The sequence below is a fragment of the Serinus canaria genome, chromosome 1 (assembly GCF_022539315.1).
Source record: "Serinus canaria isolate serCan28SL12 chromosome 1, serCan2020, whole genome shotgun sequence".
NCBI lineage: Eukaryota > Metazoa > Chordata > Aves > Passeriformes > Fringillidae > Serinus > Serinus canaria.
Window position 1 is genome coordinate 74,631,600 of NC_066313.1, and position 118,692 is coordinate 74,750,291.

General features: G+C 41.0%; 1 protein-coding gene and 1 long non-coding RNA gene across 9 annotated transcripts; one reads left to right on the forward strand and one right to left on the reverse strand.

The window, feature by feature from the left end:
- The first annotated feature begins 680 nt into the window (after positions 1-680).
- Positions 681-106,780, forward strand: MBNL2 (muscleblind like splicing regulator 2). 8 transcript variants are annotated; one of them, XM_050970050.1, is made up of 9 exons: positions 17,140-17,368; positions 37,944-38,795; positions 72,920-73,084; positions 76,045-76,245; positions 77,406-77,669; positions 83,222-83,275; positions 83,960-84,113; positions 88,767-88,861; positions 103,823-106,780. In XM_050970050.1, exons 2-9 carry the CDS (start codon positions 38,622-38,624, stop codon positions 103,835-103,837), a joined length of 1,122 nt encoding a protein of 373 aa, XP_050826007.1. In that variant the 5' UTR covers positions 17,140-17,368; positions 37,944-38,621; the 3' UTR covers positions 103,838-106,780. The 8 variants fall into 8 exon arrangements, with proteins under 8 accessions (XP_050826189.1, XP_050825911.1, XP_050825974.1 ...); XM_050969954.1 differs by lacking the exons at positions 17,140-17,368; positions 88,767-88,861 and adding an exon at positions 683-806; XM_050970017.1 differs by lacking the exons at positions 17,140-17,368; positions 88,767-88,861 and adding an exon at positions 1,477-1,540.
- Positions 88,885-113,337, reverse strand: LOC127059170 (uncharacterized). Its single transcript, XR_007776721.1, has 3 exons — positions 112,133-113,337; positions 89,434-89,942; positions 88,885-89,329 (listed from the first exon to the last, which is right to left on the reverse strand). It is a non-coding gene; the product is annotated as an uncharacterized LOC127059170 (long non-coding RNA).
- Between the last annotated feature and the right edge of the window lie 5,355 nt (positions 113,338-118,692).

The window sequence follows — 118,692 nt, forward strand, 5'->3', positions numbered from 1 at the left end:
GGCCGGAGCGGGCAGCGCTCCGCTGAACCACCGCACCTTTAGCTTCACCTGGCACACGAGCACAAGCACAGTTTGATGGGCTGGAGGCAAACCGGGAATCACTGCAGTTGCCCCTCATTCTGGATGGGGAATAGTCCATGCTTTTTAGGGAAAGGCGCCAACCCTTGTTCCAGGGACAGAGGGGTACCGGGGGCCTGCGCTGGCTGCTGCGGGCGAGGGGAAGAGAGCCCATTTTGCCTGTGAATGACACTTCACAGAACAGAAACTGCTCACGAATTCGGGTCAAAATGCGGGAAAAATAAGCCCTGGGAGCCAAGCCACGCGTTTGATTCCTTCAGAAAATCGTCCACGGTAATGGGTGACACGCCATAGCTCCAGCAGTCAAAAGGAAGCCGAAGAACACGACGCAAACCCAGGATTTTGGCCGCTCTGCAGCACCGCCCGACCGCCGCTGCACCCGTTGTTTTGCAGAGGAAACGTTCCGGCTTGTCCCGGAGGCGGGCCGGGCTCCAGGCAAAGCCCTGCGGGCCGGCCCGCACCCCCGCCGCAGCCCGCGCCCCCGCGCTGCCGCTGCCCCTTCCCCGGCCCCGGCGGCGGCCGGACGGCGCGGGCTGCGGCGGGCGGGCCCGGCCCCGGGGCGGTGCGAGCGGCGCTCGGCCCCGGCAGGGAGGGGTCGGACCGCCCCTACGCGAGGAGCCGCCGCCGTCGCGGTCGCGGCGGGAGAGGTGACAAGCCGCCGCTGCGCGGAGCCGCCTCCGCCCGGCTGGGAGAAGCGGGTGTACCCCCGCTCCGCGCTCCGCTCCGAGGTAAGGCAGCCGCCCGCGCCGCCGCCAGTTCTCCCCGCGCCGCCGCCAGCCCACCCCCGCTCCGGGGCGGCTGCGGGGCCACGGCACAGGGACAGCCCGCGTCCTCTCGCCGCGGGGCCGGGCCGCGCGGGGACGCGGCGGGTGCGCGGCGGTGGCGGGACTTCGGCTTGCCCGCGCCCCGCGGGGGAGTCGTGGCAGCGGTGCCGCCGGCCCCGGGGGAGCCTGGCGGCCGCGGCGGCCCGCGGCGCCTCCCTGCGAGGGGAGCCGCCGCCGCTGCCCGTCCCGCCGCACCTGGACCCGCGGTCCCTCCCGCTGCCGCCGCCAAGGGCGCGGGAAGGCGGCCGAACCCCCGCGCCCGTTCGGGTGCCCGCTGGCCCCGCCGCTCGCCTCCCCTTCGCTTCCCTGGGGAAGCCGCCGCGGCGTGGGACGGGGCGAGAGGCGGCGGGCGCTGCTGCCGGGCCGTCGCGTCTGGTTCAGCGGTGATTTATGGTTTTGTTAACTCAGCATTTGGCACGGCGTGCGAGCGGGGAGAGCGGCGAGCGGGAGTCATAACTTTGTGTTACTTCTGGAAGGGAAAGGGAAAGGGCCCCGTGGGGCCGTGGCCGCCCCAGCGGCTTCCTCCAAATCCTCCCTCCCCGCTCCGTGCCCGCCCGCTTCATCCCTGCGCCGGGGGCTGGCTGCAGGCGGCGGGGAATAGCTGGGGGGGACACGACACGGGACCGCCACCCGTGAAGGTGAGTGTGACAGGGGGAAAAACTGCCAGAAATTAAATGTTTTTCTTACTCCTGGTTTTGTGTGGATACCCTATATATTTATTCCTGGTACGTGCATATATATTTGTCTGCATATGCACAGAATACGCACATGTATTTTTTGAACTGTGAGAACATTGCCTATAGGCTTCTGTTTCCAGATGTTTTGTTTTGTGTTTCTTTTGGGCATATTTACATTTCTGCTGGGAGGGAAACAGACAACAATAATGTGGCTGAATATGTATTTGAGCAGTAGCAAGGAATAACTTGTGTGCCTTTAATTCAGCTGCCGAGGATATCCATGTGGGATTAATATACTTAAGTGATCGTGTCACACTGACGTATCTTGTTCAGACTTGTAGATTTTTAAAGCAGTGTGGACTTGTAGGTAGTAGCGGAAGTGTAATTAATTTTAAACATGTGACTTGGCCTAGTGCTTATGATTTTAACGTGGTATTCGTACCTTGGTAAATATGCATAGATTTAGCCATCTGTCCTCTATTTTCCCTTCGTATGTGCACGTACCACACTGTGCAAATGAAAGAGGTACCTGCGGTAAGCTTTAGGGCCAAATACATATTTCAACTCTACTGGGAAATGCTCTAAAGTTACTCTCAAGGACTAGTGGAAAGCGTCTTTCATACAGTTTCTGAGGATATTTAAAGTTTAAAAAATAGTTGCTCCGGCATCAATTATGTCAATTTGTAGCTTGTATTTGGCACTGATACTATTTGCGTTCATGGAGTACAGTTGATACTGCTGCTGGAAGGGATGTAGTTTTTCCCACTGTGGACAAGGCCCTTTTGTGCAGTGTAGACCTCATGCTTTTAGAGGATGCATGAACCCCTGGGTAGAGCCAGCCCTGCAGTTTCTCTCTTCAGTGATAAGGCGGTGGTGGGGTGCCAGCTCCAGAGTGGCTTGTTGGAGATCATAGCAACAGGACTTCTGCCACAGGCTGGAGCTCCCAGTTGGGGCACGCCAATCTTAGGCACTTGCCATAGTTGCAGGCATATGCTATGGCTTATCTGCATGTCAGTGAAATTTTGAATAGCAGTGGGCCACCCTGGTGATTTGTACAGGGTAGGGGTCTGTCTATCTGTCCATGCAAGATAACCTGCGGGATGGTGCCTGTTTCCCTGCAGCTGAAGAGATGGGCTGTTCTGTTGTGGTATCTCTGCTGTCACCACAGAAGTGGGACCTACCTGCATTGTGCACGTAGGTGGGGGGATGATATAACACGGGTCACTTCAACATCCCTTCTCCTCTGAAACTTATCTCCTCTATTATTTATGGCCCTGGGTTTAGTCAACAGCAAGTCTGCCAAGATCTCTAATCTTTGGAATTGGTATGTTTGGGATTGTGATGCTGAAATCTTCATCTGAGCATCATTTTCTTAAATTTGGCTTTTACAGAATAACAGTTGTCATAAGAAGATTAAAAATAAAGTCTACTTGCTGCTAACACTTGGTGGGTGAAATTTTCATCTCTTATACTCCAGATGCTCTGCAGTTTCTCTGCTGGTTGCAGTCTCTAGAATTGTACTGTGCAGTACTAAATGTTTTTTCTTCTAACCTAGGGATTCTTAAACCTACCATAGCAAAAGTTGTACATGAATGCTGCCACCAATGGCATGTGACTGCGGTTTAGGGAACCTTCTTAGTCTTGCTGTTCCTTGGGTTAAAAGCTTGGTTACAAGGCACTGGAAAAAGTTCTGTTAACTTTTTGTCCTGATTTATGGCAGGAAGAAAGAAAAAGTGTATTAAATTGGTATTCCCACTGCTGCCTGATGGTGTTAGATTTTTTGCATCCTCTGGGTAGCTCTTGGAATCTCAGCAACACTACATGATTATTTTACTCCTTATGCTGCCAAGTAGAATTATATAGCCTAATTTATTTAGATTTGGCATGTTCTCACTGAAAGTCATTCCATGCTAGGTGAATGAACGGTTTTCTTGTTTATATTGCCTTCACTCTCCACTCCCCTTTTAATAGGCCCTCACAGGTCTTACTATAGCTCAACTTGAGCATTTCTGAATTTTGTTGAATCTGGCAATAAAAATAGAAATAAAGAACTATGAATCACATTAAACTTGTTATCAAAGAAGGTATTTTCATGCTGTCAGTTACCAGGGTAGAAATCTCACTTTTCATGGCTCCAGCCAGTCTTACAATCACATTTACTGCTCTTCTATAAATTTTTTTCTGACAGTTTATTGTTAGCTCTCTGTGGCTGAAGTACTCAGGACAGATGTGAACAGACTGCCTTCATCTTTGAAGAATTACAAAGTCACCTAATTGGCTTCCAGATCACACTGTATCTTTCTTCATAGCCTGCTATCATAATTCAGACTCTTCCATTCTACTTATTATTCCTTTCCAGATGTCTTTTAACAGTCGAATCTTTGCTGGATCACTTTTCCCCTGATGAATTATTATTTATTTTCTCAGAGGCACCTAAGAAATAAAATGACTGATGGATTATTCTTTTCCCCTCCCATTACCTTTCTTCAATATTCTCCCACGTTCATTTGCAAGTAGAGCTACTTAGAAAGTGTTCATTAAAATGTCATTGAAATGAAAGTCAAGGCAGAGTGTTAATCAAAAATGCTTTTCAGTTTCAAGTCACTCATTTCTCGTGAATAAACCTTCAAAAACAAAAACAATCTCTTTCTGTTCTACTGGTGATACTTTCTTTCCTTCTGCATTTTGCTGTCTTGATCATTGTGGTTGGATTATTTGTGGTATCTACGTTTGACGCAATCGATTGGTGTAGGGCTTTAGAGAAACACAGTATCAAAACACTCAACTAGCTTTGGATTAAAAATGTATGGCTCAATCAACTACAGGTATGAAGAAAGAGTAGACCTCCTCAAAAATCTTGAAGTGGTGAAGAACTCAGCAGTTTATCTTGCCTCGCAGCTGCATGCCTCCACGTTGAGCTCACGTTGGGTGACTGACGGCAGTGGTGACTGTCAGGGGCTGTTCCTCTGCAGAGCCCAGGGTAGCCCTGCTGCTGCCCAGGGCTGGGGCCTCAGGGAGCTGTGAGATACTGGGTTGATGTTAGAGCTCTGTGAGGATGCAGCCTGGAACATGGGAGGATGATGGTATCACGCTGTGTTCCTTGGGAAGGACATAACACATTCTGGAATAATCAGATTTCCTAGATTGGAAGGCTTCATGGGCTGCCCATGGGGACACAGATAACTCTTTGCCTAGATAGAGCTGAGACAGCAATGCTGTCATTGAGTAGTGTTCCAGTATGAAAGTATAATGTCAGTGTAAAGTCCAGAAATACTTCTGACCTATGACCAGCTGGGATCATGTATCTTAAAGCAACAACCTAGGGTCTGTCTGTGGCTGCAAACTCTTGACAGGGCTTTCCTCTGTTCTCCACTGAATTCCAGGTTTAGGTTTAACTTCAGCTATTCCTCCTTGCTTGGATGGTGCTGCAGTTGTTTGTGCTGCATGTTAAATTGGTCTGTTGTGTTTTCACATTGGCAGAATTTGAGACTGTTGCTGGCTAATTCACATGGTGGTTTGATACTGATGTTAAAAACTAGGGAATTGTATAGGGAATTGAGCTTTGTAGGTCTCTACAGGGGGGAGGAAGAGGTGGTGTGGAAGCACCTTTCTACTGCTGCCTTTTCTCCATTGCCCCTTGTTTATCTAGGAAGGACCCAAACTATATTTTTGTGGGCCCTTTTGAGGTATCCCCCCCAGTGAGAGACAAATATTTCATGCCTGATGGTATCAAAAAGGAGGTCTGTGAGGCTGAGTTTGTATCGTCCCATACCTCCTCTGGAAAGAGATAATTTGAAGTATGGGAAGATCCATGTCCTTTCTCTAGTTTGATGTCCCTGGTCTGTACCATTGGGCTTACTGAAGTGAGCCAATAGTTGGTTTTGCTGCTTGTCTTTTTCAGGAATGGGAAATTTGGCACTAACCAGTGGCTGCTCAGGACAGTATATCCACCATGAGTTTCCTCAGCAGTGGTAGGACTGTTTCATTTTCAAGGAGGAAGAAGACTTCCAAGTATTTTGTTAGTGATTTCAGACAGGAAGGAGGAGCATGGTTAAATTTGCAGGTCTCAGAATAAAAGAGGCACAGTTTTAATATTAGGTGATGTCTAAATGTGGTTGGCTTGAGCTGTGTAAGCTGGCTGTTGGTGGATATGGGCAAGGCAGGGTTTTGTTTCCTGAGAGGGCTTTCCAAGTGTGCACAAGGCTTTCACAAAGGGGAGTATTTCCTTGCTGTGCATTATGTCTGTATGGATGTCATAGGCCTTGAGCATGGAAAGCCTTAGCATAGGCTTTGATTATTCAGCATTTATTGGCCATTTCTTCATTTGAGAGTTTCTGTCCTATGCCTGTGGTGAGATACTGCTAGATAACATCAAGGTGACTGTTGGGTATGTTACTGGAGCAGTGTTTGTCAGGAGTTGACTGTGGTTTTGATTGTTGCTGATGTGTGGGTCCCTGAGCCCTCAGGCCCTTGCCCTACTGCGTTGATGAGATCTGCAAGATTTTGGAGTTTCTCAGTCCTGACTCTGCTTAGGCTTTCTCTGGTTCCTGGGAAGCTGGCCATGCTTTCACTTCCCTGAGTGAGGCAATGCCCTTTGCATAACTGCAGTAGTGTTGTGATATCCATAATGTTCATCTTCTCTGTCAAGTGTTAGGTCAAAAATTTGATCAGCTTTGCAGGTTGTTCCAGGTGTGATCTGTGAAGGTGCCAAGAGGACTGTGAGGAATTAGATTTTCTTAAAAAACACCAGGTGATAAGGTTTGTGGATTTTATCATGTTCAACCTTGTGTCAAAGTATCTGCTGAAATTCTCAAGCCTCATAATTCTGGGACATTCTGCTACCAATATCATTCTGCTGTTGCAAAATATTAATGCTAGCCTTCCTAAAGCTGTTTCTTTATTGTAATCTTTGAGTGAATAAATTTTAGCTTTGGCTTTTCAGGTTAATGAAATCTAATAAAGGTGCTTTAATATAAGCACCTTAGATTTCACGTTTGCAGAACAGGTGAACAAAGTGCTCTTGGTGTCTGCTTGTCTTCGAATCTGCATTGTGAGGAGTGAGGAAAAAAAGACATGGGATTTATATCTCATATAGAGAGAGCTTTGGGTGATGCAATGTATATCATGTATTTCACTCTCAGGATTGTGTGTTGCCTGTTGGCAGTTAAACATTACTCAATTCATTCACTTAATTTTATAATGCTTTGTGCTCTTTGCTTCCTGTTTATAGTGGAGTATATTTCTTCTGCTCCTTGCAGCTACCAGAAAGTATCTGATTTCTCTGGTTCTTTCCCTCTAATTCCTTGGAAAACCCAGTCCAGTTTATACCATGGCAGATGAAGTGTGCCGTGTCATTTGGATTGCATGTGATTTGTCTTGGAGGTACAAGCTGTTGAATCCTGGGGATGGTTAGACCTGGATATGCCTCCTATGGGATCTGTGGTGAGTGTGGACAGGAAGGATGAGGGCAGGGTAATGTTAAGATTAAGTCACATTCCATCAGAAGATGGTGTTGGTGGTTTCAGGCAGTCATTTTTTATTTTAAAATAACCTGTCCTTGCTCTTGTGAGTTAGAGGAAGGGAGAAGAAAAATCTGTCCACTTCCTGAGCTGTAAAGGGGCCACTTTATTAATGGTGTGGCAATAACTGGAGGCCAGAGCTGGGTGGATCTCAATACTCCTCCCTCACAAAGCAGCAGAAGAGTTTGGTCATCTGAATTGTGGTGATGGCCCTGGGGCTGACAGGAGGATTACTACAGCACTGTACTTGCTTTCTAGAAAGCTTACACCATTCTTCTTTACAAATTTCGAAGATGACTGAAGTGTTTTTCCTTCTGTGGTACGAGCAGTTCCTAATCTGCTGGAGCTGGTCCCCACTGCTGCTGAGTCCCTGGTGGAGTCTGCTGCTGGAAACATACTGGGGTGGGGGAAAATGTCATTAGTGCTGAACTGTGCAGAAGGCTTTTAGAATTGAGATAATGAATTTTCTAAACAGGAAGAATAATTGAAACTGCTGTAGTTCCACTTTGCTTACTCCAGCAAGATTTTGTCAGTGGGTTCTTAGTTATTTGTTGATTTCTGCATAATGGACTGAAAAGGGAGCAGAATGAATGGATATCCATAAAGGTTAGATTTCTTGATTTGACTTCCTTCCCCCACCCCAAATTTTTTTTTTAGCTGCCAGTACTCTTGAAGTTACATTGTCTCAAAAAGAAATCTTTAGAGATGGCCATAATTGGAAACATCTGGATAAAATTCGGGGGGTTCTAAAGAACCCATAAAGAACTCCTATAGAAAATAAGCACTGGTAACTTCATTTTTTATTGTTAGGTGGCTTGATTTTAGATACCTTTGTAAAATAGAAGTGCATTCAATAAGCAAAATACCTGAGAGTACTGAAATGGACATTTCTGTACAGGATGCAAGGCTTTTAACATATCCCTTCTGTCAGCAGTACAAAGAGGAATCAAAAGAAGCAAATGCAAAACATCTGAGTAGTAGTCCATTGTATATGCAGCCAGCAGTAAAGGGAAAAACAGAAGTCTTTCTAGTTCATGCAGTGTTAGTTGAGCACATGGTCACAGCTTTTGTCAAGGCAGTACTTCTAGCTCGGATGAAGTTCCATTGCCATGTCTAGCTCCAGTGAAAAGTTACTTTAATGTGTAAGGGTCTAGGTTGAGGGAGCTGGGCTTATTTGCTTGGATGAAAAAGGACAGTCCAGTAGCTATTACAGCTGTTGGAGGATGATTATAAAAACAGCAGGACCAAACTGTACTTAGTAGTGCCAGGTGACACCAAGGGAGAGTGACAACCGATTTTTTTTTTTTTTGGAGATTCAGGTTGGATGTTGGAAAAAATCTTGTTACTAGGAGAGTAGTGCAGCACACCAGCAGAGTGTCCAGAGGAGCAAGTATCTGTCCTCCCAGCTTCTCAGGACTCACCAAGGCAAAGCCATGCTGACCCAGTCTGCTCTTGATGATAGTTTTCTTTTGAGGCAGAAGCTGGACTAGCTAAGAAAGCCCCTTAGGTTTCTTACAATCAAAGTATCTAAGAAAATTCCCCCCACACCTTACTTCTCAAATGAAGAATCTTTTAGACAACTTTGGACTGAGCTGACCAGCTACTGTGGGATGCTTGGTGGTAAACTTACTTTCATGTAATTCATACAGCAATATTTCAGTGTACTATACTTAGATTAGTATTGTTCATCTAAGTATTTATAACCTGAGGACCAGCAGGATATTTTTGTCAACAGGTTTTTTTTGTTCTTACCTGTCCCTGAAGGAAGGGACAGAGCTCTTTGATGGTTAATACAATCCTGCCCTAACAGGCAAACCTCTCCTTGTGGGTCTGCTGAAGATAGCTTTGGGGGATGAGGTGGCATTGCAGTTGCCAAAAGGGCAAGTGGTCTACAGTGAAATTTAGTTTAAAATCTTAAGTTTGTAAGGCTATACATCCCACAGCAAGAGACCTGAGCAATCTTCATCTTGTACTTTTTCCCTGCATTCCCTTTTCCTTAGTAGTACTTCCTTTAAGTAAGCCAAAGGTAGTGGACAGGATATGTTCTATTCTTATTGTGGCTCTACTAATATGTGTTAGTGGTTTTATTTTATCCTTATTAGAACTGATATGAGGGGGAACAGCCAAATGAATGGTTTTGTCAATTTATAACACTTGTTTTTTTGAGAGACAGAGGAAGAGGAGAGTTGGAGAAAAATACAGAATGGGTGAAGTAGCTGTGTTAGAAAGCTGGATGCTATCCCTTTATAGACATTTCCCTACAAATAAACTCTCCGTTCCATCTATGGGTCTCTGGTGAATGGAGTCCTGTATGCATTTTGATTTTTGAGGCATTTTTTTCTGTAATTTGCTTCATTTTTCTGGTGGTGGGATTAAATATTGACACGTGCTACTTGAAACATGCTCTTTTCAGAGGTCATGCTGTTGGATGCCATTTTATCCCACACAGTACTTCTGCTAGAGGACCTTGTTTCTTGCCCTGCATTACTCATACTTGTTTGCTTATTTTTTTCTACGTGAAAACAATTCTTGTTTCTCTTTGTGTTTACAGCTACTTATTTCTTGGTTTCTGTTACATGACATTTGGGAAAACTGAAGGTTCATGTTCATGTATATAGTATTTTGTGGCAGAGTAATTAGGCAAAGATCCACATGTAATGTTTAAGAGCGTTATACAACAAAGTGTTCCTGACACTTCACAGAAATCAGAAAACAAGCTGAAACAAAGCAACCTCTTTTGAGGTGCAAATGGAAATTTGGTGCAAAACTCATGACTGAATGCATCTAAGTCTAATGTTTAAAGAAAAGCTTGCCTAAGTGAGCACAAACTCATAGACTTCACAAAAGAGAGCTGCCTGTTAACCAAAAGACTAGTTGCTTGCCAGCAGTTCACTTGGCATAGCTTTCTCCTACCTGTCATCCATACTTCACAGAAAGAAATAAAACCCTGCACTTACATACTCCAGGCCCTCTCTTCTTGCCAAAGTAATGCTTTTTTAATTATATAGAGTCCTCTGCTCTTACATGTGTGGGTTATTAATTGCTGTAAAAGGGTGAGGGATTGAAAGCTGCTCTTACTGATTTTAAAAAACAAAAATTATCCAATTGGCTTTTATTTTCTGTGAAGTTTCCTGGAGCCTATTTTCTCTGCTTACAGTGGAGATTGCTTGCTGATTTTGCTGCATGCCCCTGAGCATCTACCCTACAGACTCAGGCTGTTAAGAGGCAGCTTGTAGAGAAATGGGAGGCAGCATCACCTCCTAAATTAGGTTCTTTTACACCTGTATTGCAGTAGTGTGCAAAAACAATAGCATAATTTTAATGAATTAGAAAGAGCAAGTTGAATTATTTTTGTGCTAATTGAAGATGGGAAAATTCAAAATGTAGCTTAGTTTCAGTAGCATTTTTTCCCTTTGGGTTCATAATGGATTAATAAAGTAGAGCTTTTGATTTAAAGGACAATTAGAGAGTTCGCATTACATCACTCATATAAAGATGTATTATTTGGAGCCATTGCTTGAATTATATTCATGATTTCAAATATTTTTGAGGCTGATAACTGAATCTTCGTAGATTAAAAAAATACTGTTTGCATGTAGAAAACTTACTTGGAATACATCTCTCACATGAAGTACTAATTTTAGTCATTTACAAGCTTCTTGGAGGACAACTCTTGCTCTGTGTCTTCCCAATATGTCGGAAATTCCCAAGATAAAGGGCAGAAGTTTAGTATCTGCATCCTCCACTACATTCCTTGAAACACAAGAGCGTTTTCCTATGCCCACATGACTTTGTGGTTGAGGTTAGTAGGTTTTATGAAAAGGTGATTTATCAAATGGTTTCCTCCTGTTGTGGATTTGAATAAGAACTACTCCAGATCTGAGGCCAGAACAATGGGTATGGAGGAAATTAGTCATGGAGGAGTCTGAGGAGGAAGGAGCATGTTTTTATCAGCAATGGAAGAACTTCCCAGTGCATGGGGGTCTCACCAAAGGTGATTTATGCATCAGTGGGTAGGGTTGGATTACACCTTTGCATTATTTCCAGCTGAGTATTAAAAACCTTTATAAAGGTACAACGCTCCCTTTCTTCTTAATTTGACACATTTGGGAAGTATTCTTTCTAACCACATGGATTTGCAATACATTTTTATTTTAAGCATTTGGTGTTTATTTCAGCTGTAGTCAAAGACTCAGGAGGCTTCCATCGGGTAAGTCCCTGGCCATGGCATATATTGTACAAATTAGGGGGACATGAAGTCAGTTAGCAGAGAGAGATTTATTTTGAATTTAAGATATATATATTTCTGGCTTAAATAGTGCTTGTACTTTTACACTGTGATTCCTTGTGATTCATAGAACATATTCTGGACAGGGTTCAGCAGCTGGTGATAAAGGGTTTCTGTTTTGTATATATAACCCTTTTACATTCTGCTGGAAGATTTGGGAAGATCTGTTCTGATAGGAATATTTCTGAGGAAACGGTTTTGGATGGGTACAGGTATCTAAATATATGGCATCTAAAATGGCACTAGACAATTTTATATCTGGGACATCTGTGTGGGGATGGCAAATATAAGACATTCCACTAACCCAGTCCTTCCACTGGTGGCCACTGAAGGCCAACAGAAATTCCCTAGGCCATCTAGAAGAAACTAGATATCTGGGTTTGGATGATTAAAATTTCCATTTTTATACTTCTATGATTTGGTGTTTCAGATGAGCAAACTGAAAACGGCTTTTTATTCAGCTGTCATGAAAAAAAACAGAATCACTTTCCTGAAAAAACTTTTGCATAAGTCAGTGTTCTAAGAGTAAGGCAGTGTAGGTGGTTTGCCAATTTATTTTTCTGAGCTTATTATTTTGCCAGTTTATAGTATCTGCCTTATAGAGTCAGCAAGATAATGGTTATTTTACCAACCTTCCCTCTCCCCAAAAATGTCCACTCCAAAACAAAAAAGAAAATCCAGAGGAGAATCCTGGTTCAACTCTTCTTAGGTTAATTTGGTGTCCATCAGTTGTTCAGGGGAGGAAAGCGTGAGTGAGTGCAAAGATTGCTGTTCAGTCAGGGGAAAAAAAAAACCTGGAACATGTTCAGCATAGCTTAGAGAACAAGCTTATGTAGCTTATATAGCAACATAGCTGGAACATGCTTATGGCAAGCTGAGGATTTACACCAAAGCTGTAACTGTACATTGTCAAAATACAGGTGTCCTTTAGCTCTATGCTAATGTCATTAGTTATTTGAACTGATTTTGAAGCTCTAAAGTGCTATCCACTGTATGTAATTGGAATATCTAAATATTTATGTTCCTAATAAGGCTTCTTCTGTAGAAAGATTTCATCTCCTACATGTTTAATGAAGGACATGATAGAAGAAGCCTAAGGGTGACCATCTCAGGTAACCAATACAGTAACACAGATGCTTTTAGGATATGATGGAATCTCTTAGAATAGCTACTTTGGGATAGGATGAATCACAGCCCACAAATGCCTATTTCTCTTCAGTGACTATAAAGAGAGAGGGGGAGTAGAGTGACTCAGTGAAATGTGGTTGTTTATATTTGGTCAAATGTATTTCGAGCTAAGTGCATAAGGCTACAATCCTGAGGCAGCTCAGCTCTCCATGGCACCTGGTATATGTGTCTCAAACATTCAGCTACAAAAGCCTGGTTGGAGTGAACTGCAGTTCTTCTCTGGCTGATGCCTTCATCACCCTTCCCAACTGGAACCACCCTCTAAAGGAATTGCGCACGTATACTTAGTTTTCATCCCGATGGGGAATTGGTGTCATCCTAAAATAAAGTCAGGATGCAGACTGGATGTGTGCCTGAACCCATGTGTTTGGATCTCACAATTTAGACATGGCTTAAACTCCTTGTGCGAGCAGCGGAAAGAGAGAGAGCATTTGGAAAGCCTCCAGGAGCCACCTTAATTTTGGTAAGATTGATTCCTAACATGTAACTTGAATATGTGCTTGCTTCTGTGGAGTGTTTTCATTTTATATTTCTTTCAGCATATATATGATGAAAATAGAATTGTCTGTTTTCCTTTCTGTGCACAGTCTCTAGTTTTCCAAGGTTAGGGAGATGTTGGGATGTCTAGGAAGTAGGAAGTTAAAACAGTTGAAAAGTCAGACTTAAAGTTCTTATGATAAGCCTATTTTTAAAACAAAAATTAGACCCATCCTTTCAGAACCTTTTCCCAGTTAGTAACTTGGAATTTTGATATTATTCTCTAAATGTTTAACTTAATAATGATTTCCACCAACCCTTCAGCCCCAATATAGAGATTGAGGTATTTTGCAAAAGCTGGCATCAATGGTATTATGCATGAGTGCCTAGTTTTAAAATCTTGGCAGCTGCTTTGACTTTTCTTTATGCTGTCATTCAGACCATAGCTACCAAAGCTGAATTTTGCTTGTAGTAACAGTTGTGGGAAGTTACTAAGGGAAGAGTCTATTACTGACACAGGAAATAGTTTTGCAGTTCTTTTTGTCATTGCCAAACTTACCAAAACGTCACTGTTGCCATAGGTCATCTAGGCACAGCTCAAAATCATCAATCTGCTGCAACTGAATAGCACATAAATTGCTTGGTGACTTAGGTGCTTGTGTTACATATGTTCCACCCTTCTTGCAAAACTCCCTTTAAACTGACAAGTTTTGTTGTTTCTGGAATTAGACCTAATTGCTGTGATTCAAGAGTAAGGAAGGAGAAATAACTGTGTGGGTTCTGCATTTTTCAGTTCTCCTCCTCTTTATTACTTCCAAAATAGTTCTCTTTTCTCCAAAAGTTGTATCAAGACCATTCAGAAAATTGTGTGTAATAGTCACTGACAGAAGCATTTTTCCCTTGATTCATTAATTACAGGAGCATATCAGGCAGAGCAGATGGCATTTTTTGAGTTGGGAATTTACCTTTGTTATTCTTTGTTGAGTTTGACATGTGAATTTCTCAGCTTCCCTAAGATGATATTGTTTTGCAATTAAATATATAATATGGTTGTATAAATCAGACTGAAAATTGAATTTCTGGCCTTTTTCTTTGTAACTGATGTAAAAAATAAATGAGTACATGGTTACATCTCCATTTGAGAACTACTCACTCCTCAACATACAGAGCAGTTATTTTTAATTTTTTTTTTTTTTTTTTTTTTTTTTTTTTTTTTTTTTTTTTTTGCATGAATGAAGTCATGCCTTACTATGGTACTACTCAGGTGCCAGTTCTGAGAAGGAGCATAAATTTTCTCTTGAGCTTTTTGATAGGTCTTAGCTAAAGGGTTCACAAATGGGATGTGATGTATTTTCAGCATGCCCAATTGAGTCAAGGGTCTTCTGATCCTTTGTCATGGGAGAATCTATAACATAATAACCCACACGAGGATCTGGGTGGGTGGCTGCTAGCTTTGTGTTTGTGGTTCAGGAGTCCTAGGAATGCTGTCTGGAAGCACCCCAGCCCTGTCTGACTGCAGTTAAAGCTCTGCAGTGGCTGAAGACTGTGTGCACTGTGAAGCTGTAGCACAAGAAATTGGGTTGTGCAGGCGGTGCTGAGCCCGTGCCTCTCCAGGGCTTGTGTTAGTGACTTGTCTTGGGTTTGTGGCAGGGAAGGGTTGGGGGAACTTGAAAGTTGGAGCGAACTAATGGGCCACAGAAGCTCTCTCTGGGGACTGTGGTATGGATGTGCCTGGGTCTGTGCAGAGGGCAGCCAGCTCCTGCTGAGTGGTGCTGCCTGTGCTGCTTACTCTGCCTTGTCTGGCAGGGGCACCGTCTCCTCTGTGCTGTAACCTGCTCAAATAGACCAGCCAGACTCAGGCTTCTGCATCTATTTCTCCCTTTCCCTCTCATCACTCTCTCCCTCTTCTGCCCAGCCTCATGGTGTGTTTTGGCCCACCTGACCTTTCTGACTGCTCCCTCTGCAGTGTGCTCTGAAGGGCTTGTCTCACGCACGTCCGTGGGGCACCAGCCGAAGGGTCATGAGAGCAACAGGCGAGGTTGTCTTCCTGCTGTCAGCTCCAATGTCTGGTCTCTGGCAGATGGGAGCAGCAGTTACAGGGGAAATCCTGCTAATCTCCTGTAACTTGAGCCCATTACATGCTCAGTCGCACTGTGGGGCTGGTGCCTTTCCAGCCACATATGGACGGATGGCTGAAGGAATCAGACGCTTGCTGCAGAACGCTTTCTGAGATTTGCACTGTAGGGATCAGAAACAAAAATTAAAGAGATGCTGTGAGTCAGCTGAATATTAGCAGGTTTTAAAGCTTCGTCAAATAGGAAAATATTTTCATATTCATAGCAAAACATACATAAAAACCTCGATATATAAAAAAAACCAACCTCAAAACAACGTCAAAAAAGCATGGGATCAGCACTTTGCCAAATTTCAAGGCTACCCCAACATGAACAGAGGACCCAGAGTTCCCCAGTTAGTTACAAGGATGGCAGAGCCACATGTTTTTGTCTAGGTTATCTCAGAAATAGGCAAACTGTGTTTTGGCAGGAAAGTCAATAAATCCTGCAGCAGATGTCCAGCATGGAAAATTTTTAACAAGGGCAGCTCAAGTTTGGCAGAGTTAAAAGAATGTGGAAAATCCTGATGAGATGCACCAAGCCATCTTAATAATGGGTGGAGTTACCACCCTTGTCCCCAGGGTCTCTCAAACCCACCAAATTAAACTATTTGGTTTTTTTGAGGAGGATTGTTTTGGGTATTTTTTAATGTAGGGCAGAATAGAGAGGAATGGAGGGGGTGATTGAACAGAAAGTAAGGGCTGGCTGGCAGGAACCTTCTTGGCAGGAACATGTTTGAGCCGTGCCTGGAAGGAGAGGTTTTCACAAATTGTGTGGGAGATGGTGTAACCCAAAGGAGAGTTGCTGCTTGCTGGATGGAGGAATAATGGATTTTTGGGAAGCTGTGTTTATAATATGCAAAATAGTCCACAGGAAACAATGGGGCCTTGGGACAGAGCTGCCAGTGAATGAGAGCTTTGTTTTCCTCTTGTCTATTCATATTTCTAAACTTTTAGTGGCATTTTAAACACATTTTACACATTTTTTGTGTAATGGCTTGAATTGCCTAAACTGCTGCCTAAAGTACTGTTGCCCTGCAATCTTTATCCCGTTTTGGGATAAAGACTGACTTTCAGCTTAAGCTTCTTTTTGTATTTTTCTTAATTACAATTCTTGTTTAATAATCCTTGGCTGCTTTGTTTTCATGTTATAAAACTTTAGAAAAATTTATAGGAAAACTTTGACAGCAGACCTTGTGTACCAGCGTGTTGAGCTGCCCACAGCTTGACTTGAAAATGGCAACTGGTATTGTAGTCCTTATGCCAGAACCTTGACATAAATGAACATCAGTTGCAAGCTAATTGCATGGACTTTAGTTTAGATGCTGCTGATGGGATTTGTCTGCCATGGATATGAATTAAAACACCATCATATAGATTGTGTTTTCATTGAGAAGCATCCCATACCTGCAGTCCCTAATTACTGGACTGAAATAATTGAGAAGATGCTATGGTTGTATTGCTGTTAAATGCAGACCCTGCACATAAGATTATGCAGCATTAAAATGAGACTATTACTGCCTCAATCGGAGCGTGTTTTGGCAGCATGTTAAAATAAAAGACAGATGGTTTGATTTACATTGGTGCATGTCTCACCTTTACAAACAAAACAGCACCACTGCAGTTTTGCAGTTTCAGAAATGTTGTTTGTGCACACGATCACAATTAGGAGGAGCTTTGAAAATCCTTGTGCAAGAAATGCTGAAGCTGCTGTTGCAGTGGAGGGAAAGGGAGTTGTTTGCTTTTGCTGTGTGTGTTATTTCATGGAGCTATCGCTTTGCCTCACCAGTAAAACTCCTTCCCTGTGCGAGGGAAATTCCTGGTTCATTGGTATGGATGCATTGTTTTTACACATTGGAAGTGCTGCGTTGCTGTGTCAATCATCCCGTTAGGATCAGTTTAAGAGCAGTAGGGCTGACGAAGCTGGGTGTGATTGGCTGCCATATGCTGGGAGGGCTCTGTGAGAAGGAAGGGCTGCAGTGTTTCAGCAACAGAGTTTAGGCTGTGTCTGCTTCATCATCTGAGGAAAAATCCCCCGATAAGTCACAAGGCTTCCCGAGGAAAAAACCCAAAACATTACAGGCTGCTCATCTCTTCGTGTGAGAAGTAGTTGCCATGATGCGATGGGGAAGATGTGGCTGTTTGTTTGTATCAGATGTTCCTGTTCACGTTGGGAATGTGTCGAATAGACAGGGCTAAACAAGGTAGGAGGATCGTTGTCTTTTATCGAATGTTTCAAGAGTTTGCTGCAGTATACTGCATACTGCATGTGTTGCTTGGGGGAGTCGGGGAAACATTGTTTCTCCCGTGAATGGATTCTCCTTGGGTGAAATAGGTGGATTTTATGGTAACTTGTTTTCAAAGGGTATTAATTTCCAGTGTAAATAACTCTCTTCAGAAATAGAACATGAGTATATGCATATTAAAACAAGTAAAAAAAAGAAATAGGTCAGTGTGTTTCAGAAGTGCTGCTACCCTAATTGGATTTTTAGCTGGGTTGTTGTCTGGAAGTGCAGCCTTTAAGAAGGAGAAGGAGTCAACCTGGAAATCTGTGAAGTTTATGGCAGCTATGTTTGAAGATTTAGGTGAATTAGACTGGCTGATCTAAATAATTCCTTATCGAAGCTTTAACTGAAGCCAAGACTGCCTGGTTTAGATTTGTAGTGTACAACAAGATTACAGTATTTTACCCTGTTATGAAAGTATGGGTTTGTTTTTTTTTTTTTTTTTTTGTCTTTGCTGTGATTGCTTGTGCTCTTCAATGAAAGCCAGGGGAATTTTTCATATCGTAGTTTAGCTTCTTGTGGTTTATTGTAGAAAACTGCCCTTTCCCGGTCTTTGTCTAGGCAGCAAAACAGAACCTGTACATGAAAACAAGGAAAACAAGGTTAATAATATGTGCTGCAATTATCTGATCTTTATACATTTTTAATGAGAGAACACACAGCTAGCAGAATAATTTAATGAGCAGGCTGGCTTTTAGAGCAATGATTTCACTGTGCTAAGGCACATCAACTTTCTTCCAGAGGAGGAGCCTCAGTAAGGAATGGAGAAGATTTATGTTAAATGCTCTAGAGAGAGCAGAAGTCTGTAAAATTCTAGAAGAATAGAGTAGTTTTCAGCTGTTACTATTATTTATTAGATAGAAAGCAAACTTTACCATCATGTTGCAGGAGGGTTCTGAGAACATTTCCTCGTCCTGTTATATGTTGAAGTCTTTTCAACTTTCTCACACTGCCATATGCATTGATGGTGCTCAGTACCTTTTCAGGATGTCACCCAGTTAGTGACCCAAATTAACATGCTGACTTCAGCTGTGTTATAGCAGCATCATTTATATGTACAGTATATAATATAGTTGGGTTTTAAAATTTTTTTTTCCCCTAAGATTACCCGTTGGTGAGAGAAGAAAATGTTGTATTCTTATTTATTTTGTAATAGCCATGTACATTGCATACTTGTATTCAGCTAGGATGTTGATAGAAAAAATAAGTGTATGTACTGAAGAAGACTAAAGATCAATTTCTTAAAGAGAAATCAGGTAGAAGAACCTTTTGCTGCCTTAAAATAAAAACTTTCAATTTCGGGGGGAAAGTTTCAAGACTTCCTTTATCCTAGGAATGAGTTACAGGAGTTTTAACAGTATTGTGGCAAGTAGGCCCTTCTAGACCAACTGTCCATAGACCAGCTGTCCATTGCCCCTCCCATTTTTCAAGGAGGAGTACAGGACATGTACTCAGAACTCCTGATGTCACCTCCCAGCTCCTCACAGCTGACTCTGCTCAGCAAAGGTTGATATGACTTCCCTGCTCCCTGGCCAAGTACTTGCTGGAGACCTGTGGCTTGGGTTGTTGACCCATACTCCGTTCCTGAACCAGTTATTTTTGAAGGCTACAGTCTTCTAAGTCAAAATAACCTTGTATCTTTTGAGAATTTCAACATCTACTAAGAAAAGGAAACAAATGTCAGGATGTAGAGCATTATTATTACAAATCCATAGGGTATGGATATATATGTTTAATTCTCTGTCACTATTGATGCTTAAATGTGTTTGTATGTGAGGCATGCTTAAGTACAAATGCTTAAGTATGTGAGGCAAAGACTGATAATTAGAAGCAAGTAAAATAATCTTTTTCAAGAGCTTTCTCTGTAAAATATGTCACAAATATTTAATTTTTGCAAATAAAACTGTTTTCATGCACAGCTCTCAGAGTAAACTTTTCAGTTTCCTGTTTTGAGACAATCTCTTACTTTCAGAAAATTTCAGTGTCTGGTTTCCATACCTTGTAGATCACAATATCTGGAGTAATCTTGTTATGGCTGACTACCAAAGTGAAAATTTGCATTCATCACTTAGTCAAGTAGTCTGTATCAAACTACTGACAGACAGTCAAATGACAAAAGGATTAAAAAAAATTATTTCATTGTCAATGTGCATATATATATATACTACTACTTTATCTGATTAGGTAAATGAACCTTCAGCTTACAGGGTAGAGGCGGTAGTAAATATTCTGTATTTACATTTATTTGGTATTAAAAGTATTTCAGACCAGATTCTGGTGCCTATTTAATTTAGTAATATCTTTTCTGCTTAATTGCTCTGTGTATTTCATCAGAGCTATTAGTGTGGTAATCTTCCAATGTGCAGTCTGTCTGTTTTCAAGGAATAATTACTTTGTTTAGAATTACTCTATTTTCCTAAGATAGAATTTTCTAATGAGTTAGAGGTCCTGAAGTATAGTGCTTGACAAAAGAACGATTATAAAGGCAAATCAACTTCTTAATTTTTAAGTGTACATTTTACAGAAATGTGAGATAATTATGTGCTACCATTTATTTTATTTTTTTTTCTGAGCAAGAAAAATGGCTCTTAATGTTGCGTGCGATTTCCGGCACTCAGGTATCACCTCAGCTGTGAATGAATTATCTTCCCTGTTGCTCAGAAATATGTCAGAAATAATCTGTACTGTGTTTATTTGTAAAAGCTCTGTAAAATGTTCAGTTTTTATAGTACTGAGAGATGAGAAATAGTGTTCAATTGAAATTGCTTATTAATTATTTTCCATATGGTTTTAACACATTGCTAATATTTGAATTTCACATGATAGCTATTAGTGTTACTGTGCTTCCTAATGTTACTAGAAATTTCTGACTTTGAGGATTGGTTTTTATCTTCCATGGAAGAAACACTTTTTTTAAGTCAAACTATTTTTTCCCTTTTTTATGAACATGGCTGTTGCAAAATTGTAGCAAAAGATAACTAAATCACTTTAAAAAAAAATTGTTAGTATGTATTTTCTTTTTAAAACCTGTGATTTTGAAGCTAATTTGATGTGTTTAATCCAATGTATTATGGTTAACTAATGTGCACCAGTGCTATGTAACTGGTCTGTAAACAGGCTAAAATTATAGCCTGAGGAAAATAAAAGTCATTTCAAGAGAGTGTCAGTGCTGAAAACTAGTTCAAATAATAGCAGTATTAACTGTTTGACTAATTGAACTAATCTCCTTATACGTTATTAGCAAATGCAGCGACAGTTGTTGGTTATTGATATATAGAGTCTTCTTTTTAAAAAGTCTTCTTTTAAAACCAAACTTTTTGGCTCTGTTTGGAGTAGAGAGTGCATGAGGACAAAGAAGTTACGCATCCCCTTTCTGGAATCTGCCAACTTCTTAAAGGCCACAATTTTTTATTATTCCTTTGTAACCGGGCCGTTAACACATCGAGCTCTGTCTCCGATAACGCTGGCAACGTCAAGTTCTTCGTTCCCTATTTCAGGCGTGCTAAAAAAGGAAAAGTCTGGGCCTGTGAAGATTGAAGAGCATACCTAACAGGGGATTATATGCAAAATCCTTATAACTAACACAAAGAAATACTAATTATGTAGGGGACTCTTTATGCTACTGATGATTACTGAAGCTGTTGAGAACTGCCTGTTTGCTGCTGCTGCAGAAGACTTGTAGGATTCCTGGAGTCATAAGTCTGGCAAAAGACCTGGTGGGCTTGTGATGCCTGAAACTTTGCCAGCTAGAAGAGCTAGCTGTAAACAAATTGATAAACACAGAGGTTCACGCTCTTTTTATTATTTATTTTCTTTTTCTTCCTTTTGTTTTTCCTTTTCTCCTTTCTTTTTCATACCTAGATATGTCCATGAATACTTGCACATATACATAATATACACACACTCATAAAAAACCAATTTTTCATCTTTATGATTTTTGTACTACAAAAGCAATAGCTAATAAAGACAGTGAGAGGGATTAAGTGATACAGTTATTGCATAAAGAAGTGGATCAAGAAATAGAAACAGATGGTTCATATCAGAGTCGATTATTTTTTTCTATTTTAGATCAGTGATTTTTTTTTTCATCAGTTTCTGAGTGGATGATAAACATTTTGGGAGGCGTTTTGGGAAGCTCTGGGTATCATACATTGCTGACCTCATAGAGACAAGGTCAGTCTGGAGGTTGATGAGCTGTAAAATCTTCTCTCCTGCAGGGAATACAGCACCTCTGTCAGCAGGCAGAATTAGAGGGTACAAGTAAGGAAGAATGCAGGAAAGTTTACCTGTGGTAGTTTTATGGAAGGAGGAAGCTTGGATTTGGTTAGAAATGCCTTTTTCTTTATTTTTGTGGGAGTTCTGAAGGCAGCTTTTCAGTATGTTTTTTTGTGTATGATTGCTTTTAAGAGGCATAGCAAATAAATTTTTTGGCTTTTTAACCCTCTAGTGTTCACTTCTGTCCAGACTTAATACTTTTAAAGTTGAGTTTCTGAGGAATTTTATGTTGTTTTGGTTTTTTTCCCCCTACTGCTCTGTTATATATACTTCAGGTATGTTGAATGGCTCAGTCCCCCAGCCCCAAGTTTTCTGAATCTATCATGATTTCTGTACTTTATGGGTGTCATAGGCAGTGTTTTGAACTTAGTCTGAAACTAACCTACAATTTCCAAGTGACAAGATTTCCATTTTCTTCTATTGTTCAGAAGGATGATGTTTCAATGCTGAGTTTCACCATGTCAGGTTTGTGCCTTCACAGTCTCCTTTGGCAGCTCCCAGTGGGACTCTGCTGTTAATGTCTAGGTGGGTAAAGTGGCTGCCTCATAGGACTGCCAAAAGCCTGTTTTAGTCCATTTAAATATTTTTCAGGCGTTTCCTTCCACTTTTCAGACTATCTGCAGTGCTGTTATCAGCAGCTGTATGCATATTTCAAGCCTAGAGCTGCCTTGGTTTGTCAGCAGACCCCTCTGGCTGTGCCCCTGGCAGGACAGGCAGGCTGGCTGCTGGCAGGAGCATACCTCTGCACCCAGTTAATGATTCAGGACTTCAGCACTGCCTCACTCTTATTTACTGAAAAGGCTGTGATAGCACGTGTGGGATTTCTGTGATGGCTGTGTTCACCTGTGGCACAGCCTCTGTCTGCTGTGAGGAGACCAATGCCAGCTTTCTCACCTTCATCTCCTCACCCTGTAACCAAAAAGTGGTGTGGCCTGGGGCACCTCCTTGCAGCTGGCACTAGGCTTTTGCAGAGGAGGACGCCGGTGCGTGGGCTGCTGGTGCTGGGGATTGCAGTGCTGCAGTCCTTATTGGCATGCTGAACATGCTCTGGCAGCACGGCGCGCCGCTGTCCTGGAGTCTAGTGCTTGTCTCTAAAAACTTTTTCGCTTTGTGTGTGGTTTTTTTTTACAGTTCCCTTGTGTGTTTTAGCTCCCCGCTGCTAATGCTGGGAAACACTTTGGGGATGGATTACTTTACTGCCATAATTTTAAGGAAGTTGGGGTAGTGGCTAAAAACTCTTAAGATTTTCTCTGCCACGTTGTAGATGGCATGAAAGGCTTTGAAAGTAGTCCCACTGATGTGTTTATAAAGCCAGTGCACTTTCCACTTTTCCCCCCCTCCTTTTTTTTAAAGACCTCATTTAATGCTCAGGACTGTGCAGTGAGGCCACTTTCAAAGGCTTTAGTATCCACAGTAGCAGCTCTTTGAAGTGGAAACGCCAGCGGGGAACAAGCCTTCGGCTTAATCCTTGGTGTAAAAGGTCCTAAGTGGTGAGAAGCCACAACATCCCTCTCAGTGGGGGGAGCTGGACAGTGATACCTGCAACTGAATCTGTATCCTGGACCTGGACCTCATCTGTGGAGCTAGAGCTGCTTGGACACTGCTGTAAGGCAGGAGGGATGCAGTCCCTCTTATCTCTTTGGCTTTTTACTCTGGTTCTGTCCCAGCAGTTTCTCAAGGAGGAGGACACAACTGAAAGGTGAGAGAGTAAGGCCTGAGAGCAAATGTGTTTGTGCTTGGGTTTCTTTGCTCCCTCAGGTTGGTAAATCCTTCCTCTGGAGCGCAGAGCCAGTGGCACAGTCCATCTGCTGGTCCTTGTGGGCGTTTGTCTGTCCAGTTAGGTTGGTGGCTTCATGGTGGCCCCAGGTGCTTGTTTCCCCTTTGGCACAAGGAGGGTGAAGGAGACAGTGCTTTTTGGTCACCAATGACTCATTTAAGTGCTCAAAGCTAGGTGGGATCAGTTTGTCATCTCTGAAATACATTTGTTTGTTAGGGGATGAAAATGTGGAGTTTCTTGCAGTGAGGCTTGAGAATCAGTGTGTCCCTATGGATTTGTAGCCAGTCTTGGTTGCAGAGCTAGGCTGCTTGTAAGGAGCTGCCTTCCAAAAATGATGAAGGCAAAAGATAGCAGTGCCTTGCCTGGCACATGGCTTGAGCTACCAGGGCTGAGAAGCTTTTTGGGGAGGGCTTTCCTTCTCAAACATGGTAGCCATTGTTGATTCTATGACTATTTAAAAAATCTGATTTTTAATTGAAAAGTTATTTTTTAACCTGTTGGTATTTTTGACTTTCAACACATCATCTGCCATTTAACTTCACCCTTGTGCTCTTTGCTGTGTGCAAAAACAGCTGTCTTTTCTGTGGCTTCCCTACTGGTAAATGACTGAACACTCCCTGCCTCCTAGTCAAAATCTGGTGATCCTCATCATCAGTCTGTATGAATTTCATATTCTTTCTGTTGTCAAAATGCTTGCTGTTGCCTCTTTGTACATGTAAGCCTTTCTGCAGTGCTGATGGCGCTGTAACTGTTCTCTCACTCTTTTATCATCCCAGAGTTACATGCTCCATGTCTATACACACTAGTGTAACTCTTTTTTGCTTTCCTTTGATAGTGCCAAATGTTCTGCTTGTTTTATACTCCATCGGCTGCTGAATATTTTGCAGAAGTCTTCATTGAATTGCCTCTAGTGTCCGCAGGATCTTTCCTCTGTAGCAGTGTCTTGTTGGAACCTAGTGCTGTGTTTTTGCTATTCATCATTTGTGTGTTTTTTCCCCTCATCTGCATTATTGTGCCTATCTTTATGTTAAAACTGATGTCATTTTATCACCTAGTAAACTCATTATCATGAGATCCTTTTGTAACTCCTCACAGTTGGCTTCAGGTATGACTTCGCAAAAAATTTATGCTAACTGCAAACTGTCTTATTGTTTATGGCTGTTGTTGCAAAGCAGAGAAGGAAACTCGCTTGGCAAACCTAATTATGAAAATTACAGTATATTATTATAAGTAAAACATGATATTTGGTCTTGTGAGTTTGTTGTGAACTTCTGCACTGATTTTAGTCTTCATACTGTCTGCAAATGCTTAGCGCTTTTTGCTGCTCTTTTAAATTAAATTTCTTTAACTTCCATAAGGCCCAAGTCATCACAATAACTAGGTTCCACAAAAATCATCAGGTTACAAAGATGAGATGATTAATTTGCTTTCATTTTGCTTAAGTTTGAGCTTGTAGGATTTGTATTTCCTAGCTCTTCCCTACCATTGTCACAATTGTACTTCTTAATGAAAACTGGCATTTGCTTGTAAACATACTTGTAGGTGATAAGGTTGTATGAAATGCACTTGATGTATTCAGATTTCCAGTGAAATGGGCAAGAGATAGATAGCTGTGCTGCAGTAGCTTCTCTTCTTAAACTTGAAGGCTCTTGCAATAGGAATCAATAAAAGGTGGTGATGGTTTGGGGGGTTTTTTTGGTTGTTTTTATTCCTAAAGAGAGATGAAATTAAAACAGACTTAGTAGTAATATTCTGCTTTGATGAAGATAACCACCTGTATCTCACCCATCTGGGTCTCCAATCACCAAAACATCGGCATAGTTTTCACTTAGGGGAAAGGTATATGTGATGATTTTAATCTTTGAAGTGCTTCACTGCAAGGTAAAAATGATCTTCCTGAAACAGGACAATAAAATTTGTGGACAGGTTTCTACTCTTCTGATTTCAATTTTTTTTTTTGTGTGTGTGTGTGTGGCTATTTTGACTCCAGTTTTGCAGTTAGGAAATTTAGTGTACATCATGCAGGATTATTCTTTAATTTTTTTCCTGATGGACTTTGTTCATGTGGTAAAAAAAATGGGACCTTAAATTGTGGATTTCCATTAAACTTTACAGAACCATAATAATTAAATAGACCAATCCCCCAATATGTAAATTGAGTGAATTTTTGTTGCAAGAAAGTATAGAGCTAGAATATCACTGCATCTTTGTTGTCCCTCTCTTTTCTGTCTTTTCAGAGTTTAATTTTTTGGGGGGGGGGGTTGGGTGTTTTTTGGTGGTTTTTTTTTAGTGGGGGGCCAGAGGGTTTGGGGAGATTTGGTTTGGTTTGTTGTTTTTGTTGTTTTTGTTGTTGTTGTTGTTGTTTGGTTTTTTTGCGGGGGGTTTTGTTTGTGGATATTTTTGCTTTTGGGTTTTTTTGGGTTTTTGTTTGGTTGGTTGTTTTAGGGTTTTTTTTGTTGGGATTTTTTTTTCCTATGTTCAGGGGTTTGGTTTTTTCTTATAGCAGACAGTCCTATTCACTCGCTATAAAGCGGTACCATGGTTTCTGTTCTTTCAGGTGGAGGGCAGAAGGATAAATGTGGAGAAGAGCCATTCAAGTAGGTTTTCAGGATTTCTAGAACCCATGCATTGTTATAAAGTGGTTATCTCTGTGAAAGCCAAATATTGGTAGTGCAAACTTTGCATGCCATAAAGTTGTAGAGGATTACTAGAGGGCATAACTGACTGAGAGTGACGTTCTTCTTTTTTTTTTTTTTGGTTTGAGTTTTATTTTCTGGTCTGGTTTGATTTTATGTCTCACCTGTTTTATCCTGGAAATGCTGTATGAAATGGAAGAAATTCTTACCAGGTGTCCTGGACCAGAGCATGTGCAGGCTGAAGGTTAGAAGTTCTAAAATCTCTTATTTACAAGCTAAGCAAATATTACACTAAAATGTGGCACAAAACACATTTGAGTCATTTTTGAAAACTTGTTTCTGGAATAGAAATGTAGAAATACATTGTTTTACAAGAAAAAACTTGTTTCTGGAATAGAAATAGAAAGCATAACAGAAACAGCACACTTCTCATGTTTATATAAGGTTTTTTTTAATCTCTGAGTGGTGTTGATGATGTTATTTATTTGACCAAATCAAATTTATTTTTTCTTTTTTGCTATTTATTCACTTTGGAACAGAGAAATTTTGGCATTGTCTTTCAAAAATGCCAGGCTGTGTTTACCTGTTCTGCCATTGCCAGCAGGACAGAGAAAACTCTGCAGTTACTGGTAAGCAGAGATAGTAGAAAAAGGTCTGGAAGAGGGCTCTGTCAAACCATTTATAGGGAATGTGTTCAGTTTTCACTGCAAAACATTGCAATTCTTTGTGTCAAAGCATGAAAGCACTTGATTTTTCAATTTTTTTTTTCCTACTGCTCTCTTCACAATAAATAGCTGAGTTAAAATAGAAGCTGTAATTTGTATATCGAGAAAATTCTTGATTTAAGGTGGGGATATGCCTGGCTCTGAGATATAGGCTATCACTGCCTAACCCGTATGGCTGCCTAAATCCAGTCCCTTTGTAAGCGAAGAAAAATTAAAACCAAGACTCTATCTATTCAAGTTGCTTTTGAAAGATACTGGCTGGAGTTTTCTGTTGTGGTTTGGGATTTTTTTTTTCCCTTACAGAAACCTGAATGTAGTTTATCTCCTCTTAGTGTTACAGACAAATGAAGTATACACATGGTAGAAAAATGAGTAATAACTCATCCAGTGTAGGCCAATAAACTTTCTGAGTTGATTTCTGTGTATCATTTCTGTGTTTAAGTACTTTATCTCCTGTTAGTTGTAAATTAAAAAAAAAAAAAGAAAGAAAAGAAGTTACTCTGAGGTGAAAAGTAACTTTCTTCAAGTGGCAGCGGGTGGCGAGCTTTTTGGACTGAGGGAGACATGTTACACAAATCAAAACAACAGATCAATATGACCCATTTTTATTGGGTCAGTGCTTCTTAATTGGTGCTCAAGCAAAAAGGAAGGTCAGTAGCAGCAGTACTGCACACCAAACCCAAAATTCGTCATCCTGGAGCTCAAGGGAAAAAAAAAAAATGTTTACTTGGTAGGCAATGTCTGCAGATGGTTATTGTGCACTCCTTCCAGTTGTAACTTCATTATTTGCCTCAGGACTAAATAAATAGAAGTATTCCAGACTTCCAGGAAAACAGACATTCACCAGAAGTTGCAAGTCATATGAGAAAAGCTCATCTCCTCTTTTCTGCCACCAGTTCCAAAAAAAGTTTTAGAGGAAAAGTATTCTCTTTCTGAAGTTGTGGTAGCTCTTTGACAACTAAATAGTGGTTCACTAAATGCAAATTTATTTTATTCCAGAAAGAAAGAGCTTGCATTGTGTATTGTCAAATACAACACAGGTAGCCTTTGAAGTTGTATGTGTTGGTTTTGTTTAGGGTTTTTTGTTGTTTGTTTTTTTCTTGTGGACAAATGCATGAATTTTGAAAATGAAGTTTTTTACTCTCATCTTTACATGGAACATGATTAAATATCTTCTTTATTCACCTTGAAGACCCAAAGATAATCAGGCATGTAGCCAACTCTGTTTACAACACAAAAAGGAAACCTACCCACAGAAGAGACCAATAGAGACCAACCTGTTAAATACTAACTATTTTTCTTTTCAAGGCCATGCTAAACTCCCCATTTCTGTTTTTTTTCTTAACTGGGATGGGTCTTTGAAAAAATGGCTTTTAGTGGGAGATTTCAGCTGATGTTGGAATGTTAGTATAAAAACACTATTTAAAAATATCTTTTAAAAAATCATCTTTGAAGATTGTTAATTTGCTATTCTGTAGGTGACTTGAAAGTTAGGTTGCTGTTCCATCTAACTGCTGTAAGTTCTAAATACTCTGGCAAAGGCACCTAATCAGGCTTTGCAGTATGTCCTGTGAGATATTTAAGCAGTAAAGCACTTGAATATGTTCTGCTTCATGAGGATTTCTTTAGTTTTGGAAGTAAATAAAACTGGTGTTTTGTATTATGTGCACACTACTAATGGAGCAAAAGGGGAATTGAATCCTTGTCATAAAATGGACTCTGGTGGAGGCTTGCTTGGGCAACCCTCTGAGTACTAAAGACACTACTGAGGTTTTAGTTTTCCCTGCCAGAAGCACTTTGCCATTGTGATAAGTTGCTTCTTCCAAAATATGTTTGAGATGCTTGTGAAATGCTTTGGGTCTGGTAGAATGCAAGAGTGCCTTGCTTAGGCTCCTTTAGACAGGCTCTCAGGTTTTCTTCCTTCTCCCTTGGGTTGCTGAGAAAGATCCCTGCTTCTGGAAGTGTTCCTAAGTGATGCAGCTTGGTGATTCTTCCTCTTCTGGTAGATTTTAAAAGTATTTTTCTCCCAGCCCCACTTTTTCTGGAGCTTTTAGTTTAACACCTTCAGGAGTATGGGTGAAACAACACAGAGTTTTTTGAAGTCTTTTGTAATCAGTCATCTTACTCTCCAGCTCCAAATGTGGTTTTCAAATCTTTGTGAATCTCCAAAGTCCTGAAGTGTTTCCTTTCATATCCGTGCTCCTCTCCTGAGAGTCTGTGCTTTTGTCAACAATTGTGAGAGCAGTCAGGCTTCTTCTTGGTATCCTGCTTTTCATGCACATTATAAAGGACATTTCTGACAGAGCAGCATTTGAAAAAGGGATTGAGGAAATCCGTGGAAGTAAAATTCAGTGAGACCTATTAAATAGAAAGGCATCAGTTACAGGTTGTTGGGAGAAAATTCATGGAAATTGTTATGCCCTGCCTGCCCTGGTTCTGCACTTTTCTGAAGACATCTAGTATAAGTCATAGTTGCAGGCTACATTTTGGGCAAGATGGACTCTTTGGCTCATCTGCTAGGGTCATCCTTTTGTGTATTGTTGTTCTGTAATCAGATGAAAGGTGGAGGAAATGGCACATAAATGCAGGTATTTTATCTCAGAACAGTGATGCTGCTTGAATATAGTGTAGGAAATCTGTTCAGCAGAATGGGTTAAGCACTTGAGAGGCAGTCAGAGTTAATAGCATTAGGTAGTGTTCTTGCTGCCCTCGCCTTAGGAGCTTGGTTTGGATGTGCCATGCAACTTCCCAGAGCTGGGTAATTTGCTGGGGTATATTATTAATACTGCTGTTGGCCATCTTAAAACATGTGCAGCTTGTGAATTCAACATGTCATTAATTTACATACAGTCCTTGGTGTATTCAGACTTATCCTTGTCTTTCAATGCAAAGGGATGCTGTTTGTCACATAAACAAATACCTTCCTGCCTTCTTGGCTTAGAGCAAAACTGGACTAGAGAAAATAGAAAATTTTCAACAGCCTGAGCTCTTTTAGATTGTGCTCCTGTGTAACAGCATGTTATCGGTCCTTTGGCAGGTGAGAACAGTCATTTGATCACACGTTCCCTCCATGCCAGTCTGTAAACATTTCACAGTACATAAGCACACTTTTCTATAAATATTTTACAGTCCTAAAAAACATAAATACAATGCATATCTTCAGCTGAGTGTGAGTGGAAGCTCCTAATGCACTGGGGTACCCTTTACTGGGGAATTGGGTTTGATTAATAGCTATTACATGTTTCACTCTGCCAAAAGCAAAACATTTGTGTTCACAAGAGGCCAAGTGGTAACGTCATTGCTGCCGGGGATGATTAACTCTGCTTGCCGAGGCACAGAAACAGAAATTGCTTTTGCCCTCTTGTCAAGGTGGGAACAGAGTTTTGTGTATGAAATTCATACACATAGAGGATAAAATCAGGTTAATTTGGACTTAGAAAGTGTTTAGGTTAAAAACTGCGAGACGGTACAAACCAAGAGAGGAGGAATAGAATAAAAACAAAAGTAGTTTGCTAGAAGGAGAAAACTCTTTTCTGCAATTGCATTTTAACTGAAGCATAATAAGCATTAGTCTTTCCAGCATGACTTTGAAGCACTTTGGTTTTCGAAAATACTCTTGTGGGCCATAGTCATCCACTGACCTAAAGTTCAGCAGAAATATTTCATGGTCCATTAGCAAAGTAGTACAGTGGGTTGCTGAGAAGGTCCCAGGCTGTATGGGTTGTTTCACAGTCAGTGGTACACCTTCCTCCTCACCTACTTCCCCAGGGACAAAGGACATTAGTGTTATTATATTGTAAAACCAGCTTCAAAGGGAAGCGGCAGGTTTTAACAAGAAGCTCATTGCCATGCTGTAAATAGTGAGGGACATACTGAAAAGCCTGAACCTGGCACATTAGTGATTGTGACAAGGAAAATATGGCTCATTTAACAAAACTGATTTGAAGGTCATGTTCAGTTTAAATAAAGCAGACTGGTGTTTTCTAGTCTGGACTTCAGTCAGCTTAACTAAAATAGTTATGATCGTCTCTACGCTGTGTAAAGTGTTCATCTGAATTACAGTTCACGAGTGTTCATTGCTGGTTGTATAACAGGCAAAGAGATGTTGCAATAGTTGATCTCCAAGTCAAGCAAATAAAATAAATAGTGTCTTTTTTGTAAGTCCTGGCACTTCTGACTTGAGCTGCTTCATGTTGAATTAATACAAGACCCAGGATTAGAATTTTAGTATTTTTGGCTACCAGCCACCTGATCAAATAAGTGGACTGCTTCCCTGATATGGCAGCTCTGGCTTCTTCCTCATTTGAGCAATACTGGTTTCCTCAGTGTTACATGGGAGCTGCTTAACATCTTAAAGTGGAAAAAAATGCCTGAAAGTGATTAAAGAAATGTTTCAAAGTTTGTTTGAAATTTATAGAAGAATTTATACATGCTATACTGTAGTTGAATGGCTGTTCTTAAAAATGTTATGGTGACAGAAAGATTTCCCATTCATATTTGCCATCAAAGAATGGATGATGTTTCATGGAAGCCTGTCCTGTTTTCTCTTGTTTCTTGAATTTAGGGATTGTTATTTTTTGTGACTCCACAGAGGAGAGGCAAAAGCCTGATTCTGGTTTTAATGCTGTCTTTTTATGTAACTATGCAGACACTGCTAAACTCTACTGTGTGTTGTCCAGCCTTAGTACCCCTTACTAGATATCTAGTATAAGGGGTACATGTAAAAAAATATGAATATTAGACATTGGTTTGAAGAGAAGAACACAAAGCTGGCATAGTACTCACTGATGAATGGTACCTCTGTACTGATGCATCACTTCTGGTGCTGTTTCCCTAGTTTGGAAAGCTGATGGGATGAGAAAAGCCTATCCACCACAGGAGAATCTCCTGCATGTTCTTTCTTTAAGATGTAGTTTATTCAAATGTGATTAACAAGCATGCTGACTGTCACATTATTTTGGCTGTAAAATTACTTTATTTTTAAATTAATTCATGTTGGCATCTTTTGATGTAGGATTCTGTTTGTATTGCCTAGTGGGGAATAGGCTTAAATTAGCGAGTGGTGCCTGAGAGCCAGCCTTGCTTTCCAGGGACAGGGAGCATGTCCTGTGGGATACAGCACTGTAGCAAAGAGGAGCCAGACCTGCTGCAGGTGGGGTGCCCTGTCCTGCCTGCTCTGCTCCCTGCTCCATTGGAGTGGGATGTGAGCAGGTGGCCATGTCTCTGTTGAGCTGGCACGTGCAAGGCAGGGAGCATTGTGCTGCTGCTGTTACTCTGCACCTGATGAGGCAGATCAGAATGGATCCAGCCTGGGATTAAGCTGCAGTCCTGCTTTCCTCAGCAGGGAGTTTGGGGGAACTCAAGAGAGAACTTCACAGGGGAGTCGAGGAAATGGCAAGTAGCTGGCATTTAAAGCGACAGTGGAGTGAGCTTGTGGGGTTGAGGCTCTCCTTTAGTGGGCAGCTTGTCTTCTGTTTGGAGGCTTTGAATGCTATTTAAAGCACAAACAATGGGGGGAAAAGGACATTTAAGAGCATGTGTGAGGTTTAGTTGAAAAATGGAAGTGAAGTTCCAATGTCTTTTGGATTAAAGTGTCTTCTAAATGTATGTCTGTGTCCTGAATGATTTGAAAGTGGAGTCCACTATGCAGCTGCAGCAAGAAGCATGACTTAGTGGGATTTGAATGCCTTTTCCTGGAATAAGGGTGAGAGTTCAGTACCTGTCAGTCTTCAAATATCTGTATTTCCATTGTGAATGTTCAGGATATGTAACTTGATCTGGTTACAGAAGCGTTCCTATGTGTTAAACTTTTGCAGGGAATCTTTCCACTGGTTTTGTCTGTAAACATAGTGAAATGCAAAGCCAGTTTCCTTTGCAAATAGATCAACTGCTGAAGAAGCAACAGCTTTTTGAAGTAACACAGTTCATGTCAGTAGTCTGAAGATGCATCTGTGGAGTGAGGCACATTGGTTAATCTGTGTTTTCAGATGTTCTGAGGCATCTGGAGATGGTTATGTTTTGTCCCACATCATCTGACCCAGGTAAAATCACTGATTCAAAACTAGTAAATCCACGCTGAAAAAGTGGCTAAACTGTTTTTTTTTTTTCTTAGAGGTCAGTTTATTTCCTCAACAAAAAAGAACATCATGAGAGTTAAAGAACATCATCTGAGATAAAGTAGTATGTGGTCAAGACACTGCTGGTTCGTGCTGTGGGATGTGAAGTTAGTGATGCTTATGGTTAACCCTGTCTAAGGCTTGAGACCCTGTTTTCTGCTGCTTCCAGCTTCCAGCCAGACCTTAAAATTTCAGCATGAAAGTCTTTGGGCCTGGTGTCTCCTGCAGGGTCATTGTTATTGTTTCTTTGTTAGAAAGTTTCTGAAATTTGGGACTATGAACATGATTTTCTGGGAGAAAGCAACATGAGTTTTTGTTTATGTGTAAATGGATAAAAGTTGTAGAAGCAACCTGCTTTGGGCCAAAGGCTTAAAATTGTACAGTATCATTTCCCTGGGGCTAGAGAGTTGACCTTGGTCTTCCTGAAAAAAAATCTCATATTTGGCTGAGAAAACAGTTTGTCTCTGAAGAGAGGCAGTATATATATGCTGGGTTTGAAAACTAAGTTCTCAATACATTGTGTTAGCATTGGGAGTATCCAGCAGGTAATTTGTGGTGGCTGTAGATAGGTCCTGAAGGTGAGTTTTTTCCCACCTGAGGTCATGTAATTAACTGAATTTGAGCAGCAGTCTGTAAGTCAACATGTTTCTCCCTGCTAGTGACCTAGAGAAGGCTCACCTTGCTTTCACAGCATAGTGAGTCTATGGGAAGTGTTTTGGGGAGTCTATGGGGAGTGTTTTGGTTTTGTTTTTTTGTTTCCTTGTCTTTAAAACAGAGCATTGTTTACAAATTATCAGACTTGTATAATAATACAAATTACCAAACTTGTACTTGGCTAAGTATATTTAGTACATCTCTTCTGTCTGGGAAAGAAGAGCTGATGTACTTCAAACTGCACAGTCCCCTTTAAGTACAACTGAGGGTTTTCTAACTTTTTAATTCCTGAGTTTCTGCTGTATTTATTGAAGAAATATATGGATCATGTTGATAAATTTTGACAGTAGGAGCAACAAATTGAGCCACAGCGTTGACATCTCTTACCAAAGATTTTAATGCGATGAATAATACAGAGTGTTTAAACCTCAAAAAGTGTAAAACTGTTTTAACACCTTCTGAATGGACTTAGTGGTTCCTCTAGATATCTGTGGTGAGACCATGTAGAAGACTGTGCTCCTTTACTGAGTGTCATCAGCTGCAGAGATGACTGTTGAGGATGGGAGTGCTCATTACTACATGTTACCTACTGAAGCCTGGGTATATCCTGTCCAGAAGTGTCAGCTTCACCATTAGACAGATACTGCATAATCCATTGCCACGTAATCTGGCTGATAAGTAAAACTACTGCACCAAAGCACCTCATATTTTGTAGATAGCAAGAGCTCCTATTTTCCAGCTGAAAGATCCAACTGGTTTGTAATAGGGCAGGGCTTTGTATTCACTTGCTATTCCCAAAGATGAGGCTGCCTGCCCCGTGTTTCTTTGAGAACTTTTTCTCTGGGCTTCTAGTGTCTGTGTGCTTTGTCCTGTTTACTAATTAAAAGGATGTTTTTTTCTTAACCATGACAAAGACCTTCTACTCCTATGCCTTGCTAGCTTTCTGTGAAAGGGAAGTGATGCTTATCCAAAAAGGGATCCAAAGCTAAATAACCTTTACAAATACATGTCCATGAATTTCATTTCACTTAACCTACAAAAAACTGCATTTGTAAGTGTGCATTCTTGATCAATTCCATTGATTCAACTGTGTGAGAGAGTGAAAAAAACCAATAATAGTTGTAAAAAGACAAAAAGAATTTGTTCTTATACTGAGAACTTCCTTCATCTTCAGTAAGAATATTTTGTGGCTCAGTTGTTTGTTTGATAGTTTGTTTAGCTATAGTGGGGAGTGTTGTCTTGAATTGGGATCATTAATGATAATAACAAAACAACTAAACAAAAACATCAAGCAAACAAAATCTTCTGCCAGGATAAGGGACACTTGGTGCTGAGGGCTTTCTGCCAGTGAGGTACCATTGGTTTTGTCAGGACAGCTAACTTTGGCTGAAATGTTGGGACACAATTAGAAATAGTGGGAAGAGGAGCAGAGTTTGCCTTTGCAAAACCCACTGGTTTTCTCCAGATGGGTGAGTTTTTCAACACGCAAGGTCGGGGTTAACATGATGCTAATAATGGCATGTTACCTGGCAGGCATTTTATTGAGGATTATTATTGTTATTGTTGCTATATTTTCTTATATAAATTCCATTCATTTCCCTTATTTACTTCCCTGTTTACTCACACTGCTGGAGTTTTTTCCCTGTAACCACAGTCTCTTCTTCTTTCCTTCTAAAATTTCCTCTTGTCCCTCTCTCTTCCAGTGTCCACAATCATTCTCCATCTTTCTTCCATTTCCTATGAAGTTTTTCCTTTCCTTTCAGTTTCACAACAAGCCATTTCCTTTTCCTACATTCCTCTCCCATGTTTTTCCTTCTCTTGAGCACTTTCCTCATGTGTTGAATTCTACTTTTCTTGACTTCTCCAAGAAGAATAATTTTGATTCTCTGCTTTGTCTTTTCTCTTCCTCCTCCTCGTTTTGTGTCCCTCATGTTCAGGTTTTTAAGGTGGCATCTCTTCCTTCATCCTCCTGGTGCAGGTGATGGGCAGAGGAGGTATGACAGCTGCCTAGCATGTGGTTGTGAACACACAGGTCATGTAAGTGGTAGGGATGAAGCACTCCAAATTACTTTATCTTCACCGTGTTTGAACTTGCTTCCTGCTGAAGGCATGGCCTCCTTCAGAAAGGACTCAGTTCTCTCTCCTGAGTTTTTACCAGTAGAAACTCTTGAGGCACTTGATGACTCTTGAGAAATCACGTGGTGTTGTTATGTTGGACAAGACGTGGATTTTTGAGACAAACTTTTCGTGCTTCTCTTTCTTTAGAAAACCTTCATGTAGCATGAGGGTAAGAAATAAGATGATACTGTGTTTCACTCTCCTACCCTCCAACCCCAAATGCTTTTTGGTGTGAATTCTTGCCGTAGTCTCACAAATTGTATGTGATTCTGCTGTTCACTTCTTTTTTAAAAACCATGGTTACTGCCATTTCTCTACTGTGTGCTGTTTGCTTTGCTGCCACGTGCTGTGTCTGGGTTTTTTCAGTCTTAACACCTAGTACTTGAGAAACAGCTTTGTCAATTTTATGGTGTGCAGCCCTGCAGAGTATTACTACTTGTGACTTTCAGCAGTGTGCAGCATAACATTTACCCTTTTCCCAAAATTTCCGTCTGTCTCCTACGTCTATTACTGAAAACCGTTACTGACATTTCTGAATTGGAATGTGTGGCTCTGGGGAGAGTATTTCCTCTTTTACATTTAGCCAGATAAATCATCAGCCCAACAAGCTATCAGCTCAACAAGCCCTTGTGGAGAGGCTCTTCTTGTATTTCCTCCTCTCTTTCTTTTTCATCAGTTATGAGTATTTTCTCACCTCTTTGTATGCTTTTAGCTTAATCTCATTCTTCATTGATGCTGTCAGACAACATTGATGGAATATTTAATTTGAGGAGTTTGTAATTTATGTGCTGTACTATAATTGCATAGAATTATTTCAAAATGTACTGATTCTCTTGCACCTTGTTGTTCTTCATGACCAAGTAAAGCTAAGTGTCATCCAGACCCATCTTATTGCACTTTGGATTTGATATACTGAATTTTTGAGCAATTAGCATTGCATTGCCTTTGTTCATGCTAGCAGTAGGAACTTTTGGTGGAAGTATTGGTCACATAGTAAAACCCCTTTTGGTAGCATTGCTAAGTAGAAGAAAAGCCTTTTGACGTGAAGACCTAGAAGTCAGAACTGGGGTCTGATCCTGAAACTGGGTGTGAGTAATTCTTTCTTAACTAACAATACTGACTTCAGTTAAGGCCAGTGAATGCAAGCACAGGATGGTAATTGTTCTGACATGGAAAAGCTGACAGTGTTTTTAGAACTATTTTTATTGACATATTTTAAAATCTTACTCATTCCAGTCTTTCCCCTTTTCTTTTTTCACAAAAATAATCCATCAACTGTTTCCGGCTGTTTACTATTTACAAAGTAAAAGTTGTGTTCTTTTGAAGCTAAATGGAAGGAAACATCATATTCATGATTTCACTGTCTGTGTATAAAACATAGTTAGTGGTTAAATATTTTTGTAATATCTAACCCTTTGATTTTCAAATCTGTTTTTCTGTAAAATATCCCAGGTATTTTATAGTCTCAAAACAGTTTAAGTGCCATATTGGAATCTGATGTTTTGATGCTGAAGGATGTATTTGCAAAGGCTAATTAAATCAAAAGAATATTTAGATAAAAACTGCTTCATATTAGAAAGGACTTATTTGAGCACGGTGACTCGGTGGTTAAGCCCTTTCATGAAGCCCTTATGGAACAGCATCTGGGTTAATGGGAAAACTAACTATATTGTCTGCATTTGGAGGGGTTTTATTTCCTATAATTTTGGAATGATATTTTTTGTTTTCTTTTTTGTTGAGAAATAGAGGGAGATACAGAAAATCCGAGCAGAATACTACTATCCTGGTTTCTAAGGAAGAGCAAGCAATGAGTAACAATTTATAATGTAGTAACACAGTCTAAAGGGCCAAGTGATAAATTAATGGAAAAGGGTTCTTGTATACAGTTTTGGAGACTAAGCACATTTGATTGAATTGTTTCACAACTAGTGTGCCTAATTATTGTGTCTGCCACATTCATCTATTTAAATCATTCCCAACTTTTGGATTGCTGCCTGGAATATTACTGCAGTACGTGTTTCAACTGGTTATTCCCTTATCACGTGTAACTTCACAAAGGAGGTCTTTTTTTTTTTTTTTTAAAGAGTGAACTTTGGCTGTATGTTTATAATATCTGATAAAAAGGGACTGTAGGTTTCATAATGTTGATTTGAATGAGTTGCACGTGAACTGATGCTGTATTTGTTTTGTCAGGTCAGTGACTTAAAAAGTGCCTTTGCCAAGTCACTTTTACGAGCGAGGACTGCTGCACCCGTGTTCTCAAAATCCCATCTTTGCCAGCCAGACATTGCCTTCACCTTACACCTGGCAGAAGATACCTCAGCTGTCTCCGTTTGCCAATTAGTTGATGGGAAACTGAAAGCAGGAAAAGGATTATTATTATTATTATTGTTATTCCTGGGACATGAACAAATGACTGCATTGCTTTTCTCGTGTAATCAATACCGGCAAGCAACCGTCAGAGGACTGCTATTCTATCAAGGAGCGCCGTTGCATTGATGGACCTTGGCTTAAAACCAGTGCATCCGTGATTACAATCAACAAACCCACGTGTTTTACAGACAGAAATGCGACTGAGCATGTGTTTTCCCAGCCAAGAGTCTACAAGCGGGACTTAATGATTGATGAGTGACTGCTTGCTGATAAACTTTCTCTGCCTGCTCTGCTTTCTGTGCGTTGGACGTCGGTAATCGTCCCCCACTGTTTGTTTTTTTTAACTTGATTTTCCATTAGAATTGAAGTTATTTTTTTCTGACTTCCTCCCCCCTCCCCCCCTCCCCTCCCCCACTTTTCCTTTGTCATTAGTTTTGGAAATTTCTTTGGCATCATTCACCTGACAGCAACTTACAAGTTCAAAACCAGCTCCTCATCATGGCTTTGAATGTTGCTCCCGTAAGAGACACAAAATGGCTGACTTTAGAAGTGTGCAGGCAGTTTCAGAGGGGAACTTGTTCACGCTCTGATGAAGAATGCAAATTTGCACACCCCCCTAAAAGTTGCCAGGTTGAAAATGGAAGAGTTATCGCCTGCTTTGATTCCTTAAAGGTAAGAAAAGGAAACTGCATGTGTAGTGGAAATGCTACTGCATCGTAGTGAAAGTAGAATAGGAAACGATGAGTGATTTGTTCCTGGTGAGATGTATATTGAAACAAATGTTGTTTATCATAATGTTTGTTTACTGAAGCTCTTAAGATTTCTTTCTAAGGTTTTTTTCTTTTTTTCAAATGTCACTATGTTGTTTACAGAAATTGCATGTGACTGTGGGATACAGAATTGGTTGCAGCTGGTAGGACAATTGTATTCTCCCGAGTACATTTTATGAATTATAATTGTTTCCTGGTAAATGAAAATACACAGTGGCACAATACTATGCCATTCCCAGAGTCCTAAAGAAACAAATCATATGGAAAGAGTGCTGATTTTTTCATTTGGATCAACATAAGTGAGAAAAGTCTATCCATTAGTTCAGATTTGACACAAGGGTTGTTTACTTTTGGTGTTGGGGACTCAGGTAAATTAATAGCATTGATAATTACATGTATGGAAAGTGTGATATGAGCGTAAGTTTAGGAGGAGCAAAAGGATTCTCTTCTTTGGAGGATATTTAGCAATTACATTGTTAGGGCATCAGCTTCTTCAGACCTAATGACAACTGGCATGCTTTAGGAAACTATTTTAAAAAGTTCTGTGAAAACAGTTCATGTACTGCACAGAAGAAGATTAATGACCCCCTGGGATTTGAGGAGTACACAGTGTTTTCCATGATGATATATTTGTGTTCTCATGTCAACAGAAGGAGAAAGCTTATTTCATATAAATAATTAAAGGGTAGAATTGAGAATTTCAGATTTTATTTTGAAAGTTTTACTTATGGCTTTATCTTCTGGGCACAGGAGAATGTCTTGACTTGCTCTTTTAGCTTGGGGGATCAAAATTTCAGTTACCAACAACTCTTTCACTGTGAAAACATCAGTCTGAAAGATAAGAAAACTCAGGGTGGTTTATTTCCATTATAACTTTTTTTTTTTTAATGCAGTGCAAGGTATTGTGTTAGGCATCTGCCTTCTATTTTTTCCTCATTTCTTCTTTTCTTCTGAAGATTTAGAAGACAGCATCTCAGGGGAAATGTTTATGAGGGTGTTATGTTCTGTATATCTGTCCTGTAAGCCAGAAGAGCACCTTTGGAGTCATGGCAGTATGTCAGAGAGGGCTATTAATGACCTTAATCCGTGGATTACTGCACGATAAACTGTAACAGCTTCTTTGTAGATGTTCTTGTGTATTGGTTCTCTGCCAATGGGATTTTTTTTTAAACAAGCAGACTAGTGTCTGCAGCAAGTGGGCAATACTCTGATTTTACAAAAAATAAACAGGTGGAAGGGGGTTTGTATGTACTATTTTTATGTGCTGTAAAGTCTCGGGTCTGTGGCTGGGAGGCTGGAGATAAGCAGCAGGACTCGGTCACCCCTGGGCTGGCAGGACAGTGGCTCTGCAGTGAAGGAGGTGCTGCTGCTGCTGCATCATCCTGGCCAAAGCAGTGATGCACCTGTCCTTGATGCCTGAGGACAGCATTGTTCTCCCTGGTAGTACCAGACACAGTGGAGTTGCCGGCTATTGGAGCTGGAGACTTTTGTTCAGAGATGGTTATTGTCTGCAAATAAAAACTGGAGTCACAGACTAAGCTAATAATAATACTGTGAAGAGAAATCCTGAGGGATCACAGTGGATAATTTACTAACAACCAGCATCATTGCTCAGTGGAGAGAAATCCAAGACCCTGTAAAAAATGTAGTTAAAGCAAGTAGCTGTGTTTTCACCTAGTGTGGGAGGACATCTGTCCTGAAGGGCCAGCCCACTCCAGCCCAGCTCTGGTGACTGAAGTGGTGCTGCTCTGTCCCACTGCCCATCATCACCCTCTCACATCCAGAAGAGAGCATGCACCTGTGCCTTCCATCTTGCATCTTCTAGTTGAGTCTAATGGGTTAAGTTGCTAATGGGGAAAGATGAGATTATAGCAAGAATTCAGATTGTGGCCTGAAGCAGCAGAGGTGGAGGAGGCACGGGTTTCTTCCCACCAACTCTGCTACAGGTTGTGGGAAATCCAGTAGTGGGATGATGGTGCCTTCAACTGCAGCTCCTTGGCTCTGAGCATGAGTTGGAGTTGTGCATTCTCATGTGTTACCCTATCCTGCTGTGCACAGGAAGCTGTTTGGGACCATTGTGGGTGCAGGGCTCTGGGCTGTGCTGTCTGGTGTCCTCACAGTCATTATCTCAGTTATTCAGAAGAGTGCTTGTAAATTGACATTTCCACCGCAGGAATGTGTGTGCCTGGTTAGGTCAGGTTGCTGCTAACCAGGTTGCTGGTTAGGTTAGGTCATTGCTGGCTGAGGGACTTTAGGTTAGTCACATAAAGCTATTTGGTATGTAGCTTTTGGAAGTACTGGTGTTAATCATACAGCTGCAGAATAATGCTTTGGCACTTAACAAGTGGGATGACTTTTCATGTAAATGAACAAGCAGAATAGTCTAGAATTATAGATAAAATCAGAATTTAATTTAAGAAAAACAAGAGCTATTTTCCTTGCTGAACATTGAACCATAGTTTAAATGCAGGCAATTATTTAGCATTTATTTACATAGCATCTAGAGCTCTGGAGACTTAGCCTTTTAACTGTCTTGGTTTGGTATACCTGCTGTAAAAATGAATTATGCTGAGTCTCTGGATAAACATCTTTCTACGCAGAAAAGACAATTTCTTTATTTTTTTTTTTTTAGTCTGTGCTGGAGTTATGTTATATTTAGGTGGTGCCTGGTAGTTACAGCTGCTCCCGTAGAAGTCAGTCAAACACAAGATAGAGGACTCTGAGACAGACTTTCCTTTTCACACTGCTTTATCAAAAGAGTCCCTGTTCTGGATAGGGACATATGCTCCCCTGCATGCCATCTTCTCTCCAAATTTCCAGGGCAGACAAGGGAGCATGCTATCAGCATCTGCCAGCTGGATCAGACTACCAGAGCACCAGTAGGAAGCTGCAGGAGAGAGTCCAGTGGAAGGTCACAAAGATGATGAAGAGACTGAAGCATCCCTCTCATAAGGAAAGTATCATAGAGCTGGCACTGTTCAGCCTGGAGAAGGCTCAGGGGATCCCATCAATGTGTGTAAATTCCTGCAGGGAGGGTGCAAAGAGGACAGAGCCAGACTCTGCTCAGGGCTGCCCAGTGACAGGGCTGGAGGCAACAGGCACAACCTGAAACACAAGAGCTACCTCTCAACATCTGGGAGCACTTTTTCACTGTCAGGACTGGCACAGGTTACCCAGAGAGATTGTGGAGTCTCCATCCTTGAAGATCCTCAAAAACTGTCTAAGATAGAGTCCTTGGGCAGGTGTCTCTAGGTGACCCTGCTTGAGCAGGGGGTTAGAGCAGTTGACATCCAGGGGACCTCTTCAACTTCAGCTATCCTGTGACTATGGGACCAGAAGCACCTTCACACAAACTTTCCCGTAGTTTTAGGATTTTTCTCAGCTAGCAAAAGCTGGCTTTGGGACCAAAGGATGTAGTCCCAGGCAGGGACACTTGCCTCCGAGTCATACCATGCCCTCCTTTGTGCTCCCACTGCTCTCCTCGTGACTGTGCCGTGTACCGGGTTGGAAACACAAGTTGTTGCTGTAGTTGCTGCAGAAGAGAAAAGGGCTATGTGGCACCAGCAGAGCACTGGATCCCTTCTGCCAGTGACAGTGCTGTGGCCTTAGGCTGGCCTTCTGGAGTAACATAATTGCATCATAATCCAAATTGTCCTGTATTAAAGAAGTATATTTGTAGTTCCGGTGGTACCAAGTAAAAGGTCAACAAAATTTAATGGACCTTGTTTACTTTTAACTCTGAAGGCATTTTTGGCTCCCAATACCTATCCTTGCATCGACTTTAAACCCAGCAAAAATTGCAACAACAACCCATTGGACTGATTACAGCTTTGAGGAGCCAAAATGCTCACTGTGGAAGACTGTCTGGGCTCTGAATATCCTTCATCTGTGAGATGCTCCAGGCTAGACAGAAATAGCTAAAGACTAATGAGCCTGGGTCAGACTCAGGCCAGAAACCTGCTGGTTTCAAGCCAGGTTCTGCTGTATGGGCTTCTGAGAGGCAGCTCAGCATTTGTTTCTCCCTCTTTGGTGAAGGACAGAGTCTGCTCTGTTCTGAACAGGGCATTTGTGGGTTTTTAGGAGAGTGCAGGTGGATCATCCCTGTGTGGGGCATGGGGGGTGTTGCAGTTGGACAGATGTGTGCCCATTAGGTGGCCACAACGTTGCTGTCAGCAATGAGTCTCCAGCCAGGAGAAGCCCCACATGACTGGGTCACCAGTGTGGCCACACAAACACACCCAAAACTGCACTGGGCAAGTGACCTTGGTGAGTTAATGTGAGGATGAAAGTGTCTATGGGCTAATGTGGGTCACTGTGCTTGAGGTGAATGAAGGGGACCTTTCCTGGCAGGGCCCTGAGCCCTGATGGTGGGTGGGAGGATAAAGGGGGCTGAGGAAGCACTGCCAGAGCCTTGTCTGCTGCCATAACCATCCTGAAACCTTTTTGGGGCCCTTACAGGCTCCCCTTTGGATGCCCTTGGAAGGGTCTGTGAAATGAAGTGACCCGTGTAACACAAAAGTTTGAATTTCAGAAACTGCTTCATTTAGGATTTTATACTTTTCCCTGGGTTGAAGTAGCTTAATTTAAAATTAAATAACATGCATGTATAACATTTGATATATCACATTTAGATCCCTCCAAAGTGGACACTAAAAGTGAATCTGTTTTCAAGGCTTTCTTGTCCTCGTAGTAGTAAAGAACAAAGTCCTTTCAAAGGAAGACTAATATATAATATAATGTGTAAGGACAAGAACATGCAATACTTTGCTGTATTTGAATTGGAATATTTTTTTTAAAACCACATTAAAACGAATGGTGATGTTTAAGAAGGGGAAGAGGGGAAAGTTTGGCAGAAAAAAAAATACAATCATGTGTTTTGCTTAGAGTTAACTCTTATATTTGCAGGCAAGTCTGAATTTTCAGTCCTGGCGTTATTTCTTGACTCAGATTTATAGCCTTCCTGCCGGTCAGCTACTAGAAGGATATGTTGCCTAAGTTAATAGAGGTAACAGAGAGGGTATCTTGAAGATACTGTTGTTGCAAGCTTTATGGTGGTAACAAGGAAGCAAAGCTTCTTTAGGGGCTCCTGATAACTTTTGCGGATTTTCATTAGTGCCTAAGCCCTTCAAACTCTTCCATTTATTGAGCCAGCAGACTGTTGTGAGCTGGTCATCTGCATTTTCATGAAAGCCTTTTAAGAATATGTTGATCTGCCATAGACATATTCCGGTCTGATTTAGCACCACGGAATAAAAAGTAACTGAAAGCTGTGCACAGACTTGCTTACCAAGTTAAAAGGTTGCTGGGAAAAAAAAAAAGATATTTGGAACATCCACTATGTTGCAAAATCTAGAACTGAAAATAATCTTCTTAAGATGGCCTCAGTTTTATTCAGAAAAGGGGGTAAAAAAGGCTTTGTGAAGTGAGCAGTGTGTTTGTACAAGAGTGAGCTCAGAGTTGGGAGGCACTAGGTAGTCATTTGTCTTCCTGTAATTCTTTTGTGGGTCTCTGAATGTTTTACAAATGTCAGGGACTCAGGATCATTTCACAATTTGAAATAAGTGGTACCTGCTTACATTTGGCAGGTGAAGCATTCTGAACAGACCATAGATGAGCATGGAAAGGGGATTAGGTAGTTTTGTCTCTACTAGAAAGCATTTAAAGGAGTGTTTATAGTGTCCTAGCTGGCTGAATTTTTGTCCATCACTTGGTTATGTGGTGTGACAGAGTTCAAAGACAAGGTGAGTTCAAAGACTGTGCCTACAGCTGGTGGGAAAAAATGACTGAAATGGGCAAAATAATTTCTCTTGGGCGACAGAGTGGCTTTTACCTCCTGGGCCCATTAATTTTTCCTGCTTTGCTTCACAGTGACCCAGTTTCAGTAGGATATAAGGGAATAGGCTGCCCTTTTCAGTAGTTGTGGGCTCTGGGGATGTGGAACTTGCAGGGTGTAACTTTTCAGATGGAAGATACAGAATCCAGGTCTCATTCTTCCTGCAGAACAGCTTCCTTTTTCACCCACCTCTTGTTTTTTCTTGTAAAATGTCCAATAATCTCTAGGTAGTCTGAGAGCACTACCTGGCAGAAGCTTTCATTTGCCTGAGTTACTGCAAAGTGTGGGCTTGAAGAGAAAGTGCCAGTCAAGGCCAGATTTAGATAACTATTAACTCTTGGGGAATTAATTCTGACTGAATTAACTCCGTGGGCTCCCTCAGAGTATCAGAATATCAATGGCCACCCTGGGACCCATCAAAGCCCCATTTAGCCCAGTGACCCTGTAATGGCCAGTAGATGGGTGTCTTGGAGGTGGGGTGTAAACATGCAGTGGCTTGCTGGAGTGCTCTGCTGGCTCCTAGGGATGTGCTTCCCAGGGACATTGAGAACCAGACATGGTATCCTTGTATCTAATACAGTCACTATCTTTCCACTGGATTTGTCCTGCTCCACTGTATTTAACCATGCTCACATTCAGCATTCATTGCACAGCAACCTCCTCCACAACCTCATTATATACAGCATGGAAACCAACTTCTGTTGTTCTTTTCAAACCTCCCCATCCCATGGATGCTCCCAGTTCTTCTACTGGGAGACAGAAGAGATTCTGAATTGTCCTAAGGATGAAGCTGGGTTGGTTATTTTCCACTCACTTCACTCTGGAAGGGGCATGTTTCTCCCTGGTGAGTTCAAAGGAAGCCTTCTGAGAGAAGGTTTTAAATCTGCTTTGTGAAAATGCTGTTCTCAGGACAGGTAGAATTCCCAAAGGCCCTGCTTTTTCAGGCTATGGCAATTTTTGCACTCAGAATAAAGTGCTGCATGGAATTATGCCATTCTATTTCCTGAGACTGTTTTTTGTCTTATACCCAATCCATGCAACTGTGAGCAGCTGCTAAAAAGAGGTGGTTACATCCAGGCCTATCACAGCTAGCTCCCCATTTTTATCTCTGTTCAGATGGTCATGCAGCCATGCAGCTTGACTTCATCCAAAGAAAAGGGAAGAACTGCATTAAATATTAGTTGAAACTACACATTTGGGCAGCACCATGTTGCATGAATTGAGGTAAAAGGGGTTTAAACATGGATAAGCTTTTTATGAAGACCTCTCCTTTATCTCTGAGCTTAGGGACTCTTAGTATTCCTTGTTTGTTTAATCACCTGCTCTTGTTTGTTTTCTGATAAACACTCTCTATGTTCCCCTGTAGTCCTCAGCAGGCACAAGTTCCTTTAATACTTCCTTTTTCCTGTTTGTCTCCCTCATATCTATTCATGCAGCTGTTTCCATGCCAGCTCCTCTGGCTCCGAAGGGTTAAAAGGAAGGTAAAATTAAAAACCAAGTAGCTGAACTTGACGCACTTAAAAATTCATGAGCTTGACTTAAATTGGTAAAGAGAGAAACTGCAGAGAGAAGTAAATTGGTAAAGAGAGAAAAGCCTTTAGCTGTTGTATTACATGGTGTTTAGCTTTTTAATTTTTTTTTTCTTATTTTTTTTTAAAGGCTGTTGATCGCTGCAGAGGGCACCATGTTCTTTGCTAGGGTTTGTCCCTCTGCTGAGAGGAATATTTTTTGATTTATCTCAGAAGAAAGTCTGGAGGCACAGTTCATCCCAGCCACCTGTGGTGCTTAACCTGCAGGAGCCTGGTGAAGAGCTAGAGCTAAGCCAAGGGCTGGCCTCTGTGGTAGAGGGCCACTAGCCATCAAGTCAGCTCAGAGGAGCAAGTTTTAACCTGCTGCCCATGCCTCTGCCTTCGGGCCGAGGCTCTGAAGAGCAGAGAAGTTGAACCGGTTGAAGTTCATTACATAGCCTGCTACAAGAGCTGTGTGTCTCCTTCAAGGCCCTGTTCTGTTTCCTCATTTGTCTCTCTCAGCAGCAGCACCAAGAACACAAAGCCATCCTGGCTGTCAGTGCTATCGCCTGTCACCAGCTGAGCTGCAGATTCTAAAATTGCGCACCTTGTCGTAACTGAAGTTCCACGTTCAGAGGAGAATGCAGCTGGGTGCTGAGTTACCCAGGCCTGCCTTCCCTCTGCAGTCACAGGCAGCCCCACTTCCCAGTGGTGTGGCTCAGCAGCAAAGCTCTCGGTGGTCAGAGCAGGCGCTTCCCACCAGCAGATGTGGCACAGCAGCCTGCCGTGATGAGAGCAAGGGGTGTTCCCAGTGCTGTCTCCACTGCTGGTTTCAGTGTGTTAGAGCTGGCTGAGCAGGTCACCTGGCCTGGGGATCAGGATCAGCACGAGAAGCAGAAATGGTTGAAAGCAAAAGCAGTTAAAGAACAGTCACTGAGGGAGGTAGTACAAATGTGTCATCTGGTTCACTAAGTGTGTTATCCTGAAGGACCAAGGGTAGTAGTTATCCTGAAGGACCATGTTGTAGTTCCTGGGCAGTGGTCTTGCTGGGCTGAGCTAACTCTTGCAGCTTCCTGCTTCCAGAAGAGACTTGCAAAGAGCATTTCCAGGTGCTGTGCCAGACCCCTTCACATCAGATGCAGCTGCCACTCGGTTATCAGTCTAAATCTTATTAGGCAAGGAAGAGCAGCCAGGCAGATTAGTTATGGCCACAGGAAACCTTGTATGAAAGGGCAGGGTGTTTGCCAGATGTTCTTCAGATTTTCAGGCACTCCAGGGTGTTTCATATACCCATCAATTCACTGTGTAGATTTTGTTGCTGCACAGATCCATGCTCCCCTAAGCCTTATAATAACCAGTTTGTGGGTGTAGTGAAGGCAAAATTCAATCAGAGTCTCTGACTCATCCCATCACTAGGATTTTGAACACAAGAGCAATTGCTCACTGCCCACTCCTCCCCCACGCTCCCTATTAACTCAGGTCACTCACTGTTCCCACAGGCTTGCTCTCTCCAGGTCTCCCCACCTACTCCTTTATTTTTCTGGCAGGTGGTTCCACTTTCTTTCCAGGTGCTTTTTTTTTTTCCCTTGGCCTTGTGTATGTAGCTTTCCCTCAGCTCGGGCGTCAGCTGTTCTTCCCAAGCTGTTATACTTTGCATCATAAAATACAAAAGACAAGGTTGTGCTTGTCTGATGGAAAAGCCTAGCAGAAACAAGGCCTATATTCCTATTGGTCCAATTCATCCCCAGCATTGGAAAGATACTTTAAATCTAAAAAATCAATACAAGAGGAATTGGGTAGTTTATTTGCAAGTCTGTTTGACAGCTGTGCCCTCTCCCAACTTATTTCCTCATATGAGGGCTGGCACCTTTTCTCGAGGAGATGAACTTCATTGGAAACTTATTGCAATAAAAGGAAAACTGTTGTGGTTTTAGAGATTTTGGAGCATCACTGAAAGCCTGCTGTGAGGTATAAGTCCCACAACTGAAATGCAAAAGGCAGACGTATCCCTTTTCTGTGACCTTGATGTTTGTCTTGTGGCTGTGGGCATGGTGTGCCACCCACTATTAGATTCCTGCAAGGGCTTGACCACAATAAAGAAGAAATTATTAATGCTGAAAATAAACTGTCTTCTCCTCTGCTTTGTTAATGAGTTGTGTTACAAGGGGATGTGAGCAGTGCCTCAAGAGTCAGAAGGCCCTAATGCTTGGAAAGATCAAATCATCAAGCAGGAAAGACAAAGAAGTAGAGAATCAGTGGAATGCTGCATATGAGGGGTGTAGCAGCTGTGTGCAAACCCTGGTGTGTAAATGCTGGCTCAGGGGCCCAGGGGAGGTGTCCTGCTCCCTGTGTGCTGCTGTCACCCTGCAGGCTCACCCCTGCTCCACAGCCTGCCACTGGTGCCATGCTCCTGACTGATGGGTGACCTGGTGCACTCACTGCACTGCAGAGCTTCCCTTTCTCTTGAGGTGTTACAAGCTCTCAGCCCTTGCTTCCTCACAGGACTTCTTGGCTTGAGTGAGAGGAGATCTACAGTGTGCAATGTCATGGCAGCAGCAGGGATGGCCTGGACTAGCAGCCCACCAGGTGTGCTGCTGCCACCTCACCTGCATGTCCAGTAGGCCAGGCAACTTTTAAACTTTGTAAAAACACAGCTTATTTACTCCAATTTGAAATTCAGTTTGGGCCCTGAGCATTCCAGAGTGAAGCTGTGCCTCTGACTGAATGGGTTTGTTTGCTGTCTTAGATGTTGTCAGGAGAGGAGCTTACCCAGAGCAGGCTGGTGGCACCTGTGCAGACACACAGGGGCCATAAGAACTGCCCAGCTGTGAATCAAAGCCAGCTGAGCTGCTGGGACTTTCTCTGTTGGTTCATAGTGAGCCAAAAAATAAAATCCAGCATGTCAGACATTGAACCAAGCCCTACTGGCTGTTATCAAACAGGCCCCTAGCCTTCAGCCCCAATGGGTACAACACACAACAAAAGCCTACTTTTTAAGCTAGATAAAACATGTGAGTATCAGGAGATGTATCATCATTGTTTGGGGGTTATTTCAAGGATCATTTGCTAGATTAGGCCATCACTTTAAAATTATTATATATTTATTTGCTGGGGATGGGATGTGAGTCTTTGGGCTTGATTGAGCTGCCCAGTCAGGGGCATCTGATTCTATTTGAGATGCCCTGGATACTCTTGATGGCTTTTCAGTGGTTTGTCAGAGAAGTGTGTCACCTTTGTTGGCACCATGCAACAGTCCAGGATATCCCAGGGCGCTCCAAGTGCTCCTGCTGACCTCTCTGTGGTAACAGAGGGAAGCCCTTCTTGAGAGGCAGTGTCAGCTCTTTTACTAACTGGAAACTCTGCTGTGAACTGCTTTGGGTAAGAAGGTGGACAGTGCATTTGCCATAGTGATGACCTGGCTAAGACAAAAGCTGGGATGTAGGCCAGACTCAGAAAAACCTGTCTTCTGTAGCAGAAGAACACTCTTTTGGAGACCAGGAAGGGGATGAACTAATGAGTAATTTAGAATTTGCCCTTAGTACCACGAGCAGATAATGTAAATTCAGTGGTTTTAAATGGTTGTGACCCATGTAACTGGGCTCATTTTTTGCTACCTATGAGAAAGGTAAATCTACTAAAAAGAAAACCTCTCTAAGAATGTTATGACAGTGAACTCAGCCTGTTAAAAATAAAAAGATGGACAACCTTTTGCAAATTTTAATTAAATACCAACTGTTACTACTGCTTTATTAAGACTTTAAAGCTAGAAATTAACCAGAACATGGATTTAAAAAAACATGAAATTTGCAACAAAGAAGACTTGTTCCTCTGAACCTTACTTCATTTGCAGATGTGAACATATGAACATCTGTCAAGTCCAATCAAATATGCATGTATTTTGTTGATTTCAGACACAAAAGAGAAGAATATTTCCTTTTCCAACAGTATCTTAGTGGTAATTTTCCTATATTGGTGGATAATAATGGCTGTCATGAAAATGCAGGCTATCCCCTGCATGCATTTGGCCTCACATTGTGCTTCAAAGCACTGGTCATACCATATGTGTCAGCATCACTAAAAATGCAGGCATGGGATTTGCATGTATAGAGTTGGAGGTGTGTGGATATTGCAGTGGAGACACTGTGAGCATCTTATCATGTGAGTAAATTAGTGCTAGCATGAAGGAATATGAGAGTGATTGTGTGCTTCATGCTGAACATGTTGATGCTATTGAAATTCCAGCCTGCCACAGTTCTTGCTTTAAATCAATATAAATATTAATTTGCTGCAAAACTCTCGTTCCTTCAGTGAGAGCTGTGTTAACTGATTAGTATGCATGAACCAGTTTGTGTTTGAAGTGCAGCAAATGTCTATGAGTCTCCTTCTTTAATTGAACCTCCTGGCTATAATTGTTTTTAGCCTGGATTCTTGAGGAAATGAGGCTTACACAGTCAGTCTGCTTCTCTTTCCCTCCTCCTCTGCTAACTTGTAAACCCACTGGCCAGTTTCAGTCAAATTTGACAGAGACCAGTCTCAAGGATAGTAAGGTTCCTACAAGTTTTTAAAAAACAGGTAGCCTAATACTAGAGTGGAGAAAGAGAGAGACCTGTAAGCCCTCCCTCCCACGTGGAAGAGGTTCTTAGAGCATACAGACAAGGGGAAATCCTTAAAACTCAGTTAACCACAAAGAAGTTGGGTTTTGGGACCAGCAATCAACCTGTAAAGCCCTGCCTTCATTTAAGCTGATGTTTTCAGCACTACCCATTTAATGACAGTAATGGTTTGGGCAGACTTGTGGCAAAGAACTGCCTACAGCTGTTCCCCCTTACCTTTAGCCTCTGCTTGCTTCTTGAGCCTATTTTTCATATTTTCTATATTCAGTCTTTTCAAATAGCAAATTTGTCTTACTAAGTCATTGGTATCCTTCAGGAGGAAGGAAATTTCCACTAGGAATGCAGGTTTAGGTCTTGTAGGTGTTCAGGGCAGTGAAAGGCTGCTGGATGATAGGTGGGGAAGGTGACACCCCTCACTGACACTGGCTGTTGTATTGACAGCACCACAGAAATTCTGTAGGCAGTAAGAGAGAGCAAGAGAAGATGGAATGCTCTAGAGTCTGTGGGGAGTGCTCCTCTGGAAGGAGGAGGTTTGCAGTTACCATCCCTGCTGCTAGGTTTCTGGAGGCATTTTTTCTTTAGACAGCCACTTGAAGGAAAAAAAAGGAGTATGTCCTGGAAATAAAGGTGACTGTGTTTTATGTAAGAACCATATGCTGTTTTGTCCTAAGCTCATAGCGTCTCATTTTGGTTTTGGGGCAGCAGCCCTCTAGGGTTGTTCCTGCACCCTGCAGGAGTAAGCTGTTCTACATCACTCAGGGCTGGTGTAAGAGATGGTTACTCTTACTGTCTTCACCCAGCCTTGATACTGTTGCAGTATAGTTTAAGTCCTTTTACTGCTGGACCTGTAGACTGTGCTTTAAATGAGTACTACTACTAAAAATCCCATTTATCCTGCTTTCCCTAAAGTACCAACAGTACTATAAGCAGGTTTTCCCTTATCAGATACTTCAGTATGCCAGCTGTTACAATATATGTAATGTGTTTAACGAGCAAGGGAGTTTATTATTAGGTAATTAAATAAGGCTGTTCCTTCTAATTAGTTATTTGCCTTTCAGTCCTGGATGTTGCAAAAAGATCCACTGTGATTTGTGTCAGCTGTATCTCGGTGTGCTTTGATTTGCTATAAAGCAGCTGTGCATCTCAGCAATGCATGTGAGAATCAGGGGTGTGAAAGTAGCCAGCAAGTTTTTAATGTGAAATGAGAAATGTTATCACTGGCTAATTAAGTAGCAACTGAAGGTTAATTAATTCATAATATATCTGTATATGTGGCCAAATTCTATTTAGTGGATCAACTTATTAATACAGATGTGGAAGTATCACATGAAACAGTAGTGCAAAAAGTTAATAAATGTGTAGCATCTTTAGATGCCATAAAGAAATGGTAGCAAATTGATTTTTGGTTCAGTTCAACAGAAGTTAATTAACTGCTTATACCTAACAGGTTTTGTTGTTTCCAGCGTCCTTGGGGTCTCAAGCAGATTTATGGCTTGAAATGAGATGTGGTTAGAGCAGTCCAAAGGAAGAGAGGTTGACACTGGTGAGGTAGCAGGGCCTAGCAGTACACTCTGGTGCTCTGGACCTCTGTGCATACCAGCAGAAGGCTGCAGAGAGGACAGCACAGTTTGGAAAACTGTGTTGGTTTTTCAGTGAAATTCCAGACAATACAGCAGGCACAGAGAAAGGGGAAAGCTGCAGACAGATGTGCTGCTGTTGTGTGTGACATGAGGCATCCTTCTCTCTAAACTCATTGTTTCCTGGCATGATGAAAAACCCAGCAGGTACAGGAGAGCATGGGAATACTGGGGTTGCTATGAGGATGTTTAGATGGTAATGCATATTCTCAGGTTTGGCTGTTTCATTCAGACTGGCTTGGAGAGCAACATTATCATATGGAAAAAAATTCCTGTGCAACTATAGACAAAGAAAATGAAAAAAAAAAGCCCTCAAGTGATCCGAACGGAAGGCTGAAACATTCTGATATGGTATCTGCAGGATCATTATTAAAATTTAGTTTGATTTTTTTTTAAATTTTGCATTTCTTATGTGCACACTGTGTCTAATTAAAACCCTAGTTTAAATAGATAACAGTATAAATACAGCAACTTTAGCTTGCTTTCCCTTCCCCAAAGAATGTGGAGAGGATGTGCTTCAGTCTTATGTAATTACAATTTCCTAAAGGTGATACTTTTTTCTGTTCTCTGTTTAAGGCTCCATTTGTCTGATGATACAGTGCAAACCTCTTGAAAATCTGTGTAACATTTGCAGTATTTGTAAATCTTAGTTATAATTGGCAATAACTGGCTTTCTCTCATATTAATCTTAAAATTTATGAGTAGTAAATGAGAAGATACCTGTCTTATATTTCAGCACACCTCTCTTACAAAACACCTGAATCTGCCTGTTGTGAGCTGAAACAGTCAGTCTTCAGTCTACAAGTCATAATAAGCACTTGCGTCATAGATAACCTTGGGTATTGGAAGATGTTTTTTTAAGTGATGGTTTTTGACATTATGTTCTCTTTTATTTGAAGCAAATTGTTTAACAACTCCCCTTTGTGAAAAGGATGCAATTGGGGGGGGTGGTTTGGGTTTGTTTTTTTTGCTTACCCTCTCTTTTTCTTTCAGAAGTAGGAAAAATTACTAAGCCGTTCAAGGTTAGTAAGGAGAGTCAAACCTTTCTATTAGACATGCTAACATAGCTGGGGAAAAAACAGACTAACTTTTGTATTTACATGTCTTTCTTTGGGTAATATTTATAGATCATCTTGGAAACACAGAGCGTGCCTGTCAGTACTCACTTGTTAAGAAAATGAGAGTATTTTAAAATATCCAGAAAAAGCTGCATCTCTGACACAACTTATTATGCACCTAGGAGTCCATGAATGCATAGCTCACATACATACATCTAGATATACAGGTGAAATGTTTAGTACATGCCTCTCCTCAGCCTGTGTTTAGGTCAGTCAAAAAAACCCCACCACACTCTGTTTCTCTGTTTGTAAGACAGGTTTTCCTTTCCCTGAGTCACTTTGGCGGCCCTTGCCCATGCCTGCTTCAAGTCTAACCCAGCTGATTTGGACATTGGTGACCAGAGGCATGTGTGGCACTGCAAGTAGAGTCACCACAGGAGAGGAAGAAGCCTTGCTGCTTTTCCCCAGCAGTCATTGTCTGATACGTCCCTGGGGCTGTGACTGCTTTTTCCATGGTGTGACACACGTGTGTCTCCACCGTCAGGCAGCAGCTGATCAAAGCATCCATGATGTTCTCTTCTGCCATCGCCAGCTCCCTCTCCAGGTTAAAGCTGCATGCCTTCCAGTCTGTGTCTGCACTTATGGGTGGGGCTCATGTCACATCCAAGAAATGCTCTGTTCTTTCATGCTGATTCTTGCTCTCTGAATTTCAAGTTCATCCTCTTCTGTCATACCCTGATGCTTCTGTCTTCCCATTCCCAAATAAGCAAGAGTCATCACCACATTTCATTAGCTTAGCTGGAGCCTCTGAAAAACACAGATCTAAAAACCATGGATCTGGTGTCCTGGAGATATGAAGCTTGACAGTGTAATCCAAGTAGTTGGTTTCTGCATCTCTGACTTCATAGCCCCTCCAGCCTGTGTCCCCATGGATGACTTCTGCAACTGATCCCATATTCAACTAAGCCAGCTCTAAACCTCCAGTTGATTTCATGGAGCACTTCACTGTCCCCACACTTTGTGTACTTTTTTAAGTGCAGCCTGGTTTGCCTATTTCCAGTTTAGTGCCTCAATGGTTCTTGTCTGACCCAGGGAATTAAGTGGAGCAGGCTTTCCCTCTGACTGCAGTACATACTTTTTGAAGCTGTGTTTATAAATCCATTAATTTTAATTGTTTGGGAGCTCTCATCTGGGATTTCATGATGTGAATCCCTACCAGTAGGTTTCCATGAGGGCCCTTTCACAAGAGAAAAACCATTGACACTGATACTTAAGTGTTCTTCAAAATTAGCTGGCCAGTGATGTGCATCAGTATGTACTTACTTGCTATTCAAAAAACCAGTGTAAGTTGCTGGTTTTTTCTTTTTTAAAAGGAGCTCCTGAGGGCTTCTTTAAAAAACAAAAAGAAAAAAGAAGGAAATCTGTAAGATTTATCTTCCTCTCAATTCTCTTTTTATTTTGAAAGGAATGTTTCATGCTTTTGCAAAGGGTGTGTGTTTGGACTCCTTGTTTTCTTTTGCTTTTTTTCCCCTCTTCTGTCAAAATTCCATCTCTGTTTTCCATCAAGAATATGTGAAAAATATTTTCAATATATATCATTAAATAGTTTCCTTGTTCTTATACTACTCCCTAGGCATCTGCTGCTGACTGCTTTTGGAAACAGGATACTGGGCTTGATGGACCTTGGTCTAACACAGTACAGCTGTTTTAATTTCTTAAACGCTGAAGCATTTGTAAAAAATAAAAAAAAAATATTTCTATTTATTTACTTGTATGCAGCTGCAGTGGCTCTTGAAAAGCAGAGTCTGCGGTTTGCTCTCGAGAGTATGAAGACAAATTCAGAGGTGTACAACAGCTCATCTAAGTAATTACAGAAGTGCTCCTAATTGTAACCTTCTGTTGAGTGCAGAGGCAACGAGCATGTGTTGTAACAGAGTGACTCACAAAAAATCTGGGTGTTTGAGAAGAGCTGGAGACCACAACAGCAGAGAAAGAAGGCAGCTTGCACTGTTTGCACTCCTGAGGGAAATACAGGGTGCCAGAGGGGAACAAAATCTGCCTCAGTCTTGGTAGCTGTTGTTGCCACTGCTCAGGAAAGGAAATAGGAGAAAACTGGGTGAGAGGAGGTGTCCAAATTTCCTAATACCATATCAAAAGTGTCAGTGGTAAATATTTAATTAAACAGTCAGCTTAGCAAAACTGTAAGGGCCCACAGCTAGAACCTTTCACACTTCTTTTTGAAACTTCTGTTTTAACATTAATTTTGATACTTAAATGTAAAAAGAAGTTAGTGGTTATATTGTTGTTGCTGTTTTTTTGGTTGGGTTTTTTTAAGAAGCAGACAGAAATGTGAATTCAGTTGCCTTACAATATTCATTTTTTTGCTATTCCAAATTTATGTACCACTGAACGCATCAACGCGTTTGTGGTATGATGCTGTGAACCCAAATGTGGCTGTTGTTAATGACACTTGACTAAGAAAAATGGTCCTACAATGGGAGCTTGAGAGACAAATCTGAAAGGATTCTTGGGCATTAATTTGACCTGCTTATTTGGCCATATGTAAATATGAAATTTCATTAGGATTAGGATTTGTGTTCCCAGAATTTTCAACCAATTTCTACATTTAGACACCAAAGTAAGACATAAGACGTCTACTTTATTTTCACTGTACTTTTACCCATTTTATCATCATTATTGGAGTTTGTAAAGAAGTACATAATCATCTAATTTAATTATTTTCAAGAAGGTTAGTGTTTTTTACTGAACGGAAGTTTTATTGCATGATGCATTCACCTTCTACCTTTATGTTCTTTTTCATATTTTTAAAAGGAGCTAGAAATTTTGCAAACCTTCATCCTTTCTTTATGTTTTAAATTGTCAGAGCATTTACAGCTACTGGGCTTTGTTGACTTGTTGCTCAGGAGTTAGTTAAAGTTGGCTGAATAGCTGTCCTAAATACTTCCTGGCTGTAGTACTTGGAATAGCAATTTTCACTTCTCTGGTGATGGTGCAGTAGCCAACAGGCAATATATTTTTATCTGACTCCACTGTCCTTGAAGCACTTTCATTTTAAGGAACGCCTACATGTCTTTTTATTTTGGGTTTAAACAAAGAAAAAAATTAAACTTCTGGATTGGGAATTTTTTTTTAAATCTAATTATACAGCTGCTAAAGAGATGTAGGGATATCAGTGTTAGTCCCTGATCTGTTCATGAACGTGATCAAAAGACAAGACTGGATGCAGTTTGTTTTGTGTATAAATTACCTTTCTGAATGGAAGACAATGTATATCTGAAGTCCATTAAATAGGTGCTTATGTAGCTAATTATTTGAACACACAAGTCCAGGCTGGCTCATCTCATGTTTTGTGGGAACTGCCAGTGCTAAAGTAAGGGAGGTTGGGTTGGGTTGGGTTGCTGGCTTTTCTGCTGGTTCCTCAGGGATGGGCATTGGTTTGTAGCCAGCACCAGCAATCCCACACCTCTCAGCACAGCTACTCAGGGTCATCCTGAATAATTCTGCTGTCTTTTGGGAAGAGGCAGTGGGAGCTGGGGACGTTGAGTTTTCTGGTGTCAAACAACTGAGGGACTTCACCAGCCTTCTTCTTGGATCCATGAGCCACAGGTGCCTGCTTGGGCCATGTACTGGCATGGAGAAATGTTGCAAAGGGAGTCTCTCGCTTCCAGACTGACAAATCTTAATTACGTGTACTCTTCTACAGCCTTAGGGGGTTTGTGGGGGTTTTAAGGGTGTTGGAGAGCAGTGACAACCACCACATTTCCATCAAAGCAGGGTTGTCATCATCCACTTAGCTGCAGTCAGAGATCTGAAAAATGCGTCATCATACATCTAGGGTCTAGTGTGTATGGGTGACTTTGTTTTTAACAGCACACATAAAAGGTAGATGTAAAGTGTTAGAATCGTGGTTTTGATATCTTTTCAGGTTATCATCTCTTGTGTCTGCAAGAAGTAGATGATAAATTGGCAGACAGCTGTTTGATGATAAATAAATTGTTGTCTGGTACTCAAATAGCTTAACATTTTCCAACTGTGATCAGATGTGTCTGAAATTGTTCAGCTTTATGCCAAGAGAGCTGCAGTTCCTCATTAATTCTAGTACTCCATGAGTAGTTAACCAAGTCTGTGTAAGGCTTTGCATTTCCAAAGAGCCATGTGTAATTGCCTAGCAATTGGCCTTTATGTTGGTGGTTTTTTTATTAAATGCTGAGAAAAGTTCTTTGTATCAGACTTGCTGGAGTTTTTGCATTGTTTCCCTGCAGTCTCCAAACTGGTAATTCCACTTGTTAAACTGGGTTGGCTTTTGCAATCTCCTTTGTTGTGGGATTCTCCCTTGCTTCCCCTAGTACATTCCAGAAATTGTTTGCTTGCAGGCAACTCTATTTATAAGCTTGTTTCATTTCTGTTTGATGTTTGAAAAGGTTTTTCATAGCTCTTACCTTTTCTTTGGTTTCTATGATATGCTAATCAAATGTTCTTTAACTAGTTAAAGCTGAACACTTCATTTGTTAAATATAGCCTGCCAAGAGAGTCCTTCAGGCATGCATCTCCATTCTTTACTGTCTCTTTCATTGTTCTCAGGATTATAGCATGGGAAAATGAATAAGGCGTGGCCTACAGTATAGTGGGTAGCTGTAGATATGATCAACCTTCTACTGAGGCCTTCACACCTTTAAAATTCACTGTTTCTTCTTCTTAAAGCACAGTTGACTTTTAAAGCTGATTTGGTATTTTCTATTCAGTAAAAGTTTAAGACTGGAAGTACCATTGGTGAGAAGAATTCAGATACATACTTGCTGATGAAACACTGGGTTTTCAGTGTAGGATGGTAAAGTAAAATAAATTAAAGTCCTGTTGATAAGTACTGAAGGAGACAATTTCCTTTAAAAAATGTTAACAGTACTTCTGTAATCTTAGTGTTGATTTTAAATTAATTAAAAGATTTTCCCCCATTGGCAGTTTATTCCTTTGTTGTGAAGTTGTCAAGGAAGACTGAGATTATTTACTATATTCCACGATATGTTTTGTTGGAAGGCAAGATATTGTAATCAGTCTGCTTTAAAGGTATCTAAAAATCTATAACCAAAGGAAACTCTTTAATTGTAAAGATAACAATGACATGTTTGGGGTGCCTTCATGTTCAACTCATTTCCAAAGCGATCTCTGTGTCAGAAGCCACATCTTTAGAGAAGTAGAGGTACTCTTATAAAGCTGTTTGTATGTGATTGGTCTGCCTCTATACATAATCCATGGATTCTGTAGCATTTGGCTTGCCTACCAATGAAGGGAAATTATTGCAGTCCTCTCAGACTCCTCCATCTTTTACCTGTGTGCTCACAATTGATGCAGCAGTGCCTTGGGTCAGAGCTTTGCCCTCATAGGAAGATGCTCTATCTCTCTCACAGGTCGTCTAGAGGATCCCTAATGAGTTCCCATAGTGTGGTTTTTTTATGCCCTCTCACCCTACAGAGCAGCCTATGTGCCCCAAGACTGCCCTGAAGATGAAAAAACACATTTGACAACTTCCTTTGGCTTTTATTGTTTTATTTATTTGCTAAGAAGTATAGTGTAAGGATTTAATAGCCTGAACACTAATATTTTATAAGCTGCCCTGTGAATGAGTGGTGGGAGACAAATGATAGCTTGTATCAGGAACTGTATCTTTTGGGCATGGTTTTAGATTGCACTTGACAAAGACGACCTAACTCTAGTCTTTGTCTTGCTAACATGCCAAAATAGCTTTTATTGCTACATATGCCAACTTTCATGCAGTCACTGTTGATTGAGAGAGTCCCTCTCTCTGCTCTGCTGGAAATAGGCTACTACAGCCTGGTTTAAATGGTTGTAATGTTTTAAGTTTTTTTTAATATGTTACTATTAAATTGAAAAATCCTTCAAACTCCCTCCCACCATCCCTCCATCCAGACACTGAATCCCCAGTGATTAAACAAGGGAGTTGACTAAACCCTGTCTAGTTGTTGGTTAGTGATCTCATATTTTGACTATTTCTCCTGATGAATGGTACCCATCCATCACAATTTTTCTTTGCTGAAAAGCAGCAGGATGGGGAAAAAACACTGAATTGGCCATTTAAATACTTCTTTTCCAGACTGTCTGCAATTACAAAGGCTTTTTGAAAAATCTGAATCAAGATGGTTTCAATTATGAGTAACATTTCTAACCATACTACATTCTAACCTGTATGTCCTTTAGGTTGTATCTGACATGCCACAATTATTGTAATCAATTTATGATGTGCACATCAGATGAATAGAATATAGAAACAAATACTGAATGGTTTCTTGCTGTGAAAGAGCCATTCTTGTGGAAAGCATAAGAACATTATACTTTTTTTTCTTCCATAAAACTTTGTTTTGGTTTGTAGAGTTTTAGTTTAATGTATTCTTCAGCCTTGTGACATTTATAAAGAATATTTAAACCAAAGTCCTCTAAAGTAGCTGTGAAGAATGAGTCTCCTGGGAGCAGTGAAAACATGGTTCAGCCAGGCCAGGTGATGAGCCGACTACCTTCTCAAAGTCTGCATGCAGATTTGAGGTCTTGGTGGTTGTGGTCTTTTCCTTCCTGCTCCAGAGAGCAAAGTTCTCAGCACTTCTGGTCTCTCTGTCCTTGCCTGGGAGCAGAGAGGGAGAGGGTGGTATAATCTTCACTCAGAGCTTCTCGCTTGGTTGTTGTTGTCACTTTGGCATGAAAAGCAGTGACGGAAGCCTTGGCTGTGCTGTTGGCTCCTGACCACATCCTGCCTCTTCCCTCCCAGCACCCGAACAAAAGGAAACATTTGACAAAAAGAGGCTTGATGGGAATCTCTGTCTTGTGACTCCTGCTCAGATAAGATGCGGGCAGTGAAAACACTTTACCCACAAAGGAAAGTCATAAATTATGTTGTGCTTTGGTTCCTGTTTGCAGAACAGTATTTCAGGCCCTGAGTTTCTCCTGAGAAACAGAGGAGCATGGTGCCAAACCTGTGAAGGCTTCCAGGAGACAGAATACTGAAAGTTGTCAGTTGGTCACTGTTGCAGTGGAACCTGCCTGTCTCCTGAAAAACTTTAGGGGAAAGGAAGAACAAGTAAACAAAAGTGGTTCCTTTTACCAAGTGAGTTTGCACATGTCATACTAGATGTTGTGATAGCTGTTAATACTTGATGAACTTCTTTTCCCTGCTAAGAGTTAAAGGTGGGAAGGTATCATCTTCAAAATGCTGAAGAAAACAAATTAAAGTAGTCCTTGTTCAAGTCAAATGGGTCAATTCAAGTCATGACTCTTTTTCTTTCTGTATAAATCATTGGGACTTTGCTATGACACTGAAAAGTCTTGGCACACTAGTACATGATTTCTTTCAATGCAATTTGAAGTAGAACAAAGTGTTTGCCTTGAAATTATTTTCATGTGCTTAGAGCATTATATTCTCCAAAATGCTGTTTGGTAACTCTATTCTGTCAGTGGAGTGCATCAGCTTTGGGCATATAACAACTGCTTGTATTAAAGTATTTCTGGATGAATGGTCCATCAGATTTCATTTTTAACATGAATGTTTTGCTTACTGCCATTGTGCCTAAATACTTTTATTGCTCCATAAATGCTTGATGTTGCTGTGATTATTAGCCTTTGGTCGGGCATGTTGATGAGGCACACATGAGTGTTTTATTACCAGCAAACAGTGTGCCATCATCATCACCTGGATTTAATCTTCCTCACCACTTTCCAAATTAGATCCTCCTTTTCTGTGGTTTCTAAGTCTCTCAAAATGCAATTATCCGGGCTGAAACATTTCAATTACTGACTCAGAGTGTTTATTTAAAGTTTTGGTGAAACACTTCAACCATCTTTGAAAAACAGTTGAGATGTAAACACCTTGGTTTTCCTTCCACTTTTTTTTAAACTGGCTCAATAATAAACTTGATTTCTCATTGTTTAGAGCTGAACCATGAGATCCAGCACCACAACTGTTGCTCTGATATCAGTAATTCACCTTCTGCTATTTTTGTGACATTTCACCCAAATTTGGTCATTTTGCAGGTGTGAAACCTGACCATCCATGCATGCCTAGCAGAGGCTGTGTGCAGGCAGGCACATACACTCAGCTGTTTTCAGACCAATGACACAGCTCCATGTGGTGTCAGGTGCTGGTGCCAGGAGCAGGAAGAGGCTGAAGGTGAGGAAATGGAGAGAGAGGGGCAAGGTGGGAGTTTGGCCAGGTGAACTGGGTGGGAGCTGAGAGTTGAGGAAAATGTGTTGGAGGTGTGCTGTCCAGGCAACCTTGGTGCATGCTCTCTTCCAGCCCTGTATTTCCCTGTGCCTCAGTGTGAGATGACAGATGGAGGGGTCAGGTCTCTGCCCAAAGGTGCTGGTGCAGCAAGAGAGGCCGGCAGTGGCAGAGTTGGCAGGAAATGGGCTCTTGGTCAGGTGCTTACCTCTTCTTCTGGAAACCAGTGTGTGGGTCCCTGAAACTGGCATCATAGCTGCTAGCCATGAGGTGGGTGGACTCCCAATTCCCAAGGGCAGCAGGTGTCTAGTGAGGCATTTGCATGTGCCACATGGATGCAACGGCAAAGTGAAAGGAGGACAGACACCTGCAGCCAAAAACTGCAGGCATTTCTCAACTCTTAAATCATATTTGGTCTCAGTTTATTCTGCATAGAGTGGGAGTAATGCTGTCTAGTATCACAAGAAGATATGAGAAAGCCATTAACAATTTTAACGGAGCCATTCCTAATGTGATCCTGTAGAGCCAGCCCTATGCATAGGCCCCCAAAGGGAGTGAGTAGCTTGCATTCAGGCCAGGAGGTAAGTGAACACGTGTTGGAGTATTGACCACTGACTGTCAGGGTTAAAAGAAATACCATCTGACTGCCTATTTGCTGTGTGGGAACGGCTGTGCAAAATGTAGATATAGTCATGTGATTGAGGTTGGTATCACCGCTTTTACTGATGAAGACAGGTACCATGGAGATTATCACGGTATTCCAATGTCACTGCTATATAATAAATGCTAGAGAGTCTAGTGTGTGTGTTCCTCCCCAAGTCATGGATATATGCATTGGAAAACTTAGAGGCATTATTTTAATTTGAAATTAACCTAGAATTTTATTTAGTCAGTGCTGAGTCTGTCTTAAGGAAGAGAATAATTATCTGCTCCTTTAACACAGTATTGAGAAGGTATAAGCACTCTCGAGACCACAATCCCATATTCTAGTACTGGAATGAATATAGTATTCAGGGAAAGTAATAAGACATCCTAATGTGTCTTATCTTTTCTCATAACCGTGATTTAGCTGCCTAATTCCATAAGCTACCATTTCAGATAAATGTAGCTGCATTATATTTCTTGCTATTTTTGCTAGATCTTCTGGAAGCTTCCTAATACCTGGTGGAAGGGGTTAGATAGCCTTGCAGCAAAAAGAAGAAGGGGTGGAGGGGAGGTTTAGCTTACTGGAATGCCAGGGCTTCATTCTTTCCTCTTGCTTGAGTTTATGGACTTTTTTACCATTGTTCTTTCTCCCCTTTTTTTTAAGCTGATTTAGTTTGTTGATTCTCTGGGTATTTCTCACTGCTACCTCTTATGTCTTGCTGCTTCAGAGGAGGGGTCTCACTGCCCCTCTTGCTAGTAGTGCTGTTTTCCCCATTCCCTGAGGAGGGAAATTCAAGGTGTGTCAGACTGCGAGAAAAGACGAAAACTAAAATGTTTCACTGATGTTAAGAAACCAACTCCCAGAAGAGGAGGAGTATGAACTGGGTATAGAAAAGGTGAGGAAAGGTCCCCTGTTTCCCCTTGGCTTTTCAGGTCAGGTGTACTTGATTCTCTTTGTAGGCAGCCCCACAGAGATATGGTGTCTTTTAATGTCAATAATTTGTTTGCTGCTTCTCAGCAGTTATAAAAATTAAGGAGGATTTTCCTTGAAAATGCATATATATTCATTTTTAGGAGTTTGTTTCTTTAATTTCTGTTTGTTCGCAGGAACTTTCCAATCAGTTGAGAGCTGGTGTCAGACTCCAGCCCTGGCTGGCTGGTCCTAGGAGCAAGGCTGATGATTTATTAATAACGCAGCTGCGGTGCCAGCGCTGCCACTGGGAATGGGTAAACACTGCTCCTCTGCAGAGGGACAAGACTCTGTACTTTTCACCTCTGCCGTTATGTAAGGTGTCCTTGGCCATCTGTGTATTTAACTTGGCCCTTGCTTTTTCCATTTGTTTACAAAGTGATTGGCTGTGAAACAGGGAAGAGTCCCCAAAAGCCCCATCCGGACTGGGAGCCCCAGCAAACAGAGGGGTGAAGGGTGGCCTGGCTGGAGTGAAAACATATTCCCAAGGAGCAGCACAGGAGCTCGCTAGTGGCATATGAGGTCACCTGGTAGCAGTTCAGGGCTGCTGGGCATCCTGCTCGAGAGCTGGGGGCGGTGGCATGCTGGTGTCCAAGGCAGTCACTTGCTTCTGGAGTACATTAAGTCTGCCCTTCCCTGTAGTACAGCAGTGGATCCCTTAGTATGGGGACTTGGTACATCATACTGGTGACACCATTCCAAATAATGGGCCTTCTCCAAGTCACAATTCATTCGCTGCTACTCTCAAATGAAGCACATTCTCAAGACTTCCTTGGCCAGGTGAATTGCTGTAGGAAGCCAGTGCAGTCGCTTTTATAGCACTCTAGTCCCATTTTCTTTCTGATCCAGTCAACCAGGCTCCTCAATGCCAAGGCATATCTTCTGCTCCTTTTTGATGCCACATAACTGATTTTATGGCTTTTCCTGAGGTGTGTTAAGATTCCTGGTGTGTTGCTGAGGGAACCATTGCCAGCACACCAGCCCATTGCCTGGTCCTTGCTGGGCTGTTTATCCTGTGGGGTTATGGGTTCCCATCAGCAAAGACCTCTCCCCATTACTCACCATTTCTTTTCTAAACTGGGTATGGTGGAGGATATGTGCTATGGACATTGGAGGGTGTAGTCTGTGTGCTGAGCCATAGTGCCTTTTCTTTACGGGCACTGAGAGAGAAATAAGGTGTCTCAGGGCTTGACTGTTGGTTCTGCAGTTACCCTTGCCTACCTTATCACTGCAAAGTGGTGTTTCCAAAGCAAGGGAATTTAATCTCAGTCCTGTTCATATGAGCAAGCTTGCATTAAAGTCAGCACATGTCTGCTTGAAGGTTTTTATGGGAACTGCAGAGGAGGTGGGGAAAGGGGTATGTCAGGAAGTGGTGCTGTGCCGTACCCATCTTCTTGTTCAGTGTTCTGCTCTGCAACACCAGTGATGTCTTTTCTCTTCCCATCTGCCCTGCAGCCAAACAATTTACCTCTCTTTGCTGTTATTAATTCTGAAATGGCTACTTATGTCTGCTCTTGAGATACTGAGAAAATTTGAAGAAAAATTGCCTCTTATCAAGTTCTTATCTCCTTTTACTCTTCAGTCAAGTTAAATTTAATGGTGTAGTATGTTGTTTACCAGCAAAATTCTGTGTCACCTTGACTTACTGCGTGGTCCAGCCTGCAATTTACGCATCTCTCCTCTGTCTTCCACAAAAACACTCAATCCTTGAGATGAGCAGATGTGTGAAAGTGCCCAGCTATCAGTTAACTATGTGTAATGCTCTATTCTGAGACTCTATAAAGGTTTTAGACATATTTTTCTATAAAGCAGAAATCAGTGAATATGTTGACTTCTCTGGCTGGGCAGGGTTGGAGTGCTTAAATCATTGCTCTGGTTTTGAAACCTATCTTCAGTCCCATGGCAGGCTGCATCCAGTCCTCCCACAGGGGAGCTGTGTTGGAGACCTGCACAAGGCAGCTTTGTGCCATGTGAAGACTCTCACCACCCATGTAATAGAAATCAGACATCTGAGGAATTTTATCTAAATAAGGTTATGCTTCCCTCCACTTTCTTTATGTTCATTCTGTTGGGTTTTTCCCTTAAACACCCTGTTTGCTGCCTCTGATTCCCTGGAAGTTGTCTGTGTGAATTAGAGTGAAGATTTATTTCAAGGATTGTCCACAGTTGCTTGTGATATACTGCTGAACCATGCTGATAGCAAACGTGATGCTAAGATAAAAAAAACTGGTTGATTTTGAGTGCCAGTGAAGGGGGAGGAATGGGAAAAGAAAAGCAAAAAAAGCTAGATAATTTGGAAAGAAATAATCTCTATTGCCCTATTATTCTCAAATTATTTTCAAGGCAGTAAACACAGAAATAAAATAAATTGATATTAAACTGTTGTCTCTTTGTCTGAGTGTTCTTCTTAGTTGTTAGAATAATCTTGAGGATGTTTGTCAAACAACTTAGAATTTTGTAAGTGGTTTTTTTTTTAGTCTGCTATATCTGCCTGACTTCTTTGTCTTCAGAGCAATTTAATATTGAGTACACTTCCCTTGATATTGCAAGGCAAATTATTAAACCATTCTCTATAGCTATGCTCAACATTTGTTTGAAAGAGCATCTTGAGAGACTCAGAGCTCTTTGTGCCTTGCAAATGTGCTCTTCAGTAGAACATTTTGTCTTTTTCCATTTAAATAAATATCTCCTATTAAGTCTTTAGTGGTAAGACTCTTACATCATTTAGACATTCCATCTTTTTGTAAGGCTTCCATTTTTGCTCTATATTTTTCTATTTTTTCTGTCAGTTACAGGCAGTTCTTGTTCTCTACTTTTATGAATAAAAAGATCATTTTTATTTTACCAGCTTACAAAAAATTGAAGTCATTAAAAGAGTAGCTAATGGGTTTTCTTAGCTTGTTGAAAACTGAAGTCACCTGAGAATTTTTTTCCTTCTTTCTTTTCTACCTTAAAGTAGGAAAGTGAAGTTGCCTTCCACTTTTTCTTGAAACGGAAGTGTGTAGGTGTGTATAAATATGTATGCACACTCACTAACTTTGGTGGGTGGACTTGCAAGGTGGCTTTATAAATACAGAACTAAGTTCTCAGCAGTGTTTTAAAGTTGTTTTTAAGTTGTTTTTGTTGGTAGCTTTTGTCTATTTTTTTTTTTTCTAGGAAAACAGATCCAAGAGCTGAACCATTTCAAGTGTAATAGAAGAGATGCTTGTGTTGTTTTGAAATGCAAGTTTTCCTTTAGGTCTTTGTGTTTGTAAGATGTATGGCAAATTGTAAAGTCTGAGGTATTTGAACTCACCATCAAAACCTTAATATTTCTATTAGTAGTACAGTTTGGTCCTTTTGAATTATTTTTCAGTTTCACAAATAGTTCAAGTGTGCCCCATTTTCAAGATATATTATTCTGATCTCCATTTATTTCTATGAAATTATGTAAAATTCTGCTTAGGCTAAAAACAAAAAAGTGTTTTCATAAGGATACATGTTTGCAAGGCAATGTACTCTAGATGTGAAATTATGCAAAATGAAAAAAAAATTTTTTGGTGTGCCTTAAGGAAGAAATAAAATGCTACATTATATTTTGTTTAAATCTCTGACTAGTCATTCCTAAGGCATAACTAAATCCCCTAAGTGCTCGGACATATGCTTAGCTCTATGAGCATGTGTAGTCCTACAGATTGTGTGAGGTGGTGCATATTCACAGCAAGTACAAAGGGAATACTTTAATGGAGCTGTGGTGTCTGGCTTTTTACTTCCTGAGTGAAGTTTGGAAGCAGATCGACCTGCATAGGGAAACTGAATTCATGGATTGTGATGTTAGATGGAAATGCTTTTTAGTTCAGTCCAGACTGGAGTCTCTGGGTTTTCAGTGGCTGTTGAAAGTGCTCTTGGTTGTTGAACTCTCGTGTACTAAAATATGTAGGGAAATGCATGCATTCAAATCCTGTAGAACAAGAGGAATCATGCCTCTCTATGTATGAATACACAGTGTTTTCTTTATTGTTTTGAGGTTTTTTCTTTTTTGATATTTCTGCATTTGAAAAATAACTTCTGAACTGGAAGTTTTGGTCTGGTAGAGTTAGTGTGGCTGTCTATGCATAGGAGCAGAAGCTTAAGTATCTCAAAATACCTGCCCTCCTATTGACTGGGTCTATTTTTAGCCTCAAGGAGCACAGGATTATCACAATTGAAAAGTTCCTGGTTTATGTAATACTGAAATTTTTTAATTGATTGGGTGAGGCCACACATGTTCCCAGACAGAATTTGCTGAGAGGCTGCTGAGGAAGAATCCCAAAGGAGAAAAAACAGTTTTTGCTGTTGACAGAAACTCTTCCAAAGAAGTGTTTATGTCTTAGGTACCACCCCAGCTGCTGACACTGCTGTCTTTGTGGCTATTCTTGCCATGTGCTGCCACCACCCAGGACAGTGGCCTGTGTTAGCTCCCACTCTGCTGGGGTTTTGAGAGTGTGTAATAGTTTCAGTAGGCAATATTTAGCTAAGCAGCATGCTCACAGCTGCAAAGGCATTACTGCTTTAAAACCTGTTCTGATCTTTACAGGCATGTGCAAGGCATGCAGAAAATTGCAAAAGTTTTTTTCGAGTGGGAGAAATAGTTGTGGCATTAGGTGATTATTGCTTTTTTTTAAATTTGTGTATGTCTTTTCTAACTCCAGCAAATGTTTAGATCTCATAGTGTCTATCTGGAAACCAGAAAATCTTCTTTTCCCTTGTAGAACGAGTTGCTCAGATGCCCTCTAAAACCATTTATGTCTTGGAAGTCATATACTTTTCTTCTTTTCTCATTAGACTGCAATTCAATCTTGAGAGTTCATACAGTTTCATCTGCATTTTAGGTTTAGCTTGTTTTCTTAAGGAAACAAGTTTTGCATAAATGCACTGTCCATATTCTTGCCAGCATCATTCTCTCTGAACAATGTAGCCAATTCCGAGCAAAGCTGCTAGGAGCAGACATCTCAAAGACATATCTCAAAGTTCTTACTGGTTATGCAAAAATCAGTGTCTGGGTAGAAGCGGATGCAAAGTTTTACCCAATTAAGGAAAAGGCAGGAGGGGGCACTGAGCCTCTCCCGAGCGTGGTCTGCCAGCAGCGTGCACGTCTTGGCCGGCTCCTCGGGACACACACGGCTCCAGCCTGGTATAATTATCCTGTGAGTTGTTTCCTGGGCTAGAGCTGGGAGAGGTGCGAGGCTGCTCTGGGAGAGAAGGAAAGAGGGAGGTGGGGTACAGTAAGAAGCTGGGAGTTTACAGAGAGTTGAGTAGGGGGAGCTGGAAGCACCCTGGGGGGTGAGGTTTGGAACAAGGGACAGACACCTGCAAGGCAGCTGGCCTCCTACTTTCTGCTTCTCTTTGGATAATCTGTTTTTTAATGGTGTGCTGTGAGTAGGGGGAGTCATGCTCTGTATTTCCCACTAATAGCATCAATAAATTGCCCGAAATTCCGTACCTGAGCTAAATAATTATAGAAGCTTTAATTGATTCTTACCTTAAGAGATAGAAGAAACATTGTTTTGCCTTTTTTTTTCTGTTCAAGCATCTTACTTTTATGAAAGATAATTTTAATAAGTAAAAGCTAACTCATTATTATACATAAGTAATTCCCAAGCTTGAATTAATTATTGTTATTGTTACTATTAGAGCAAGAGTAAAATACTGAAAGAAGTTGTGAATTTATGAAATATTAAAAGACAGGAAATGGATCCTTATGTGGATCCTTTGCATGTGTTAACATGCAAAGTTATGGGGTGTTACTTCTACCTTCACCTCATTTTGCTTATTTTAAATGTAAAATTCTAAGCACATATCTAGCTTTTTAATATGCTTTAGTCTTTGGGCTGTCTTGTGGCAATGATCTTGGACAAACTACCTATTGTTCTTAATGGGAAAATCTATTGATTAAAAAAAAAAAAAAAGCCAATGGTGTGACATGGCTTGTTAAGGGATGTGTTTTTGAAATGAAGCTGGTCAGGCAGCAGCTCCCCAGGTCATTGCCCCTGTAGAAGTGGAGCCTGTATTTGCTGTGCCCTTGTGTTGGGCACTGAAGTCCTTTGAGTTCTAGCTCCTTGATGCACCCTTTCCCTCTCTCACTGCTTTACTAGAATTAAATCTGTGGGACAGCCTGACACAAGCCACAGCATGTTCTAGTCTGGATAATTAGCAGTAGAAAAGTAGTTATTCTGTTAAAACTTTCTATTACCTGCCAGAAATGGGGTGCTGGGCAGTAGGCTGGACAGCTGTAGAGGACAAAGACAAAGAAATAAAAGGTCAGAGTTAGGTACCATCCTTCCAGGATGAGGGGAGTAACAGACAGACTGCTGGGAATGTAATCTGATGTCTGTTCGTTCCTATCCATTGCAGATAAGGAAACAGCACAATGAAGGTGATTTTTTTGCATGAACTCCCATGGGAAGTACACGGCCACCTATGATGTGCTTGTTGATAACCTTCACTTCATGGGTGACAGGAGTTTCTAGGGACCCAGTTTCAAACCAACCTGTCTGTGCCCTCGGTTTCAGGACTCTGACTCATATCTGGGAACAGGTTAAAAGTTGTAAGAAGCAATTATTTTTCCTTGCTGCCTGCCTAATCCTGCTGAGTTTGTGCTGTCCTGTGCCAGAGGGACTGAATGTGGAATGGCTTCTAAACCGCTGTGGTTTTAAGATGAAGCAAGCCTTGCTCCAAAAGCTTGATATTGATGCACCCGAAAGTTAAAGTACTTCTTTTGTCTCTGCATTTGTGATGATGTGGCCTTCTAGCACAGTAGTTTTTTACAGAGTGGACTCATTCATGATGACCCAGCCAACACATTTAATACCCCTGCATGTTGTATACAGTTGCTTGTTCTGGTTTTTGGTTCATATGTGCTGCCATGTGAGTTGGACTTCGTATTTGACTTTTTAATAAACAAAAAATTTCAGGGTCAATATAATTTCATTTGACTGAAATGATATTACAGGTCTGAATTTTTGTTTGTGCAGCGATTAGTAGCTGGGAAATGGAGCATATGGGAAAAAAGGAATGAGAAATTCCTCTAGATGTTTTCCTACTACCCTTGTAGGTTCAAAAAGTAAAAAAGCCAGTCTCAGAATTTATTTAATTTTGGTAGTGAGGGCGGATTAATTTACTCACTATTTTCAGTGCTCATTCCACTGCAGTTTATTTTGGGTCATTTAATTTCAACAAGGCTTGATCTGTTTAGAGGGCTTTCTATAGCAGCGTGGCGGGACCACACAGCTCTTTTATAGTACTTACGTTCATTGCTAACCGGGAGCTCAAAAAACTCCTAAACGATGCACAGACATGAATAACTTCAGAGAGGACAGTACATTTCTGTATGGTTGGATTATTTGGAAAGTTTTCAGAAATAACCAATCTTTTGTGCACTGTGGGTTGCTTTGCAGAGCTTGAAGTGATGGTATACAGTAGCTGTGTGCTTTCAGAGGTAAGACTGGAAGTCTGGCTGAAGGCACTCTTCAGGTTTAAGGGATTTCAGAAGCCACTGTGCATGAGAGTTGCTCTTAGTCCTTGTTTAAGAAAATTTTTTATTCCATAGGTCGATATTTCCATCAGGTTCAGTAGTTTGATATGGCTTTGTTTTTAATTTTTAGATTTGCTCTAGGAGCCATTGATATACAAAATAGACTCAGGTAAATTAGATATCAGTTAAAAATGTCTAAATCAGTTGGCCTCATGAGCCAACAAAAAAGCATATGGTCATTGTCTGTGCTGAGTCTGCTCCAGTTTAGCATTATGATGGTAAAGGCCACATTCCCCCAAATGAAAGAGCCAGCTTTCTTTTGTGTCCATCCAATCACAGCTATTTCTGGTTGTGCTCATGCCAGCTGACAAAGTAATGTTCCTTTTGTGTAATTCATTAAATCAGGCTGAATTAGTGATTATCTCAACAGAAGGAAGGCCTAATATCCTGAAAGTGGTTGCAACTGTACTAGGAGGTTAAAACAGCACTGAGACCATTGTTCCTGAGTGTTGAGACCGTTGCTTGTTCTTAAATTTTTAGCTTTCTTGCATTTTCTGGCTTCTGCTATTTAGCATACTCCCAGCAGCAACCAGGGGCGGTTCAGAAAAGGACTGTTCCCAATAGTTTAGAAGTGTGGGAATAGCTGTTTGCATTCCTGAAGCTTCCTGAACATGTTTAACTCACCCCTTAACAGTTAGTTATGACATCCTTGTAGAAAACTAGAGGCAGAATCCACTCTCTTTTGGTGTCTAAGTCAAAAGTATAACAGTAATACTAGTTTTGGGACTTTTGAAGCCCATTGAAAGTTTTGTAGCAGCGTGTGTGTGTGTGTGTGTGTGTGCATACACAGTCAGTGTACATCAGTACTGTGTGATATTCTTGCATAGGGATCTGGATGCTTTCTTGACTACAGAAGGATATTCCTGCTTGTCTACAAATAGTAAAGCCCTAATACCGGTGAATGGGAAGTTTAAAAAACACTTCTTAAAAACATCTCAATTTGGAAACAACCTATACAAGTTGAGTGTATCCAATGCAGTTTGGCTAATGCTTTAGGCCCTCTAGTCACAGCTCTTAAAACTCTGTGATTGTTTGTGAGCCGTGTCATCAAGGAGCCTCTGATCTCAGCAGGTCCTGCCCTGCAGCTGCACAACCTCCTGGTGCACCCTACAATTTCCCTTTCTGGGGGAAAATATATCTGTGCATCCTATGCTGCTCTACCTATGTTTGTGGTCAGCTTGTACATCCATCTCCTCCAACCCAAGCCACCTCAAGATGACAGCCCACCTATATTTTTAGTCTCTTATTGTCTTGTAACTGTCCAAAAACTCCTCCTTTCATGTTGATTGGAGCTGTCCTTTTGCTGTGTACCTTTAGATTAAGGACCGTGCACTGCTTCTAAATTTAGGCTGTAAAAGTACCACCTTTACTTCTTTTATACTTGAATGGAAATAGTTCAAAGTTGTGCTGATGTAATAAAAACAGGAGGCTGGAATGCAGTGAACTGGAATAAGGGTGAATGTGTGAGAGAACACAAGCAGAGAGTGGCAACTTTAGATCCTCCCTGCCGTGATCACACAATTATTTTTAATATGATGTACTTAAAAGCTGCATTTCTCCTAAAGAAGGTTTCAATTGGTTATGCATCATGTGATGTCATTTAATAAAGAACTTTTATGTTACGGTAACAGCAGGTACTCTAGCCAGGATGTCATGAGAGGCAGTTCAGGCAGTCTGGACAGTTCTGAGATTATTAATTTTATGGCAGTGATCCGTACTTAACAATGAAAATGCTGATTCACAGCCTTTCTCTCTTTTTTTATGTGGCTTATAGTCTTAATGATCAATCAGAGGTAGTGGGCTGAGGCAGAACTCAAGGCCATCAGCTCCTTTCAGCCCTCTACATAGTTCCCAGGAAACACCCTCTGTTTCATTAGTTCTTGCTTAGTTTGTGATGTACTATTTTGCCCGAAGGCATTGAACTGTCATCAAAAGCAGCTGACTGATTACTGTGACTTCTTTTTCCAGGGTCGTTGTACAAGGGAGAACTGCAAGTACCTTCATCCACCAACACATTTGAAAACTCAACTGGAAATCAATGGCAGGAACAACTTAATCCAGCAAAAAACTGCAGCAGCAATGCTCGCCCAGCAAATGCAGTTCATGTTTCCAGGGACACCACTACAGCCAGTGGTAAGTATATTTCTCTGGTGGGCTTAATGGTAAGTAAAGTTGAAGACTCTATTGACCTGCAAAAGTTCTCTAAATAGTATCAATAAAAATAGTCCCTGTCTGTTTACTTAAGGAATAGTCAAGATGCTGGAGATACACTCATTTATATTTGCATTTCAAGATGTAATGGAGTTGCTGTAGACTTGATAATTTTTCTTTAATGCCATAATAATTTGCATTTTTTCCCTCTTTTTTTGTCCCCTTAATGCATTTCATGTCATGTTTGCAAGATTTTTACCTATAATCCTTCTGGAGGTGAAAATCTGTAGAATACCAATAACTTGCTAGTAAGTAATTTGAGTAGGAACACAAAGTTTCTCAGGAGTCTATGGGTCTGAATGGCTTTAAATATTATTTAATCTCGGTACCAGGAACAAAGGTTAATGATTAGCATTTTCTTACTCTGTTGAAGTCTGAAGTGTCTGAGGATAAGACAGAGAATTGGTGATACATGGCATTTCACACGCTCAGTGTTTTGTCTCAAGGTGATTCATACGGTGCCTGAGACACTTCATATCCAGGAGGTGATACAGAACTAGAGTCTGGCATGCATGAGCAGCATCTCTGGATATGCACTAAAGTGATCAGTTGCTCTGGGCAGTCCTTGCAGTTGGGCTCCTCACTGTAGCAGACTTCCAAAGCATGGTTTGGCAAGTAATCTGAATTAAACTTTTCACACATGGCTGCTAATGATGTTTTTTCAATCTAAATTCCTAGTGTAGGGCATCCCACTAGAGTGGGATTTTTTCCTCTAACTTGAGGCATCTGGAGTGTTGGCATCAACTTCTGCAGTGAGTTTCCAAGGTCCATTTATAGTTTATCAAAAGACATAGGCACTCCTAATTACTATTTGCTTAGCTCGTTCCAGACATGAGCATTTGGATTAGATGATTTTGTTTTCAAAGTGCCTTTGTCTTTCCATGGGCGACCAGAGAAATCAAGTCTAGGTATCTCAGAAGAAGACATCAGCATCTGGTTACAGGAAGCTCACCCCAGATGCCTTTTTCAGTAATGCCTTTTTGTACTCAAAACATCTACTGTCAGGTGGGATTGGGCATTGAGCATCAGGACTCCCTGCATTTCTGGTACATGTTCATCAAATTGTACCTGGTGATGTTGGCCTCCTAATGTTTCTTGATACTTTCTGGGGATTTACTGCTTGAGTTTTCACCAGAAAAAATTTGATGAGGTAATAGATTCCACCACTTCATATTATGAGAAAAATTGAAGTGGCAAAATTATACTTTTTTCTTCTCATCCATTTCATCATTTGAACTTTACAATTTCATTGACATAATGTCTTCTGTACTGATTGCTGGGATAAAAATGCTAGGTCTGTCTCACACAAATTGCCAGATTAAGATGACTCAGCCTTGACCAAATGGATAAAAAATGAAATAAAATTTCATAGAAGTCATTTGACGAGCGGATTTATTCTTAAAATTATATCTGACACAAAGCTGTTATTTGTATTTCACATAACACATATTGTTTTCGACATAATCAAACCATTGTTTCATATAAATGTTCATTATTATGCTCTTCAGAATTTAGCTCATGTTTGACATATAAACTGGGTTGCTTGATATCAAGCAGATTTGATCACTGATTAGAACACAGCATAATAGATTTTTAACTCTTAAGGGCAGTTAGATGCCATTTCTGTATAGTTGCTTATCCTGGTTAATCTGTATACTTCTTGGTGCTAAGTCACAGCCATTTATAATTTAGTAATTTGTTTCAAAGACAAAAAAATCCCAAGAAAACTAAACACAAACAACAAAGAAAAAACCGCCTCCTAGCTGCTGTGTTTTCTCTTGCATATTTTCCACGTACTTTATGTCATGCAGGCCACTTTAACAAGAAAGTCACTTCTCCTTTGTTAAAGTGTTTTGAAGTCTTCTTGTTGTGCTGTTGCATTTCTAGATGCTGGTTTATTTGGGAACCTAATTTCTGACAAAGCTGATGGGAGATGTGTCCTGTTTTTCCACATATATAATTATAGCTTCGCTCTCTGGGGTACTCAGCTCTGCAGAACTAAAGCATTCTCCAGGTCTGAGCATGAGCTGACCGTGGTGATGTTCTGCCTCCACCCCCTGTGGAGCTGGTGTTAACAAACACACTATTCTGCCTCATCACGGCTGTTGTAGCATCACACAAGTGCTCTTTCTTCTGGTCATGACTTCACTGGCTCACTGTAGGAAGAAACAAAACGAGATTTTTAGATCCGTATCATTCCCTCCAATCAAAGTTTTTCATATGATGAACTAATATAAGCTTGAATAATCCCTTTCTAAATATTGTGTCCAGCTGAGATTATAATATTTATTCTGCTTGCCACTGGTGACAGCTGAGCACACAAACGTTTGTGAAGTTGAGTTTTTTCAGTGTATGAAACACAGTAACATATAATTGCAGGAGGTGGCAAAATACAGTATGCAAACATACTGGAAGTTACATGCCAAAGAGCTCATTATATGTACTCTTATTAGAAATATGGCTTTAATATAGTTAATAACGCTTCAGCTATGAAATCTGAATACTTTGAAAAACAGCCTGTTTTTCCAAGGAAAACAGGAATTGAGAAAAAGCAATAAAGTCTATGTTATTTCTACATTTAGGTGTGTAAATAAGCCTGCAATGTAAGCTGGACCTCCACATAGATTCAGGTTCAAAGTAGTCCTTCCTTTGCATCTGCAGACTCTTTTCCAATAATAGAGTTACAAAGGTGGTTCTTCATGTGCTGCTGTAATGTGTTGCGTGATTAAAAGAAGAGAGGATGCTGTGTATTTAGCCAGCTGTTTAAAGTTTTTTCAGCAAGAAAATGAATCAGTGCCAGAAAAACAGCAAGCAGAGAACAACTAGTGGGCTATTGATTAAGGAGTTTTTATTTCACCTTGGTGTGTGTTTTCCTTTTTCAGCCCACATTTCCGGTGGGTCCCACAATAGGAACGAACACGGCTATTAGCTTTGCTCCTTACCTAACGCCAGTAACACCAGGAGTTGGCTTAGTCCCGACTGAGATCCTACCCACGCCGCCTGTCATTGTTCCTGGAAGTCCACCGGTTTCAGTCCCCAGTTCAACTGCTACCCAGAAACTCCTCAGGACTGATAAACTGGAGGTACTGTAGACACCACTGTGACTAGAAACACATTCTCTGTTGGGCTGTGTGAGAGATCTTGGAGGGGATAACTGTTGTTTTAGAAGCAAAGCTTAAATTTAGTTGCTACAGATAAAAAAATTGTAACCAGGCAGGATTTCTGCACTTGCAGCCAGTGGTAATTAAACACTGTTATTTTTAAGGTAGTGTTTTTGCTTATATGTCGTACACAGACACCAACATGAGTTTTTATTTTTTGTGAAGTTCATCATCTCAAAAAACCTCAGGTATACATGCCTGTGAAGGCATCCCTTGATGAAATATCTAACAAGCACATTTTTTATTTCAGTAATAATTTTCTTGGTTTTTCTGCACTGATAATAAGGGAGTTTTATACCTTTACGGATTGATATTAGGGGAATGGTGTAGCCCTTCAGCCCTGAGCTGCCAATGGAGATGTGGAATATTACCAACCCTGCAGCAGTCTGAAGGGACAATCCCCAGCTATGTGCAGAGCCTCCCAGCAGCTGCTGGATCACTGCGTGGCTGGACTCAGTGGAATCTGTGGTCCGAGTACACAAGGAGGCCAAGTGGCTCTTGGAGAAATGAATGTCCTTTCCCAAAAGCCTCAGCACCAGTGTCTAGAGCACATTTCTTCTTCACAGGAAAATCAGTGTGTTCATTCTGCCCATTTTCAAAAATTATTTTTAAGTAGGCTCTCAGTTTTGTTTGTAGACTCCATAAAAAATGCAGTGCATCTGATGTGTATTTTCCCTGGGTTTCAGCAAGAGGAAGTCCTTCCCTACCAGCCCACCTGCAAGAATACAAAGTGTAGTCAGAAAGAGACAAAATATTTTGTGATTCCCAGCTAGTTTTGCAGGAGCAGTTACGTAAGTATCCTTCCCAGCTGCTTTTTAAACAAGAAAAAGGAAAGGCATTTGGGAATGCTTCTGTTATTTACCCACAGTACCAGAGAGCCACCTGAGGAGCCAAGAACATAAGGATAAAATAGGTGCGCTCCCCTCACCCACCAAAAGATGGGTTTATTAAATTAAAGTTGCTGTAAAACTTGAACTAACAGGGGAAGGGGGCAGGTCTGTCCTTCGGGGGCGTGGGACACTCCCTGCCCCTTCAGGCTGCAGCGAGCTGTGCCCCTGCAACGTGTGTTGTTTTGCGCGTAGGTGTGCAGGGAGTTCCAGCGGGGGAACTGTGCGCGTGGAGAGACTGATTGCCGCTTTGCGCATCCGGCAGACAGCACAATGATTGACACAAATGACAACACCGTAACCGTGTGTATGGATTACATAAAAGGTCGTTGCATGAGGGAGAAATGCAAGTATTTTCACCCTCCTGCACATTTGCAGGCCAAAATCAAAGCGGCGCAACACCAAGCCAACCAGGCTGCAGTGGCAGCCCAGGCAGCTGCGGCAGCTGCGACTGTGATGGTAAGTGCTGGCATGTATGGCTGCCTTTTTTTTGATGCCTATTTTGCTTCAATTTAATGCTGTTTGCTTATACTTTCTTTTCTCTTTTGCCTCTTTTTTTTTTTTTTAATTTTTCTTTTTTTTATTTTGGTGAAAGATAAGAATTTATGAAATTATTACTATTGCTTGATGGGAGGAAGCACTTTCTTTTCTTTATGCCCTTGTTTTAATGCTGTATTTCTATTCAAGACAGTGAAGCAAATGACACTCTATACCACTTCTGTTCTCTGCCTTAATTATATGTAAATTTGCCCCTCACATTTCCAAACAGAAACAAAACTGATAAACCTCAGTGTTCCCAGGAAAATAGAGACACATATGCTGTTTTAGCTCTTTGATGGCAGATATACATGTGGAAATTTGGAAGAAAAGCAAAGAGAGAGTGTTTGCTTCAGAGATCAGTAGTAGAACAGAAACCTGTATTGAGATCAGCACAGTCCGCCTTAGATATGAGACAACCAGCCAGCCTCCTTGGTCTCACTGTACTGGCAGTGGAGAAAAACCAGGACACTCATCTGATTTACCATTGGTGCCTGCCTGAGGATGAGAAAGAACTGCCCTCTGTAGGTCTACAACTGTCCCCAATGACTAAAAAGTGCTGCCTGTATGTTTTTGAACTTTGGTTAGACACATTTCACGCCTAGAGACTTCTTGCCTCTCCTGCTATTATGGGCTAGTTATTTGAATAATGAGGTTTTAAAGTAGTAAACTGTAATGGGAATCATTAAGAAAGAAACATTGTGGCTACAGTCAGAAGAAAAGAGAGTGAGGGCTTTTATTTTCAGATATTTTAACCTCTTACTTAAAACTGTTCAAACAAGACAGCCCACCACTTCACCAGGATTGGATTCCTCTTATGGTTGCTACCAGGGAAGTTGATGAGTTTGCAGTGGTATTAATGAAGTTAAATAAATTGAACATCCAGGATCTGACTTGAGAGACAAAACTGCTGGCAGCAAATCAAAGAATCATTGTCCTCATTGCTGGCAGTGGACGAATAATTAAGCAGATGTGGTTTGTGGACTTGTGGGCAGTGCATACAATAGTTATAGACAATACAGTTATTCTCTGGTTTAAAGGCCTACAAAAACCACAATACAGTACAGTACATAACTACCCCAAGCTATTGTATTTAAGAAATTAGAAAAGACCAGACTTTTTTGAGGAACAAAGGGTAGGTTATGCAAGAAAGTAAACCATCATGCAGAATAATATTTCTTAAGTTTCAATATTCTTTCTCTAATAGCATCACGGCCATGGTGTCAAATTGTGTGATTTTTAGTTAAAGTTTCCTGTGCTTGCAGAAATTGAATACCATCTGGAAATTAAAGCAGAGAAGATTGGATTTTTATTCTGATTAGCTTCTGTTGTGCAATATTTATTGTTCATTTAGAGAATGTAATATTTCTAGGCACTATACTAAATAAGAAAGGAGAGAGATGAGGGGATTAATTTTTTTTGCACTTCGGTAATGGCTGCAGATATATATCCTGGGGTTTTAAATAAGGCTTAATTAGAGTTGCATTAGCCTCAAAGCAAGATGAAGCATCTTTGGAAACACAGAATTGAAATGTTATCAGTCTCATGTCACAGGAGAAGGCAACAGGGACCTGTAATTCAGGGTAATATTTGCAGAGAAATATGTACAAAATATTCCAGCCTGTTTCCCCTGCTTAAGCAGGGGAACTAGAGGAGATTGCCCAGGATGTGCCTGTTTGGTTTGCTAATGTCTCTAGGGATGGAAACTCCATAACTTGAAAACCTGCTCAGTACTTCCAGTAAAAAGAAAGGTTTTCTGGGTTTTTTTTGGTTTTTTTTTTTAATCTTACATTTTAATGGAATTTCTTTTATTTAAATTTTTTTCCATTGCCTCTTCTCCTGCACCTGGGCACCACTGACTCCATCTTTACACTGAAATCAGGGTACTTGTATGCACTGATGAGATTCCCCTGTATCTTCTCCAGGCTGAATCCAGTCCCTTGCTCATCTCTCAGGTCCTTTTGGGAGTGTTTTCTAGTACACCTGTGTCTTTCTTGTATTGGGGTGCCCAGACCTGGACGGAGGGTTCCATATGTGGCCTCACCAGGGCTGCGTAGAGGGGAAGAATCACCTCCCTCCACCTGTTGGTGATACTCTTCCCAATGTAGCCCAGCATTCCATTAGCTACCTTTGCTTTTGAGGACATATTGCTGGCTTGGTGTCCACCAGGATCATGAGGGTCTTTTCTGCCTCGTGATGTTCCTCCCCAGGTACAGGTCTTGATATTTGTCTTTGCTGGACTTTGTGAAGTTCCTCTGTGCCCATTTCTCCAGACTTCCTAGGACATCTGAGCAGTAGCACATCTGTGGTTTTGTATCAACCACTGGTGACTGGCCTTCAGCTGGGCTCTGTGTTGCTGGTCACATCTTTTTCAGCCGGGCATGTGAGACAATTGTCAGTCCACCTCCCTGTTTCCCTTTTAGCCCATGACAAATAAATGTGTCTGTGAGGATGAAATGGTGTTGAAATCCTTTCTGAAATCAAGAGAAACAACATCCCTTGCTCTCCCTTCACCACCCTGCCAGTCTCATCATAGAAGGATGTCAGGCTGGTTAAGCACAATTTCCCTGTCGTAAATCTATGCTGATTATTTCCCATCATTGTCTTGGCTTTCATGTGTTTGCAGATGGTTTTCAGGAGGATGTGCTCAATTGCTTTCCCAGGGACTGAGGTGAGGCTGACCAACCTGCCACTCCTCAGACCTCCCTTCCTGCCCTTCTTCAAGATAGGAGTGTTATTTACTTTCTTGCAGTCTTTGGGAATTTCCCTCAGTCACAGGGATCTTTCCAAGATAAGTAAGAGTAACCTTGCAGTGACATTGGCCACCTCCCTCAGCACCCAGGGTGCATTCTGTTGGTTAGTTCCTATGGGTTTGTGTACATACAGCTTGTTTAAATGTTCCCTAACCTGATCATCCTCCCCCCAAGGGAAAATCTTTTTCGGTTCAGGCTTTCCCACTGGTCTCCCACTGGCCTGAAAGCCAGTGTGCCAGTAAAGACTGAGATGGAAAGGATTTTCCGAACCTCAGCCTTCTCCACGTCCTGTGTCACCAGGCGCCTGCCCAACTGAGCAGTGGAAACACATTTTCTCTAGTCTTCCTTTTGTTGCTCAGAAACCCTTCTGGTTGTCTTTCACATCCCTTGCCAGATTCAACTCAGGTGATCTTTGACTCTCCTAATATATCCCTGCATGTTCAGGCAGGGTCCCTGTTCCTCCTGAGCCATCTGTCCCTGCTCCCACCCCTTGTGGGCTTTCCTTCTTTCATTTGAGTTTAGTCAGGAGCTCCTTACACATTCACGGAGGCCACTGCTGTGTGGATCTTGTTTGTATTCCAGGAGACATTATAGCATGCCAGTGTGCTGAATGGCAGGCAAATGCTATGCCTTGGATGTTTGATCATTTTTAATATTATCTTTATTTCCTTTTTGTTTCCTCTTCCTCTCCATCCTGTAGCTGTTGATTAGTTGGATGTTAGTTATGTAGATCAAATGCTGAGAAGGAGTTAATCTGATGGAACAGAAAGAGGCAAAGGAGATTTTACTATCAGGATGAAATAAAAGAAAATATTAATGTGGGAGAACAAAATGAGCAGTTTGAAAGCCTGAAAAGAATGGGAGACTACATGGAAGCAAGGTTGATGAGTATGTTTAGAGCGGATCAAGCCTTTGGGTTGGGAAGACTAAGACTGAATTTGCTGAGGAATATGAGGGGAAAGCCAGAAGAAAGCTTCAAAGTAAGGAGGTGATGTTAAGAAGAGCATGGAGAAAAATTGGAGAAAGGCAATAGTAAACAGAGAGATAATAAGTTAACAAGTGAGATTAGACAAGATCTGTATTTGGATAATAAAGGTTATTAAGTGAAACACTTTACTTTTGGTGAAGTTGGTTTGAACTTGTGCACTTCATCGTTGCATAGTGCTGAATTCAGTTGCACTGCACCACCTCTGTGTGGATTTCCCTCTGTGGTGGAGGCAGAGCAGCTCTGAGGCTGTGCAGTGATGTCCTCTTCCCAATGTCCTGCTCACACAGAAGTCTGTCCAGATCCCCACCTCAGACTAGGTGTTTCTTGCTGTGTCTGGGTCTTGGGCCCAGAGAGATGAGCAGATCCTGTAGATCAGGGTATGTCATCCAGAAAAGTGCTAAAGAGATGAGGGGGGTGTTGAGAAGACTCATGCTACAGAGACAGGTACAAAGAATAAGTAAAATTTTGAGGACTGTCCTGCAGAATACCCTGTTGGTGCCTGATAAACTTATGACCACAAGGTGTTTGCAGGGATTTTGTGCCTTCTCCTCTTCCTCCACCTCAGCTTTTGTTCCCTATTTCCACATAATGATTTCAATGTAGACATAATCTGCATGTTGTAAGAAGAGCTAGATATCAGCCTGTGCTTAAGAAACAAAAGTAAAAATTTCAATTTCTAAGTAAATTTCTCTTTCCTTTCTAAGGTTTTTAAGAATTATTTACACTATAAAACTTGAAAGTAATATTTTTTTTGAGGGATTTTTTTTACAGAATGCTGTCATATCAGCCATAATTTTGAATTTACTATGAAAGAATACATAAATGTATATGCTTATGCCTAAATACTTTCTTTTGAAACATTAATAATGCTGGACTAGTGTCATAACTCATATGTTAATGTTAGCCTATGAACTGGGAGCCCAGTTTTACTCCCTGCTCCTGAAGCTAGTACTGAAGCTTGTAGCAAAATTTAGAAAATATGTTTTCAATTCTGAAAGACTTTTTTCCCTCTCAAAGTAATGTGGTAAGTTACAAGATTAAAAATATCTAATAAAATGACCCAGCTGTAGGAGAAAAGAAAAGGAATTAATGATAAGTTAGTGTAACTGGACATCCTATGTACTGTGTTTTGTATTGGTGAATGAGAACCTCTCTCATTTTGACCATTGAATGATTCCCTTCTCTAAATTAAAAGACAATCACCTTGTAAGCACTGATATTAATAGCATTTGTGATGCACTCCAACTTTCGCTACTGTTTTGTATTTGGAAATGTAACCTCCAAAATCAAAATTTTCCCACTTCAAAATGTGACCGAACTGACTTATCAGGAATTCCAATAGGTGTATCCTTAAAACTTTCTGCATCTCTGTGAAGTGTTTATATGATGCTTAATAGTGTCTGCAAGCTGCTGTTTTACTCAACTTTCCTGAATTTCAAACATCTATATTTTACTCTCTTATATGCTTTTAACTAAGGTATAGTAGATGCATTTTTGCTTCGGTACTAATTCAAAATGTAATATTCATTTCTTTAGAAGACATTTTTGTTGTTGTGCATGCCTAGTGTTTTGTATGTTGTATATTGCATTCAGAATATTTTTTTCCTTCTCACCTATCCACAAATGCAATGCCGTTCCCATGACGCACCTCTGCTTGCTGTTTACCTGTATGTTAATTCGCTTGACTCCCATTGGCCCACTGCCATCATGTGCTCGCTGCCTGTTATTAAAAGACTCAGTCGACTGCCAAAGCAATGAAGCGACCTCTCGAAGCAACTGTAGACCTGGTACTTTGACCTTTCACCTTTTGCTTTGCATGTAGCTTTTTTTAATTTTATTTTGTTTTATTATAATTTTTTTTTTTTTTTCCTTCAGAGAAGCAACTAATGAAATTTGTATCGCTTTACTTTTCAAACATCAACCGGAAATGATTTCACATACTCATTAATTTACCAGAAGCTCTATTTATCCATCTCATTCTCATACGTAATAGACCGCAGGCGATTTAGTTTGGTTCCTAACACAGTTTCATCTTTAAATCTCTCATGAAAAGTCGAATTGAGATAAAACTGCTTTTGTAATTGAAAAGGCATAACGCAATCTATTAATCTGTATAATAATAGGAAACTATATTTAAATTTAAAAATAAAAGAAAATACTTGGCAATGAAACACAAGTGGTTTTTTCTCCCTGTAATATTTGAAAACCTACTTAAAGGCAATGCCATTTTCGTTGCTTTAAAGCAAACGTTTCTTTTCAGTAGTTGTGCTGCTGCAGTTCTAGGTGAATAGTACCATGCTTTTGCTACCAATAACAAAATTTCACTCATTTTACATTGCTGTGCTTTGAGTTAATATGCATGGCGAGGCATCCTTAGCCGCTTTAAAAAATACTAAGTTTTTGTATTTATGTATATGTTGCGGACAAGGTCTTAACAATGGAGCCATTTTAACTAACTTTCTTATTTACAGGCCTTTCCTCCTGGTGTTCTTCACCCTTTACCAAAGAGACAAGCACTTGAAAAAAGCAATGGTGCCAGTGCCGTTTTCAATCCCAGTGTCTTGCACTATCAACAGGCTCTTGCCAATGCTCAGTTGCAGCAACATGCAGCGTTTATCCCGACAGGTATGTTGTATCCACATTGAACCAGTTTAGTGTCCCTGAGGTAGCCTCTGTGTCAGGAAGTTGCACTTAACAGAAGGTTTTATTATGCTCCCTTCCCCACTCGAGGTGAAGCCTGCACAGATGATTGCACATTATTTTAATTCCTCTTGCAAAGGACAAGAATTCAAGCAGAAATTTCAACATGCCGTTAAGCTGCTTTTCTGCTCATTCATAGCCTTGCTCATCATTCTCCAGAGTTTGTCCCTTTTTGCCTACTGTAAATTGGCTGGATTTTGACTCGTATCTGTTTCCACTAATAAAAATGCTGGGAAAAGCATCGCGCTTCAGAGATGCCACAGCATACTCCTGCTCCCTCAGCTGCTGTCTTGCAGCTGTGGGGATTTCCCCAGCCCCACACGAGCACCCTGAGAAGGGGAACACCAGCCATAAACTTCCAGTCAATTCCTGTGTGGAAGCACTGGCAAAAAATATCACTCCCCACAGCTGCACTTTAGGGTTTTCAGGCATCAGATGCATTTTTGTGGTTTTGGAGCACCACCAGAACTTTTCCTTGCATTTGTGGTTCATAGCTGGGGTTATAATTCTTGATAGAGATGATCTGAAGATGAGTGAATGTAATTTACATTTCAGTGCTCGGAGCTCTGTGAAAATCAGAGTGTTCAGAGATGGTTTGACCTGCACCCTGGCTGGTAGCAGGGCAAGAGAAGAGATGTGCTGGGTGCTTGTGTAAGCAGTAACAACACAACCCTCTAAATTGTGTCAGTCACCCCCACTCCAGCTTCCCAAAGGAGAATTTCCCTCCTAAGGAATTCTGTGATTTTATTCGTAATTAACAAATTACGTATTTTAGTGTCAGGGCGTTCTCGAGTGTGAACTTCAGAATAGTTTAAAACTACGTGTTTGCAAATGTGCTTGACATTTCAGCAATGTTATTTTAGTTTATAGAAATAATGTCGGTTAAACAAGGAATGAAAGGCAACACATGATGATTTCCCAATCTATCAGCATTCCCATATGTTTTTAAAGATAAAAAACAAACACAGATGGCTTTGACTTCATGGAATTTTTCTATAAGGCCTCAGTAACAACCTTGGAGCCTGCCCCCGTATTTGTAATAGTAAGTAAAAGCATTGCCTTATTTTTAGCACATTGGTGCACCAGAATATGTGTGGCAGAAAACACACTGACATTTATGGGAATGTTTGAAAAAAAATAAATAAGTGGTGAGACCGCCTGTTTGGACATGAGTGGAAGACTGCCCTGTGCTTGGAGAACATACAGAAATTTCCACAATTTTATTTTATATTGAATCTATGAGAATTTGTAGCATTATAGGTATTTTTCCTTCCTAAGCACTCCCCTTCAGGGCTTATTGCTCTTATTTGCAATTGACAAAGACTTCAAATTAACTATGGAAAATACAGTATATTAAACCTTTTTCAGTGAGAAAGCATTTGGATATTTGCCAGACTTTTGGAATGTTCATGCTTCCTTAAGTAGCTCACTTTTAGTACTTTTTATTGTCCATTCCTCTTTCCAGCTAATTGTTGTAATTCTAGTTTTAGCTGACCAATTTCTGGTGGTAGGAAGAGTAGATCTTGGAATCAAACCTTAAGGTCCAGGTTGTTGTCAAGTCCCAGCACAAGTGCATGAAAAGAAAGAAGAAACAGAGGTATAAAATACCAGATGGAGCCCAAGCCCCAGAGTAGAAAAGCTTTTCTAAAGTGATTACCCTCCTGCTCTTTTCAAACACCATCAGCTCCAAGGAGGGATATTAAAGAGAGGAGAGGGGTATGGGAGGAGTTCAGGAAAGGGAACACCCTCTGTAAGAATGGGCATCATGAGCTTTCCATTAAAGATGATACATCTGATATTCCCACATTTCCTGGGAAGGTTGGATTTGGTGGGTGTAAGGACTGTCATGCAACCCACGTCTGAGGAGCAATGCATGACATTATCTGTTGGATTTTAAATGATGATTTGATATTTTCAAAACTGGTATAATTTTCAAATGTGTTCCTTGTGTGTGTGTGCGTGTGTGTTAAATTTTAAGACAAGTTTTGCTGCTGGAATATATATAAAACTTAATTGTTTTATATAACTTCTCTGCTTTATTAACCACTGGCTCCCCTAATAAAAAGTGTGGGGCTTGACTTAGCATGGCTTACCTCTGAAGTTCTGCACTTTGTTTGTTTTACATCAGTTTGATTGCTTTGTCACCTTCTCCTTATTGTTCGGTGAACGATCTTAAGAACAGCAGACCTTTTCTCTCCTCCCATTGCTGTTTGTTAGTGTTTCTATAGCCTCTAGAGGAGGAACTTTGTGTATTCTCTGGGGACTGTTCTCGGGTAAGGTCATTCATAGTCACGGAAGTCCTGTGACACGGGGCTGCAGTAGGAATTCAGCAGGAATAGAGGAAGCATATTCGACCCTGTGTCAAATATGTACGTACCTTGCACTAGTCTCCTTACCTGCTTGCCTTCACCAGCTTGCTGTATGGACTGTACTGGAAATAGGCTGATCTCTTTCTTTCATTTGGCCGTTCCAGAAAGGTTAAAGGTGGGCTAGGCACCACAGGTAAACTGCATGGCAGGTGAGTAGTCATCCCACAGCATCTCTGAGGTGCGCCGGGAGCCTTCTGCTGGAATGTTACAGGCTTTGAGGTGTTTTGCTTGGGACTTGTCAAAGTAATGTTTTCTTTGTGTTAAGAATGGGTAGGTTAACATCAGACAAATATAGCAAAGCCCCTGCAGTCGAATATTGTCTTAATTCCAGTTTCTTTTCCTGCCACATGTCAAAAAATTGGTGAATGTTGATTGCGCAACATTGAGCTGTCTGAATTATGCAATGAGTTCTAAAAGTCCCAAATACTGTGGTCTCTAACCACAGATGTTTTTATAAACAAAAACCTGTTGCTGCAAAAGCACTAAGTGAAAGGATAACATTAATAAGTAAAAAAGTTTATGAAGTATCTTGAATATGTACAGAGACATGCCAAAAACCCACACAGTATATGCAGGAGTTTAGTAAGAATACAATCACCTCTTTGTGTTTAAGCAAAACTGTGAATGACCTTACAGTTTCATTTAACTAACTTACTTCTCTGTGGTTATGCTTGAATCTCACTTTGAATGTTAACTCTAAACAGCTAACCTGTTTCTTCCCTTTATCCACTTTTTTCACCTATCATTGCATGACACGCAGGGTCAGTTTTGTGCATGACACCCGCTACCAGTATTGGTAGGTTCCAAATTTCTTTATTGATCTCTTTTTTTTATACTGTTTATGATGTATATTCACTTGTTTCAAAAATTCTAGGCGAGATTTAGCCACTGACTAGAATTAAAGGTTCGTTTGTCCTTCTGGTTGACTTTGCAGAGTGTTTAGATTTGTAGATGAAAGCTGCAATTTAGACATATCACCTGCTATAACAACTACACTGCAAAAGCATAATACCATGAATTCCAGTCTGCTTTTCAGTTTTCAAAGTTTTATTTCTCTTTATATTTTATATTGTCTAGTACTATAAAATCATAAAATACTGGGAAAAGCCAGCAAATTTCATCAGTGTTTTAAAGTTTCATAGTGGTGTGCCTATTTCTCCTTTGCTGTGTGTTAGAAAGTTTTATCAGCGTTTCCCAGAAATGCCTACTTTGATGCACAGAGGTTCTGTTGAAACTTGTGATCTGAATCTCACTCCTTTTTTAAATATATTTTGCAACCTGAAATTAACATTTTGGGCATGCAAAGTGGAAGTCCAATGCCACAGCCTCCAAGACAAAAAAGTAGTCTTTCTTCTATTGCCCTATCCAGAGATTTTATTTCTGGGTTTTGGGCCTACTCACATAAACAGTTAAAGTATCAAGTCTTTAGAGCATCAAACTAAAAATTCCCCTGTGAAGATGCTGATTAAAATTCATTCTTAAAATGAGCAAAAGCAGTGTCTTTCACAAAATCGATCTTGCTTTTTTAGATCAAACAAAGTAGTATATATATCAGGATAATTGTTATCATCCCTCTCCTGATTTTTTGCCTCAAGCAGATGGTAATTTAACTCTGATAAAGTCAAACAGTTATGCAGTGCTAGTAGGAAAAAACGCATAAATTGGATTATAAAGAAAGACAGCGAGTATCTAGCTTACTTCAAAATGAAGATACATGAAAATAATTCATTTTTAATTGTGTTTAAAAATTAAAATGAACATTTAACAGTTTTTTTCCCAGTATAAACCACTGGGGTTTTTTAATAGGATTTTATATTGATGTACATTATAGCTGTACTGGGGGAAAACAAATTACTCATGTAACAATCCGCAGGTAATGGGCTATTTTTGTAAAGGCCTCATTTGCACAAGTAATCTTCTTCTTAGAGACAGCACTTGAATTTTCAGTGGTCCTTACTCTTTTTTTTTCTGGGAATCGCCGATTGTGTTGACAACCTTCCTTTAATTGTACTTGTAATAAGCTATTTTCCCTTTTTTTTTATTTCTCCGCCACGCTTTCTCGCTTTGCACTGTGATTGCATGCCATCTGCCGGTTTAACCCATGACGATGGCTTGCCGCTCTTGATATTCACCATGCCAAAAATACCACTTCTCTTACCATAATGCTGCACCCTCCTGTTCATTGCTTCCATGGTTCCCCTCCTGAAAGTACCCATGATGCACAACGCTACGGCCGCCACTGTCTCTGCAGCAACAACTCCTGCAACAAGTGTTCCCTTCGCCGCAACAGCCACAGCAAATCAGGTTTGCTCCTTTTAAAGCTTTCTTTCACAAGATCCTGAACTCTAAATGAGTGCTGAGATTTTTATTTTATTTTTTTTTAACAAAAAAAATTCTCACAGAGAATTTTTTTTTTTAATTTCTGTGTTTACCCCATCAAATTTTACTTTTATTTTTAAGTCGTTTATAGCAAGTGTTTGTGGGACAGGTTGCACTTATTTAGAGTTAACATTTGTTGCAAATAATGATGTAGCTGTGTTTTGTGTTGCGATGTTTGTACCTAATTATTGTGTAATTAACCCAGCTGGAGTTAGAATCAACGTAGCACTGGACTACTTACAAAAGTCTATTATTAACTCCTAAGTTCAAAAGGAAGATCCATCGCAGGTTCCAAACATTCAGGTGTGTTAATGTAGCCTTCTCCATGAGGTGTGGAAGTGACTAATTTGTTAGCATGGAAGCTGTCAAAAAATCACAAGCAGGACAAGGCAGCTGGAAAAAAAAAATTTAATATTTTGTGTAAATACTAATGACCAAAACAGCAATGAAGATATTTATGACTATGCCTGCTTTATATTTGAAAGTGTATCTTTTACCTGGGAGTTATATTTCCCTAAGGAAGAATACTGATAAGAAGAACCCCAAGGATTATTGTCTTAGGTAGGCTAGGAAAGATGATGACTTTCTCCTCTTCTTCTGCAGTTTACGTTAATGGCAGTTTTCATTTTGGTTGGGTTTCCCCTCCTCCTGTAGGACCTAACTCCCAGGGTAGACAAATCTATTGCAGCCCTGGGTGTGTAGCTTTGAATCCTCTGCAGGAGTGGTTCCCACCCTGATGTGCTGAGAGAGGAATTTGCACAGCTGTTGGGTCACTCTGGATTTTCTCTCACTCTGGGACCATGCTCAGGCACTTCCACCTGAGATGTGTTCCCTCAGGTTCTGAGAGGTCAGATGGAAAAGCAAACAAGCAGATTTGCTCAGAAGAAGCCAAAGGGCTATGTCCCCAGTATCTTTCCTTGTGTTGCTCCTGGACAGATTGACAAGGTGTTGCAGACCCAGTAGAAATGCTGTCCTGTTGGCTCCTTCCCCTCCACTTGCCAAGGACCTAAAAAGAAATATGTGAAAATGTTTTGCTTAATAACGATATACTAACAGGTTTGTTTTTTTTACTGGCATTCCCAAAACTATTGAGGTATCTCATGGTAAAACAGAACTTGCTGCAAGAGTTTATTTTTAATAATTTAGGAAAAATATACTACCTCTGAAATACATCCTACTTTCTTAAAGAAATACAAACCAGTCCATTTTCTTTGGGGTTTTTAAGGTTTGTTTGCCAACATTGTGATGTTTTTCCTTCTAGCATTTTCATCAAAAGAGGATTGTTGTATTGTGTTTACTTTTCTGAGAGCTAGCTTGTGAAAAATGTTGGGGTTAAGGATGAAGGTGCAGCAGGCAAATGGTGCATTACACAGTCCTTCCCAAAACAGTGTCTACCAGCAGAAAATTGTTTGGTGGTATCCAGTGTAGTTTTGTGATCTCAAAGTGGTGACAGAGGGAGTTGAAGATGCTAAGGAGCTAAGAGAAAATGGGATGGTTTGGGGAGAGGTTGAGCCAGGGACCCTGGGACTCCAGCACAGGAATGCAGCTGGGGCAGCTCCACCACCTGCACTCCTTCAGTCCCAGTCACTCCTCCTCAGGGAGGCTGACTGGGACTGAAGGTAGAATAAATACATGGATGCCTACAAAAGGACCAGTAAGCAGTATTTTTTTTTTAAGTTAATGGGAATACTTTCATGCAAGTAACTGAGAAGACAAAGGTGTGCCTTAATGCTCTTCCTGATCCATCAGGATGGCAGGTAGAGCCCCTTCTTTCCCAGTGCAGATTTTGTTTGCATTGAAGGATTATAGCATTTTAAATGTAACAGGAATTGTAGAAAGTGTCTGTATTTATCTAGTTTCATATATATGTGTGTGTGTGTGTATACATAAAATTCCATGCTGAAATTCATGGATGGTTTAACAGGAGGGTGGGTTTTCACTTGTTTTACTGTAGCCATTTGTAAGTTTGGCATCTAGATCATCTGCTTTTTTGGAAGTCTGTGTTAGGACTGTGTAAGGGAAAATTGCCCTGGAGGGTCTTGCCTCTGTCTCTTGCCTGCAGAATGAATGTAGCTGTGCTACCAAAGTTCTGCACCATTGCACATGGAGGAGATGAGTCCCACCTCATGAACTTATTGGCTTCTGCAGCATGGGCCATCACAGTCTTCTTTTTTCTCTCTCCTGTCTTTGTTTTAGTAATTAAAGTCTCTAAAAGCTACTGTTAAAAAGCCATGTATTTCAAAGTAGGGAAAGCAGTAGTATTTCATTCTCCTTCTTAAGAGACAAAACTCCAAGTTTTCTGTTTATTTACAACATCCTAAGATTGGAGACAAAGCTACAATGCCAGGAAAGCCCCACAGTAATTCTGTGGCTCCAATTCTCATTATTTCTTTAGCCCAAGAAACATTGCAGGAGCAGGTTAATAACTTGGTAATTAGCATGACTTTGTTCATGGTTGTAGCATTCTTTGTGTCATCTTGTGTGGGTTTCAACTCTCCTGAGCATTTCAGAAAAGGACTTTTTTTATTCCCAACCAGATAAGATTTCCTTTTCTAGTCTGCCACACTGCTTTACATATCTGCAAGGTACAGTTTCCTCTTTCCAGTGTCTCTACCATAGTTTTTTTGCAACCTGAAGCCTTCAGCTTGTCCCATTTCAGCTCCCACGGCTTCTCCTCACTATTCCAGGCATGAAAAGAAAGTTTTATCAGGGCTTAATAATTTATTTTAATATAATTTGGTTAAGTATTCTGACCTGGGGAAAGATTGCAGGTCTTCCTGGGATTGAGTGTGATGATCCCAGTATCTCTGAATCACAAGTGGAAGGGAAAAGTCAACATCCCAAAAGTTCTGGAGTCTCAGCTGATGGCTAATAAAACATAATAACTCCGTTGGGTGCAGTAAATTATTTAGTATGTGCTGTCAGTGTCTATTTTGAAAAAAAAGTCACTATGTCTCATGTCTTCTGTATATCCTTTCTTTCAGAAAATACCATGAGTAAGAGCTCAAAATACACCTGCACTGGCACACACTGTCTATCGTGCCTGGCCAGCAGCTCTGGCATTGTGTGTTCAACGTTTGGCACGAGGCACATGAGAAGATTGTGCAGACTTAAAGGCTGAATGTGCTGTGTACATCTGCGCAGGGTGACACCTGTTAAGAGCATATGGAAAATTTTGCATTTTCTGACTTACAAAGGTTAGGTTTTAAAAATAATTTTCTTGCAGTGTAGTTTAGAGGGGAAAGGAATTGCTTTGGTGTAGTGCAATGCAAACAGGCTGCAGCAAAATGCCCCACTTACTGTAGCTGCCAGGCTGTGGTGAGAGGGAATGGAGGGGAGGGGACTCCAGCTTTCCAGTGAAAGGTAGCGAAAGGTTCATGTCCAGCAGCATGACTGGTCAGAGGTAAAAGGCCCTTCCCCTTTTCCTTCTACTCTTCACAATTGTTCCAGCCATTCCTGCCAGGGTGGGGCTTGAAGCCTCAGCGACTTAACCCCACTTCAGCAGCAGATGCTTGGCAAACTTTCAGTTCAGTTGTTTGGGGATGCTGACAGCATTTTCTTGGAGCAAACTTTGAAACCTTGTGAAAGTGATGGTGAGAAGCAGCGTTAGGACGTGAATACAGAGGGTTTGGTCCTAGCTCCCTCTAGTGCTTGCGTGTGGATAGAGGTACAGAGGATGTCCTACTTGAAATATTAATACAGTCTTTGTGTGTGAATATGTACTTCAGAGATCTTTAACAAAGCTTTTGTTACTCCTTCAGCTGGTGGCCTAGCAGTACTCAAGCAAGAAAGGAAATTTGCCTGCTGAGCTTCATGCTCAGGTAGAATCATAGAATCATTTAGGTTGGGCAAAAACCCCTAAGATAAAGTCCAGCTATTAACTCAAGACTGCCAAGTTCACCACTAAACCATGCCCCTAAATGCAGCAGTCTTTTAAAAACCTCCAGGGACAGTGACTGCTTTAGGCATGGTTTCAGTGTTTGACAACCCTTTCCATGAAGAAATGTTGCCTAATATCCAATCTAAACCTCCCCTGGTACAGCTTGAGGTGATTTTCTCTCATCCTATCACTTCTTACTTGGGAGAAGAGACCAATCCCCACCTTGTTGCCACCTCCTTTCAGGGGGTTGTAGAGGCAAAGAGCAATATTTACTGACTGTTTTTTAGTCTAAGAATGTACAGTGCTGCAATTTCAGGATGATATAAAAGTCATCGATCTTAAGGAAAGTTATTTTGGAAGGTTTTTTTCTCTTCTTGTTTTGCTGTTTGAAAATACAGGATTAGAAACTTGGGGAAAGATTAGATAGAGCCTATTTGGAGATAAGGATGTTTCTATTAATGGAAATGCAGACAAATGTGACTTCCTCCACCCTGCACACCAAAGGTAATTTAACAGAGGATGGTTTATCCTGACATTATTTGAGAGAGATGTTATTCTGACTTTTGGAGCTGAAGCTCAGTTTTAAATAATGGCAAACACCTCCTTGTGGGGCTTTAAATTTCTAAATTAGAAAGCCTCACTTCTGTTCTCTTTATATATATTTATCTTGGTGAGTCCTACAAGGATTAGAGGAGTAGAACTCAGCCCAAAATTAGGACACTTAAGTGTTGGTGTCTAAGTATGGGTGTCTACATGCAAGATACAAGTTTAAGTACCCATTGTAGACTGTGAAGTTTATCAGCCCAGTCAGATGAAATCTGGAGAGTAGCCTGGTTTGTCCTTCAAGAGTCTCACAGGGCTTGGTTCAGTTGCCTAAACATGTGTCTGGTGACATTTGAGATTGTCCTAAGATAACCTTGGAAGTCTGCAAGTCTCCAAGACATTTTCACAAGCTTGGCAGATGCGGTACAGGACCTACAGACAAATTTGCACACCTACTTCTGAGCTGGCACTGGGATGACAGGCAGGAGACATTAGCCCTTAGCCCAAGTGGTACTAAACCCCTGTGAGCACATGATCCAGGCCTGCAGCTGGTGACCACATGAAGGGATCTCCAGGCTTTGTTGGCTTACTGACTGGGCTGTGTCCCCTCAGTGAGTGTGGCAGGGGGTTAAGACACCAGCATTTCTGTGTCCTAATCTGTGTCCTCAGGTTCAGTGAGTGTTTCCATAGCTCCTGGTTATTAGAGGACATATACCAAATTCCTAGAAATATGAGTCTTGTTCACATCACATCAGTTCAGAACAGTTCATGGCTTTATTTTTTGTACCAATGAAAATGGGCAGAGACTGATAGTATAAAAATAGCATAATAGAGAATGCTGCTCAAAGATGTTATTCCGTGACATTATTCTACTGATTATATGACCTTTTATCAAGAAGGAAATAGTAAAGAACATATCCAAAAGAAAAATACTTAGAGCCTGTGTCTAAAAAGAAATAAAAGATCAACAGGCTGTCTCATCCTAAGGCTTGTGATTGTCTGGCACAGCTGCTTTAAATTATGCATCAGCATTTGCACTAAATTAGGTGGAAATTATGCAGATATTAATTATGAAATCATTCAGTAGCCTTCAGTTCTGTCAAAATCTGTTAGAATACAATGAAGCAAAAATAAAAATAGTTATGTTTTGAGTGTCACAAACAAAAGGACAATTAAAATATTTGCCCCAGAATTCAAAAACTAGTTAACATAGAGTAAAATACAAACATGCCGAACTTTTGGGACTTGGGACAACATGTGTGGTGGCTTTGTCAGGGAGGAGCAGAGCCAGGACATGCAGCAACAGAGCCCCTCTCCTTGCCAAGGTGCCTGCAAAGGCAGCAGCACTCCCAAGGGAGGCACATTGTTCTCAGACCAGAATGTCTCAGGGGGCACTGACTCGAGGTGATCTCCCCTTCTGCAGAAAGCAGTCATGAGTTGCTCCCTCATGCAAATGTTCCTTGGTGTCCCCCAGCAGGGCTTCCTCTCCATTCCTCTGTAACCCCAGGAGGCTGTCTGGCAGGGCAGAGAGCTGCCCATAGCACTGCTGACAAGGCTTTTACTGTCTCACGTTCCCTTTCTTCCTCATGGAAACCTGAAAAGTAGCAATATGCTGAGAAAATTACTTGAAAAATCTGGTAAATAGTAGGAAATGGACTTTTTTTGTTGTTGTTTTTAAAAGCAAGCTTTTGAGAAAGAAGGTGGGAAGTGGAAACAAATGTTATTTACATCCTTAGTGCCAGCATACAAGACCATTACAAATAAGAGCCTACGCAAAATTCCTAGAAAATCTTTAATTGCAGTTTCTGAGGGAACAGATAGGAAAGCACTTCTTCTGGGAATAATGAGTATCTAAATAGTTTTCATTTTGTTTCAGTTTTTTTTCTGGCTGAAAGTTTTGGTCTAAAAATTCCATTAAATTCCAAGTCAAATGCTCCTATAGAAAATTCCATTCCAACAACAGAAAGAGTGATTTGACTCTGGCTTGGAAAAGTCCAGAAAGGAGACAGAGGAACAGGTTCCATCCTCAGACACATTATCAGAGGGAGTACTTTCAGGGTGCCAGCTCAGAGGAGAACAGTGTTGGGCATCTAGTGAGCCCCCCTAAGGACTGACCATCTTGCTTTGTACCTGCACCAGGCTGGAAAAACAAACCTAAGTGACCCTTGATCATGAGGAATCATTTCTCTAGAGAAGGTATTTAAGTAGCAATAACTTATCACAGTAGGAAGGGCAAACATAAACTGCTTGCTGCTTCTTTCATGCTAGACACACAAGAATCACAAGCCTCATCTCACTCAAGTTATTTCATCTGACACAGGTAAGTAGCTGGGACTCACAGACTCAGTTCAGAGTTTCCAGTATTAAAGCCCACTGCAAATCCTATACAGTGTCAAGAAAACATCCTTTGAACTGTCTTGAAACAACTGATGGTACAAAAGAAGTGGCAAAACTATTTTCTAAGGCACCAGAGAAGCAAAATGAAAAGATTTCCCTGGAAAATGTAATGAAACTCTATTTTAGTTTCATGCAGACTTTACTGGGTCTTTGTTTTAATCATTTTTTGGCCTCTTAACATAGTATGTTGTTTCTTTGTAGATGATAAAAAGTTCCAGCAGGCTTGTATATGGAACTTTAGATTGCATGTGCATATACAAGAAAGCAGTGGGGAAGAAATGGAAAAATCCCTGCTGTATTTTGGGGTTTTTTTTAGAAATTCTCCCATCATACCCCTCTCCCCTGTATAGGACTAAAACCTGACTTCCTCTGGTATCCTGCTAGATGGCAGTGTCACACAATACCAGCAGTAAGCAAAGGCTTCATTCTTTTATATAACAGAAATCCAAACAGATTTCCCTTCCCTGTTATAGAAATTTAAAGAAAAACTGTTGATGTTTGATATGATAATTTCTTTTTATGTTCTTGCATTCAAGAACATAAAAAGAAATTACTGATACTGATTACTAATCAGTTGATTACAACTGATACTTTGACAAGGGGAGTAGAAGTCTTTTGGGGCATATATTTGTTATTTAAACATAGGAAATTATTTCTGAGGTCCACTAATTTTGTAGGCATTTGGGGGAAAATGAGTTTGTTCCATGCTTTATACACACAGCTCCATGTGATTCCGGGTTTTTCCATCATAAAATTTTAACAACACAGAGCAGTGTGGAGCTCCAGATGTACTTGTCTGGGATCCTGTCCTTTAAAATAATTGTATCTGGATATCTCTAGGTGCTCCAAGTACTTTCCCTTGAATTAAACAAAGATGATATTTTTATCTTGGTGTATGATTTATTGCCTACTAGAAATGCCAGTCTTTGGCTTTGAGTGTGCAGGAGGCTGCACTAGAAGCATCCATATATTTAGTTTTGATGATTGTATCTCTTGTGACTTTCAGCTGGACACAAAAATTTGCCAACTTGCCTGACTTCATTTTTGGTGCAATATTACCTGCCATGGCACACACTGGTATGCGTGTCTGTTTATGTGAGAGTAATCAGATAAGAGGAAAATTAAGGAAGTGGTAAGTAGTCAAAAGTCAGGAAGGTTCAGGTTTCCTCAGAGAAGTTATCAGTATATGAGTTTTATAAAACTGACTCGAGTAACCTTGATGAACATAAATTTGGTCCTTTTCTGTGTTCAAGTTTAGTTCTGGAGGTTGTCTCTTGCTTTGAAGGGAGTCTGAACTGGAGTGTCAGGTTTTGGGAGAGGATAGGTTTCAGAGTGGTGATATCTGCTGAGGAGTCTGCAAATGTGCCAGCTGTGCTCTGTTTGCAGTGGTGCCTTGGCCTAAAAAGGAGGCTGTATGTGTATTGGCAGCCTCATGTGGCATGATGTGGGCATGCTTGGTGTCTAAAAGGAAAATGCAAAGCAGGTTTTCTTAAAAAAAAAAAAAAAGGCTAAGTGAGGATGCTGGGGTGGAGAAATAACACCCCTGCAAGAGAAATATGAACACTTCCACAGATAATGCACAACTTGTGCTTGGCTTTCACTCATTTGTGCTTTCAGTTTCTCTGTGCAAGCCTATTCTGGTAGTTTCTAAAATTCAAGAAGAGGAGGAAAACTACCTAAAAGTAAGAAGTGAAAAATACAGATTATTGCGGTAGCTCAGACCTGCTGGGAGGTAAAATTGAGTGGCTATCCAAAACAGCCACTGTATGGGTGCTCCTAAAATACTACAGCAGTGGTTTTCTCACTTCTGTATAGTCTGTCTGCTGCCTCTGCAATGAGTTAAAAATAGATTTTGGTAGAATATATTAGCGTATGTTATGATCAATTTTTAGCACTGCATTATTTATTACTTAAAAGAAGAATAAATAAAGCCAGCTTGCTTTCATTTCTAAACCAAGTAATCCTCTGTTTCTCCAGAGTGAGTAAATACTTATTAAGTTCAACTTAAATATTGTACATTACTACTTGAGTAAATACCTATTGAAGCTCATAAGCAAGCTAAGGAGTTGGCAGCACAGGTGGCTTTGGTCTCTTCTCTCAGGACCTTGTGACAATTAAATGAGAAAAATGGTGCTGCTGAACTCTTGAACCCTTTGGGATCCCATGATTGCCTTGAACTTTTTTTTTTAGATCATCATGAAGAGTTTTATTCAGACAAGGTCTTTGTCAGCTTTATGACACTCTGATGGCCAACAGCTTGTGCCGGATGGAATGAAAATGTGCAAGCAGATGTGTCCACTTCAGCGTGGACATCTGACCCACAACCATTTCCAGAGGCATATCATCAACAAATGGGACAGGCAAAACTGGGCACACTCAGATTTAGGGAAGAAAAGAGAGAATGGCACAGGGCACCAGAATTACCATGTGAGGGAATGGGCTATGAGAAGGCCAAGGCAATAGGACCTCCATCCCTCAGGAAACACCTGATGCCCCCATATTAGACCCTGGATGGCCAGGCAGCCATCTGTGGCCCAGACATCTCACTGGCTGTGTTCAAATCAGAGGTCATCTTATTGATGAGCAAAGTAGACAAATATATTGGGCCTGAACTGGATTAATGGAAAAGCAATAAGGGAAAATCCTCCTTCAGCCCTGGATTGAAGAGAGGACCATGGTTAGTGAATAAAACAAAGCACATATCCATTAAATGATAATATGCTGGAAATGAGAACAAGGTTTCAGGGGAGCAAAGGAAAGGAAAAAGTCCAGGCTGCATTTAATGCAAGCAAGAGTTGGAGCTGGCTCAGCTGTCAGTGGTTCAGACAGGGGCAAAACCTATCCCATGGGACAGTGTTGGTGGGAGCCCTGGTGTGGGCAAGTAGAATGTTTGGGATGGTGCTCCATGGAGGTGCTGCTGCAGAATTTATGGGGGAAAGGAGGTAGAAAAGTCCATCTGTAAGGCTATGTAAAAATTAAATAAGACCAGGCATAACTGATACAATAGGGATTACTTTCAGTAAGTGTCTGAACATTTACTCATCTTTCTCCACTACTAATTAAAAAAAAAAAGAAAAAAAGAAAAGTTATTTATTTTGAAGAAAAGGAACAAGCCGCATGCCACAAGAAAACATTCTAAGAGAAAATGAAAAATAAAGACACGGAGGCATTTCCCAAAGGCATGGGGAAATATAAATAGTCTTGGGTTCCTTGTCATAAGGAAGAAATACTTGGTGTTACTTTTATTTTTAGAAAGAGGGAGAAGTTATGAGACAGCCTGATATGAGCCGGCTGTCTGAAAATATCTGTCATTTTTAATGTATACCCCAGATATATCTGACCAGTCTGCTACTCTTGTGAAAAACATGCAAACAGAAAATGTCACTTGGAAGGGTTCATCTATCCTGACCCAGGTGTTCAAAAGTTAAATACCTTGGTGCAAACTGTTCACCACAGACTCTTTCATTTGGTGGAGGGCAAAAAAGCATCATGAGTTGATAATCTGTCTCGTGCTAAAATAAGTTGCCTGAGGTAGCCTAGGAAGATGTAAAATGGGTGACTGGCTGAGGCATTCATGTCTGAAATGCTCTGAGATAAATCCTGTTTATGAGAAACTCCTGTTACTACACTGCTTTCAAAATGGAAGGCTGGGCAGACCAGAATGTTTGCTATGTCTGAGTTAATTTTTGAAGGGGTAAGTGCTTTGTAATGTAAAGATCAAATACAGTCTTAACATCTTCTCAAAATATATTAGGGCTTATAAAGCACACAGTGTTTTGGAGTAATAATTTCAAAACTTCTGAAAAAGAAACATGTCAGTGGTAGATGCAAAGTCATGTTTTCTGCTGATCCACTGTGACAGGTCTTTAGTTGAACGAGAGTTCATGTACACTGAATTCATGCAGAATGGTAAATTTTCTGTATTCATCATTGTATAATAAATCTGGAACTGGAAAATGAATTTAAGTCAGAGACTATAAAGAAGCTTTGTGAATTGTAGCTTCAAAACAGAAAATCTCAAGCCAAACACTGTTCTTGTAATTCCTAGAGCCTAGTCACGATTCTCTGTAATTTGGTCAATTCCATATATCAAGGAAAGCAGTAACCTGGGTGTCAGAAAAGAGTTCACAAAAATGGAATTTCTACTTTAATTTAAAAAGACTTCCAGTTTACTTTTTGAGTCTTGAGCCAATGACTGATCACAGCCACCTTTGCCGGGTCTGAGAGGAACTCCCAAATAGATTTATCTGCCCTGGTAGTTGGTGAGAAGCTGAAACCAGTGGCAATAATATCTCTTTTGGTTGTCATTCCCCTGGATGACACTGCAGAACTGTATCACCCTTATGAGCAACCCTGAATTTCGGGATGTTCTGTGTTGCACAAGGGGCTTAATGACCACCAGGATCACTCAGAAGTCCTGAAGGTAAAGGTCTAAAAGAGGCCATGCTCTGGTAGGAAAGAATTGACATTTAGGAGCTGAAAATGTCACCTCTAAAGAGCTGGAAAAATTTGAGTAGTGAATTTAGAAAGCAGTTTGCAGAAATTTAGGTTCACTCGTTGTGTTACTAGTTTCAGTGAGGTCTCTTAACTGTCATTGGCACAGTAGGAATGATTTTAATCTAAAAGGTAGACAGCTTTCTGCCACTTCAAACATGTACCAAGAAAGAAGATGATGGAGAGGGTACCTTTGTGATTACCTCAAAAAAATGCCCTTTTCTGTTATTAAATCTTCTGTACTACTCAAGACTCAAAATGCTTATACTAGAATTAGTCTTATTAGATCTTTTACTGCAGCAGCAGAAGGTGTGTTTTCTGGCATGTCTGTATCCACACCTGTGGTTCTTAACCATTCAGAGAAGGAGCAAATGCTTTCCCATGCTTGACCTGTATTTGTATAATCTTGTTTTTCAGGGTTTTTTCTTATATATACTCTGGTAAAAGTGTCATGACATTGCATCCTGGTGCTGTGAAGTATAATGTTATAATAGTACCTGAGCAAATACAACAAGTCATAGATATGTGCATTTGAGATGTAATTCTTCAAAGAGTAGTGAACGTGAACATGGCTGGACCTATTTACAAGTAACAAGGGGAGTGCAGACTCTGTAGAAAGTGCTTGCAGGGATGTCCCTACTCCAGTACAGCTTCTCCTTTTTCAGCATGCAAGTGATGGAGCAATTAGCAGCGATGCAGACTTAGATAACCTCTGCCTTCCATCACAGTTTATTACTTCATTTGTAGATTAAACAGGAGAGGTTCACAGTGTGTTTTCCATGTAAAGTAGTTTAGCATTTTATGTTTCTCTGTCAGACACAGCGAAAAAAAAACAGTGGCAGAAGCTGATGCCTGTGTATGTAGCTGTGGCAGAGTTGTGATATCTTTTGAGAAACAGGGTGTGAACATGTAATTAAAGACTGCAGGAGACGTTTTACACTTTGTGGCTAAGGTTAAAAAAGAAATGTAGCTCCTGAGTTCTGTGATGCTGCACTGGAGAAGCTTGTTCTGAAGGAGAGACTTGAGGGTTTTTTCCTAGGAGGACTCCTACATGTACTAGAAATAGCTGGGTGCAACATGCCCTAGTTACGGCCCTTGTACCGGGGCGGCACATCGAGGATGATGTGGTGGGAGCAAGCCAGCTCCACAGCCACTGGCAGCAAGAGCTCCAGCTGCTCCTCTGGCACCTGCAACCCCTAAACAGGACATGCTTGCACAGAAAAGAAAGTGTTCACATTGTCTGCTGTTTTCCTGAGTTTTGACAGGAGGAGAGAAAAGGCAGGAGTAGGGACACAGCAGTGAAGTCCTTACCTTGGGCTTTGCCACTCACCAGGGCTGGGAAGAGAAGGGGTCCCTGCCCTTTCACACTGCCCAGGACCCCACTGTCCTGCCTGGCATGCAGCAGGATGAGTGGCACTTGGGTGCCAGGAATAAGTTCTGCCATTTTCCTGGGAGACAGCCTGAGATTAGGCCCTCTGTCTTCTCTGTCACACATTTTGGGGGAACTGTGAACACCGGTCTTGTGGGGCTGTTTGACCAAAGTAATCTTGGCACAAGGAGCAGTTACCTGTCTTCCTGTACTTGGGGAGAAAAAGCTATAGGAAATGCAAGTTTATGCCCTCAAAAGTTGGCAGACGATGTAGTCAGCTGTAGTGTCTGAAATTCTGGGATTTTACTGAGTAAAAAACTTACTAAGTTTCAGGTTATGTTCCATTAAGTGAGACCTTAGGATCCTTTAAATACACTTGTGTGATTATGGCTAACCCAGTGTAACTAAAGCTGCTTTAATAGTTACATTAATGTTGGGTTGTAACATTAAAACATGCTAAAAATACCAGGGCTGAAAATCTTGGTCATTTCTTATTTTCAGCATGGCTGTGTTTTTTATACATATTGTCAAATCCCTGTGCTGGAGCTGGACCAGGGTTATCACAGACAGGGCTGTATTATTTGAGCAAAGGTATTTCTTTGTTATTTCAAAAGGAAACAGAAGATAGGCGATAAGCTAACAAACTCACAATGGGTGGAAGTTCATTAAAAATATATGTCCTTGTTGTGTGCATGATGTATTTAGATGTGAAGTCCTTTGGAGCAGCAGGTGTTTGTACAGTGTCATTACAACAGGGCCTCACGTGTCACCAGATTTCCAGAGCTGATGGCAATCAAAGGTGGCTTTTTGGCTTGCTGGCAAGGTCGCTGGGGTCAGGGAGATGGTGCCTGTGTACAGGGAGGGAGGCAGTGCAGCTGTGAGGAGCAGGGGGGCGATGGGAGGGGACTGGGACGAGCGCCTGCCATGCAGAGCCGAGTGTGTTTCTTTTCGGTGGTGTGTATGTCAGAGGTAGTATGTTGCTTAAGTTACCTTCCAAACACCATTTCCCCCCCCCCTTTTAATATAAATATTGCATTAAGCAGTGGTCTAGCTTCATAATATACAAGTAGGTCCAAGTGCTATCATGACTGCCTTGCATACCACCTGCAGATACAGCTTAAAAATATGCCAAGTGCCAAATGAAACAGGAAGAGCAGGCAATACACTCTTAATTCCTTGACTGATGCTTAAGTCTGGAGCACAGGACAGCAATGGTGTGATAAAATATCACACCTCTGCCTTTTGATATCACTTTCACTGAGCCATATCAGGCAGGTGATGGAAATCTGAACCATTTTCCAATACTGTGAGCAGGTAGAGTTGGTTGCTGAGCACACTGTGCATTTAACCTTTGCAATATTGGAAGCACAAGTAAAATACACCTGTAAAATTATTTTTTCACCCTCCATTTGAGACACCATGAAGGTAAAGCAGCAAGGTTAGTGACCAGTTAGATGCACAGAAGTACCACTATGGTAATCCCCCTGGAATCCTTGCCATAAGGAAGCGTGAGAAAACCTCTCAAGTTCACTGATCTGCAGTTAATGTTTTTAGGGAATAAGCAGCTGCTAGAAGTGCCTTGAAAGGACACTTTTTTGCTTCATGAAAACACCCAGCCCAGTACATCTTTTTGCTTGTTAGTGGCAAGGAGCCCTGCCTCCACTGTTTCCCCTGGTCATTCCTGACTTTCTGGGCGCACAGGGGGAGCTGAGAACCGCCCCAGGCACAGATGCTCTTTGAGCTCCTTTGGGAGGTGCAGGGCTTCCACCTCCGCTGATAGGCAGGGCACTGAGGATGCACACCCACCTACAGCCAGGCACTGGATTCAGCACTGCCCTCCAGTGTTTTGGCACATAAAGTACCCCCTCTGTGTGTTCTCATGCACACGTGTCCAGGGGATGACAACCAGGTGTGTGAGACAAACGCCTCCCAGGCAGCCTGAGGACGCAGGGTGCTGTCCCATACGGGATGCTGTCCCACAGGGGATGCTGTCCCATACGGGATGCTGTCCCACAGGGGATGCTGTCCCATACGGGATGCTGTCCCACAGGGGATGCTGTCCCACATGAGGCACTGTCCCACACAGGACACTGTCCCGTGTGAGCTGTGCCTGAGCCCAGTGAGGCCAGCGCAGGCCGGCTGGGCGCACTGCTGTCCCCGCGTCACCTAAAAGCGCGATCACGCTTTGCCTTTCTCTCCACAGATAATCCTGAAATAGCCGGCAGGAGCGGGACGGAGTGTCACGAAGCCTCCCTGCGGACGGCCAAGCACGGCTACTGTACATACTACCCCGTCTCCTCCTCTCTAGAGTTGCCACAAACTGCATGCTAAGTCAAGAATTTGTTCTTATGGACAAATCAAAAACTCAAAAAAGCTAGTGCTGCTATGTCATATATGAATATTAAATATGGTATGCTTACTATACTCCAACCTAAAATAGTTAACTACCTGATACCAGCTGTGATGTTTCAAGACATAAAGGATAACATTTAGTTTTAAAGATTTTCTAAGCATAGTTTAATTATTGCAAATATTGTCGTTTCTCCATAACTACACCTAACGAAAATGGTCCAGATCAGTTAGTCTCGTGAGATTCCGTGTTTATGAATCTTTCGAGCTCAGCAATAATTGAATTGCATTGACTAAAAACTTTCCCCAGTTGCAGGTTTAATTTTCACCCAAACTATGATTCGGGGTTTTCTTCTCAGTTAAAAAAAAAATCTTGGTTTTGCTCCCTTGGTGAGTTGATTCCAAGACAGAGGAGGTGAAACGCAGCCCGGTGTCCTGCACATCATCCTGCCAATCTGATATTTTTAGCCAGAAGTCCAAAGTAAAGCACAAAGTCTTTAGATGCACATGGTTGGTGTTTGACTTGTATGGAGAAGTTGCATTTGAATCATAGCAGAATAGCAGAAGAAAATTTTAAAAATTTTGCACAGTATGAACTTCATACCCCTTTCAATCCCCAAAAGAACAAAGTCTTGAGAATATTATTTTACGAGTATATTTATAATGTTTTTAAAATAGACTTTGCAGAAGTGCCTAAATTTTGTCACATCAGACTTGATGAAAATGAGCCTGATGCCAACAGTCAAATCTCATCGGACGTGAATAATCTTTGAAACTCATAGTCAGGTTACCAAAAAGATCCAAGCTGTTAAGAAGTAATTTCTAGAAATGTAAAATCAAACAAAGCAAAAAAAAAAAAACCAAGACCAAAATAAGAAATGAAAAGGCAAAAAAAAGGCTGTAGATGAAGAGATTGTATGATATTCTAATTTAATTAAAATTCAGTTGAGTCACTGAGACTTCATAGGTGACTTTAATCTAGGCTATTAACTGAACACTAAGAATGTAGAATGAGATTCAGTTTATTAAATCATTACTGTATTTGCATTTTTTTAATTGGATTATAAGATTGTAACCAGATTAGAGTGGAGAAAAAATAGTTCTTTTAATTGTTTTCCTTTAAAAACATATTTTATGTCACAAAAGTATGAAGATATCTTTAATACAATTATATACATGTTATATATACATACATACATATATATGGATGAAGCAGATTTTAATGTTGTTTACTTTTTTAAATACTTTGTTGATTTACAAGGTAATTATATATGTATAATTAAAATTTCATTTGTTTGATTTGAGATTTGTTTCAAGCACTATTGTACCAAATATTTCATATTTCACATTTTATATGTTGCACATATATCACATAAATGACATAGTTTTTAAATTATTGTTTAAAAAAGCAAGACAGCTGTTATAAGTGGATATTATGTATAATTGTTTGCAGCATAAGTTTTCTACGTGGACATTACTAGTGATTGCAGTATTTTAACTTAACCTCTTCAGATTGATTGTAAACTATTTTAAACTTTGGCAGCACTGCCTGTTCTGAACGACTGAAGGCACTAACCATATTATTATTTGTCTAGGGAATTATTTTCCAGGCTAAATCTTGTTTGTCCGATGTCTAATTACTATCTATTTATATATAAAGCTGGAGATTTGATCATCCGAAAGAAAAGAAATAATCACAATTTGGTTGTAAAATTAACATAGTGCTTGTAACGTTGCGTTAGTTTAATTTGTGGAAAAATAACGTATCTTAACTTGTTATTTAGCAGTTAAGGTATCACCATTATATACTATTAAAACACTAATATTTGTAGACTTTCTCAGTCATTATAACTAGGTAGTTGACACTGCAACTTGCCTATATCTGTCAAAGTTGTTTTTATTTTTTTATAATAGTTAATTTAGGCATTTGGGTAGCTTATTGTATAATACTAAATGGTAAATTATCCATGTTTAAATATTTTATGTAGATAACTCTTCAAGACATCATTTTGTGTGAACTTTTTATGTTTCAAAATTACTGTTATTCTATGTTTTTTACAATTAATCCAATATTACTATTTTTTGCCCATGGATGACGAAGCTTCAGATACATCAGGTCTTTCATCCAGATAAACTGACAGACAAAAAGAGAAAATGTATTTTTAATAAGAGATCCACTTTCCGACTTTATGACTTTGTAATATTCCTGAAAACTGTACAAGTACAAACCTATGCTAACAGTAAGGAGGCAATTACAGAGATGTGCAAATACATGTACAACAGATTCTGCATTTTATTTATTTATAAAGTAATTTTATAGACTATTTCAAAATTTGGGAAGATCTAAAACTATTTTTCTGTATAAATATTATTTGCCAAAACTTTGTTTATATTTAAAAAAAAAAAAGTCTAATGAAAATTATTAAATTTTAAATGCTTTGTTTAATTAAAAAAAAATACAACAAGAAATATAACCCCCCCTAAAAGAACCATGAGATGGGCCAACACAGAGACAGTAAATACTGTAGCTGGGACATGGTTTCAAGTGACTTGAGATGTCTCAGTGCTTTTTTTCTTCAAAGGATACAGCACCTCACCAAAATACCTTTTTGTTTGCCTCTCTCATCCAGCATAATTGACGACACGTACAATAAATATTTCAGTAACAGTTAAGAGAAACCCCTCCATTCACTCTTTTCCAGCATATATAATTACTAGTGGTCTGTTAAATAGCCATTCTATTTCTGTTGTGACGTTAAATTCATTCACCCAATGTACAACCACTGAAATAAAAAGAAGCATTTTAAAATGAGAGCGGAGTCGGGGCCATCCTTTCTTGTGGCGCGCTCTGGGAAGAGGGGCCTGGGGTAACAAAAAATAGGAATCTTTAAAAGGTATGTATTTTTTAAATTTTATTTTTTCCTTAATTGCTTGTTCAGGTAACAAATCCTTAAGTGCAGTCCCCAGGTGCAGGACATGCAGGTGCTGTGTGAGGAAGCCCATGCCCTTCTCCTGTACCACATGCCTCCAACAGCCATCCCGAACACTTCCCACTCACTCACTCATGCCGGGCTGCAGGCAGGCACTGGTTATCCCAGGGGCTGGCTCACAATTGTCTGACCATTGTGGCAAATTTTTGGTGGCACATCCTTTGCATCTTCTTTTCTTTCCTACATCTTGAAGAGTGTTACACCAACAGATAATCCCTGTTATCTGCTAGTTCCTCTAGAGAGAGCAGCATCACAGAGGAGTTGTGTGCCCACGGGCAGGGATTGCATAGCAAACTAGTGACAAAGGAGGGATTAAATTAAACACTGTGTCTGGCAGCTCCATGGTTACTTTACACGGCCTTCTCTGATTTATTTTTTTTAATGCTTTAAAGAAAGAAAATTCAATTCCTGCAGGATCATAAAGAGTTTGTGTCATAAAGTTGTCTATGCTTCATCAGCACAGGACTGATTTGAAAGGAGCCCAAAGTCACAAGTGATGAGGAAAACCACCAGGTCAACCAGTCTATTTGGATGTATCACAGACATACTGAGCCAGAAGCCTGCTGAGAATGAGTGTGTGGGATGGAGAGGAGAAATAGGATGACTTGCAGGGACAGGGAAGGACTGGAGCATTAGAGAACTGCAAGGGCATTGTAGAGCAGAAGCAGCAAATTATTAAAATTCAACTCCTAATGACTCAGGAGCGGGAAGCCTGTCTGTTGACACTTTCGTATGTTAAACCCCACCCTGGACACTTGTCAGCTGCCAAGAAGGGTCACTTTTCTTGTCTAAAATCTGCTTTGTTTCTTGTCAACTTTGACACTTTCTTGGCATTGGAGAAGTGCTCGTGGATGCTGTGAGCCTTCAGGGGCCACAGCAAACCCACAGTGTCTGTACATGTCCACGTGCAGAGCGGCCCCTCTGCAGATAACACCAGTTTCCAAAATGGAGCAAGTTACTTCTAGAGGAAGAGTCTTTAGAAACCTTTGGTTTTCCTCCCTGTGCTTGGCCATGCACCTCCCCTCACCCCACGTGGGGTAGCCATGGCCATAAGACTTATTCTCTATGTTTGCTTGGTTGTCAGTTCAAAAATCTGAAGTAATTTAGGCACTAGGGTGTTCTCGCAATCCACTGGAATTAAAAGCATGAAACAAAAGGGGATGTGACATTTGAGGGATCAGAGACTGCTGGGAGAGTTTTGCATGTTTGTATCCAGCAAAGGAAGCCAAGACTGGTTGAACCTTGTTCATGCTGCTCTTTGGGAGTGACTCTTGAGCAACTGGGTTTTCTTTCCAAAAGAGTTGTTTCACTCCAGAAGAAAACTCAGGAGCAACCCAACGTTTCTGTACTCTAGGTGACAATAGATAAAAGGACTGGTGAGCAAGGCTGCTCAACAGTGCAGGCATTGCATCTCCTGCTAGTGACATTTATTGCATGAATTCAGAGGACCAAAAAAAATAGCTCGCCTGGAGTTGCTGAACACCTTCCTTGGCATCTGATTGTACAGTCATCTGAGCATACCAAGCTCTTTATGCCTGCAATCAGTTCTCTAGCCAAGCCTTTTGTCCTGTACCCTGCCTTTTAAATGTCAGATAATTGACAGCTCTGGAGGCTTTTTTACATGGGTCAAGATGTTTATTGCTGGAGTGGGTGTGTGCAAAATCACCTCAGCTGTTGTATTATTGCTGGTATGTAATATATTCGAGCATAAAGGTATGCAATAGATAGCTTGATTATCTGTGAATGGATAAATTATGGAAATGCATTCTAGAGTGTAAGTCTTCTAATTCTGTAATTATAAAAAACATAGAAATTGTAGAAAATATATTACATGTTTAATTACATGAAAATACCTTTTGCTGTAACAGTGGAAAAAATACAATACTAAGAAATGTGAAAGGAAGGTATTGGTGTGAGCTGCTTACTCAGTGCTGGGTTGCAGTTGCATTATTTCCATCAAGGCTTCTTGCAGTGTGAGGAAGACACTTGGCTTTATGATTTAGGAAAATCACTACAGGAAAGACGCCCTGCTCTTCTCATCTTCAAAGGGCTGGATTTGGATACTACTTTTAAGGAAAACAAATTCGGGTGACTGTCTTCCTTAGCCTTAATTGTCAGGTGGCCTCACAGTCAAGGTGTGGCCTCTGTGGTTCCTCAGAGGGCCACCAGACCAAAGAGATGGCAGGATGTGGAGGTGGCGAGGGTGACCACAGTGGTGTGAGGTTCACCTTGCAGGAACAGCCCCCAGGGATGGTCAGGCAGGTGCTGCCTGTGCTAAACCTGAGCTGTGTTTGCATTTGCCATGGCTGCCTCTCCTTTTCACGCAGGGCTAGAAGGAGGAAGTGCTTTTACTTCCTTGGGTTATGGCTGTAGCCACTGCACTGAGTGCCAGTGGAGAGCATCCAGAGATGCTACATCACAGCACAGCTCAGGACTGCGAGTGGGCAAGTTTTTCACACTTGGAAAACTGCTAGAGTGGGATCCAGCTTTCTGTCTGTAACTGTGGAGTCTCAAATGGGACACTGCAGAGTACCCACTTGGCTTAAAGCTGCTGCTATGGAGCAGCACAGGTCTGGGTGAGTGTGTTAAGTCTGCCAGCCCTATGCAGATGGTTCAGATACTCCACAGCACCTTTGATGAGTTTAGTCAATGAATCCCACCTGTTTTCACTAAGGACAATGGTTTTGATGGCTTTTTAAACATCCATCATGCACAAGAAATCACAAAATCATGAGATTGAAATTGTCTGATAGTTAAAAATCCTCACCTTCTCTGTAGGTATTTGGAGGATGTTCAGCTTGCATATTTAAGCTTTTTCTCTCCTACTATAGTACCTTGAAGTTTTTTTCATGTCACCTAACGTGTTGCTGTGCTCACAGATGTAAAGCTAGAGCAGTTCACAAAATTCTTGAGAAACTCATGAAAATTTACAACAGGAATTTAAGCAGTTCTTATGTCTTACCATGTTGTAGGGAGGTGTGACAAAATACAGTAACCCTTTAGGATGTGATATGATTTCTTCAGGCTTAACTTCCACATGGACTTTATTCAATTATGCCAGTGAAGTTGTGATGTTATCAGTACAACATAGGCTGAATGCTGTTGCAATGGGGTGGACTGTCCCTGTATGCAAATAAATTGCTCTGTTTAACATGTGAAATGACTGTACCCTACTCTAACCAAATTAGTTATGTTGCTTTAATTTCTCTAAGTTGATAGCAAGCTGTCCTTGGACAGGCGTTGGTAAAGCCTACATGCTCATTTCTAGGTTTAAGATAAATGATGATGAAAGGCAAGAGTCCTGTTTTGTGCCCTTCCTCAAGCCAGATGGGCTCAAAAGAAGAGCTACAAAAGCAACTACAAGTGAAAGAGAACTCACATGGAAAAAAGTGGTCAGCCTTAAGCAGATTTCAGTGGACTTTCTAACTGCAGAATGGGACAGAAAGTGGTTTTCTTTTCTATTGACCTTAAAAGTGGCTATTTTATATCCATTCCAGAGGAAATAAATGAGGTTGAACTCTTCTAATAGAAAATCAATGCATTCCTCCACGAGTGTGAACTTTGCAGGAGCAATCACTGGAGGAAGTCCCTGGGCTGATGGTACTGCCCATTCTTCTGCTGTTATCTCGGAATTCATGGTAAGTGCTTCTGGGCAGCAGTAGAAGCATGCTGGCAACTCCTGCTGTGGCAAGGGACTTCTCATTTTATTTCCTTTTAATTGGATCATGGGAGAGGCTGGAATTCTTCAAGTCCAGTTTTGTCTGGAGTTGCAGGAATGATGGGAACTTTCATTTGGTGTTTTTTCAGCAGCTTGTTAGATTGATTGCTCTGGGGTCCCCAACATAAGGATGATGTTGGAGTCAGTCCAGGGGAGGGCCACAAAGACGGTCAGGGCTGGGGCACCTCTCCTGAAGGTAGGCTGAAAGAGTTGGGGTGATTAACTGGAGAAGAGAAGGCTCCAGGGAGACCTTTGGGCACCTTCCAGTACCTAAGGGAGGCCCATAAGAAAGATGGGGACAGACTTTTTAGTAGGGCCTGTTGCAACAGAGCAAGGGAAAATGGTTTTAAACTAAAAGAGGGTAGATTTAGATTAGATATAAGACAGAATTCTGGTTTTTACAATGAGGGTGACAAAAAACTGAAACAGGTTGCCCAGAGAAGTTGTGGATGCCCTATCCCTGGAAACATTCAAGGTCAGGTTGGATGAAACTCTGAGCAACTTGGCTGAGTTGATAACAAGCTGCCCATGGTAAGATGACATTGAAAGGTCCCTCCCAGCCAAAACTATTCTATGACTATACAGAGAGCCTATAAAGCAAATGAAACCAAATTAAATCCAATTGTCAGCCAGCTCAGCACTTTCTTACTTGCAGCCATTCTATTTGCCAGATGTAGCACAGTGTGGATTGCCTGAATAGTGGCAATAGTTTCTTCCTGAGCATCCTTTTCTGTGTGCAGGTAGAACAGCAACATGCTTTTACCACACTAAATCCAAGCCTTTTGCCTTCAGCCCCAGGGTTCTTGTATAAGCAAAAGGAGACTGACTGAGGCTGTGACCGAGGGTAACAACATTGAACTTCTAGGCAGAACTGCTTCTTCTGAAGTGTTCCCAGCCCTGCTGCCTACAGAGGTGCCTAGTGTGACCCCCTCCTCCATCAAGCTGGGGCACACAGCAGGGTGCTGTGCATTCCCAATCCTGCCTCCAGCTCCTTCTTCTTCTGCTTTCACCCGAGCAATCTAAGCATATTTGCACCATGGGAACCCCATGCCACCTGCTGGCTTCCATGCCTTTATTTTTGTCTGAGGGTGGTTGTTTTTTCAAACCATCTTGTTCCCTTTTTCTTCCTTTGGCTCTAGAGATGATGTAGGCTTTCACAGCACCATGTGGCTGAGGAGCACACTGTGGTCCTTGCACCACTGCAGGACTGCAATGGGTGCAAGGAACTGATTCTCCTTGCCCCCACAGATTGAGCACGCTGCCTGAAAGATGAGATGATTTAAGTGATCTGTTCTACAGTAATCAAACACCTTTACCCACCACTACACATGCACATTAATGTGAATCCTTTTCTGTTTAGAGAAACTTCAGGGGGGAAATGTCCACTTACTACTTAAGAGGGAGCATTAGCCAGTCCTGTCTTAATTCATGCACAGAGGCTTTTATCTTCACTCACCTGATTCTGCTGGCCTTCCTTAGGAGATTCATGGATCCAAATTAAGGGCCATGCTGCTCTTGACCATACAGAGAAGTTCCTTGCAAGGTTATGGAAGCCTTTGTGAGTCAGTTCCCGTGGAATCGACCAAATGAACTTCATTTTCATAAGAAGGAAACCACAACAGTCTGAGCATTTAAAGCATCATTTAATTATGGATTTGTTTTGCATGGAAGGTAAAGTGATGTTAGCCTTCCTAGAGAAGATCTGACTTCCATGAAGGCAATGTCTCATCTGCTCTGTGCAACATTTTATGGTCAGGAAGAAGACAAATGAAGCAGGCTGACTGCAAATGAGCCTCCACCTCAGCAGCAGAAGCAACTCTCTGCTTTGGCCAGAGAAGTCTTCCAGTCTTTCCTGGTGAATGCTGTCCACAGGAAAGGTTTTGATGAGAGCTTCTTGGATATGATGGAAACCCCATGAAAAGCAGAAGGTGCAAAGCAGTGAGGGGAAATCACATGGTGAGAAGCCAAGTGCAGCATTATTATTCTCTTATTTGGATTTTACCTACATCTACATCAGATGTTCACTCTAAAAGGCATTTTACCTTCCATCTTGGTGGAAAGGACTTTGTTTTAGACGTGGCATTTGGCAGTTTTACATCCTTTCTTATTTGTCTCCCTTTGTTTTAATTTTAGCCATAATGCAGATGAACCAATGCAATATGAGAACAGCCTTTGGGCTTTGGTGAATGCAGCAGATAATTACTCCTGAAGAGGAATGTATCAGAGGAACTGCTTTCAAATCCAAGTTTCCTGTGTAATATAATTATTCCTATTTAAATAAAGGACTTCAGCACTTCTACTCAGCAGCACCTCTCTATACAAAGTGAGGGTTGCTCCCTCTTGACACAGCTTTTTCTGCACTTCTCAGAAAATGACTCTATTAAAATCAAACATTAGTCCATCCAAGTGCCTAAAATCAATTACCATTTTATATTCAATGGAATCCTTACTTTCTAAAAAATGTCACAATGAAACTGCTCTATTTTCCTTCCCCTTATTGTTACTATTATTACCCCATGAATGCTCCAGAGAGAAACAGCTGCATCTCCTTTCGTTTTCAGCTTCTAAGACTTAGCTGGATGTGGCTTCATGCTCTAGGAGTCAATAGACTCAAGACAATTTGCAATAAAACTAATAAAGAAAATGGCCCTGATAAGATGTGGCATTTGTAGAACTTGGATTCAGTTTGCTCAGCAATATAAACATTTCCCAAGGTGAGTTTTACCTAGAAATGCATGCTGCAGCATCATGGTGTCAGAAGCTCCCATTCACAGGGGCTGATACCCATTGAAACATCCAGAGTTTGTGGTGGGATCCCTCAGAAGCAAGACCTGGGCTTCAGTGGGATTAAACACTTGTTACTGGAGCTGGAGGCACAGCTGAAAGCAATAGATTGAGGCTGGGTTACTTGAGCAGGGTATTAGGAGAAGCTAGTGTGTGGATTTATGGACACTTCCCATGCTCTGCAGGAGCTGTGGGTAGCTGCTCAGCAGTGACAAGTACCCTGTTTCACAGAAATGGAAGTATCTCATCTTTAACAATTTTTTTAAACAATGTTTTTCTTTCAGGATCCCAAATTGTGTGTCTGTCTGTGGCAATCCCTACAGGGATAATTAGATTGGCTGTCAACAAGCCATAGAAGGTCTTCTCAGATGCCTGGTGCTTTGTCTAGCAGATTACTAGATTTACCACAGGACCACCCTACAGCCTTCTGGTAGAGCTGAAGGCAATGGGAAGGAGAGGATTCAGAGGCAGAGCCTGGGAAATGTGTCTTAATTCCTTCAACACATCCTGTGTCAGAATCCAAACAGCCTCACCAGCTATCCTGCTCCTGCACATGAAAAATGGCATCACTGTAACCCAAAGTCCCCTAACCTATGGCATCAGAAGTAGCAGGACCTCTCTGAGAAGTTAGTAAGTATGAAGAAGGAAAGTCTGTGGCCTCTACAGTAAGTCCTGTTGGCTTCTCCTTGTTGGGATTTCTTCTGCCAAACCCCTGCTGTAGGCCAGCACTGGCATCCCCTGGAGCCAGCCCCTTGTGCCACTTTTCCTTCAGTCAAAACATGGAGGAATTGGAGCACATGCAAAGACAGAAATGTAAAAATACTTTTTTCTACCACACTTGGAAAACCTCCCTGTGGAGGACCTGAGGTAGCAGGTGAGTTTTCCAGGGCTCCTTCAGCCAGCTGGGTCACAAGGGAGTCTCCTCAGCTTCCCCTTAGGAAGCCTGAGGCTATTTTTAAATCAGTAAAATTAAGAAGTCTGGGGGTTTGGGAGGCTGATGAGCTCCACAGGGCACCTACAGATCTCAGAGGCAGCTGAGGTGAGACAAAGCTTGCGTGAAACACACCTGCCTGTTTCTGCCCTTGAGTGTCCCCTGACCACCGATGGTCCCTGCTCAGCCAAGGGGCTGCCAAAGCTCCCTCTCCTTCAGAAGGGAGACCTGGCTGGATCTGTGTGCCTTAGGCCCTCGACCTCATCCCATTAATTTAATGCTGGTGACACAGGCTCACATGCAGCTGTCCTCAGCTTCAACCCAGCCTCCAGCAGCTGCTCCTCAGCCTTTCCTGGTGTGTCTCCACACACCTTTATCCACACGGGCACAGGACACAGGGCTTGGCTCACTGTATCTTTCCCATGTCAGAAAAAGCCCAAGACTCTTTTAGAGCATTTTGTATCTGTTTAGAGGCAAACTTTGCATTTGTTTTGATGAAATGAAAATAGCTGGAGGTTTATGATGCTAGCAGCCTGCAGCTATGCTGGCTAGTGCGGCAAACCTGCTACAGGGAAGAATGGCTCTGCCCTCTGCTACTCCTGCCAGGAACATCCCTGGCACCTCCCAGACTGCTGCGTTTTTCCTCTGGATAAAGCCTGGATTGGCAAAAAGTGCCAACGTTTTTAATCAGTGCCTTTTCTATCTCAGGGGAAAAAGAAAACTTTTTTAAAAGCCTGTTCTTCAGGCATTTGCATTCATAACAATTTAGCCTGCCCAGCTCCACTCCAGAGTGTCCATTCACCCACCCCTGCAGAGGGGCACATTGCACAGGTAGAGCCATTTAATTTGTTTTGTCCTGACACCAAGGAAGCATCTGTGTGGGCACAAGGGCAGAGCTGCAAGAGGATTTCTCCACCTCCTTCTGTGTTACTCCACAGGCAAGTGAGGGGCTTGGAGGAACAAAGCTTTCTTGTCATGTCAGATGTTCCTCAGAAGGGTTTGCCCCTTACTTAGCACTGGAAAGCTCTGCCACTGCCTCTTTTGTCCACAAAGTGCATTTTTAATGCCACAGTAAGGACACAGCTTCTCTCTTCATCAGTTTCCATCTGCAAGATGAAAATGGCAACAGCCTGGTGGGGGTTTTGCTGGGGACAGGTGCAGAGCTGCTGAAGGCTCCCTTAGCCCTGCTCTGCTTCACATGATGTTGCTTAAATCGAGGAGTAAAATGTAAGCATGGAGCCAGGACTGTACCAAAAGAATTATTTATTTTGACCCTGGCAGGTTGAAGGCTCTGGCATTTACACAGTGGTCCAACAAATCCCAGTGGTCATCTCCTTGGGTCACATAAACTAATGCAGCTTTAAGCCATTGGAGTTTATGCCAATTTATAGGAGCTGAGACAGTGGCTGAAGGTTTTCAAGTCCTTGGAAAACACTGCAGCAAAGATTTATTTTTTTAAATTTCCTTTATGTCTTCTAACTACATACACACACACACAGGTACTTGGACAACATATGCAAATTGAATGATCACTTTTTTAAACACTGCACCAATTTTTCCAGCACCCTCTTAATAATTTAAAAACTTTGCTTATAAGAGTATTTTATGAAAAGCTACTCCTTAACTAGACAGGTGTGGCTGATTTGTATGGTTTAAGAGAACATTACAGGGCTGCAGCGACCACGAATTTTGCTCATGTCTCTCTCTGCATAAAGAAAGCCATCATGTTACCTGATCAAAATACATCACCTAAACGATGGGGTTTTTTTCCAGAGGAGGCATGATCAGACACTAACCACTTTGAGAAGATTGTCATGGAGTAGTTTCTAGTATTTTCCTCAGACATCTAATATGCCCAGTATGCTCATCCCAAACCCACAAGGAAATATATTGTTGGAATCTGTCCCAGAAAAGCTATCCTGATAAAGTTAATCTCTGTGCAGTGGGACCAGATCTATATGAAAGTCCCAAAATAATTCTGGAAAAATCTAACACGGTGGATTTGTTTGGTGTGTTGTGGGTTGCTCCCAAATTATTTTGCAAGCATCTACCTGTAATTGTATCAGTTCTCACTGAAAGCCCAAGAGAAAATGCCAAGAGGGGCTGGAGCTAATTCTTTGTATTATCTTCCTCAAGCAAATGAGCTGTGATTCCTTAAGTAGGATATGCAGATTTCCTGCTTGCACAGACCTCCCACTATAACACACCTCTGAAAGGCTGCGTGCAAACAGTAGTCCCAGTGTTGCATTCACATACAGCACTGAAGACCTAAAGAAGAGTATGAGAGCTTTGTACACCTCTCAAACTCAGCTCCTTTTAGTTTTTCCTTGCATGAATCTTTTCTTTATCCTCAGAATGATTTTATCATAAATTTATGATACTGGGTTGTCTTAAAGCATCAGCTACTGGCATCAAAAACATGAGATCCCTGGTTTCTGTTAAAAAAAAAATCCGAACAATCTATCACAAAGCAGCAAAAGGAAGCAACAATAACTAAAGACCAAAAGGCAAACCCAAGAGTCAATGTTGGGAGGCAATTATTTTCATGCCCTTAATGTTAATCTCTGAAGGCCAGCAGTTAGTAGCTCCTGTGTTGATAAAGATCATATATAAGCCACATGATCCTGAAGCATTCAGTTAAAACTTCCTGTCCCACTAATTAAGAGGTTGGGCTCCACAAGCTCCTACAAGTAGAAACTCCAGACTTCCATGCAGAAAGAGACAAGTTACTGTACATTTGTCCACCTCCTGGTGTACACAGACAGGGGCAGCACTTGCTGGCAAAGTGGCAGCTGGGTCTTGTCACACCCCCCAGGCAATGACCCCCTTTAAACCTGCCTCTCCATGTCTGCCCTTAAAATCTGCCTCTCCTCAGGGACCCTCCCCAGCCCTTTCCCACTGTGACTGCCATGCTTGGCACAGCAACCAACTCCACCAGGACACATGGTATAAATCCAAACACTCAGAACAAACCCAGCCCTTTGGATATGCACCAAAATCACCTACTCGGTTTTAGTTCATGTACTAAATTGAATTTATCCAAGTTATGATTGCATTATGTGAAATCAAGATTAAATGCTTCCCCTTTTTCTGTGAAAAGCATACTGGAAATCTTATTTTAATTTACAGTGTACCTCAGAGCAATTAAGAGATCTTACAATATCAGTTCTGAATATTTTGCAAAAAATAACCACATAACAAGCAAATATTATTGTAACTGTAATATTTATTGATTCCTATAACTCTAACATCCCTGATGCTTTTACAATGATTATTACAAAGAAGGACTTATTTTAAGTCTCACTCAGAAAAAAAAAGGCTAACTTATGACAGATACTGCAAAACTTTTGTATCTTAATAAAAAGAGACAATCATTGTCTTAACTTTCTCTTAAGTCTGGTGATTGAATTGATTTATTTTTAAACATCGTAAGGAGAAAGAATGACACAGTCAAATAGAATAATAAATTACCTGGGTTTGGTTTGTTTCGCTGTGTTTTTTGTATCTTTAAACTGACTCCCCCTGTTTTTACATCTGAACAACAGCTATTTAACTTAACTTTATTAGTGATGAGTATTTCTTACAAAACTTAAATATGCAGTGGAAGTTTAATTAAAATTAATTGCATCACCAAGGTTTCTCATTTGCTTTATGGGAAGCAAGGAAAACTGTTGTGAAATGCCATAATACATCAGCAAAAGTCCACCAAAACCACTGAAAATAGTAAAAATCAGGTCACAAGCTAATTCATACAATTTTCACTTTGATTTCCAGGCACTTTGGGGAATGGTTTATCAAATTTTTACTATTAGTAAAAAGAGGGGCCATGAGCAATTACTCTTTTTTAATTTAACCACCATCTTCAATTAAACACAATGACCTTAATACATGACAGGGATGGGCAACTGACTGCATAAAACAGTTAAAAAATCATCATTCTTACCCCTCAACAAGTGATCCTCTTTTAACAGTTAACCTGCAGGGTTAGGAAAGATCAATAATGAGAAAGCTGTGGGGATCTGTGGACCTATCGAATTTTGAAATAAACCCATGGGACTGAGGCTACCTTAATGCTTCCTTCTGGTTAGAAAATTAAATTATGACTGAGAGAAGACTTTGGTATGTCTACTGCTATTGTCTCCATCTCTTTCAAACTGTAAAAAACCAGAAGAACCCAAACCCTGGGGACTGGATCACACAATTGAAAGTGGCAGGTTCAGCAATTTAATGAGTATCTATTGGTGGAGCCACAGTAATTGTGTTCACACTGGTTGTCCTCTCTAGTTGTAAGGGAAAACACA

Excerpts from the sequence above, each read along its gene's own strand:
- MBNL2 (XM_050969954.1), top strand. The coding sequence starts at position 38,622 with ATGGCTTTGAATGTTGCTCCCGTAAGAGACACAAAATGGCTGACTTTA. Across the intron at positions 76,246-77,405 it reads TCAGGACTGATAAACTGGAG|GTGTGCAGGGAGTTCCAGCG; the intron begins GTACTGTAGACA and ends TTTTGCGCGTAG. Across the intron at positions 77,670-83,221 it reads CGGCAGCTGCGACTGTGATG|ACTCAGTCGACTGCCAAAGC; the intron begins GTAAGTGCTGGC and ends TGTTATTAAAAG.